The sequence below is a fragment of the Dasypus novemcinctus genome, chromosome 4 (assembly GCF_030445035.2).
Source record: "Dasypus novemcinctus isolate mDasNov1 chromosome 4, mDasNov1.1.hap2, whole genome shotgun sequence".
NCBI classification, from domain to species: domain Eukaryota; kingdom Metazoa; phylum Chordata; class Mammalia; order Cingulata; family Dasypodidae; genus Dasypus; species Dasypus novemcinctus.
The window spans coordinates 59,953,379-60,072,632 of NC_080676.1; the positions used below are offsets into that span (position 1 = coordinate 59,953,379).

Consider the following 119,254-nt stretch of genomic DNA (forward strand, 5'->3'; position numbering starts at 1 on the left):
GAACCCAAGCGAGGCGCTTCTCCTGCACTTCCAATGTGCGCTTCCTATTGGCCCCGGCAGACATCAGGCAAGCGAGCTTGCTGGAAGGACAAGGAAAACAGGAATCAAGGATGCCGCTCTCTTCTCAAATAAAAGCCAAGTGCACGGTGGCAAGCACTGGCTGCCCGGAGGCTATCTTCCCCCTTATCTTCTGGTTCTCCTTGTGATGTGACAAATGGGAACACCCCACAAACTCAAGTATGACTGTGTTTCCTTTCCCTCACCTTCCCACCTCCAAAGTATTGAAAGTAAAAAGTGGAAGGAAAACAAAACTAGCAAAACAGTGTCCTAACTACCCCGAGGGTTGCCGGGAAGCCCTGCCTAGCCTCGGTGCTCTGCTGGGTGGAGCAGCTCCACCGGGAGGCGGTGGGCGCGGCTGTGCTGGTCCCCAGTCAACTGTTTCCTTCTGGGAGCTCCTCCCCACTCCTCAGCCCCACAAACTCTTCTGGGACTGACTTATTTTCAATTTTTCATTTTCAGCCCTTGATAGCACTGCCCAGAGAAGGCTCACCCAGCCTCCTGGGTAAGCACAGCTGTGGGGACAGACCTGATTTGAAACTCAGCTTTCCCCTGACCAAGTGGCTTTAGGCAAGTTACTCACTCAATCTCACTGTCTCTCTGTAAATTCAGGAAATTTACCTGCACCTTATGGTGTTTTTGCAATGTTTAAATGGAATACTGGGTGTAAAGTGCTTATTTCCTAGGAAAAAGTAAGCATTCAATATAAATGTTTCACCTTTTGCAAATGCGGTCATTTTGTTTTTAGCTCACATTGTGTTGTTATTAAAATCAGACAGAATATCTCCAATGGGGAAAAAATATTCCATGCTCCAAAATATCAGATTTGTGCTGATACAAAAGAAAAAAAAGTCACATTTATTTTACAAGGTAATGTTTTCCTTAAGTATTATACACAAGGGTAAATTGAGCTGTAGGAAAACAATATGATTTTAGGAAATTACAGAAGAGTCAACATTGTGCTTAAAACTTTAAAATAGACAGGCTTAAAAAAAATAGCACAGTAAGTGAATATTGCAAGGTATGAGTAGCTTTAAAAAGTATACAAACACTATAATGATATAGCTTAATTTAAAAACCTCTAGAGATGCTTTACTTTCAGACAAATTCAGATTATTAAGAGAGTACTGCTTCAATTTTAACAGAAGAAAGAAAGAAATAGCACTAACTGAAACACGGCCCTTTTCCAATAAGCCAACTCACAATTACCCTTATAATGACAGGGAGCAATGCCATATAAAATTTTAAGATGGCAACTAATTCCAAAACTAATTTTGACAAGTGCTTTTGTACTTATGTTTGGATGTGAGGCATGCTAATATTCCTGGAATTCATAGCACTAATAAAAATGAGTGAAAACTCCTACAGGATTACTCTGCCCATCTCTCCTCTCAATGGAAAGAAACACTTTACCATCTCAATAACTGAAAAGCCAAAGATACAAATGACCTCCGTAATTCTGGTTTACACCTTCTCTGGAGGACGGGGTAGGAAAGAAAACAGTTAATTTTTTGTTTTCCTCAGGTAAAAAGCTAAAACATGCCAACAGAATTCTGCAAACAAGATGTGGGAATAATCAAAAGCTGACTGTATAAATATTATTTTGTTTAACTTGTGCTTTTCTCCTTGCCTAGTAGTAGTTATAATGCTACACTTATCTGGGAGCTCTGGTATCTTTCTAAACTTTCTAAACTATCTGTTGCATCCTATTACCCAAGTAGAGAATCATATTTGCATAAGAGAGTTTTTTATAATATGACCCCAAAGAATTTCAATGTACCAAATAGGCCAGGAAGTGGAGGTTAATAAATAAAACCACCACACCAAAGATAAAATCACATCCTGGATTAAATCCAAAAAGTATTTCAGGAAAACTACGTTTTAGTTTTAGTTTTGGTGGGATTTTTTTGTACTGAACTAAAAGTTGTGTCCATCCAGGAAAGCACATGTTTTTCTTCAGGGTTTTCCTCAAATTCTCATTTCAAATCTTGAAAAGTACAAGGTAAAAAAATAACCAGATTTGATCCTAAAGTCTTATTTTTTAACATACCAACCACAAAAGCATTTTAACAGCTTTGTCATTTCTTAGAAAAGTTATGAATATTTTAGAAACTGTTGAAAATTCTAAAATAAATCTTAGGTAAGAAAGCTAAATTCCACGCAACATTTATTTTCTATCTCCTACCTAAAAGCTTTTATACCAATTTGCAAAAAGTAGGAACCGTGTTGGGTTTTCACAAAAGCCCAAGAAAGCAGTTTTTCCATCCACACAGCCCAACCCCATTGTTCCCCATTGTTCCTTGTGAGCATTCTACCGAGTTCAAATTATAAAGCTTTCTTATCTCTCCATGTATAATATTAATCAAAAGGCTATTTAACATGACTGTGTGCAATGTCTATAGTACATGTTGCAGTCTAAACTTTTTCTAAAGTGCCTATAAATATGTTTTTACAAATTAGCCATATATCAGGATTACAGAGAGGTTTTCTTAAATAATGTAGAACAGAAAAGGCTAGAATTTAAGTTGTAACTACCCATTTTTATATCCTTATCAGTTGTTTTTGGAATGCAAGCATAAAGAATCAACTCTGATTCAATCACATATGATTTTCAAAGAATTATTAATATTAACAGTGCTAGGACAAAAAAAATCTTGCTTGTGCTTTTTTAGAAAAGGCTGTTTTGAGATCCAGGAGCATTTGATATTTAGAATCCAATGGAACATCTTCAATTCTATAAAATACATAGTAGTAAGTGAAGTTTAGTGAGTTTTTAATTACAAAGAGATTGTGCAAATATTTAAAGTGATTATCAACCATTATTAAATCCAAAAATTCCGTTAAAATTGTGGGTAATCTGCGTGGCAGTTTAGGAGTTTAAAAAACAGGAACCGAGGCAAACATTGTAGACATTACTGATAAAGGGTCCAATCCTAACCCTTAACCCAGATTCAGACACCAGGCCCCATGACCATGTGCTGCCCTGGCTTTAGAGACTCAGTGTTGACTCCAACTAGTTCAGTGGTAGGAATGTGGGCCCAGAGCAGAAAACCTTTAGGAAGAGTAGAGAGGAAGAACCCCAGGGGGACTCCATGAGCTCGCCCACAGAGGGCGGTGTGGACGGGGCCCTAGGCTGCTGAGACACCGAGCCCAGGGCGGCCCGGCCGTGGGGGGCATGGGGCTCGCAGGCATTGGCACTTCCAAGCCTGCCTTGGCCGCCCGCTCAGGGAGGTGCTGAACCTCGAGGCGGTGGCATCAGGTGTTCCCCAGACCCCCCGGCCACACCTTGCCTGGGAGGTGACGCCCCCTCACTCACACCCGGCCTCCGCCTCCCTCTCCTGTGCCGTGTCAGTCCCTGGAACTCCTCTAACCACCAGCTTGGTTTGACTTGAGTCTTTGAACTGCAGTAAGCGGGAACTTTACGCTGCATTCTCATCTAGCACAGAAAGTTTCAACTAACACAGTTTTCAAAGGAAAATGCACCCTCTGTCTTCTAAACCTATGGATTTTTTTTTGGGTACCTAAACCTAACAAAAATTTCTTGTGAATCACTTGAACTACACACAACTAAGAAAGCAGGTTCTCCCTTGAGTGGTTGTGAAGATTGCCAAATGGAGGCTTCAGGGAAGAGCACAACGGTTCTCTTCTTACTTCTCGAAAGACAAACTAATGTGACAAAAATAGAAAACATACTCCATGATGCTGACAAAGCAGGAGTCAGGAAATGTTACATGCTCGTGGACAGTTAGGGATGTAAGATATAAACTTTGATAGTTCTCGTTTCATTAGGTCATATTTTCAATTTCCTGGATTCTTAACGATGCCTCACAGAAGATTGGGAGAAATGGCAAACTCACACTAGAGTACCTAGTATAAATGGAGATTAGGAATAGAGTCCTGAAGGGAGCTGAATAAGAACTTAGAATTATTCACTATCTGGTGTATGTGAGAGAAGACAACAGACACAACAGACCATGAATATTAGTGTAGTGAAGAGAACGAATATTACACAAAATATTTTCTCCTGACTTAGCAGTGAACTACTTCAACTGCTTTGCATTTGCATAAAAAATCCATGCGTCACACTAAATTCTAATCCATTTCTCATCTAAGCCATTCTAATGCTTCATACAACCAAATGAAGCAGAATTAATCAAACCTATTAGATTCATTCCTAATCCCTAAAGGACTGCTTTCTTTAGCATTTCCATGCTAACTAGAACTATTATTAATTTTTTTTCTTTTTTTTTTTAAAGACTTCAGATGTGGCTGCCTCCTAAATATAATACCTATAAGACTTTCTAAAAGATTCCCGAGATTTAAAGAACAATTAAGAAAAGGTGGGGAAATGGTGGGGAACCCCTCTGAGAGACCAGCCGAAGCACTGCAACACCTTCTCCAGCTAGCTCGGGCTGAGTCCCTCTCCTTCCCCTGGGTTCCCCGAGCACTGCGGGTACCGTTACCTGCAATGAATTACCACCCCTAGTGGACTGTGGGCCCTTCCAAAGCAGAAGTCAGGTCTTATTTATTCTGTATCTTCACAGCACTCTGCAGAGCAAAGCGGCTCAGCTAAACCTGGATTGAGTGTGAAATTGAAGATGTCAGTTCTCCACGTGAAGGCCAAGCTCAACCCTAAGTGGTGGAAATTTGGTCACAGCCAGGGCACAGCTGGCCTCCAGTGGCCTCCCAGAAGCGAGCCAAGGAGCCCCGGACCTGCCCTGGCCCAGGCCCGGTGCAGGAAGTGGGGAGGAGGGTGGGGGCGAACGGCATGTCCCCGGGCATACGCTCGCTGTTCCCCTCAAGGGAGCTGATGCCCAAGTGGGACTAAGCCCGCCAAGAGTTTTCCAGAAAGGTCTGGTTCTTTAGAAAATACTGTCTCCTTCACTCTGGGAAGCTCCTCAATCTGATCCATGACACACTGTGATCACCACTTCATTGCTGGCAAAGGTCCCAGTGAAATTAAGGCTGGGTCACAACTCATGACGCCAGATGCTACATAAAAAGTAAGTCGAGATACAAAAGAAAACCGCTTATAATAAAAAGAAGGTCTTAGGTATAAGACTAATTTAAAGAGTGAAGCTAATCAGACCACCGAACTGCTCTGGTTGTTAGAGAAGGGTAGAAAATACCAACTGCATTGGGAGAAAACAAGGATCCATCAGATGAAAGTCCAAAAGCTCAGCGTGGCTCAGAGACGTGGCTTTGCCTGGACTCTCACACGGTGGTTTCTATGGTTTCAATCACCTCCAGATCAGACTGCGAGGGGGAGAGAAGGGTGCACTCGTCCGGCTCCCAGCTGCTCTCTGGGCTGTAATCTTCCTCTGAACTCAGTTCTGCTCCTTCTTCTGTGTCCTCATCACACGATTCCACGTAGTGAGCCCCGATCGCGTTGATCCCAGAGTCCTCAGAACTTGAGGGGGAAGAGCAGTGATCCATTTTTGGTGTATTGCTCTCTTTTGAAATTAAGGCATCGTGTGCAGAGACCTCCTCGGGGCTCATTTTGTGGGAGTGTGGCGCGGGCTGCTTCTGCACATAACACATCTTCCCGTTAATACATTTAACCTGATAGTTGTCAATAAAGAGGTCTGAAATCATACAGTACCTTGGTGAGTCAGGGGGAAGGGGAGGCTGGAAGACGGATGCAAATTTCAAAAAGTGTTCAGTGAGTGAGACTGAGATCTGAATGGTGTTTGTGGGTTCCCAGGGCTTAGCGGGAATCTCGGTGCTTGGCAGCTGTTCCACAGGGGTCATGGGCTGATACACATACTTGCCTGTAGGAAACAAAAAAAGACAGTTGATTTCTAGTCTTTTATTTTTACTTATATCTTTATTTATTTTGAGACAGTTGAATTCTGAGAGTATTACACAAACCACATTAATGTAGCTAAAATGGTTTCTTCCTGAGGAGTCAGGAGGTTTTTTAAAATCCTTTGTAACAACATCTCAAAAGAAACTAGTAACAGCATGGCTCCACACTGTTGTAATTAACTCAAAAGAGAGCATGATATACAACAATTTTCATCTAAGAAACAACGCACTTTACAAATCTTAATTTATAATTATGAGTCTCTTTAATATCTTTGAAGTAGGTGGGGCTCCAGTAATATTTACTTTAAGACAACTTTGTCTGTAAGGTAAGTTCATACTAGAATGAAGAATGTCCACAATAGAGTATGGTAAACACCTAAGTTGTAAAATAGTACCATATACTGTAAAGTTAGAATTGCATTTTTATCTTTAATACTAGCATGCCAATATATACATCTAAACGTTGGAGGAATAAAGACCAATTTGTTATCAGGATAGTGGAAGAGATTCACTTTCTAGAGTTCTATGTTTTTAACCAGAAAAGGTGTATGTGTGTGTTTTGAAAATAGGTAATGGCCTTTAGGATTATTATGGCCACCCTCAGGTTCAGGGTGTCAAAGGATCTCTCTGGGGACCCAGTGTTCATCAGTGGCCACAGCAGGAGGCAGTGTGCTCCCTGCCCCCACCCCTTGCCCCCGGGCAGTCTAAACTAAGAGAAACAAAGGCACTGGGAGCTGCACGGGATGTCCTACAGGATGTTTCTAGAAGTCCAGCTTTCCCGTCTACTCAGCCCTCAACTCTTTCTCTCCATAGTTAACACTGCAGTGAAACCTCAATGGATCTGTTCCTAATACGTCCCTTTCCTTATTTTTTTTTCCACCTTTTTTATTTTTTAAAAGATACTTTGATTGCATAACTGTTACAGAGAATATATAGGAGATTCCCATGTGCCCTGCTCCCCACACCTCCCACATTTGCCCACATTAGCAGTATCTTTCATTAGTGTGGTACATTCACTGCAACTGATAAACACACTTTGGAGCTTTGCCACTAAGCATGGATTATAGTTTACATTGTAGTTACGCTCTCTCCCATTTGACCCTGTAGGTTATGGCTGTATATGATGGCCTGTATCTGTCGTTGTAATGTATTCAGGATGATTCTCAAGTCCCCAAAACGCCCCCCCCATCGTACCTGTTTTTCCCTCTCCCTAACCCCAGAACATCCATGGGTCACTGCCTCCACAACAATGGTATTTCTTCCACTGCTAGAATCACAATAAGTCTATAGTAGAATACTATTAAGTATATTTTAGTCCATAGTTCGTTTCCCAATCCTGAGAACTCTGGGGTGGTGATGCCCACTCCACCATTAATCCTTTTCTCTTTTAACGTCATTCAACAAACTCTTAGCAAAGCCTCCCCAATGTACCAAGTGCTAAGGAAATAGAGATGAAAATTAGCAAGTCTGTAAGTCTAAACCGATTTCAAAATAAGGAGCTGAGAAAAAAAAAACAACCTGAAAAACCCAAAGATGGTAGCCACAATTGTGGACATCATCTTGGACTTTTCCAAATTGAATTCAAATTTATCAGTTAGTCCATGCCATACCTTCCACACATATTTATGACAAAGTTTCTTTTTAAAATATTTTTTCTTTCTTTCCCCTCCCCCTGCTGTTTTTGCTGTCTGTGTCCATTTGCTGCATGATCTTCTATAACTATTTCTCTTTCTGTGTTCTCTTCTCGTCTTTCTCCACTAGGATTCAGGGGGATTCGATCCTGGGGACCTCTGATGTGGAGAGAGGTTCCCTGTCAATTGTGCCACCTCAGTTCCTGTTCTGTGCTGTGCTTCACCTTCACACTCCCCTTTGTCTCTCTGTTGCACTGTTATCTTGCTGCGTGACTCACTTGCACAGGCACTTGGCTTGCCACATGGGTACTGGCTCACCATGAGGGCACTCACGTGCGCACTTAGCTCACTGTGTGGGCACCGGCTCACCCCATGGGCACTCACATGGGCGCTCAGCTCACTGCACGGGCACTCAAGTGGGCACTTAGCTCACTGTGTGGGTACCGGCTCACCCCGCGGGCACTCACATGGGCGCTCAGCTCACCGCACGGGCACTCACGTGGGCACTTGGCTCACTGTATGGGCACTGGCTCACCCCGCGGGCACTCACATGGATGCTCAGCTTGCTGCACGGGCATTCACGTGGGCACTTGGCTTGCCACACGGGCACTCGCATGGGCACTCGGCTTGCCATGCAAGCACTCAGCTCACCGCGTGGGCCCAGGGCTCACTACGTGGGCACTCGGCTCACCACACGGGCACTGGCTTACCATGAGGGTGCTCACGTAGGCACTCAGCTTGCCGCATGGACACTCACATGGACACTTGGCTCACCACATGGGCACTGAGCTCACCGTGTGCACTTAGCTTGCCACGTGGGCACTGGCTGCCTGCACAGGCATGCCTTCTCTTCTTCTTCACCAGGAGGCCCCAGGGATTGAACCCGGGTCCTCCCATATGGTAGGCGGAGGCCCTACCACTTGAACCACATCCACTTCCCTATGACAAGGTTTCTAAACCTCAGCACTACGGACATCTTGGACCACGTAATTCTTTGTGAGGGAGGCTGTCTTGTGCCTTGTAGGATGTTGAGCAGCCTCCCTGGCCTCTCGACCCACTAGAAACCAGAAGCAGTGGCAACTGCTAGCAGGGACAATCAAGAATGCCTCCAGACCATATCAATATCACCAGTGGGGGGGCCGGGCAAAATACTCCACCCCCTCCCCCGGTTGAGAACCACTGATGTATGGCATTCTGATAAGTAACCATTTGCAGGCAAATTACTCATGGTGTGTGTAATGTTTGTTTTAATTCTTTGTCATTGTACAAATTCTTCTGGGATAGGAATCGCATTTGTAATGACAACTATCTCAGGCTTTGTTTTTTAAAGACTTATTTACTTTTATTTTTCTTTATTTAACTCCCCCTCTCCCAGATGGTCCTCTCATCTGTCCATTCATTATTTGCTCACCTTCTCCAGGAGGCACTGGGAACCGAAGCCTGGACCTCCCACGAGGGGCAAGTGCCCAATGGCCTGAGCCACACCACTCCCCGTGCAGTGTCTGTGGCATCTGCTCATTGTGGTGGGGGTGGCATCTAGCTTGTTGAGTGGCAGGGGCGGCATCTGCTCGTCTTCTTTAGGGGGCACCAGGACCCTAATGCAGGACATCCCATGTGGCAGGCAGGTGACTAACTGGTTGAGCCACATCTACTTCCCTATCTTAGACTTTTATTTATTTATTTATTTTTAAAGATTTTTAAAAAATTTTTATATATATTTCTCTCCCCTTCCCCCCAACCAGTTGTCTGCTCTCTGTGTCCTTTTGTTGTTTGCTCTTCTGTGACCGCTTCTATCCTTATCAATGGCACCAGGAATCTGCATTTCTTTCTGCTGCTTCATCTTGTGTCAGCTCTCCGTGTGTGTGTCGCCATTCTTGGGCAGGTTGCACTTTCTTTTGCGCTGGGCGGCTTTCCTTACGGGGTGCACTCCTTGTGCTTGGGACTCCCCTATGTGGGGACACCCCTTCATGACTCCTTGCATGCATCAGCACTGTGTGTGGGCCAGCTCCACATGGGTCAAGGAGGCCCAGGGTTTGAAGCGCGGACTTCGCATGTGGTAGGTGGATGCCCTATCCATTGGGCCAAGTCTGCTTCCCTAGACTTTTAAATAAGTTAATTAAACCAGGGAAGAATGGCATCTTCAGATCAAAAACATGAGCAGCCAACTACACCATTAATAGTGCAATATCAATATCAGTTAAGATCCACCAAGCCCATTTCTCTTCTTTACTTCTGCTCCTTGACTCCTGTATAAAAGCAGACTTAAATGCTGTGGCAGTTTAACATTATTTATGAATTCCAAAAATAGATATTGGATTATGTTTGTAAACTGATCTCTTCCTCTGGGCATATTAGATTATACTGGATTCAGAGGTTTCACTTTTACCTGATTAAATAATGATTAAGCTTTGATTGGGCCATATCAGTAAGGGTGTTGAGTCCCTGCCCCCTTGGTGTGTGGGGACTCACAGAGAAACCACACTGCAGAGAAGGGAGGTTGGAGTTTCAAAGCTGAAGCTCTGGGAAGTAAGCACACAGGAAAAGAACAGAGAGGAACAGAGACGCCTGCATAGACATGGCACAGGCCCTGGAAAGAGAGAGAGCCTGGAAGTCTACAGTTGACCTTTTGGAAAGAACAGAGCAGCCAAGCCTGGAGAGGAAAGAGCCCCAGGAGAGAGACAAGACTTATCCCAGCTTACAGCTGGTATCAGAAGAAGCTTGGACCACAGAGCCTTGAGAGGAAGAGGAAGGCTGAATCCTTGCCGATGTCAGCAGCCATCTTGCTCCAACATATGGCAACAGACTTTGGTAATGGAGGTATCTTATGCTTGAGGGCTTGGTAACTGTAAGCTGCTACCCCAAATAAATACCCTTTATAAAAGCCAACAGATTGCTGGTATTTTGCATCAACACCCCTTTGGCTGACTATAGATCCACAATTTCTTTGTAAAATTATTCTAAAAATACCTTTGGCTTCATTATAGAGTACCAAATAGAAAGGGTATGTTTAAAATGGTGAAGTCTTTGTGTTTCTAGACCTGCTTTCCAGCCAGAATTCTATCATACAAAAATCTATGCTCTGTTAAAAATACAAGTTAGAAGAACCTTGTCATACCTTCCTGGGAACTATGTTTAAAATCTACTAGGTGTCTTCATTCCCTGTGATCTGTAAAAGAAGGTATCACTGTCTATCAGGCAAAGCTGACATTAGGTAAGAGCTGGCAGTTTGGTATGACGTGGACTTGGCCTCCAGACACTATGGGCATCATCCTCGAAGGAGCAAGGAAGCAGGCCTTCAAGGCTCCTCTCCAAGCCCCCCAGTCCCACGATTAGAGCAAGGCGTGCCTGGGCAAGGGGCAGAAAAGGGACTCCGAGAATCTGGGGAAGCATCCTCTTTGGTTCACAAAGCGGTGAACCACATGTCTGGAAGAGAGGTTTGGTCTTTTCTATTCTTGGCAGGTGGGTTCAAGAATCTGGGCAGAGTAGGCACTTGGGTGATTAAGGTGCCACGGTCCATGTACTGACCCGTCATACGAGGATCCCAGCAGCTGATTCATGCCTTCCAGGAACCTTCTCAGTCCCAGACCTCAGTGGTCCACAGAGTTCAGGGCTATATTTAGTCCAAAGACAGAGGGAACGGGTGACGTTCAGCTTCGAGGTTCTCTGATCACCTCCTTGTGCTCTTGCCACCCTGTCCCCATCCCCACCCCCCTGTTCCTTCTCCTTTATCCTGCTTCAAAACTTCTTTTGCTTTCTCTCTCTTCTCATTTCTTCTACCTCCTTCTTTCTCTAGTCCTCTCCCTTCCAATTTGCTTTTTCTTCCTTGAAATGTAGCAGAAGAAAAATGCAACTGCGAGACAAAGATATGTACCGTGTTCCAGAGTCCACTCCCTTCTACAAGGTACACCTATAAAATGCACTTACTTAGGGCAAGGGTGATACGGGGCTACAAGTGCAAAGAGAAAGGCAGAGAAGAAAAATGTACTATACACCAGAGGAGAAACAAAGCTTAGCTACATATTTCAAGTATCAATTAATTAATCATTATACAATAATACTATAGTTTAATTTGCTTATAAGTGCATAAATAATAAAAGAAAACAAATATATGACAGATTTAGTTTTGTAAGAAGAGACCAGGAAAGTGTGTATTTTGGTCAAGTCTCCTGTACTCTTACCCCACAGTATTCTGTGCTGTGAGTCCACGTTCTCAATGAAGGCCTTGAAGCACTGCAGGACCCTGAGTTATCAGAGATTCGATTATGTCCACGCCACTGTACTTACAAAGAGAGTAAAATGAACAAGTGCACTTCTGCAATAGTCAGGATTGAAACCAAGGGGTTTCTGGACATTTAACCAGGATATTTAATCACTACCACAGTCTAGTCTCTGAACAATCCTCTTAATCAGGGAATTACTGTGTCACTTAAAGAAATAAAGGAATAAGAATTTTAAAACTTAAATTTCTAAGAAAAGAAAATACTTAGAATCAGTGCTTGGAGAAGAGCAAAGAAGAGAGAGAGAGTAAAAGAAGGCTGTAAAAGGGAACGGCAATGGGGTGGACAGAAGATGGAGAGAGGGCAACAGCAGCACGCCTTACTGAGCGGCAGCTATGTGCGGGTGCTAGGCCCTACACCAAGCATCTTGGGGAGCACCCAACTCAGCCCCCACAAATACCATGTCCCTAGGCATTATAAACTTCACTTATAAGTATAAGCTTTACAGATGAGGAAACAAGTTGAGAGAGGTTAAGCAGTGGTTCTGAGAAAGTTAGACCAAGCTACAGTAAATACTTTCCTGATGCATGCCTTGAAGTGCTGGATGAAATATAATCCAATCATTCATATTCCTATTTCCTCCCTGACGCCATTTCTCTCCTCTCCTCTCTGGCGATTTTGCAAGAAAGAAAGGGGAATCACCCAGAGGTCCAGAATGATTAGCATGCAAGCTGATGCTGGGGCAGCTCGAGGATCCTGGCCTGCCAAGGGCTCAGGGCTGGCTCAGCTTTCAATGTCCACTCAAGCCTAGGAGATGCAGCCGGCACCAAAGTGGCAGGTTGCAAATGAGGCATCAATATAAAATTAGGACGATAGAAAAGTTCCACAGAGGATGACAAGGAACCTTGGCTCTGCTCAGGTTCTAGATGAAATAAAGTCTCTCCTGAAAAATAAAAACCTCAGGCCTGTGTCTCATGAGCGTTTGGTCTTTGAATTTATGCTACCCATTTCAAAACAGAAAAACTAACAAAAATTGGTTCTAGACCATTGATATCCATGAAGTATCTGGCAAAAAAAAGCCATAAAAATTCTCTGGAGGTCATTTCAACAACCCCTACCTCACAGAATTATCACAGAAAACATGAGCACCACTTGACAAGAGTTCACAAGAGTCAAAAATTGTAGAACATGGCAGAAAACAAAAAAACAGTAATAAAAGCTACCATATATAGAACACTCGCTAAATATTACACAATATTAATTCTAGTTAGCATGTCACAACAAATACTTTTAAGTAGTTATTGATATTATGTCAATTTTACAGATGAGGAAAATAAGGCAGGGAGGGATGTTAAGTAATTTGCCAAAGGCCATAGTGTGTGGTAAAAGACCCCAAGGTGGACCCCATTGATTCTTACTTTCTGGTTTCATGTCCTTGTGGCATCTAGATCCTTATTAAATCAGGGCTGACCAGCGTGACCAAAAGAATGCTGAAGATGTGACAATGTACGACTTCTGAATGCGAAACTGCAAAAGGCCTTACACGCTCCACCCTGGTCTCCTGGACAAGCTAGCATGGGAGTAATCCACTTAGAAGTGGCTCCTCCAGCATTAGTCAATGGTTCAGATGACTGGAGGCCCAGACAAACTCACGAGAGACACCAACCAGAAGAGCCCAGGCGAGCTATTCCCTGATTCCTGGCCTACAGAACCCACATGATAAAAAATTATTATTGTTGTTTCATGTCACTAAGTTTCAGGGCAATTTCTCACACGGCTATAGGTCATGAATATAGAAGTGGGGTGCTACTGTAACAAAAACCTAAAAATGTGTGAGTGCTTTGGGGACGGAACTGTGGAAAGAAACTGTAAGAACCTTGAGGATAGGGTTAAGGGAACTCAGAGAAGTTAACAGAAGCCTGATGGCCCTTGAAGAAGGCTTAAAGCAGGGACTGGAAAATTACAACCCACATGGTCTGCTCTTGGACATCCTGTGAACTAAGAATAGATTTTACATTTTTGAAGGGTTGTAAGACAAAGAGACAACAACAGCAAAAAAAAAGAAATGCCATTTTGACCAGAAAATCCTAAAATATTTACTTGCCTGGGCCATTAAAAAATAAAAAGTTCGCCAATTTCTGGCTTAAAGGAATGTGAGGAAAATGTTATTGAAAACTGGAGTGAAGGGGGCCCTTGTTATGTACTGACAGGAAGTTCAGCAACACTGCCACCTGTAGTAATGTAGAAAGTATGAATTATCCATAATGAACTAAGTCATCTAGTCAAGAATCTTCTTGTTGCTTAGAGTAAAATGTAAGAGGAGAGATAAGAGCTAAAGAAAGAACTGTTAAACATAAAAGACTTGAGACTTGCTTGGACTGAAAATTCCCAGCCTTTCCAGATGGTAATAATTAAGGATGGCTGTGGGTAGTTAAGGATCAGCTTTCAGGCAAAGATCATATCTGGGGCACTGTCAAGAAAACATGGTCTAAAGATGAAGCCAATGGTGTGACTGCAAAATTCTTTGCTAACATCTCAGAAAGATCTAGGGACTTCTAAGAAGCTTAAAGGCCATTGTATGTCTGTAGTCTCAACAGAAGCCCAAGAAACAAGGGCTTACTGTAAAGAGATTTTGCGTATGGCTTTTGTCTAATGGAGTGAACTCAGTAAAATACACCAGGCCCACAAAATTTTAACAGAAGTTGGAACAGCCTGAAAGGATCAAGAAACATGCATAAATGAAGAGGCTATCAAACCTGAAAACTTCCACAGGCAGGAAGCAGCTGAGAAGACTACTCTGCAGCAATCTTTTTTGGAAAAGAAAGGATAATTCAAAGGATACAATCAAGATCTTAGATTGCTAAGCCAAGAGTCATAGAGAATAATTCCAAGGAAGCCGTAAGACTTAATCCTACTCAAGGAATTGCCAAAATGTACCTTGCTGGATCTCAGAACTACTATAGCCCAGTGATCACTGCATGTCTCCAGTGCACCCCCCTCACTGTTTTGAACATTAGGGTCTACAGCAGCCATCCCATCCCTGTCTCACCACTATATATGCTCAGTAGGTGAGAAGCAGTTAACTTATCTGTTTAGCTCAAAGTAATCAGATAAAGAAGGTACTTGAGAACTATAATCAAGCAACTAAACCTGAGGGAGTCATATACACTTGAACCTGGTTTAAAAAGACAAGATCCTGCACATAGGGTGATGCTATGAGATGAGATTTTGGAAGCCTTGGTAGGGGATAGGTATATTATGCAAGTGGAAGGGACCTACTTTCAGTAACATAATTCCATTCTCCCTTCCTTTTTCTGGCTGTTCATATTTTGGTCTACCGCCAAAGTAAGAGTATTAAATGTGAGTTTCAGGAAATCCAATACCCATATTTTTACCTTTCTTCCCAATCCAGCCTCTATTTAAAGATTTCAAGTAATTTTGAGCAAAATTAAAGGAAGCTGAGAGTAGCATCCAATACTGCAAAACAAACAGCCCAGAACCCAGAATGAAAGAGAATAATCAAGCTTTCATTACTAAAATACATAGACCCAAAGAGAAGCTCATTTAGCTAAGTCACTAAGCTAATATCACATACAACAGATTTATAAGATCTCTGCCTCAGAAATGCTCAAAACAAGGCCTTATACATTCTCCTCCTCTTTTTCTCCCTTTGGTTTTAGTTTTGTTTTTCTGAGTGACAAAAAGAATTGAAATTTTTACTTAATTTGTGTATTTATAAACTTTTCTAACGTAATTTTAGATCAAAAATCTACAAAAATAGTATACAGAATTTCCATATACCCTTCATTCTTCTTCTCCAAATATTAACATCTAACATTAACCATAGTACAATTAACAATGATATAATACTATTAAAGAATCTGCAGACTTATTCAAATTTTCCCAATTATCCTACAAAAGTCCTATTTATGGTCCAGGATCCAACTCAAGATCCCACATTCCATTTAGCTAACACAGTCCCCTTTCTCTTCCAATCTAGGATATTTCCTCAGTCTTTGTCTTTCATGACCATGACATTATTGAAGAGTACTGGTCAGTTATTTTGTAGAATGTCCTTCAATTTGAGTTTGCGTGATGTTTTCTTATGATTCGATAAAGGTTATACATTTTTGGCAAAACACCACAGTAGGGATGTACTCTTTTCAGTGCATGACATCAGGAGGTGCATGCTGTGGGTATATCTCATTAGTGGTGATGTTAACTTTGAACACTTGGTTAAGGTAGTGAATGTCCAGGTTTCTCCATTGTAAAGTGACAATTTTTCTCTTTATAATTAGTAAGGAGCCTGTGAAGAGGTATTTTGAGACTATGCAAATATGTTGTTCTCATCATATTTTCACCCACTAATTTTAGCATGCATAGGTGGATCTTGTCTGCAACAATCATTACAACAGTGTTTGCCACGCAGTGACTTTCTATTTCCATTTTTGCTTCTATATTTATTCACTGGAATTCTACGTCAGCAAAAGCTGCCCCTTCTTCCTCATTACTTACTTATATAAACATGGACTCACAGATACTTATTTTATTCTATGGGTTGTAATCCATTACTATCACTATTTATTTTGTTCCTCAGATTGTCCCAGATTTAGCTCCTTTGTCTTTTCCAACAGCCCCATCCTTTTCTGAAGACTTCCTTATTTTTGGAACCATAAGATATTATCAGCTTATCTTGTTCTTTCCCTGCCCCAGTCCTAGAATCAATCATTTCTCCAAGGAACCAAAGTTCCTTTTATAAAGAACTTATGACATAGTGGACGAAGGGTATGGGGAAAGGCAGAAAGAGATGAGAGGTGGAGGCGTCTTTGGGACATGGAGCTGCCCTGGATGGTACTTCAGAGGCAATCACCGGACATTGTAAATCCTCACAGGGCCCACTGGATGGAATGGAGGAGAGTATGGGCTATGATGTGAACCAATGTATATGAGGTGCAGAGGTGCCCAAAGATGTACTTACCAAATCCAATGGATGTGTCATGATGATGGGAACGAGTGTTGTTGGGGGGGGAGAGGGGGGGGTGGGGGGATGGGGTTGAATGGGACCTCACATATATATTTTTAATGTAATATTATTACAAAGTCAATAAAAAATAAAAAAATTAAAAAAAAGAGAAACGTTAAACAAAAAAAAAAATAAAATAAAATAAAGAACTTATATGCATTCTTAGCCGTATTCTCAAAATACTCCTGTGAAATGGAAGTTTAGCTTGCTAAAGATTCATTCAAATCACTCACAAAGATCATACAGAATAGTGAAGACTATGATGCACTACAATACTTAACAACATTCAAAAAATAATTTAAAAAATAAAAACATCCTCGCAAGCCCATTAATTTATGTGGAATCTATTTCAAGGAAGCTGAAATTAGTTTCTGAATAATGAAGCTGATTATACAAAACTAACTAAGATCACAGAAACCAGCTGTGACCAGTAAGTGAAAAACTTCATATACCTCATTTCTTCTCAGGGAACATGGTTCAACATTTTCAGCAGTTTCTCACCTAATAGCCCATTAAAACCACTAAACAAGTAATTTTTACCGTTCTTTTAAGACTTGATTCATAATTTTTCTTATTGTTCTTTCCCTCTTGGTGTTTAGCAGTAATACATAGTACATACTCTTTTCACAACACATCAGTGGGACACTAAAAAAAGATCTATGTTCTCATTCTTGTTCTTTGATAAAAGAAATAGATGGATTAATTTCTTTCCCAGAAAGCATAACAAGATAGGAGTCAGTTCCAGGCCTCAGGCCTTTGCCATCCTGTCTTCTTTCTTACAAGAATGCCCATTACTTCATTAATAAGATTCAGGTAATGTTATTTCAATTTTTAGCATAGTGTAATTACAGAGTAGATACATTTCTTTGAAGATGTTTCTTTCAACAAGGGAAAGAGAAAACTAAACTAAAAAACATTAAAATAAATATAGAAAATAAACTAAATATGAATAAACTGTTACGCTCTGGTATGCTCATTATTAAACTATTTTCTTAAGATCAGTTGTACAATTTCGATTCTTCAAAAAGACCCTCTGAGTATGTGTGTGTGGGGCCAGGGGTGGGGTAGGGGTGGAGATGAGCCTTTTGCTTTTACAGTTAGTTTTATGGCTATTAAATGGGTATCCCCCTTGACATATGAAGTACCCTGCTCTAAGGAAATGCAAAGCAATTTTAATATCAGCCTAAGCATAATATAATTAGAAAGGTAAATCTACAAAAATAAAATCGAATGGCCTAAGGAAAACTGCATCCGCAGTTCAGATCTTTGGATTTTATGGAGTGAATCACATTTACGTTTATTTTTTTCCCAAGGGCGTTCATTATTTTGAAAGTAATGCTAATATCCTTATATTCAGCTATTTTTACAATATGCATTACACACTAAGTTGAGTAGTGTATCACAAATTAAATTAAAAAAACATTTATTATAACCAACATTTTTTGTGACCTCCACCACACTTCAGTATTTTTGTACTTTAACCTATGAGAACACTGAAATTCACATTTTGCCCAACATATAGGGTTGTAGCCAGAAATTCATGCAAGATTCTAGTTACTTTATCTTGAAATTGTTTAACTTCTTTAGTGCAGTAAAGCAATACCCTAGTGAGACAGACCCGTTTACTCAGTTATAAATATTTATTAAATATCTACTACGTTTATACCATTAAATCAGATGCTCAACAGCAATGAAAAGAAACACAATAACTAGTCATGCTTCAAGAAGTTTTCAGTCAAACTGGGGACAGATTAAAAATAAAGCAGGGAGAAGCAAATGTGGCTCAACAGGTTGGGCCCGCCTACCACACAGGAGGTCCCAGATTCAGGTCCCACTGCCTCCTAAAAAAAGATGAGCAGGTGCCACCCCCGCCCCAAGGAGCTAGATGCCACCTCCGCCACACTGAGCAGATGCCTCAAGCTCCTGCAGGGAACGGATGTGGCTCAGTCTGTTAGGTACTCGCCTCTCGTGTGGGAGGTCCCAGGTTTGGTGCCTCCTAGAGAAGGTGAGCAAACAATGAGCAGAAGGACGGGAGAACCATCTGGGGGAGGGGAGATAAATAAAGATAAAGTAAATAAACAAACATAAAAAAAAAAATGGGGAAGCGGACTTGGCCCAGTGGTTAGGGCGTCCGCCTACCACATGGGAGGTCCGCAGTTCAAACCCAGGCCTCCTTGACCCGTGTGGAGCTGGCCCATGCGCAGTGCTGATGTGCGCAAGGAGTGCCACGCCATGCAGGGATGTCCCCCGCGTAGGGGAGTCCCACACGCAAGGAATGCACCCGTAAGGAGAGCCGCCCAGCGCAAAAGAAAGTGCAGCCTGCCCAGGAATGGTGCTGCACACACGGAGAGCTGACACAACAAGATGACGCAACAAGAAGAAACACGGATTCCTGTGCTGCTGACAACAACAGAAGCAGACGAAGAAGACACAGCAAACAGACACAGACAATAGACAACTGGGGCAGGGTGGGTGCGGGGGAAGGGGAGAGAAATAAATAAATAAATAACAAATCTTTAAAAAAAAATGTAGAGGAGCAGATGTGGCTCAAGTGGTTGAGCACTGGCTTCTCACATACGAGGTCCTGGGTTCAATCTCTGGCACCTCAAAAAATAAATAAATAAAGTAAAACAGTTTCAGAGACAGAATGTGTCAATTTGGCAAAAGAAGATAAAGTTTGTAAAAAGGTGGGAGGCCAGCTGGGGCTGATGGGGTTTGGAATATAAAGCGAAGGATCAAGTTTTGGTGAGCAATGGTGAACCACTGAAGGGTGATAAGAAGAGAAGTAATGATAAAAGAAGGCTTTTAGAGAGTTTAGTCTGAGGAAGACATGCAGAGGGGCTTAAGAGGAGGCTGTTACGAATCACCAAGCGTGATATTCAGGGCTGGGTAGAGAAAGGACACAGGAAACCTCTCCTGTAAGGGTGGCAGATGCTAGGAGTTAAGGGCAAGGACTGTGGAGTCAAACACATCTGGATTTGAATCCCAACTCTGTTACCTAGTAGCTGTTTGGCTTTTTTCAAATAGCTAATATTCCCGTAATTTCCATTTCCTCAGTGTAAAAAGTAGTTATTGGTATCAACTACATAGGGTGGTTACAAGGATTAAACATGAAAATGCATGAACTTGATGTCTGACACATCCTAAACATACTATTATTGTTGTTGTTTATACTGAAGGTAGAGGCTGCTTGGAAGTCTGAAGCCACTCTAGAGGTTTCACGGTTCACCGTTTGGCCAGCCCTGTTGAGCCCGTGATCTCCTGTTCCTGAGTTTCTGGCATGTACCTAAAGAGCCCAGTTTCTTGATTCAGCCTACTACAGACCTTAGTTCTCTGGTCCTTTTCTTTGTCACCTATCCTGTCCCCCAAAACCCTACAATCTGCTTTCACATGTGCTTTCATTCAGTTTTTCAAACTAATATTTACTGAACTTCAATGATGTGCCTGGCCCTGAGCTGAGGACATGCAGTTAAAATTGCAAGCAAGAGTTCAGAGAAGATGGTGCCAGAGTAGGCAGGCAGGGAACTCTCTCAAAAAAACAACAGAGAAAGGGCCAAAAGCTGTCCAAAGGGCCTGCTTTGGGGATCAGCAGACCAGGACAGGGCTACACAACTCCTAGGAGGGTGATGGAGAGAGAGACTTAAAACCAGAAACAACAAGCTGAGTCACCTAATCCCCATGGCAGCCAGGAAGGGCTCCCTGACACCACTCACAAGGTAGTAAGCCAGGGTAAAATCCCTGGCTCACTGCAGCCGACCAAGAGGGGAACAGACTTCTTCCTCCCTGTCAGCTGTTAGGAGGAAAAAGGGAAGGGAATTCAGGGGGTTTCTCTTCAGTGAATTTGGCCAACAGAGCCCACTTTGAATCTCTGCTCTGGCCAGACCAAAACACAAGAAAGCAGATATTGAAAGAAACAACTTCATGGAAAGGTGTTCTGATGCATGCCATCTGCTGGTCAGTTCGGAAATTCCATGAAAAAAATTGGTTATAGATCTCTCTTTACCCAAACTCCTGGGAGAATATCTACATTCCATTAGTGTTTCCCTGGCCCAATTTTGATAAGTTAAGTCAGGCAATTTTATTTTTTCTTCCCCTCCCCCTCCCTCACCCTGCTGTTTTTTGCTGTGTCCTTGTGCTGGGTGATCTTCTGTATCTATTTCTCTTTTTGTCTTCTCTTCTCATCTTTCTCCTCTAGGATTCACCGGGATTCAATCCTGGGGACCTCTGATATAATTCCCTGTCAATTGTGCCACCTCAGTTCCTGGTCTGTGCTGTGCTTCACCTTGACTCTCCCCTTCATCTCTCTTTTGCTGTGTCATCATCTTGCTGTGTGACTCACTTGTGTGGACACTGGCTCACTGCACAGGCACTCAACTCGCCATGCAGGCACGGCTCACTGCGTGGACACTGGCTTACCACATGGGCACTTGGCTTACCATGTGGGCAGTCATGTGGGCACTAGCTCACCATGTGGGCACTTGGCTCACTGTGTGGGCCCTTGGCTCACCACATGGGCACTTGGCTTGCCACACAGGTTCTGGCTCGCCATGCAGGCACATTTTCTCTTCTTTTTTACCAGGAGGCCCCAGGGATAAAACCTGGGTCCTCCCATATGGTAAGCAGAGGCCTCATCACTTGAGCCACATTTGCTTCCCACTGGGTAATTTTAAAGACGTAGGATAACTTGAACTAAATATCAAAGAACTACTTTTGAAAAAAAAACAATAGGTAAGAGAGAGAAATTGGCCATTAGGATAAATTCACCAACATATTCAAATGCTTAGACATGAGCAAAAAATTACAAGCCATTCTAGGAAACAGAAAGAGATGGCCCAGCCAAATGAATAAACCAATAACCTGAAAAGATACACGATTTAAGACAATTAATCAATGATAATCACACAACTCTCCTAAATCAATTCAAAGGATTAAAGGAAAACATGACTAAAGAGATAAGGGATATTAAAAAGACACTGGGTGAACATAAAGTACAACTTGAAAACCTGCAAAAGAAGGAATAAAGCTTATGGGAATGAAAGACATGATGACTGAGATTAAAAATATATTAGAGGCACATAAGAGCAGATTGGAATTGCTTAAAGACAGAAAAAGTGATTTCAAAGACAGAACATCTGAACTAGAAAAGACAAGAGAACAGAAAGAGAAGAAAACGGAAAAAAAATGCAACAAGTTCTCAGGGAATTGAATAACAACATGAAAAATACAAACATATGCACTCTCAGTATCCCAGAAGAAGATGGAAAAGGGGCAGAAAGAATAATTGAGGAAATAATGACCAAAAATTTCCAATCCTTATGAAAGACATAAATATCAATATCCAAGAAGGACAACATATTCCAAACAGAATAAATCTAAACAGATCTACCCTAAGACACCTACTAGTCAGAATGACAAATATCAGATATAAAGAGAAAATTCTGAAAGCAGCAAAGGGAAGTATCACATACAAGAGAATGTTGATAAGATTAAGTGCCAACCTCTCATCAGAAATCATGGAGGTGAGAAGAAAGTGGTATTACGTTGGTTTAAGGTACTGAAAGAGAAAAACTGTGATCCAAGAATTCTGTTTCCAACAAAACTGTCCTTCAAAAATAAGAGTGAATACAAAGTCTTCACAGACAAACAAAACCTGACAGAATGTTACCAAAAGACCAGAATTACAAAAGGTACTAAAGGGAGTGCCACAGCCCGAAAGGAAAAAAACAAGGGAGAGAGACTTGGAGAAGAGTGTAGAAATGAAGATTAGGAAAGGTAAAATAAAGGGTAGTAAGAGAGACAACAGTCTGATAATGGAAAGCTAAAGGATAAAATGGATGAAATAATGCCTTTACAGGAATAATACTGAAAGTTAATGGCTTAAACTCCTCAACCAAAATATACAGACTGATAGAATGGATTTAAAAATCGAGCCACCTGCATGCTGTCTACAAGAGACCTACCTCAGACATAAGGATACAACAAGGTTAAAAGTGAAATGTTAGAAAAAGATACACCATGCAAATAGTAACAAAAATAGAGCTGAAGTAGTGATACTACTATCAGACAAAATAGATTTTAAAGCAAAAGTGTTATAAGGGATGAAGAAGATTATTATATATTAAAAAAAGGGGCAATTCAACAAGAAGAAATAACTATATTAAATATTTAAGCACCTAACCTGAGTACCCCAAGATATATGAGGCACACACTGGAAAAATTGAAGGGAGAAATAGATTTATCTACAATAATAGTTGGAGACTTCACTACATCATTCTCAGTGTTGGATACAACAATGGACAGAAGATAAAGAAACAGGTTGTTTGGACAATATTATCATATTACATTATATCATATTATCATGAAGTAGACCTAACCGACATCTATAGAACATTGCATCCCAAAAGAGAAGGATATACATTAGTTTAAACATTCATGGCTCCTTCTCCAGGATAGAGCATATGTTGGGTCACAAGACAAGACCCAGTAAATTTTAAAAGATTGAAATTACACATAAAAAATTTTCTGATAATGGAATCAAGCTGGAAATCAAAAAAAAAAGGAAAAATTCAAAACATATGGAGATGAAACAACACACTCTTAAAAAATCAGTCGGCCAAAGAAGAAATTACAAGAGAATTCAGCAAATATCTTGATCGAAGGAAAATCAGAACACAACATACCAAAACTTATGGGACACCACAAAGCCAGTACTGACAGGGAAATTTATAGCCCTCAATGCGTACATTAAAAAAGAAGAACGAGCTAAAATTGAGATCTGCCTGCACACCTGGAGGAATCAGAAAAAGAATAGCAAACTAATCCCAAACCAAGATGAAGGAAAGAAATAGTAAAGATCAGAGCAGAAATAAATGAAATTGAGAACAACAACAACAACAAAAACTTGAGAGAATCAATAAAACCAAAAGTTAATATTTTAAGATCAACAAAACTGACAAATCCTTAACTAGACCTGCAAAGAAAAAAAAGAAGATGCAAATAAATAAAATCAGAAATGAGAAGGGTGACATTACCACTGACCCTGCAGAAATAAGAGATCATAAGAGGACACTATGAACTGCTGCATGCCAAAAAAATAGATAATGTAGATGAGATGGACAAACCCCCCTAGAAACACATAAACCACCTACATTGAACTAGAAAAAATAAAAGACCTCAACAAACTAATCACAAGTGAAGAGATTAAAACAGTCATCAAAAAACCTCCCAAAGATGAAAAGCCCAGGACTAGATGGCTTCACAGACGAATTCTACCAATTATTCAAACAACTTAATACCAATCTTGCTCAAGCTCTTCCAAAATTTTAACAGGAAAGAACACTACCAAACTCATTTCTATGAAGCTAACATCACCCTAATACCCAAACCAGATAAAGATAATATGAAAAAAAGAAAATTACTGACGAATATCTCTAATGAATATAGATGCAAAAATCCTCAACAAAGTACTTGCAAATCAAACCCAAAAGCACATTAAAAGAATTATACACCATGATCAAGTGGGTTTTATCCCAGGTATGCAAGGATAGTTCAACACAAGAAAATCAATTAACTTAGGGGAGCTGTTTTGGCTCATGGCTGAGTACCAGCTTCCCACATTCAAGGTCCCTGGTTCAATCCCCAGCCCTGGTTCTTCAAAAAGAGAGATAGAGAGAGGGAAAATTAATGTAACAAACCTCATTGATAAACTGAAGAAGAAAAATCACATGATTCTCTCTCAATTAGATGCAGAGAAGGCATTTAACAATATCCAGGATCCTTTCTTGGTAAAAACACTCCGAAAGATAGGAATAGAAGGAATCTTTCTCTAAGTGCCTATATGAAAAACCTGCAGCTAGCATGGTACTCAACGGTGAAAGACTGAAATCTTTTCTTCTGAGATAGGGAATGAGACAAGGATGCCCACTGTCACCACTCTTTTTCAATATTGTGCTAGAAGTTCTAGCTAGAGCAATGAGGCTAGATTAAAAAATAAAAGCCATCCAAATAGGAAGAAGTAAAACTTGCACTACTCACTGATATGCTCCTTTACAGAAAATCCTGGAAAATCCACAACCAAGCTACTAGACTAAAAGAGGAGTTCAGCAAAGTGGCAGGAGACCTGAGTAATACACAAAAATCAATAGCGTTTCTATACACTACTGATGTACAATCTGAGAAGGAAATCAGAAAAAAAAATTCCATTTATAATAACAACTAAAAGAATCAAATATTTAGGAATAAAGTTAACTAAGGACATAAAGGACCAGTATTCAGAAAGGACAGTATTCTGAATACTGTTCTTATATGTTCTTTAAGGTTCTTATAGCAAAACATTGCTATAAGAAATCAAACACAATAAATGGAAGGACATTCTGTGATCATGGACTGGAAGACCAAATACATTTAAGATGTCAATTCTACCCAAACTGATTTACAGACTCAATGCAATCCCAATAAAAATACCAACAGCCTTTTTTGCAGAAATGGAAAAGACAATTATCAAATTTATTTAGAAGGGTAAGGGGCCCTGAATAGCAAAAAATGTCTTAAAAAAAGAAGAACCAAGTTGGAGGACCCCTCACTTTATGACTTTAAAGCTTATTACTTAGCCACTGTGGTAAAAACAAGCAAACAAACAAACAAAAAAAGCAACCCCAAAAAAACAGCACAGTACTGACATAAAGACAGATTGACTAATAATGGAATTAATCGAGAACTCAGAAATAGACCCTCACATCTACAGTCAAGTGATTTTTGAAAAGGCTCTTAAGCCTTCCCAGCTGTGCCAAACTCTACTCAACAAATGGTGCTGGGAGAACTGAATAGCCACATCCAAAATAAAGAGGACCCCTTCTCACACCTTATACAAAAATTAACTCAAAATGAATCAAGGACCTAAATATAAAAGCAACAAACATAAAACTTCTAGAAGTAAATGTAGGGTAACATATTCAAGATCTTGTGGTAGAAGGTAGTTTCTTAATAAACCTTACACCCAAAGCATGAGCAACAAACGAAAAAATAGATAAATGAGACCACCTCAAAATTAAACACTTTTATGTGTCACAGGACTTTGTCAAAAGGGTGAAATAGCAGCCAACTCAATGGGAGAAAATATTTGGAAATCTCATATCCATTAAGGGTTTAATATCCACGATATATAAAGAGATGCTACAAAACTCAATTCTAAAAAGACTAACAACCCAATTAAAATGGGCAAAAGATCTGAAATGACAATTGTCCAAAGAAGAAAAACAAATGGCAAAAAAAAAAAACACACAAAAAAACATGAAAAAATGTTCAACATCACTAGTGATTAGGGAAATGCAAATCAAAACTACCAGACATAGGGAAGTGGACTTGGCGCAGTGGTTAGGGCATCCGTCTACCACATGGGAGGTCCGCGGTTCAAACCCCAGGCCTCCTTGACCTGTGTGGAGCTGGCCCATGCGCAGTGCTGATGCGCACAAGGAGTGTCGTGCCACGCAGGGATGTCCCCCACATAGGGGAGCCCCACGTGCAAGGAGTGCGCCCCATAAGGAGAGTCACCCAGCACGAAAGAAAGTGCAGCCTGCCTAAGAATGGTGCCGCCCACACGGAGAGCTGACACAACAAGATGACGCAACAAAAAGAAACACATATTCCCGTGCTGCTGACAACGACAGTAGCGGACAAAGAAGACAACGCAGTAAACAGACACAGAGAACAGACAACTGGGGCAGAGGGGTGGGGGGGAAGAGGAGAGAAATAAATAAAAATAAATAAATCTTTAAAAAAAATAAAAGAAAAAAAAAAACTACCAGACATCATTTCACACCTATTAGAATGACTGCTCTTAAAAAGTAAAAAAACCACTAGTGTTGGAGAGGATATGGAGAAATAAGAACGCTTATTTACTGTTGGTGGGAATGTAGAATGGTACAGCCACCATGGAGGACTATTTGGCAGCTTCTAAGGAAGTTGAATATAGACTTGCCATGTGACCTAGCAATATCATTTCTAGGTATATACCCAGAACTGAAAGCAGTGACATGAACAGACACCTGCACACCGATATTCATAGCAGCATTATTCACAATTTTGAAAAGATGGAAACAACCCAGTTGTCCATCAGGATGACTGGATAAACAAACAGCGGTGTATTCACACGACGGAATATTATGCAGCTATAAGGAGAAATGAAGTTGTGAAGCATATGACAACATGGATGAACCTGTCAGACATTATGTTGAGTGAAGCAAGCCTGACACAAAAGGACAAATACTTTATGATTGTGCTATTACATACTAAATATATTGTGTAAACTCATGGAGTTAATAACTAGAACAAAGGTCACCAGAAAATAGAACGAGGTTAGAGAATGGAAAGCTGAGTGGTAATCACTGCAGAATGATAAAAACACTGTTTGTTAATTTTGAGAAATGAATAGAAAAGGTGAGAGCATATCACAGTGTCTGTAACTAGCAGAGCTATTATATGGGTATGACAATGGTTGAAAGGGTAAGTCTAAGGTCATGTATATTACTAAAAGGAAAGCTAAAATAGGTAACATGTAAAATACATAATATAGGGTATATTGCATATTTAAGACTGTTTTACAAATATAAATACACATATACTAGAGAAGGAAACAGAATAGCAACGATGTAAGACAGGGGAAGAAGCATAGACTGAGAGGTGATGAGGCTTTTTTTTTTTGGTTTGTTTTTTATTATTATTGGAGTAATGAAAATGCTCTAAAAATGACTGATATGGGAAGCGGATTTGGCCCAACAGATAGGGTATCCGCCTACCACATGGAGGTCTGTGGTTCAAACCCAGGGCCTGCTGACCCATGTGGTGAGCTGGCCCATGCTCAGTGCTGATGCGCACAAGGAGTGCCGTGCCACACCGGGGTGTCCCCTGCATAGGGGAGCCCCCCACACAAAGAATGTGTCCCGTGCAAAAAAGTACAGCCTGCCCAGGAGTGGCGCCATACACAGGGAGAGCTGACGCAGCAAGATGACGCAACAAAAAGAGACACAGGTACAGATTCCCAGTGCTGCTAATAAGAATACAAGCGGACAAGTAGAACACACAGCGAATGGACACAGAGAGCAGACAACTGGAGAGGTGGAAGGGGAGAAAAATAAATTAAAAAATAAAATGAAATAAAATAAAATAAAATAAAAATGACTGATGTAATGAATGCATATACATGTGATTATACTGAATACCACTGATTGTACACTTTAGATGGATTTATGCTTTATTAATATGTATCAATAAAACTGATTTGTTTAAAAAAAATTGCAAGCAAAACAGATCACATCCCTGCCCTCATGGAATTTGTACTCCAGGAGAGGACACATACATTAAACAAATAATAACCCTAAGAGAAATAAAATTACAAACCAGGAAAAGTGATAATAAGCAAAAAGGAATAGGAAGGGAAAGCAAAAACCAATAATCAGATATTATATTCAGGTTCTTGATTTTGAGTGGGGTTTCAGGGAAGGTATCTTTGAGAAAATGACAATATGCGGAACATATATCTGAGGACAGAGTGTGTCTGGGGTGTGGTGAGCAAGAGGAGAAGAGTGGGAGATGAGGATGCTGAAGGCTGACCGTAAGTGCCCTAGGGCCATGGTAAGGACTGGGGATCTTATCTTATAAAGTAAAAAGCCAAGTATAGCCTTAAGGAGAGAAGTGACATGACCAGATCCACTTTTCTACTTGCTTCCTTCTATCTGCTTCCCTTACTGTATGGTTAGAGAGGAATGTTAATCCAAAGCATTAAGTAGACTAAACAGTTAAATTCCTCCTTCCCCCTGTCCCCCTTCTATCCTACCATCCACTGGATCTAAGCCAAATTAGAATGAAGCAGGTGGAAAAAAGTACCACCAAGCAAGTACAGGAACCCTTTATCAATAGCACTTCTAAAACTCACACTGCTCCAAGCTATATTTCTGACATCCTGAAATACGGGTGGCCAACAGGACAGTGCCTTAAAATAATGTTTCTGTAAGCGCTGGAAGCCAACAATAGAGGAGTTGTTCAATACACTTATCCACTTATGAGCAGCCAATCTAAAGGAAGACAGCATGAACACTCTTAATTTCTTTTAACCATGCTTACTCCTAATTAAAGTCAAGTTAACAAGGAACTAGCAGTGAACATGCCTCCTACAATCTGATTTGGGTCACACAAACAGCCATAAAACCCCAAGAGGAAATATCGGTATTAAGCCATGGGATACAGATTATACCATGTAGGAGTTCAGAGAAAAGCAAGACTGGAAGGTTAAAAAAGGCTTGACAGAAAACATGGAATGTAAACTGAAGAACAGCTGGGAATTACAGAGAAAAAATAAAGTGGTAAGCCTTGTGTAAAAATTCAGAGGCAGAAGCAGCGTGGGGTGTTTGAGGGACCACAGGGTACCCAGCTTGACTGACTGAGATCAGTCTTTCAACCTTGATAATCTGGAGAGAGAGCCAACACCCTTCCCTTGGGTTTGTGAGGTCAGGTTCAATAAGAGTCGATCCACTGAATAAACTGGCACAACGGTGCCTCTTGAGCCTGTCAACTCAAGACAAGTCCAGCTAGAAAAGGGCTCCTTCTAGAGCCAGAGTGTTCAGAAACTCTACTCAGTACAGCAAGTTGGTGAAAACTGGCCACACGGAAAAAAGGGCAGAAACTGAGAATTCTCTTAGGTTTCCAGTTCCTATTGTGTAGCCAAATAAGGGTTTCATATAGAGAATATGTCTACCTTTTCCCACTTAATCTGGAAAGTGCTACTCAGCCACCCACAGTTATTTTACAGAGCTAGTTTAATACAGTAATTGGTTACAAAAGGTGAAGATGAAGCATGAAAACCCTATGTTCAGAAAAAAGGATGGCTGCTGGCAGAGCACATGGAGACTGAACCAGTACTGATGAAAATGTCTGCAATTTGCAGGGCAGGAAAACACTCTGAGAGAAGCTTGATGTAGGGGAAGAGGAACAAGTAGGGGAGTGCTGATGGCAGAAGCGACCATCATCCAAGGTGAGGAAAGCTGCGTGAGCACCACCACCCCCTTTTATCTAAAGAAGGATGCTAATCGTTATCTTTAGCTTTTTATAGCCAGACTTGATTTTATAAATATATCATGAGACTATCTCAACCTCCTGTCTTTTTCTACAAAAATCACAGGTTCCTGGGCTGAGTTACCAGATTGGACATCAGATTTCTGAAATTGCAGTTTGGAAAAAATCCATTTTGAGAACAAAGAAACTCCCCTTGGGAGACAGCAAGAATGGAGACCCTGGAGTATGACGACTCTGGTGTAGTTTTCTGCCATTCCACTAGCACATGGCTGTGCAGTCATACAGATACCAAACAAGTTATTAGCAACATTAATTTAACAGGCAGATACTGCTGATGGACAAAAGCTAAGGGAAACCCATAAGGTATCTGTCACATTTATTTATTGACCTGGGGATGAATAGGAAAGTTATAAGAAAAGGATGTCAACCAGTCAATCTGATCTTAAAAAAATGAGATTTTGAAGCATCTGAAGTATCTGTTTTTAGCACAGGGGATCTGCAGGGACTTAGTAAATGTTTACTGTGGTTTTAAAAAATGTGTCTTTGTTAAAGGTTATTTTTTTAAGGAGCATGATATCTGTACATTATTCAAGAACCACATGCTCAAAATTATACAAACCAAAATGGCATTCTGGAGCTTTATTTTTAAGTAATTAGTCACAGTAGTAATGAAACATACTCTAAATACCAGCGATAAAATCTGAAATCAAATTTGTTCATGTACAAATTATTTATGTACATGAACTTATGTTTCCCTATATAATGAAAGAAAATGTATTTTTCATGTTTTTTCTTTAATCTATTGTAATTATTATCTCTCACTTCTTTTAGATCTGTGATTAGACCAGCCAATTTCAAAGAAATCAGTGCCACTAAGGAAATCCAAAGGCTTAGGGTTAAGATATAAGAAATTTAGTATTTAGTAGCTAAATACCATCTCTCCTTCACTATACATTTAATTTTCCTGAATGGGGGCAAGGAAGTTTAGATGATGGCACCAAAACTTGGAGTTCTGTTTTTTGGACTATATCTTTGTCACATCAATTGATACATAAATTGATACTGTGGAGTTAATTCCACAATTAACACTAAATAGTAAAGAGAAAAAGGGGTCAATTATGATTTATTGCCTCTAAGTTCCAAGTTCTCCCTTCAATATATGCTCTGGCAGTAACAGAATTCCTTTACGCATCTTTCTTTAACTGTGAGCACAATTACAGCTTCCTCAGTAGAGAGTCCTGGACTGGCTCTGCAGGAGGAAGGGGCTGTCCTGATGGGTGACAACTGCAGGGAGTGGCAGGCGAGGGGGCAAGGATATCTGGTGGAGCTCAGCCCCAGCCACATGCCCTGGACATGCAGTTCCTTCGCCCCCTCGTAGTCTTGGCCCGGGTGATAACCTTCCCGTGGCCCTCTGCACACAAACACCAGAGCTCCAAAGACCTTCTGCCTGCATGGCTGCCCGTAAAGCCCCTGCCCACACCAGCCCGCTGCTTCCTCTTCATGCTCTCACCACTTGATGCTGGCTGCCTACCCCACTTGTGTTCCAGAGGCTTGCTTCTTGCTTGCTCAGGAACTGCTGAGCAGTCCAGCCTGGGCAAATCAGGCTGAACTACATCTACTCCAATGAAGTCTGAACCCCAACCTTGGGAAGGGGACCCCATGCCAAGTGTATCTATCCTTCCTTGGGTATTCTCCCCCAGCCCTAGGGTTCCATACAGAGTTTCTTTATATCTTATTGTCACTTATTTATCAGACTTTAATCATTCTTTATACAAAACTTCCTCTGTTTAACCCACTATGTGATTTCTATTTCCTGACTGGACCCAGACTGATTAAATGATCAAGGTCAGGGTGTGGGATTTCTAGTAAGTGGTATTTCTCTGATTTATCTACTGAAAAAAATGTAAGCATTATATTAAGAAAATAAAATAAGTAGTTTATATATATGGAAACTACATTAATACAGATCAAATATTACATATTAAAATGCTAATAATTCTTTATATGTTTAAAAGTGAACAAACCGATCAATTAATTTTAAGAGTTAAATTGAACACTAATGGAGCAGGATTTGCGGAGAATGCATTCTAAAACCTATTTTGTTTTAAAACACTGTTTTCGTTACTTTAACATTTCTCTATTAATAATTTCAAAAATAACTAAAAACAGGGAAGCGGACTTGGCCCAATGGATAGGGCATCCGTCTACCATATGGGAGGTCTGCGGTTCAAATTCCGGGCCTCCTTGACCCGTGTGGAGCTGGCCCACGCACAGTGCTGATACGCACAAGAAGTGCCGTGCCATGCAGGGCTGCCCCCACGTAGGGGAGCCCCACGCATAAGGGGTGCACCCCGTAAGGAGAGCCGCCCAATGCGGAAGAAAGTTCAGCCTGCCCAAGAATGGCGCTGCACACACGGAGAGCGGATGCAGCAAGATGACACAACAAAAAGAAACAGATTCCCGTGCCACTGACAACAACAGAAGCGGACAAAGAAGAACATGCAGCAAATGGACACAGAGAACAGAAAACCGGGGTGGGGGAGGGGGAAAGGAGAGGAAAAAAAAATAACTAAAAACAAAGGGAGTTTATTCAATACTCTTGATCATTCTTCCCCCAAAGAAACGACATCTACAGCTACTGAACTACAAGTGCTTTCCCTGTAGGAATAAGCTGGGGGGAAATCTGATCTGAGCCAAACCTTCATAATAAACCAATTTATGCTCATCTTAGTTCCAGAGAGGAAAAATTAAGAGTGAAGACTGGGAGTAGCATTCAATAGCTTTATGAATAAGAGGAGAGCATCGTGGCTGGTCAAGTATACTACAGTTCCAGAGAATCAAATAAAACTGTCTTTTGGGAGAACAATGAGAAGGGACAAGGAGAAAACATCCCTCTCTGTACAGCAGGAGGACCAAAAAAGGCAGAATCAACCATTTGAGAAAGGAAATCCTGATTCACATGTAAAGTGACAGACAAAATGGGAGCAGCTTATGAAACAATCCAAAGACAGCACTATGCTGGGTGCTGTGGGAGCTTTATACCTACTCATCCACACTGTGCATGTGCACACTAATTACTATAGCAGATGCCTGTATGGTTTGAACCTATTAATATACCAATGAGATTTGGTAATAAGATAATACAGATTTTCAAGTTCAAATAAGATTTACCTGTGTCTGGTGAGTTTTTTAAAATTCTTTGTAAGATAATAACAACCACTGCAGCAAGAACACAATCACGTGAAAGCATAAGGAAAAAGGCACCACCAACACAAGTATCATCCTTGTGGAGGAACAAAGTCACAGGCCTACCGGGGGAAAGGCTGTGGCTAAAAAGCACTCCCAGAGAGATCAGCCTCAGAGCAAGGATGAAGCATGTCCAGGTGCAGTTGTTCTGGATGTGCTTGGGCTAATCTAAGCAAAAGAAAGCATCCTGGGGATTGTCTAACTGTGCAGATGGCTGGTACAAAGAGGTCCCCGGCTCTTCTTCAAACAGGCCTCCCAAATGGGGAATTAAAAAAAAATGTTGCAAATAAAGAACAGGATTTCGGTGAATACTTTGCAGACCATGAGCCTAAAATAACAGGTGAAATCTTCTTGATGATTTTGAACAAAGAGATTAATGAGGTTTTTATTGCTTCTGTCACAGGCAGGCCACAACCTAATCATTTTAAGTTATCTCCTGGAGTTCATTAATTAATGCTAATAACTCAGAAAATCTATAGTTTTCCCATAAAAACACAAAGGATTACAAAATGGGGTGATGAAGGTAGAAACCATCTTTCTTTTTTATGAACCCAGAGAGAGAGGAAAAAAAGATGTATTCACATATTGAACTGCGTGAGGAAACGGATTTCAAAACTACTCTTTTACTGCTGGTAGGAATCCTTTTACCTACAATGAGGAGGAGACACCAACATGGCAATATAATATAATCGAGTATGTCCAACTTCAGTTTCCACTAACAGACAAAAACATGAACCCTTCCCATTAGTCAAGTGCCCTTTTCCTCTGATGAGACAACCTTGAAAGAGAAGGTTTCAACTTCAACTGCATCTCCAGCCCGCGGAAAGACAGAGCTCTGGGAAGCCCCCAATCTTCCTTCCTTTTAAGGGCAAATGTGCCTCTGAATTACATATTCTAAATAGATAAAATTACACAGCTATATCTAGTCCAATTCCCCAATGACAGATTGATGGCATTCACGTGTATCAATGGGTTATTCTCTTCAGACATTTCCATCACATTTTCTAATAAATACTGTCAGCATGATTTTTCCCACTTCCTTTGGTTACCATTATTTTAGAATTCTTAAATATCATTTTAAAATAGATTTTTTTTTCTGACATTATCTTTATGCAATTTCATTCTGGTTGTGACAGTGAAAAAGGCCAAACTGCATCCTGGCCAATTCAGTGTTATAAAATCAAATTAAAAGAGTACTAAGTATCTGTATTAGTCAAAGGGTGCTGATGTAAAATACCAGAAATTGGCTGGTTTTTATAAAGGGTATTTATTTGGGGTAGAAGCTTACAGATACCAGGTCATAAAGCATAAATTACTTCCCTCACCAAAGTCTATTTTCACATGTTGTAGCAAGATGGCTGCCAACGTCTGTGAGTATTCAGGCTTCCTGGGTTCCTATGTTCCTAGGACTTGCTTCTCTCTGGGTTCAAGGACCCTTCCTTTCTGGGACTGGCTTCTCTTTCTTCTGCATACTGACTTTCCAGGGCTCCAGCTTAAGTCTTCAGCATCAAACTCCAACATGAGAAACCCTGAACTCTGTTCTTTGCCATGCCTTTTATCCCTAATCAGTTACGCCCAGGTACAGATCAGATTACAAGCATAATCCAATATTTCTTTTTGGAATTCATCAATAATATTAAACTGCTACAGTACCTCAAATATTTTGTTATTTTTTTAGTTCCAATTATTTCCTTTAGGTATTTTGAATTTTAATAATGTGGTTGATGTGATCCTATTAGAAATTTTTCAACCCTTTTCTAGTTACATGGAAATGTTGTCATTTCTATCTTGGATAATAGTCAAGAAACAGCAATTACAATACAGTAAGGGGAAGTGATGCGGCTCGAGCAATTGGGTTCCCGTCTACCATATGGAAGGTCCAGTGTTTGATTCCTGGGGCCTCCTGGTGAAGGCAAGCTGGTCTGGGCAGTGAGCTGGCCTGAGTGGAGAGCTGGCCTGAGCAGTGAGCTGGTACAACAAGATGACGCAACAAAAGAGACGCAGAAGAGAGACAATAAGAGATGCAGCATACCAGGGAGCTGAGTGGTGCAAGGGATTGAGCACCTCACTCCCACTCCGGAAGGTTGAGGGCTGGTTCCTGATGCTGCTTAAAGAGAAGACAAGCGGACACAGAAGAATGAAGAGCGAATGGACACAGAGAGCAGACACAAGGGAGTGAGGGGTGGAGAATAATTTTTTTTTTTTAAACAGTACAGTGTGCAAAGTGTTGTAATAGGATCACACATAGATTACAGAGGAGGAAGAGATAAACAGAGGAGAGGAACCAACCTCAGGAGGGGGAAGAAGGCAGGAAATATTTGTAAGAGGTGATGCCTGGGTTGAGTGCAAACGCTGGAGGTACAGTGAGGTTGGAAAAGGTCAGACATTCCAAACTGTGTGGTGGGCAAAGGGACTGTGGTGCATAAGAGTAAAGATTTTCAGAGAATTAAAATACTTTGGTATGGTGGAATAAGGAGTGGGAATGAGAAAAAGAGGCCAGAAAGATAGGCAGGGGACAGATCACAAAAGACCATGCATGCCATGCTAGAGAGATTGGGATTGGCAATTGTATCCAGGGGACACTGAGAGTCACTGAAGGATTTTAAGTAAAGGAGAGAGGTGGCTGAGCATATTTGTGTTTTAGAAAGACCATTCTGTCAGCAGTGTGGAAGGATTAGAGGAGCAGGACGGCAGGAAGACAACTTAGGTTACAGGAAAGAAATTAATAAAGGGGCTGAATTCAGGCAAAGGGACAGGTTAGAAAGGAATACATTCCATAAAACTTGATAAAGAGATATGTACCATAAAACTTGATAAAGAGATTAAGTAAAGTAAGGGGGAAAGAAGTGTCAAAGGTGGTTTCCAGGTATGTGGTCTGAGCAACCAGCATACCATTCACCAAGATAAGAAATACAAAAAGAATTCCATTTCAGTGAAACAGATTTATCATTCTTCCTGAAACAATAAAAACAACAAATGCAAAATATTTGAAACAATGGTTTTCAGGACACTGTGTATAGCAGTTTGATATTGTTTATGAATTCCAAAAATAGATATTGGGTTATGTTTGTAAACTGGTCTGTCTGAGGTTTCGCTTTTACCTAATTAAATTATGATTAGGGCTTTGATTGAGCCATATCAGTAAGGCCTTGAGTCCCCACCTCCTGGTAGGTGGGGACTCACAGATAAAAGATATGTCAAAGGACAGAGTTGGGAGTTTTGAGCTGGAGCCCCAGGAAGTAAGCACACAGAGGAGCAGAGCAGCTGAGCCCAGAGAGAACTGATCTTCAGGGAGACAGCTGGTTGCCTGATAATCTACAGCTGGCCTTGTAGAGAGAGGCAAAGCCTAGAGAGCCTCATAGCCTACAGCTGATTTTGTGGAGAAACCAGAGGAGCTGAGCCCAGACAGAAATGAACCCCAGGAAGAGAGGAACCCAGGAAGCCTGAACCCTTGCAGACTTCACCAGCCATCTTGCTCCAACGCATGGCAATAGACTTCGGTGAGGGAAGTAACTGATGCTTTATGGCCTGGTATCTGTAAGCTTCTACCCCAATTAAATATCGTTTATAAAAACCAACCAATTTCTAGTATTTTGCATCAGCATCCCTTCGGCTGATGGGTAACAGAGAATAAAAAACAATGACCTCTGAGAGACAGAAAACAAAAGAGGTAAGTTCTACAATTTCTCAAACTTACTATCTTGAGACAGTTTCCAGCCATAGTGCAAGAAAGTGAAACCCAAGTGGACCCAGACTACTCCCTGAGTTGAGGAGATGAAGCTTAAAGTCTAGGGAGAACAAGAAGCTAGAGGACAATGGAGGAGAGCGCTGCAGAGAGAAAAACCAGAGATCTGCAGAGGACTCCCTGGAGTATTCAGCAGCACACTGATGAGCACATGCAAGGAAACTACCAAAGGCCAGGGAAAGAGCCACCATTTGAAAAGGATTAGAGGGAACGGTGCCCTCCACCCACACAGAGCTGGAAGCAGTGCCCATTCCCAACCGGCAGACTGCAAAAACTCAGAATTCACAGCCCACTGGGGACAATACTCAGGAATGCCTTGTCTGAGTAGAGTGAAGAATTAGCCCAGCTGTGAGCACTGCCCTTAATACATCTAACTAATCATAAAAGCACACCTGCAAGGATCAAACTATTTCCAATTAACTGTATCCCAGAACAAAGTTCAAAAATATTCATAAGCACACAAAAATGTTCAGCAAACAAGAGGGTGAAATTCACAATGCTGGCAATCAAAGATTACAAGACATATCAAATGAGAATGAGGAGGAAAATACAACCTATAATGTGGAGAATAACCAATCAAAATCTACCCACAACTGACACATTAAAATTAGCAGACATGGGAAGAGGATTTGGCTCAACTGATAGAGCATCCGCCTACCACATGGGCGGTCCAGGGTTCAAACTCAGGGCCCCTGACCTGTGTGGTGAGCTGGCCCATGCACAGTGCTAATGCGCTCAAGAAGTGCTGTGCCATGCAGGGGTGTCCCCTGCATAGGGGAGCCCCACGCGCAAGGAGTGCACCCCATAAGGAGAGCCGCCCTGCATGAAAAGAGTGCAGCCTGCCCACAAGTGGTGCCGCATACATGGAGAGCTGACGCAGCAAGATGAAACACAGATTCCCGATACCGGTAACAAGAATACAAGTGGACATAGAAGAACACAAAGCAAGTGGACACAGAAAGCAGACATGGGGGGCGGGGGAATAAATAAAAAATAAATCTGTAAAAAAAAATTAGCAGACAGGAACATTAAAAGAATTATTATAACCACATTCCATATGTTCAAAGTAGATTAGTAGTTGCCTAGGACTGGTAGGAGTGATTTCAAATGGGTAAGGGGCTTCTTTTGGGGGTGATGAAAATGTTCCATAATTAGACGATGGTGATGGTTAAACAATCTTATGAATATACTAAAAATATCACTCCTTGTACACTTTAAAGGGGTGAGTTTTCTGGTATGTAAATTACATCAAACTTTTTTAAAAGGCAGAATAGAAAAGTACCCAAAAAAAGCAGTCCCATCCTGAATCCAGCACTTCTCAAACTATTGTGATAAGGGAATCCTTTTGTTGTTGTTTTTTAATTTCTAATCTGTTGCAGATACTTCTGTAAAGTCTAAAAGAAACCAATTACTAGAATATAAAATTTAAAAGACACATTAAAAATACAATCATGAAATTATTCTGAGAAAGAAAGAGAGAGAAAGAAAGAAAACCTGAGTGATGAGAGAAAAATCTTTTTAAAGACAGCCAGGAAAAAGACACATTATGTAGAGAGGAACAAAGATAGGAATTACAGCAGATTTCTTGTCAGAAAAAAATACAAGCAACAAAACAGTGGAGCAATATTTATTTAAGTACTGTCAACTTAAAATTCTGTACCTATAGAAAGTATTTTTCTAAACTGAAGGTTCAATATTGATGTTTTCAGACATACAAAACCTGAAAGAATTCATTACCAGCAGGTGTGTTATTTATATGAACACAGTATAAAACATTACTGAGAAAAAATTAAAGGAGACCTAAATAAATGGAAAGATATGTCCTGTTGGGATTAAAGGGTCAATATTGCTTAGATATCAATTCTCTCCAAATTGATCTATAAATTCAGGATAATTCTAATAAAAATTATACCAGTTTTTTGGTTTGTTTTTTGTTTTACAGAAACTGACAAGTGATTCTAAAATTCACATGAATATGCAAAGAACCTAAAACGGCCAAAACAATAAAGTTGCAGGGCTAATACTACCTGATTTCCAGCCTAATTTTATAACTACACTAATAAAGATGTTGTGGGAAGTGGACGTGGCTCAAATGATAGAGCATCCATCTACCATACGGAGGGTCCAGGGTTCAATCCCCAGGGCCTCCTAACTCGTGTGGTAAGCTGGCCCACACACAGTGCTGCTGTGCAAGGAGTGCTGTGCCATGCAGGGGTATCCCTGCGTAGGGGTCCCCCATGCACAAGGGGTGTGCCCTGCAAAGGAGGGCCGCCCTACATGAAAAAAATGCAGCCCAACGAGTGGCACTGAACACATAGAGAGCTGATGCAGCAAGATGATACAACAAAAAAGGGACACAGTTTTCCAGTGCCTCAGGATAATGCCAGCAAATGTAGAAGAACACACAGCGAATGGACACAAAGAGCAGACAACTGGGGGAGAAGGGGAGAGGAATTAAAAAAAAAAAAAAAAAAGACTTGTGGTATTGGTATTGGAACAGAATTGAGAGTTCAGAAATAGACCCACATATAGATGGACAATTGATTTTTTATGAAGATGGAAAGGTAATTAAGTGGAGAAAGGATAGTCTTTTCAACAAACTGTACTGGGACAACTGGAGGGTCATATGCAAAAAAATGAATTCAATCCATATCTGACACTACAAACAAAAATCAACTCAAAATGGACCACAGACATAAATGTAAAACTTAAAACTATAAAAATTTTAGAAGAAAATTTAAGAGATAATCTTTATGACACTGGATTATGGAAAGCTTCCTTTGATATGGCATACTCAAAGCAAGTTCCGAAAGAACAAATTGATAAATTGGACCTCCTCAAAATTAAAAACTTCTGCTCATTGAAAAATACTATTAAGAGAATGAAAATATGAGCTATATACTGGGAGAAAATATTTGCAAATCATGTATCAGATAAAGGACTAGTATCCAGAATGTATTTTTTTAAAAAACTCTAAAGCTGCAATAATTATAAAAGAACAAACCCAATTAAAAATGGGCAAAAGATCTGAATATACATACACTTCATCAAAGAAGATATACAGAGAAGAAGATATGGCTGAAGCAATTGGGCTCCTCTACATGAGGTCCCAGGTTCAGTTCCCAGGGCCTCCTAAAGAAGACAAGCAAGACAGCGAGCTGATGTGATAGGCAGGTACAACGAGCTGACCCAACAAGATGATACAACAAAAGACACAAGGAGAAAACATAATGAGAGATACAACAAAGCAGGGAGTGGAGGTGGCACATCAGAGGTCCCAGTTCCCGGGGCCTCCTAGAAAAACACAGAAGACAGACATAGCAACTGAAAACAATGAGGGGGTGGGGGAAAATAAAGAAAATAAGTCTTAAAAAAAAAAAAAGAGGCTATATAGACAGCAAATAAGAACCTATTGACCATACAGTTGGCAAGGATGTAGAGGAATCAGAATCCTTATACTACTGGTAGTAATGTAAAATAGTACAACCATTTTGGAAACAGTTTGGCAGTTTCTTAAGTTAAACATAAAATTACCCTATGATCCAGACATTCTATTCCTAGATATTTACCCAAAAGAAACAAAAGCACTTATCTGTAGAAAAACTTGTACACAAATGCCCACTGAAGCTTTATTTGTAATAGCCATCCAATGGAAACAACACAAATGACCATCAACAGGTAAAGAGATAAACTCTGGCAGTATACCCATACAATGTAATACTATTCAATAAAAAGGAATCATCTACTGATGATTGCAACAACATGAACAACTCTCAAAATAATTATGCTAAGTGAAAAAAAGCCAGGCAAAAAAAAAGTATATAGTGTGATTCAACTTAACACACTGGCAAATTTTTTCTGTAAAAGGTTAGATAATATTTTAGGCTTTGTGGGCCATAAGATCTATAGCAAATACTCAACCCCACCATGGTAGCATGCAAGTAGCCAAAGACCATTCATAAACAATAGGGTGGTGGTGTGTTCGAATAAAACTTTATTTACAAAAACAGCAGCAGGCCAGGTTTGGCCACAAGTTGTGGTTTGCCAACTCCTGCTCTAGAAATTTCAAACCAACCTATAGTGACTAAAAGCAGATTAGTAGTTCCATCTGGGAGTAGGGGGGAAGGTGGGGTGGCAAAGTGAGGGACAGAAAGGAGGGATAACCAAGGGGCACCACAAAACTTTTGGGAGTGATGGATATCTTCACTATCTTGACTGTAGTGGAGTTTCAGGGATGCACACATGTCAAAATGTGTCAAACTGCACTCTTTAAATATGTGCGGTTTACTGTATGTCAATGATATTCAATTAAGGTGTTTACAAAAGGTAGTACAAGAGGAGTGGGTTTGGAAAGGTGGTAGCTGGTGTGTACAGTCTTAGGTTGAATTTGAAGCACCTGTGGAATATCCACAGGCAGACATTCAATAGGTAGTTGGAACACGTCCTAAGAATACAGGAGAGATTCAAAAGGCACACAGAGTCCTCAGACTCTGCAAGGTATTTGAAGCCATGTATATGAATGTTATCACCCCGAGAGTGTATAGAGAACAGCAATTCTCAGTTGGAGGGGGTCAGGAATAGGGCTTTATGTGCAGATGTCAGAGCCTCAAGGGGAAGTATACGTAGTTTTAAAAAAGCATTTTAAAATAAAACTTAAGTTTGTATTTAGTAACTTTTAAAATACCTACTCAAAGCTCAGGTCAGCATGGGACACAGACACATGCACACACACGTTCAATGCCATGTCCTTCAGTGTCCCCCAAGGATATTCCTTGCTGACACTTCTCAAGACCCATGTCTATGACTCCATCTTGCCTCAGGTGAACTTACATTCCAGGGAAGACACCAAAATGCAACCCACTGTTCCTTCTCACTGCTGAACTTAAGTTCCACCTCGCAGGATACCTACTGCTCAAAGGCCATCCACACACAGTCAGACACAGGCAGCTCCCAGTATCCCTGGAGTTCATCCAGACAGATACGCAAGCTAAAGTCTAATAAATATCTCATATGATGCCTAAGACTAGTTACTCTCATGTTAAAATTAACTCCTTTGTAGTAAGAGGTTATAAAAGGTAACAGTAATATCCTGTCTACATATAATAACAGGAGTTAAAAATGCTGTTTGACCTAAAGTAAGGGGGAAATGAAAAGGACAAATGAGTTCATATGGCTATGAGTCTCTAAAAAAGAGTATGGAGGTTGTCAGAAGGATTGCCCTTAAGCACACCTGAGCAGAGTCTGAGAGACAGATAAAGTAGATACAACCCCAGGTACTAGTCCTTTTGAGGGCTGAAGAGACCCAGAGGTTCTATGGTCATGACAGATGGGGTTCACTGCCATGTCAGTTGGCCCTTCTTTGGTGCTGGTGTTTCTGCGTGATGGAGCTGGACTCAGATGGGATCTCTTTTCACAAGACTTTCATGCTATTTTACTGGAATTGTAGTTGGTGCTGGGGCTTAAGATATATCTAGGGAATTTGAATCTCTGGACTGACAATATGATAGCCAGGCCCTGAGCCTCAAAAGACTTCAGCTCCTACACTCTGATTTATTGGACTTACTCCACTCAGCTAACATGGAGTTGAAGAATGTCAACCACCACACCATGGAGCCTAGAGTGCCTACAACTGAAAGCAGGAGGGTTGCATCCAATATCCATGAGGAATCTAAATCCCCTCTTGACGTAGATGTGGAATGGACTCAACCAAGCCAAGGTCCACAGGAAGGAGGAATACAGTAAGGATTAGAGTGGACTTAATGATATTCTATTCAAGAACTATTGTGGTTAATAATCGAGAAAATGTGGCATTGATGTGGAAAAAGTGGCCATGGTGGCTGCTGGGTGCGGGGAATGGGAGGAAGAGATGTGGAGGCATTCTCGGGACTTGGAGTTGTCCTGGGTGGTGCCCCAGGGACAATTGCCGGATGTTGTATGTCCTCCCATGGCCCACTGGATGGAATGTGGGAAAGTGTGGGCTATGGTGTGGAACACGGGACATGGGGTGCAGCGATTCCCGGAAACATACTCACCAGACGCAATGGATGTGACATGATGATGGGGGAGAGTGTTACTGTGGGGGGAGTGGTGGGGTGGGGGTGATGGGGGCGAATGGGGACCTCATATTTTTTTTTAATGTAATTTTTTTTAAATTATTTATTTTTTAAAATTACATTATGAAAAATATGAGGTCCCATTCAACCCCACCGCCCCCGCCCCCCACTCCCCCCACAGCAACACTCTCTCCCATCATCATGACACATCCATTGCACCTGATAAGTTCATCTCTGAGCATCACTGCACCCCATAGTGTAATATCTTTTTAAAAAATGAATGAATTGAGTAGAATTTGGAAAAAAAAAAAAAGGTAACAGGGAAATAACTACATAGTCTGTTAGGTTAGGGCCTATGTTATACTTTTTACCTTGTATCATTAAATAGCTCAGTACCATAACCTATTGATTCAACTAATACTAATACCAGTGCTTTCCCCACTGACAGCATCTCTAAATTACGGGTAATTTTAAGAGGAAGCATCTGTTCTTGATCTAACATCATTCTCATTTTAAAATAAAAGCACTTTAAGAAATTACTATGAAAAGTTTTAATTCTTTGTTTTTACAAGGGGAAAAATAAAGAAATAAAAAATTGAGTAAATTACTATAAATCAAGAATTGTACCAGGACAGAGATAATTAATGACTGTGACAGTGAATATTTTCATCGTTAATATTTTCATAATATTTTTATCTGGATCTTTATGCAGAATTAGAAATTATTAAGGTAGTGTGTGTGTGTATATATATATATATATATATATATATATATATATATATATATCTCAACTGGATTAAAACAGTGAATTTCAATGGAAAAACCAAATATAGCCATTGAGTAAGGAAATGGTTATACTTTTATGGGAGTGAATTAGTCAGCCAAAGCGGTGCTGATGCAAAATATTAGAAATCTGTTGGCTTTTATAAAAGGGTATTTATTTGGGGTAGAAGTTTACAGTTACCAGGCCATATAGCATAAATTACTTCCCTCACCAAAGTCTGTTGCCATGTGTTGGAATAAGATGGCTGCCCAACGTCTACAAGGGTTCAGCCTCCCTCTATTTCTTAAGGCTCTGTGGTCTCAGCTTCTTCCAGTATCAGCTGTAGGCTGAGATAAATCTTGTCTTCCTCCTGGGACTCACACCTCTCTGGGCTCAAACGCTCTGTTCTCTCCACAAGGTCAGCCATAGACTATCAGGCTCTCTCTTCCCGGGGTCTCTGCCTTGTCTATAGAGCAGTCTTTATGGAGCTGTCTTTATTCCTCTGTGTTCTTCTCCTATGTGTTTACTTCCTGGGGATCCAGCTCAAAACTCCAACACCTTTGCCTTGTCGTCTTCTCTGTGATTCCCCGCCCACCAAGGGGGCAGGGAGTCAACGCCCTACTGACATGGCCCAATCAAAGCCTTAATCATAATTTAATCAAGCAAGAGTGAAACCTCTGAATCCAATACAATCTAATGTACCCAGAGGAACAGATCAGTTTATAAACATAATCCAATATCTATTTTTGGAATTCATAAATAATACCAGACTGCTACATAGGACATCTTCTATAGACCGTGATTTTAGAAGAAAAGAAACAAGCTATAATTAGTAACATACAAACTGTACTAAGTATTTGATGAGTATAAATTAATGGAAGTGTGTCTGAACTGAAACACTTTGGAAAGATTTGTGTTATCTTAACTACAAAAATATTTTCTTTAATATGTCCAACCAACAGCTACTCAAAGGTCAACTAAAAAAATTCCTTGCTCTAAAGGAATTAATGAGCAGAAGTGAATTAATGGTAAAGCAAGCTAAAAGTTTCTGTTTGGGGAAAATTATGTTAAAGCAAACAGCTGGAAAAATACTGACTTAAATTTGCTTAAAAAACTGTTTGCTTTGGAAATTCACCTTAAAATCAGTAAGTTACTTAGTATACATTTATTTAGAGACCCCAAAGGAAAGTTCTTTGCCTACTGCAAGTTCACCATTTAAAACTTATTAGAAAGGGGTGCTCATTAATGATGCAAATATATGGAAGATTTTAAGGGAAGTGTACAACTATAAACCTAAGAGATTAAAGTGTTATAATGTCATGAAGATACCATGGTGCAATGAGATACCTATTGTTAAGTTCTTGTGAGATGCTTACCTAATTAAAATTTCAGTTGCAGGAATCATCCATTAAAGAATATATGAAGAATTTAAACACACTGGAGAAAATCAGAAATATTTTTAAACTTGAGTATTATGTCTTATTAAGGGAAGTTAACCAAAAAGGGGGATTATTTACCCAGACAAGAGAGGCTGGGAGTCATCATAATTTTCTAGTAAGGTTTTTTATTTGTTTCGGTTTAGCTTTGTTTTACTGAGGCTGGAGACGATCTTCACTTACGCTGTTGAATAAATAAACTTTTAATAATTTTTCTATATACTTTCTTCCTCAGAGAGCCAGTTTCCTCTTTTAATTAATACCAGGATCTTTCCCAGTTCCTTTCCCTAATTTAAATTTGCAGCTTTTAATTGGTTTGAGTTTATTTGTTTGTTTTTAAGGATCCCTCAGGTGGAAGAGGCCTTAGATGTCATCTAATACTAACTTCCTTATTTTACAGATAAGGAAGTCATGGTCCAGAGATGAAAAAGATCAATACCCACTGTGGTAGTCTGAGATTATTTTATGAATCCCAAAAAGAGAAAGATTATGTTTAAAGTAGTCTATTCCTCTAGGTGTGATATCCTTTGATTGCACTAAATTCCACTGAGGGGCCTTTGGTTAGATTACTTGATAGGATTGCATTAGGACTTCTTATTTTACTAGGTCAGTAAGGCATGACTCAAGTTGAGTCCCTGCCCCATCACTGGGTCTGATATAAATGGACACTCATTCAGACAGACACAGGAAAAGAAATTTCTGCCATTTTTTATGCTGCTGTGTGACAAAAAAGGAGCAGGTTCAAACAGCAAATGAGCCATTTGCCTGATAGCTTGCAGCTGAATCTGGGAAGAGAGTGGAACATCCAGAACTGATATAGGAGGCTGGGAAAGAAAGAATCCCTATGCCAGGAGAGAGAGGACTACAGGATCACTTAAGCACGAAGTCAAAAAATGCTGGATTCACTGAGCTCAAAAGGAAATGGTGTGCTGGAAGGACAGGAGAAACCTGGGCCGAGAGGGACAGCATCTTGTTTCACCATGTGGCTACATGCCAAGATCAGTAATAGCTGACTTTGGTGAGAAGCACCTCTGAAGGTGTTTCTGTTTGGACTTTCATGGCCTTGGAAGTATAAGCTTTTATCCCAAATAAACCCCCTTTATGAAAGCCAACAGATTTCTGGTACTTTGCATTGCCAGCCCTTTGGCTGACTAATACACCCACTTTTCTTTACACCAAAAGGAATCTTATGAAATTTGTATAAGTTTCCTATGGCTGCCATAATAAAGATCCACAAACTGGAGACTTCAAACAATGGGAATTTATTCTCTCACAGTTCTGGCGCCAACAGTCCAAAATCAAACAGGGTTGAGGTCCCTCTGAAAGCTCTGGGAGAAAATCCTTCCTTTTCCCTTGGCTATACAACTGCAAACTCGGTCTCCATCTTCACATGGATCTTCTCTTGTGTATCTTATAAGGACATCTGTTGTTAGATTTAGGGCTAACTCTGTCATTAGATTTAGAGCTAACCCTTTTTTCCAAATAAGGTCACAGTCACAGTTTCTAGGAGTTAGGACATAGACATATCTTTTGCAGGCCAACATTCAACCCACCTACAGACTCTAAAGAATAATCAATCAAAAAGCAATGAGTAACATAAGATTCTCTCTTCCCCTATGATGGAAAGGAAGGAATGAAGTGACAAATGTGGCACTGGACAACAAAAGTAGAAAAAGTGGTTAGTGTTGAAGGGGATAAGGGAACAATAAGAAAGGCTGCAGATTTAGAAGAAAGCTTTAAAAGGCTCCAAACCTTGTTAAAGATAAACTTTGCCTTTATCTGCGGTAAGATTAATAGAAACTGTATAAAAATATTTTATAATGCAAGTTGCATCCATCATCTGCTTTTCATGAATTGTTAATTTTTTTAAGTATTTTAATCCAAATCTCATAGAACAGAGTCCAGTTCCCAAAAGCTTTATTAATTGGGATATCCTTGGAATCCTGTAAACAGAATGTCTGGGTGACTTTTCAAGGGCCCCATACATTTATTTGTCAGCACAGATAGAGTTTAAGATTCACAGCTTGGGGCCTCTGATAAGATAGTTCAGAATAGGTTAAAAAAATCAAATTGCTTAAAAAGCAGAAGGGGAAGGGCAAAAGGCTGAGGCAGTTGCTTTGGGGATCTGTAGAATGAGGAGAGTGCTGCACAACTTAAGGAGGATGAGGGACAAAGAAGCCTAAATGAAAATTGTGAGTTACTAACCCTTGCAGTTAGTGTTGGAGGACTCTCACTTGCTGACTTTAAAGCATATTACTTAGCTACAATGGTAAAAACAGCAATAGTACTGGCATAAAGATAGACATACTGACCAATGGAACTGAAATGAGAACTTAAACAGAACCTCACATCCATGGTCAAGTGACTCTTGACAAGGCTGTCAACCCCACTCAGATGGGCCAGAACAGTCTATTCAACAAATGGTGCTGGAAGAACTGGATATCCATATCCAAAAGAAAGAAGATCCCTATCTCACACCTTATACAAAAATTAACTCAAAATGATCAAGGACCTAACTATAAAAGCGAAAATTATAAAACTCCTAGAAGAAGATGTAGGGAAACATCTTCAAGATCTTGTGGCAGATGGTACATTCTTAAACCTTACACTCTAAGCATGAGCGATGAAAGAAAACATAAATAGGACCTTCTCAAAATTAAACACTTTCGTTCTTCCAAAGATTTTGTCAAAAGTAGAAAGGCAGCCAAATCAATGGGAGAAAATATTTGGAAACCACATATCCGATAAGAGTTTGATATCCATGTTATACAAAGAGATGCTACAACTCAACTATAAAAAGACAAGAAACCCAATTTAAAAATGAGCAAAAGACTAGAATAGACATTTTTCCAAAGAGGAAATACAAATGGCAAAAAAGCACATGAAATGCAGATCAAAACTACAATGAGATACCATTTCACACCTAAAACAAACAAACAGAAAACTACAAGTGCTGGAGAGGATGTGAAGACATAGGAACACTCCTTCCCTGTTGGTGGGAATGTAGAATGGTGTGGCCTCTGCAGAAGACAGTTTGGCAGGACCTCAAGAAGCTGAATCTCATATGCAATAAAAGGCAATAATTGAACCCTTGATGTTTAGCAACATGCTCAGGTAGCAGATAAGTCAGCTTTTATTTAAAACAAACAAACAAAAAAACGACTTAAATGAACTCTATTTAAATCTTCCCTGAAAAAGGTTTGGGTTTCTTTTCTCTCAATTTCTCTCAGTACCAAGAATTTGGCAAGCATCACTGATGACTTTTGCACAAAGTATATATCAATCCTTTTTAAAAAAAAATACATTTTTTTAAGTTTTGTTCACTTATTTACCCCCTTCCCTTCCCTTCCCTCTCCCCTCACCCTGCTGTTTTTGCTGTCTGTATCCATTCACTGTGTGATCTTCTGTATCTATTTGTCTTTTGGTCTTCTCATTTTTTCTCCTCTAGGATTTACTGGGATTCAATCCTGGGGACCTCTGATGTGGAGAGAGTTTCCCTGTCACTTACACCACCTCAGTTCCTGGTCTCTGCTGCACTTCATCTTGACTCTCCCCTTTGTCTCCCTTTTGCTGTGTCACCATCTTGCTGTATGACTCACTTGCATGGGCACTGGCTCTCCACACAGGCACTCGGCTAGTCACATGGACACTGGCTCACCAGGCACATACACTTTCTCTTCTTTTTCATCTGGAGGCCCCAGGGATCGAACGCAGGTCCTGCCATATGGTAGGTGGAAGCCTTATCACTTGAGCCACATCTGCTTCCCTTTCAAATACATCTGACTTTATTTTTTAAATTTATCCCCCACCGATGGTTCTCTTGTCTGTCTGCTGAGTATCTGCTGGCCTTCTCCAGGAGACAAGAGGAACCAAACCTAGGACCTCCTACATGGGAAGCAAATGCCCAACAGCCTGAGCCACGTCTGCTCCCTACATGTTAGTCCCTTGTAGCCCATTTTGTGACAATAATTATCACAAAAGCTGGTCAAGTAAATGGTCATTTGCCACTTGGTTCTCATTTCTTCTTCCCCAGCAAGCATCCCTTTTCTCTATTCTTTTTTTTCCATCCTCTCTCATTTTCTTGATACACTTTTCCAAATAGTTCCCCTATTTTCAAATTTCATTTTGATTTACACAAGTTTTTCAATAAATAATTCATATTAGCATTCCTCAACAGGCTAAAAAATACTATGAAATATTTGTCTTACAAAAAAGGTATAAAGAATAACATAACGAGGGAAGAGGATCTGGCTCAACTGATAGAACGTCCGCCTACTACGTAGAAGGTGCAGGGCTCAGGAGTCGGACTTGGTCCAGTGGTTAGGGCATCCGTCTACCCCATGGAAGGTGCGCAGTTCAAACCCCGGGCCTCCTTGACCTGTGTGGAGCTGGCCCATGCGCAGCACTGATGCGCACAAGAAGTGCTGTGCCACACAGGTGTGTCCCCCACGTAGGGGAGCCCCACGCGCAAGGAGTGCACCCCATAAGGAGAGCCACCCATCGCGAAAGAAAGTGCAGCCTGCCCAGGAGTGGCGCCGCACACACGGAGAGCTGACACAGCAAGATGACGCAACAAAAGGAAACACAGATTTCCGGTCCCACTGACAACAACAGAAGCGGACAAAGAAGATGCAGCAAACAGACACAGAACACAGACAACCGGGATGGGGGGGACGGGGAGAAATAAATAAATAAACCTAAAAAAAAAAAAAAAAAAAAAAAGAAGGTCCAGGGTTCAAACCCAGGGCCTCCTGACCCGTGTGGTGAGCTGGCTCAAGCGCAGTGCTGATGTGTGCAAGGAATGCCATGCCACACAGGGGTGTCCTCCACATAGGGGTGTCCTCCACGTAGGGGTGTCCTCCACGTAGGGCAGCCCCACGCGCAAGTGTGAGCCCCTCAAGGAGAGCTGCCCCACGCAAAAAAAGCACAGCCTGCCCACACACGGAGAGCTGATGCAGTAAGATGACACAACAAAAAAGAGACACCTATTCTCAGTGCCGCTGACAAGAATGCAATGGGAGGGGGCAGGGGGAGAGAAATAAATAAAAAATTAAAAAATTAATCTTAAAAAAAAAATAACATAACGAACTCCCATATGTGCACCACCTAGTTTTAAAAATATCAACAGTTGAAGTTTTTATATTTTCATCTCCAACTGAATTCCATTCTTCCCTTTACCTTCATCACTATGACAGGTAACCTCTATCTTGAATTTTTACCTAATGTATTTTTCATTATATCCCTGGACTTTGCATGTATAGACTATTTAAAATATTCATCTTTTTGTATATTATATACCATCAAACCAATTCTCAATATACAATAAATAAGAACCAATAATGATCATGGACCTTTTTTAAAAACGTCTAGATTCTGCAAAATCAGTAAAAACTCAGGTGACTTTATTTCAAACCTTAGTCACTGAACATGAGTTAAATTTTTAACATTTTTATTCAAAAATTTGACATGCACAGAAATCCTATCGAGAATTGTGATAAAAATAAGGAGCATATCTGTTTGCCTTTCTATAGAAGCATTTATCTAGACTAGAACATAAATTTACAATATGTAAAAAGTCAATGGTATTGTAAAACGAAGACAAACATGACTTCTAAGGAACTAACTGTGCTGTGCTTTTTTTGATAGAATTGTAAGAACAGAAGTTGAAAGAAACATAAGATTGCTTAAAAAGAGTAATTTTTCTCTTCAAACATGGCTAAAAATAGCAATATCTTGGTTGCTATTTTATTCAGGAAGGAAAAATATGGAAAAACTTTTTCAGCCATAAAATTACAGAAAAGCATAAAAAGGGCCTATAAATAACACTAACAGAAACATTTATTTAAATAACCCTATTCATTAGTCATTGTGAGTTTCTATTGTAATCCATTACCAGACAGTATTAAAAGGAAAATTCTAGTTTTGATATATATGGGGAAAAAGCCACAGTGAGTTATTAATACCAGAGTACAAAACAGTGATTAAGTCAACCAACATTTATTAAGAGCTAGGGACGCTATGTAGAGCAATGAAGGGGGAGGTACATAAGTTAGTTTCTGGAATATACAGGCCGTAGACTTAGACAGAGTGGTATAATAATTTAAATTAAACTTAAAATAATGCTTTCTAAGTTGATTAGAAACAACTAAACGAACACTAAAGAACCTAACTGGAGGAAGTCATTTGGCCTCAAGTTATATTTATATATTGAGAAATATAAGGATTAAATTTAAGGGACTCAAGTAATTATTCAGAATTTGAACATATTCAGATTTGGAAATATCCAAGAATTATCAGCATTTTCCCTAATATTTCCTACTATGTGGACTCAGCATTTCTATTAATTTTATCTACATTAAATTAATAAATTATAGATGCTCAGTTAATCAAGGCATTATCATTTTTAAATTATGAACGTATTTGGATTTCAATTATTAAAGATTCTCTGTCAGAATCTTTCCTGAAATACTTCAATTAAAGGAATTAAATACATATGAAAGTCTAGCAAAGCACTTGGTAGGCAGTGGAATCTTAATAAAAGTTAAAAACAACAGCAATTAGCCCTATCTAAGGAGAAATAAAGCTAATGCTTTATATTTGACACTACAGAAGCATAGACTTCTATTGCCAGGAAAAAACTTTGGGAATGATCTTGTCCAGCCCCTTAATTTTTACAGATAAGGAAACTGGGGTCCAATGACTTAGTCAGCTAACACCAGTGCCAGGATTAAAACTCATCTCCTAACGTAAGACTAGTACTTTTTGCAAATACTTACATTGAATTAAACATGAAAAAAAAAAAATGAAACCACCAAAAACTCTGTTTTCAAGAAGCAACACTGGACTCTGAGGCTAAAGGCCAGGTTCTCATTCCAGCTCTCACTCACAAGGCAAGTCACCAAAATTCTCTGGGATTTAGTTGTATTTTTTTAATAAACAAGGTTAGACTAGACTAGTGTTTCTCAATCTTGGCTGTGCAGCAAAATCCTCTGAGGGGGCTTTTTTTAAAATAGCAAGGCCCAGGTCTTACCAACCAAGAGTCTATTTTAACTGTATTTTGAAAAAGCTTTCCAGGGAAGTGGATGTGGTTCAAGTGACTGGGCTCCCATCTACTAGATGGGAGGTCACCGGGCCTCCTGGTGAAGGCAAGCTGGTCCGTGTAGATAGGTGGCCCAAGTGGAGAGCTGGCCTGCACAGGAGTGCTGGCCCAAGTGGAGAGCTGGTGCAGCAAGATGATACAACAAAAAGAAACAAAGAGGAGAGACAATAAGAGATGCAGCAGACCAGGGAGCTGAGGGGGTGCAAGAGACTGAGCACCTCTTTCCCATTCCAGAAGGTCCCAGGATCAGTTCCCGGAACCACCTAAAGAGAAAACAAGCAGACACAGAAACACACACAATGAATGGACACAGAGAGCAGACAACAAGTGGGGAGGGGAGTAAATAAATAAATCTTTAAAAAAAATAAATAAAAAGCTTTCCAAGTGATTCCAATGTGCAACCAAGATTAAGATCCACTGGACTAAATAATATCTTTAAGGTCCCTTTCATCATCTAAAACTCTAATTCATTTTCCTTGCTTTAACTGTAGTCATTTGGCTATGGGCCTACTAGCTAAACTGATGGGTAATTTAGATACAATAAATGCACATAAATCCAGAAAAAAATAAACTGATATTCTCCTTTTAGACTTTGCAGACATGCCTGGTACAGAGAGATTCTAAACCATAGTCCACTAGCATGAATTGAAGCCTATTATGGAGAAGCTGTCTTCTTCCTTGATGCTTCCTTCCATATAGAGGAAACTCAATTAGCATAAAACTCCTGGCCCCTCTCCACGTTTTACTTCGTTATCCAAAGAGAGAAAGAATGGTTTATTGAATGGCAAATCTGGAAAGAATAAACTAGATATGCTTGGCTCAGCTCCCCCCTTTGCCTCTTGGAGGGGAGCCAGCCACAGAGAATACAAATTCTCACTTAGTCCTCCAGGGATGGGCTCTGCATCTGGACTTTTCCCAGTCCGGTTCTGCTGTGACTGGATGAGGGTGTCTTCTAATTCTGAGATTCAGAATTTGGAAGGCCAATTGACAGCAAATATAAGCTGCACCCTCTAACCTGGCTTTTATTAGGAAAAAAAGGTGAAGTTTAGCTTACTCTTTTTTTTTTTTTTTAATATTTATTTATTTATTTAATTTCCCCCCCTCCCCTGGTTGTCTGTTCTTGGTGTCTATTTGCTGCGTCTTGTTTCTTTGTCCGCTTCTGTTGTCGTCAGCGGCACGGGAAGTGTGGGCGGCGCCATTCCTGGGCAGGCTGCTCTTTCTTTTCGCGCTGGGCGGCTTTCCTCACGGGCGCACTCCTTGCGCGTGGGGCTCCCCCACGTGGGGGACACCCTTGCGTGGCACGGCACTCCTTGCGCGCATCAGCACTACGCATGGCCAGCTCCACACGGGTCAAGGAGGCCCGGGGTTTGAACCGCGGACCTCCCATATGGTAGACGGACGCCCTAACCACTGGGCCAAGGTCCGTTTCCCAGCTTATTCTTATTTCTTAATTGGTTTAGAAATCAGTGAAAGAAGAGGGATGCTATTTGTGGGGTCCCCTCAGAAATCCCAAGACCAGCACTGTGTTAGATAATGGTAAAGGGGATTCAAAGATGATGTTCTTTGTGTCATTTGGTGATGTTTATAGTGAGTGAAAGAATGAAGAAATAAAGATTACAACAGAGAAAGTACATCACATCTACTCAATGATTTTATTTTAACCAAAAGAAGTTTTTGTTACTCTTGCCTTAATTCTATTTCTTAACCTTTGCACTACTAATTTGGGGGCCAGGTAATTCTTTCCTGTGTTTTGCAGGATGTTTATTTAGCAGATATCCACTAGATACTATCCACTAGATAGACTGTGACAGCTAAAACGTCTCCAGACATTGCCACACCCCCTGGGTGGCAAAATCACATCCTGTTGAGAACCACTGCCTTATTTGGTATGTCAGTACAGGAAAGCAAGGTGTGACTGAGTACCTATTGAAAAAGCAAACCAGAATGACAGACTACAGCATCCATAAAGGTCTTCAGAGCTCAACTAGACCAACCCTCATTTTCAGATGAGAAACCACAGTCATGGTAATATCAATATTTACTACCAGACAACGCTTGACAAAACTGCAAATAGAAGCATAATCTAGGAATTTCCTAGTGTTTTTTTTTAAACAAATCATTTTTATTGATACATATTAATAAAGCACTCTTATCCAAAGTGTACAATCAATGGTATTTGATATAATCACATAGTTTGTGTTCACTTCAATCATTATTAAAACATTTTCATTATTTCAGTAATACTAGTAAACAAAAAAAGACAGACAAGAAACTCCTCACCACTCAAACTATGTTTCCCCCTGCTGTACTCTGACTATTCTTGAATATTTATTTATTTGTTAAGCAGCTTTATTGAGATATATTCACATACCATATGATCTATCCAAAGCATATATTCAATGGCTTTTTTCTTAGCTGTTAAAAAGTCCTTTATTGTAAAATAGTAAAATAAATAAAAGATAGATTGAAAGAAATTACAGATTTTAAAAGACAGTACACGGCCAGGTCAGATTTAATATAATCAATTATAAAAAAGTATAGCAACAAACACTTATAAATATAAAAAATAGTTCAAATATAATAGAAATTAACTATAACACAATTCTAATTTTTACACTACAGTTCTAACTATTGGACATAATATTCTCTGAGAATTAAATAAATTATTGGTTTAGCTATTTAATTTCCATTTAGGCCATAATTCTTTCTAAATAATAAAATTCTTATTTGGGAATTCTTCATATCTTATTGGAATCAATTATAGCAGATAGCAATTTGCCAACTCATAATTTTATGAGGCAGAAAAACTTAAAATCTTGTTCAACAGTAGTCATGCTAAATCATTATTGATCCAGATAGATTATTTTAATTAAAGAGTATGAATAAGAAAGGGTTAAGGAAAAATAAAGTATCCAAAAATTTATCTCTACTCCAGTCCTCCTCAATTAAAAGTAAATATGAAATGTATGAAAAAAAAATTACAGAGTACTGATCACAGGAACAATTTGCCAGTTGCACTAATTATTGTTCATATACTATAATATTGTTATTTTACATTTATCTGGTCTACTCCAGCTCTTTTTGGTTACTATTTGCATGGAAAACCTTTTTTCAACCTTTCACTTTTAACCTGGTTATATCCTTACATCTGAGGTGGGTCTCTTGTAGAAAACAGATGGTTCATATTTTTTTATCCATTCTATCAGTCTATGTCTTTTGAATGAGGATTTCAATCCATTAACATTCAGTGTTATTACTGTAAAGGCATTATTTACTTCATCCATTTTGTCCTTTGGCTCTCTGTTGTCATATCATTCTATAGTCTGTCTTCTTATCCTTTAGTTTACCCTTCCTAATAATCTTCATTTCTAAACTCTTCTCCAATTCTCTTGCCCTTGTTTTTTCCTTTCAGGATGCAGCACTCCCTTTAGAATCTCTTGCAAATGTAGTCTTTGGGTAACATATTCTAACAGTTTTATTTGTGTGAGACTTTCAACTCACACTCATTTTTGAAGGACAGCTTTGCCCAAAACAGAATTCTTGGCTAGCTCCCCTGTTCTGCTACATCTTATTTTCTCTCCTCTGTGTCTCTTGTTGCATCATCTTGCTGCGCCAGCTCTCTACAATGGCCAGCACTCCTGCACAGGCTTTCCTGAAGCCACATGAGGCAGCATTCCCATTCAGGGTGGCTCTCCTGCATGGGGCCACATTCCTGCATGGGCTGGCCTTTCGCGTGGGCCAGCTTGCCCTCATCAGGAGGTCCTGGGCATCGAACCCTGAACCTCGTATATGTAGACAGGAGCCCAATTGGTTGAGCCACATCTGTTTCCCACATCGTGTCATCTTAATGTCCCTTATTTCTTTAGTCAAATTTTTTAATTCTTTGATGTGATTTAGGAGAGTTGTATGAAACTTCCCAACACTTATCTATAATAAATTTCATAATATTTACATAATACATATACCAATACCATAACAGTTCTGTTTCCTTAGAGAAAAGCGGATATTAATAAAGTCTTGCCTTTTCCAATCTATCCTCCACAGTGACTTTTCTCAAGATCTTTCTAAAGCACAATCTGATTTTGTTGCTCCGGTGTGACTTGAAACCCTTACTTGGTTTACTGCATCCACCACCTACCAAGATAGAAAACAAATTCCTCAGAGTGGTATGCACAGTCTTCCATAATGTTGGTCCTGCCCATCTTTCCGTCCTCCTCCTGCTTCATTCTCCCATGTGTACCCTACATACCAGCCATACTGAACTCCTTGAAGAACTCTAAGGATACCCAAAAACCTGTTTTATAAAAACTGTACAAATGAGATCAGTACTGCTAGAGGAATGCTCTAGGTTCTGGGCTTCTAGGTTCTTGGATTATGCTGCATAAAATAATTCAATGACACGCCACAGGGTAGGAAGGGGAGTAAAGAGTTCACTAAAAAGCAAGAAAACTAGAAAACCACACAGTCCTAGACATAGACTGCAGGCATGCTGCAGGGTCAGTCACACTCATGGGGCCCCAGCTCAGGCCTTTTTTAAAGTCTTTCCTCCTCCCCCTTCATTACGTTGGGATGAGGCCCCAACTGTTTGCTATTCTGATTAGTTGCCCTGCCTGTTATCTCTCAGGGGGCCAATAGTGAGGCCTTTCATTTGAAGGTATCTGGGGCTTCCCCTTGACCCCAGAAAGAGTTTCAAATGGGTCTCGTGGCCAGAATCTCATGGGATCTTCCCAGCAGCCTTCCCTCAAGAGGTTTCCAGGCAGGGTCTCATGGCCATGTGGTCTGCTGGGCATGTTTTCTGCTGGGTCTTCATTTGTGACCCAAGTTTTCCCTATTTCAACCTGCCTTGGTACAACTGGGAAGAATCTTTGTTTATGGACCCAGGCTTCAGTTCTTGGGTCTAGAGTTACTTCCTGAGGGAACAATACCTCAACTCCAACTTAATTACATGTTCTCAGAGCACCTTGGACCTCTCCTACACTGCATTTATCATAACTATAGTTTTTACAATTATTTGTGATTATTTTATTAATCTCTTTCTCCATGTGGACTATAAGCTCCAAGACAGCAGGAAATATATACGCTTTTACCCTCCAATATACCCCCAATGCAGGGATTACATCTGTCTCACATATAACCGATGCTCAATAAATACATGTCAAGTAAGTATATGCATGAATGCTGTTTCATACTATATAAACCTCTGCACAGTACTATTTCCTGTGTAGAATGACCTTCCTTTCTTCTCTATCTGGCTAATTCCTACTTTCCTTTAGGATCCAGCTGGGCACCCTTTATCCTGCAAGTCTTCTGAAGCAAGCTAGTTAGGGAATCTATAGATGGATCTGGAACCTAGCAGAGAAATCGGCATCATTAAACACACGTCCTTTGGTATCTCCAAGATGGCTGCTGGAAAACCCTTCCAAGAGTCCCCCATTCAGAATGCGATTTCCTCTGGAAGCCAGGAAAAGCCCTGGATATTGTCCAGGGGTCTTAGAGTTGGGTCCTTCCAGGGGGTTGACGGGTGGGGTAATCAATCAAAACATCAAAGAGCTGGGACTCCTCCCCTGCCTTTAGCAAAGGGGAGGAATAATTAAAGGTTCAAAAAGCAGGCACAATGCCTGAATGCACTCGCTCTCTCGCCTTTGCAACCCTGCTCCTGCCTTCTGCACCCGGCTCTTGCTGTTTTTCCTCTACCATGATTGGCCACACACATAAAGCCTGGGCATTTATAATCTATAATGGGGAACTGTAGTCTATAAATCAGCTCTCTTTATCATTCTTCAGCCCCTTCCTCTTTGCCTGGGACCCATGATCTCTTATTTTCTCCCATTTCTCTTCCCTCCCTACCTGAATAAATTACTGGCCTAACTCACCCGACATGCTCTTGAAATTCATTTCTGCAGCATAGTCAAGAACCTAGACAAAATCCAGTAACAATAGGTTAATTCCTGTCTGCAGAAACTCCTGCTGAGTGTGTAACCAAACGTTAAGAATTAACAAATAATTATGATTACTGAGTCATTATATAGATGACTTTTTTTCCCCAATCTATTATAAAATAGGCAAAGGTTAATATCTGAAATTACTGAAACTGGCTAGAGTGACCTCACCCATTTTTTATGGTTATTTCCAACTGAAAACTTGCCATTGTGATTATTATTCCAATCAGATCTTACCTTTGTATATGGTCATTTCTAACTAAGACTTGTTATTATGATGATTATTCCAGATTGATCTTACCCATGCATAAGAACATTTCTAGTGAAATGGTAACCACTCCAACCTCCTGTTTGAAATCCATAAGAAAAACCTTGTAAATGGCCCTCTTTCTGTATCTTCCCTGCCCCACCCCGAGAGGCCTTGACCTCTGATAATGATTGCCTGTTATTATAATAACTTTGTGACTGGCTTTGGTTTTGTACCCAATCCCCATCCCCCACCTCATCCATTCCACCTCTTATCAATTTGTTTATTAATGAAGGAACCTGAGCCAACTCCACCCCAATTACCATTAGCATAAATTGCTAAACCTAGATATTATAAAATTATCAGGATGACGGCAGTTCCAGGAGGCAGATTTGGGGGCCTTAGGCTGCTGTGCTCCTTTGCTGTGTACAAGCAAATAAACTCTCTCTTTGAAACCCTAATGTCTCAGGAATTGGTCATTAATGAAGCGCTTGTGGCAAGAACCGACTTTTGCTAAGTATCAAGTGAAACGATTATAAGAGAAAAATAAAAACCTGACATAAAATCTCAGCATTTAAATTACATTAAAATTTTTCAGAAAAGAACATGACCTAACAAAACTGCTTTTAAAAATTCGGCACTACTATTCTTCTTGCTATGCTTTAACCATAAAAATTTAAAACCAGTATCAAAATGTTAAATGAATTTTTTAAAATCTCAAATCATGAATCAATTCTAGGAAAAAAGGAAAGTTGAATGTTGTGCTCTGTGCAAGCTGAGTCATTTTAACATAATGCTATTATGTCAAAAACCACTCTACCATGTTATTCATTTTATTGAAAGGATACTTAAACCTAAGAATTCCCCACCAAATGTTATAGAGGTAATGAATTCTGTAAATTTCTCCTAGGCCCTTATACTAAAAGAAAGGATTTAGTTGCTAAAGCAACTTCATTTACTTAACACATGATCTATCCCTCCAGACCTTTGAAACATTAAACATTCTTCCAATGATTCCTTTATGGGAATATTTAAAACAACATAAGGATGGAAGCCTATGTTACTTGGCTGTTTCTATCACAGCTCATAAGTGACTGCAAATTTGTCCTATATTTAAGTATTATGAGCTAGTGTCTCCTAAATCGAAACATATAAAGTTTTCAGGAAGCAAACAAAATTAATGGCCAAGAGACTACTGTAATTTCTACAACTTTATTTAAAATGCAATAAAATGAAAACTCAGTGGGGGGAGCGGCCTAAAAGAAGAGTAATCGCAACATTCAGCCTCACTCAAGTTTAAATAAATTGCCAGATCATTCTGTTTTACTTACCACCACAAAAACACTTGGATTACATTTATTTATAAATGGTTTCTTGGTGTCTTTCCTGTATCTGATCTGATTCATGAGGTAAAAATACTCTTTAATAAGCTGTCTTCTTTTAGTTACTACTTCTATATTCATTCAGCCTATGGTCTCAATGCTTATCTCGGGTCTGGGTTAAACCCCAGAGGCCAATATGCAGCCCAATTACAGTCTCACAGGCCTCTAGACTTTAACTTCCAATCTCTGAGTTCCCTCTGGCACCTGCATATTTGCCTATCTTGCCTTCAAACAGTTATATATGAAAAGATTTTTTGGTTTTTGCTATATTTAATCCAAAATTTATCTGGGTTTGCAGCAGGAAAAGTACATTCTTTTATCTTCTCATTCCATTATCTCACCTGGAAATTCCTTAGTGTTATAAATTACTCTTCAAAATGTCATCTTTAATATTGTAAGTCTACACCTATATCCCTTAAAAATCAAAGTATTAATTTTTTTCTAAGCACACCATGTACCTCTTCCCACCAGCAATGTTTGTTGATCTTAATGACTGATGTTTAATAGGCGCTCACATCTCATTACCATTACCAGTTTACTACAGCTTTAACAGAGCTCTACCTTAGTTATCAAATGTTAACTCTAAAAAGAGCATCCCAACTCACTACATATGCAAATGTGGAAATGAACTAAAAAGGCATTTCTGAGTGACTTTTGGGTTATGCTTTCAAATTACCTAATTCTGAATTTGTCAGAAAACGATATCACTAATCTCTTTAGTTTAATCTCTCTTGCAGGTGTTGGTATTTCTGTGAATTTCCTGTGCTTTTAGAAAAATTAAATTAAATTCTATAAAGTGTATTACAAAGATCCTGTACTTGGGTATACAGTAGTAACACCACTGCAGATTAGTTGGAATGTGTAAGTGACTGTTAATGGGCAAAGGGTAATTTAGCAAGTAAAAATAATAATTCAAAAAACACACTTTTCAGGAGTCACAAACTTTCACAATTTCATGTTTAAAAACACTAGCCAAAACAAAACACTAGTCAACTTTTTAAAAATGTATTTGTGCCTGGCAATAAAGTTGCCTAATCGATACAGCATCAGCAAAATAACTTCCCATGGGCATTTCTATTAATACCTGATAGGGGTATACACATTCGTATAAGGTAATCTAACTCCTGGAAAGAGCGAAATTTTAAACATTACTCATCTGTTCATTTAATAAACATACAATTATATGCCAGACAGTGTAGTCTTTCTTGAATGCTAAGTATTTGATGGAGAATGAAACAGACAAGATTCCTTTGCCTTCATAATGTTGGCATTTTCATGGGGTAAAGGGGGCAATATAATAAACAAATAGACAAGCAAGGCAAATAAACAGAGCTCCTGATTATGACTAGAAGGAAATAAGCATGATTCTGTTACGAAGACTAGAGAGGGCCTACTCTAGATGGGGTGGTCGAGAAAGTAAGGCTCTGTGAAGAGGTTGAGAACTGAAGGACAAGAAGGGTATTTACCACAGGAGGCTGGAGGGGGGCGATGAGAGGATGCTATGGGGAGTGAGACTATCCAAGGCAGAGGCAGCAGCAAGCACAATGGCCTACAGCAAGACAGAATTTCACAAGTTCTACCAAATGAATTGAGGCTAGTCTGGTGGAAGAGAAGTGAGGAGGGAGAGTATAGTAAGATGTAAAGTTGGAGAAGTAGCAAGGCCAGGTAATACGAGACAACCTAAGAATGACCACGCTGTCAGATTATAAAAAAAAACAAGGCCCAACAATATGCTGTCTACAAGACACCCACCAGCACATGAAATAAATTGGTTAAAAGTAAAAGGATAAAAAGTATAAATACCATAGAAACATTAACCGTAAGAAAGTTGGAGTGACTACATTAATATCATAAAAGTAGATTTTAGAACAAGAAATATCACCAAGGATAAAGAGGAACATTATATAAACATAAAAGGATCTATTGCCCAAGAAGACACAATAATCCTCAATGTGTATAAACCTAACAAGAGAGCTTCAACGTACATGGAGAAAAAACTAATAGAAGTCAACAGAGAAATAGTTAGAGTTGAAGACTTCAATACTCTTCTCTGAGTAATCAATAGATAATCAGTTTGGATATAAAAGACGAGAAAAATACTATCACCTAGCTTGACCTAACCAAAATTTATAGAACACTCTACCAACACCAGCATCTACAAATTATTTTCAGGTACACATGGAACATTCACCAAGACAGACAATATAATACAATTTAACAAATTTAAAAGAACTGAAATCTTACAAAATATGTGCTCTGATCACAATTCAATATTAGAAAGATACCTAAAAAATTCTTAAACATTCAGAAATTAATCAGCATATTTCTGAATAACCCAAGAGTCAAAAGGGAAGTTATTAGGGAAAGTAGATGGAATTAAATGAAAATAAAGGCATAATGTAGCAGCTGAATATGGTTATGAATTCCAAAAATAGATACTGGATTATGTTTGTAATCTGGTCTATACCTGGGCATGATTAAATTATGATTAGGGCTTTGATTGGGCCATATCATTAGGGTGTTGAGTCCCCAGCCCTTGTTGTGTGGGGACTCACAGGTAAAAGGCATGGCAAAGGACAAAGTTGAGGGGTGTTTGATGTTGGAGTTTTGATGTTGGAGTTTGACTCTAAAGTCTCAAACTGGAGCCCCAGGATGTAAGTTCACAGAAAGAGAGAAGCAAGCCCCAGGAAGAAAGGGACACTGAGCCCAGGAAGAAGCAAGCCCTGGGAAGAGAGGAACCCTGAACCTGGAGAGAAGCAAGACCCTGGAAGGGAGGAACCCAGGAAGCCTGAACCCTAGTAGATGTCAGCAATCATCTTGCTCTAAGATGTAAAAATAGATTTTGGTGAAGGAAGTAACTTATGCTTTACGGTCTGGTATCTGTAAGCTGCTACCCCAAATACCCTTTATAAAAACTAACCAATTTCTGGTATTTTGAATTAGCACCCCTTTGGCTGACTAATACACATTACGTATTAACATCTGTGGGTTACAGCTAAAACAATGCTAAAGGGAACTTTATATTAGAAAAGAAGAGAGATTTCAAATCAATGATCTAAACTTCTACCTTAAGAAACTAGAAAAATATATTAAACCCAAAGAAAGCAGAAAGAAGAAAATAGTGATGATAAGAACAAAAATCAGTGAAAATGAAAATAAAAACAGAGAAAACCAATGAAGCTACAAGCTGGTTCTTTGAGGAGAAAAAGTGGGGGAAGGGGGTAAGAGTGATATACCTCTAGCCAGACTGATTAAAGGAAAAAACAAACAATAACAAAAACCCTAATAGTCACTATCAGAAGGAAGACAGGGACATCAATACAGATCCTACAAACATTTAAAAAGATAAGGTAATCCTCTGAACAACTTTATGCCAATAAAGTTGATTATCTTGGATAAAATGTGCAAATTTCTTGAAAGACACAAACTACCAAATCTCATTCAAGAAGATAAACTAAATAGACATATATCAATCAAATAAATTGAATATGTAATTTGAAATCTTCCAACAAAGAAAACTCCAGGCCCAGCTAGATTCAGTGGTGAATTATACTAAACATTAAAGGAAGAAATAATAAAAATTCTACACAGGCTATTCCCAAAAAAGGATTCAGGAACACTTCACAACTCATTTCATGAAGGTGGTTTTGAAAATGAACAATAAAGTTGGAGAACTCTCACTACTGGATGTCAAGACTTAAAAAACAAAGTTACAGTAATCAAGACAGTGTGGTATTGGTGAAAGGACAGACAAAGAGATCAAAGGAAAAGAATAAAGGGCTTCAACCCACTTAGAGTCAATTGATTTTCAACAAAATTGTCAAGAAAATCCATTCAATGGAGAAAGGAAAGTCCTTTCAACAAATGGTATTAAAACAATTGCATATTGATATTCAAAAATAATGAATTGGGAAGCGGGTGTAGATCAGTGGTTTGAATGCCAGCTTCCCATCTACGAGGGGCAGGGTTCAATCCTTACTACCACCTAAAAAAAATAAAAATTTAAAAAAAGTAATGAATCTCAATTAATACCTAACACCAACACCATACACAAAAATTAACTTGAAATGGAAGCTTATAGAACTAAAAATGTAAAACCTGAACTATAAAACTTGTAGAGGGAAGTAGATGTGGCTCAAGTAATAGAGCTTCTGCCTACCACATGGGAGGACCTGGGTTCAATCCCTGGAGCCCCTTGGTGAAAAAGAAGAGAAAGCATGCCCGCACGGCAAGCGAGTGCCAGCGTGGTGAGCGCAAGTGCCCACATGGTGAGCCAGTGCACGCGCAAATGAATCATGCAGCAAGATGATGACACATCAAAAGAGAGGCAAGGGGAGAGGCAAGGTGAAGCTCAGCAGAAACCAGGAACTCAGGTGGCGCAATCGGCAGGGCACCTCTCTCCACATCAGGGGTCTCCAGGATTGAGTCCCGGTGAATCCTAGAGAAGAGAAAATGAGAAGAGAAGACAACACAGACAGCAAAAACAGCAGGGCAGAAGGAGGGGAAAATAAATAAATAAATCTTTTTTTAAAAAACGTGTAGAAAAACACATAGATGCCTACAACTGAAAGCAGGAGAATTGCATCCAGTATCCATGTGGAATCTAAACCCCCTCTTGATACAGATATGGAGTGGACACAACCATTCCAATGTCCACAGGATGGAGGACTAGAGTATGAATGAGGGTGGACTTACTGATATTCTATTCATGAACTATTGTGATTAGTAATTGAAGAAAATGTGGCATTGGTGTGGAGAAAGTGGCCATGGTGGCTGCTGGGGGTAGGGAGTGGGAGGAAGAGATGCCTGTGAGGGCGTTTTCGGGAGTTGGAGTTGTCCTGGGTGGTGCTGCGGAGACAGTTACCAGACATTGTATGTCCTCCCATGGCCCACTGGGTGGACTGTGGGAGAGTGTGGGCTATGGTGTGGACCATTGACCATGAGGTGCAGGGGTTCTCAGAGATGTATTCACCAAGTGCAATGAACGTCTCATGATGATGGAAGAGGTTGTTGTTATGGGGGGAGGAGTGGGGTAAGGGTGAGGGGGTCTATGGAGACCTCATTTTTTTAAATGTAACATTAAAAAAAAAAACACACATAGAAGGAAATCTTTGTGACCTTGAACTAGGCAAAAAAAAGCATGAATTATAAAAGAAAAAACTTGTTAGATTAGGCTTCATAAAAATTGAAAACTCTCCAAAAGACATTAAAAGAAAATGATAGGATAATCCACAGACTGGGAGAAAATATTTGTAAACACATATATGATACAGGAAAGATACTCAGAATATATAAAGACCTCTTACAACTTAACAGTAAGAAAACCAACCAACCAATTAATAAAATAAATGCCAATGATATGAACAGATACTTCACCAAAGATGCAGTATGGATGGCAAACAGACACAATAAGATATGCTTATTATAATCAGTCATTAGAGATATCAAAGTAAAACTACAATGAGATACTACTATACACATTTGAATGGATTTTAAAATTTCTTTAAAAAACTGACAATACCGTATGAACTCTGTGTTTTATCCAGGATTTTTCTGTAAACCTACATCTTCTCTGCTTAATGAAAAAACAAAACCAACCTGAGATCAAGTGCTGGCAAGGATGCAGAGCTTCCTCCTCATTCAATGCTGGTAGAAATGCAAAACACACAACCACTTTGGAAAAGTTTGGCAGTTTTTAAATAAAATTAAACATACTTATCACTGGACTCAGTAATCCCATTCACAGGTGTTTTCTCGGAAAAAAAAAAAAAAAATGAAGCCATACATCCACACAAAATATGCATGCAACTATTTATGGCAGTTTTATTCTTAACTGTCCGAAACTAGAAATAAACCAAAAGTACACCAACTGATGAACAAACAAATTGTGTAATGGGCTATTAAACTGAAATAAAAAGGAATGAACTACAGATACGTTCAACAGCGTGGATGAATCTCAGGAGCATTATGTTAAATGAAAGAAGCTACATACTACATGCTTCCACTTATATGACATTCTAGAATGTTATAAAATAGTTAAAAGGCTGCATACTGTACTATTTCTTTTATAAAACATTCTGAAAAAAATAACAACAACAACAAAAAACAAATATGGGAATCAAAAGTAGAGTGGCAGCTGCGCTGTGGTTGGAAAAAGAAAATTGACCATAAAGGGACTTTAGGCACTTTGTGGGGTGAGGGAAATATTCTACTCCTTAATGTGGTGGTGGTTACACAACTATTTGTTTGAAAGCTTAGATTTCACTGTAAGTTGTAGTTTTTAAAAGTAACTTCTTTAAGTACTAAAAATGATTTTTAAGGAAAGGAAAACAAAGAAAAAAAGAAAAGAAAGCAAAGATCATGATAAGGACTACAAAAAGTACAAGAGAAGAAAATGAAGGTGAAAATGACATATATCTTACAATTCCATCAACTTTTCAAAGCAGTTTCTCATATATTATCACATTTTAAGCCCACTCTTGAACTTGACTAATTTCTTGAATTTAAAAAGTATCTGAGTTCAGGCTGCCAGTGCATCTGCACAGCTAACAAACTTTGACAGCTGCAAGCTCTAGGTCCCTTTTCTAGGAAAGACAGCTTAGAGAACTTGTTGAAAGATGATAAAAATTATATATGAGTCACAGACTGAAGGAACTTTCTTCTCAGACAAGTGAAATTCAGGGAAATGTGGCAAAACAGCTGAAGAACAGGGTCATGTTTAAACAGCGAGTCCCAAACAGCTTCCCTGGTACCTCCAGCTATATGCAGCCAGGAAGAAAGATGTGAAATGATGTAGAAAACAGAATCCCCATTTCATTTTGGGAGGGCTCAGAATGGACATGAAATTAACATTTATTGAGCCATATTTTGATTGATCCTTCCACAGATTTTAGCTCATTTCATCTTCAAACAACCCTGGGAAATAAGTATTAATTTCTCCTATATCAAAGGCAGGTATGTTTCTTTTTCTTAAGCAAACACTCACGGGAAAAGGTAGGACCTATCTACATAATTTGTGGAGCCCAGTGCAAAATGAAAATGTGAGCCCCTTGTTTAAACTTAAGAATTTCAACATGGCGACAGCAGATCATTAAAAAAAGTGCAGGGCTCTTCTAAGGATGGGGCCTGTCCAACAGTACAGCCACATGGACACAAAACCAGCCTTAGGAAGAAGATAAAGTCCACTGATAAATTCATACACATGCAAGGGATTTTTCTCGTCTTGCCTCTTACTGTACCGACAATTATATTATAAAAATATTATTTAAAATATTCACATTCAAATCTCCTGAGGAGATTCTATAGCTTTTCAAAAATCCACTTTATTATCTCAGGAAAGTTCTCCTGGTACTTTTTGACCATCTTTTCTATTGAAACTGCCCTTCTCCTTTATCACATACCCACGAATAATAGAAAATATATTTTCATTACCTCCTGAAAGATACCTATTTTATATGCCTGAAGATCATTACAGGTTGTCTATCTAGACTCAAAGATGCAAACAAAGTAAAAAGCAAATTGATTTTGACATTTGAACTAAAATAACTCTTCTGGGAAGAAATTAACCATGTTAGAGGGGGCCTAAATAAGAAAGTACTATTGAAAAGCTAATTGTGTTGTAGAAATGCTTTTTTCTCTCAAATTTTAAATAAAAGTCTAATCTCTAATTCTTCAAGAGGAGATAGAATAGATTACCTTTCAAAAAGAAACTAAGGTGATCTAGAAATTATCCCTGAAAAATAGCAGCTGTTATTTCCTAATGTCCAAATAAACTAACTACCTCAAAATGGACAAGTCCATAAAAGTGACAAATGGAGAACATGCAGAGTAGATCAACACAAGCATTAAAAGATTACGAATCAACTTTTATGAGTCAAGGTTACAGGCTAATTTGGCCCTGAAGATTTTTCCTTCAAAGTAGGATTTAACTGTTTTATTAGCGTGGTATCGCTCAACACACTAAACACAAACCCATTAATGCTATAGCTCTTATACAACTACAAAGCAGAAACAAACTTTCAAATTAAATACACAAGAAACAAAGCCAGTAATAATCAAATTAGCAACATTAATTTAATGTGACAAATGATGTTGTTTTGTAGAGAATTAATTGTTGCCTGACTCTGAGCACAGTACTCATTACCACAGCAATGGCACAGATTCTTTTAAGTTTGCTGACCCAGAAGACTTTAAATGTGTGTGTTTATAACATAATAAAACAACCAAGTAAAAAATAGAAATTTTCATAAAACCAGATATTCTGCCCCTATGGTCCAAAAAACTATGAAATATAATTAAGAATATGAAACTCTGATTCTAATCAGGAGTTAATATCTAACTCTATTCTGTTGTATGTAATTACTCACAATACTTACACCCTACATTTCTGGGATAACTAAGCAACAAATGTAGTTGTAAAAACGATGCCTCTAAAAACAGTTTTAAAATAAGGTCATAAAGAAATAGAGTACATCTACATGGAAAGAAGTATCTTTAAGTTCAGAAATTATTTGATAATTTATCCCTACCTCCTGTAAAAAAAACAACTTAAACCAATAAACAATGTGCCAATAAATCCCTATGTTCATAACCTTAAAATTAGTAGGTAGAACCTACTAATGCAAATAACCACAGCTGCATGCATCTTTGAGAGAGGATATAAAAAGGAAGAATGGAATCAATTTCTATGTAATGACATCAAACCCCAGAAATGGGTAAATATATAAAATATGATATAGAAAAGCCAAAGAAAAAAATGATAGATGTAAATAATGCATTTACAGTAATATTCTTGAATGTGAATGGATTAAACTCCCCAATCAAAAGGTATATACTGACAGAATGGATTAAAAATATAGGGAAACGGACTTTGGCCCAGTGGTTAGGGCGTCCGTCTACCACATGGGAGGTCCGCGGTTCAAACCCCGGGCCACCTTGACCCGTGTGGAGCTGGCCCATGCGCAGTGCTGATGCGCGCAAGGAGTGCCGTGCCATACAGAGGTGTCCCCCACGTAGGGGAGCCCCATGCGCAAGGAGTGCACCCATAAGGAGAGCCGCCCAGCGCGAAGGAAAGAGCAGCCTGCCCAGGAATGGCGCCGCCCACACTTCCCGTGCTGCTGACGACAACAGAAGCGGACAAAGAAACAAGACACAGCAAAAAGACACAGAAAACAGACAACCGGGAGAGGGGAGGGGAATTAAATAAAATAAAAATAAATCTAAAAAATATATATATTTTTTATATATATATAACATTTCATCTAGGTTACAAACTAGGTAACCTAGATGAAATGGACAAATTCTTAAAATCACACAACCTACACTGGTGCTACAAGAACTTAGCGGCAGTCTTGGCCCAGTGGTTAGGGCGTCTGTCTACCACATGGGAGGTCTATGGATCAAACCCCGGGCCTTCTTGACCCGTGCGGAGCTGGCCCATGCACAGTGCTGATGCGCACAAGGAGTGCCCTGCCACACAGAGGTGTCCCCCACGTAGGGGAGCCCCATGCGCAAGGAGTGTGCCCCGTAAAGAGAGCCACCCAGCGCGAAAGAAAGCGCAGTCTGCCAGGGAATGGTGCCTCATACACGGAGAGCTGACACAACAAGATGACGCAACAAAAAGAAACACAGATTCCTGTGCCGCTGACAACAACAGAAGCGGACAAAGATGACGCAGCAGATAGATACAGAAAACAGACAGCCGGGGGGGGGGGGGGAATAAATAAATCTTTAAAAAAAAAAAAAAAAGAAATACAAGAACTTAACAAACCAATCACAGGTAAAGAGATTGAATCAGTTATCAAAATCTCCCAAAAAATAAAAGCCTAGGACAACATGGCTTCACAGGTGAATTTTACCAAGCATTTCAAGAAGAATTAGGACCGATCCTGTTTAAATATATTAGTAAATATATTAAATTCTTCCAAAAATTGAAAAGGAGGGAAATTACCCAACACATTTTATGAAGCCATTATCATCCTAACACCAAAGACAGGTAAAGATACTACAAGAAAAGAAAATTACAAACCAATCTCTATAATGAACATAAATGCAAAAATGTTCAACAAAATCCATTATGAATTTCACCCTTATACTGTTGTGTTTTGTGCTGTGCCATGTAATTCTGTTGTGATTAAGCTCTGAGGGTTATATGTTCAAGGTCTCTGGATCATGAAAAAAGGAGCAAGGTATATATTCAGACAAGCTGGATTAATCATCACAAAGCCAGGCAGCATGGCATCATGCCAAGAAAAGCTGTTCTTAGTGCAAGGACATGCCCAAGTGTCTACAAGGGCCTGTCAAGAGCTGAGATCAAATGCTGCAATAAAAAAAGATGTATCATACAGCCGCTGTATCATACACCGACTGGTCATTCCTCGGGAGGTTAAATATAGAGCTGTTGTACGATATGGCAACCCCACTCCTAGGTATATACTCAGAAGAACTGAAAGTAGGAACAAGAACAGACATATGTACTGTCCTCATAGAGACATTATTCACAATTGCCAAAAGACGGAAACAGCCCAGGTGTCCGTCAACAGATGAATGGATAAGCAAGATGTAGTATACGTATATGATGGAATATTATTCAGCTCTAAGATGAAATGAAGTCACAATGTACATGACAACATGGATGAACCTTGAGGGTATTATGTTGACGAAAACAAGCCAAACACAAAAGGACAAATGTATGCTCTCAAAATTATGAACAAAATATAATGAGCAAAGTGATTGAGTTAATAACTAGAAGACTGGTTTCCAGAAGACTGGTCACCAGAAGACAGAACAAGGTAGAGAATGGGGAATTGAGGCTTAATTTATGCAGAAATGGTAATAAGGTTGATTGGAAATGCTTGAAATTGGGTAGCACATTCGAGTGAATGTAATTAGCAGCACCAGTATGGGGGTATGATTATGGTTGAAAGGGAAAGTTTAGGAAGTGGCTGTGGCTCAATCAGTTGGGCTCCTGTCTACCATCTGGGAGACCCTGGGTTCGCATCCTGGGGCCTCCTTGTGAAGGCAGGCTTGCCACAAACCACGGAGCGCCATCTGGCCACAAGCACTGCAGAGAGCCAACTCAGCAAGTTGACGCAACCAAAAAAAAGGAGACAAGCAAAAAACACAAAAGAACACTCAGCAAATGGACACAGAGAGCAGAAAGCAAGCAAGCTGCAAAGGGGGAAGGGGGTAAAATAAATAAATACAGACACAGAAGAAAGCACATCAAATGGACACAGCAGACAGCATGCAAAAAGTCACAAGGGGGGATTTTAAAAAAAAAGGGAAAGTTTAGGGTTAGGTATAACACTAGAAGGAAAGCTAAAGGATGAAACATGGAACTATATGACATAGTGAACCCTGTTGCAGATGATGAGTATGTTTAACAGTACAAATATAAGAATGCTCTTCAAGGAATCACAACAAGTATACATTAATATTCAGGATGTTAATAATAGGGTGGTATCTGAGCTATAATATACCTAAAGTAAAATATAGCAGTGAATAGTCATATATAAATATTTTTCATCAATTGTTTAAAAAGAGAGAGAATTATAAGTGACAAAAACCAGACACAAAGTACTGCATATTGTTTGACTCCACTTATAGAAAATGTAAATATTAATATAAATAAATTTATAGAGACAATTAGATTAAAGGATATGTATGGTGGGTGATGGATAGAGAGATTAAAAGTTAAGTGCTCTCTTGCGCTCTCACGTTAATGGCAGGTGGAGGCTGCTGAGCGGGACGCAGATAATCGCTGTCCGCAAGGGGATTGCCACCTGCCTCCTCCTTTCCGCTCGCCGCCAGCGCTCGTGCTCGCCATCATGTCCGTGGTGCCGCCCGATCGTTCGCAGACTGGCCGGCCCCAGGGAGTTAACCAGTTTGGCAACAAGTACATCCAACAGACCAAGCCCCTCACCTTGGAATGCACCATCAACCTGTACCCTCTTACCAATTACACATTTGGTACAAAAGAGCCCCTCTATGAGAAGGACAGCTCTGTTGCGGTCAGATTTCAGCGCATGAGGGAGGAGTTTGATAAAATTGGATTGAGGCGGACTGTAGAAGTTTTGATTGTACATGAGCACAGGCTACCCCATGTGTTACTGCTACAACTGGGAACAACTTTTTTCAAATTACCTGGTGGTGAACTTAATCCAGGAGAAGATGCAGTTGAAGGACTAAAACTTTTAATGACAGAGATACTGGGTCGTCAGGATGGAGTCCTGCAAGACCCGGGCATTGATGACTGCATAGGTAACTGGTGGAGACCAAATTTTGAACCTCCTCAGTATCCACATATTCCTGCACATATTACAAAGCCTAAGGAACATAAGAAGTTGTTTCTGGTTCAACTTCAAGAGAAAACCTTGTTTGCAGTCCCGAAAAATTATAAGCTAGTAGCTGCACCATTGTTTGAATTGTATGACGATGCACCAGGATATGGACCCATTATTTCTACTCTCCCTCAGCTTTTGAGCAGGTTCAATTTTATATATAACTAAATTTCTGTGCAGTGGAGAAGAAAAGAAGCCATCTCTGTGAGCACAGCTATACAGTGTAGAAGAATAAACATGGTAGAAAAGGGTTTTTTTTTTTGTTTAATCTCTTTCTCAGTCCCTAAAATTGCCCCCTACTTTCTGCTGTTTGAATAGCAAAGTTAATATGAAGAACTCGATAGTGGTGTAAACAATTGTGATAATGTTTAATTCACTTTTAGTTCTAACTCATACTTTTTTGTACATTAAACAAAGTGGACGTCTTTCTGTTTGTATTTTTTTTACTCATTAAACTTTTCAAATTCTAAAAAAAAAAAAGGTAAGTGTAAGGGTAGGAGTTTTTCTTTTTGGAGTAATGAAAATTCTCTAATATTGATTGTAGTGATGAATGCACAACTCTGATTATACCAAAACCCACTGAATATAAACTTTTTAATTTATTTTTAAATTTTTCTGTTTGTTGTAAATGTTTACTTTGAATAGACTGTATTATATATGAATATAACTCAATAAAATTGCTTTTAAAAAAATATGCATCATAGACCCTTGGTCACAGTAGCCAACAGAAATCCATAGCTGTGGCTGCACTTAGGATAATCAAAGGGCTTCTGCTGCCTACTAAAATCAAACTCTTCAAGTTGATCTTCACCTTTCTGCACTTAACAGGCTTCTCTAGATTCCCAAAATGCTCCTTTCCTCTTAGCATCCAGCCCCTCTCACAATGAACGGGGTAACTCAGATGGATGTCTGGAAGCCTTGAACCTTGGGCCATGGCCCCTGCCTTCTTACTGTCACTTTCTCTGTTGACCAGAGGTCTGGATTACAGGTACTGTACTAGCAATTACAATAATGTAATTTACAATGCTACAGGTGTTACATTATCTCTAGTTCCTAAAAAATTCCACCAGTTGACAAACTTGTTGACAAACTAGCTGTAAACCACATAGTCAAGTGAATATATGTGGCAAAGCTAGAATTCAAATTCAGGTCTATCTGACCATAAAGACCATGTTCTTTCCATACGCATTGCCTTTTATAACAGCTGTGTGATCATAATGTTATCCAAATAACATTCTTTAAAAAAAAACAAACTATATACACACATAAAAATCTCTTCCAATTACCCAAGACAATACCAAAAGACCAGTTTTTCAGATAACTATGACCTCATAAAATCAACAAAACTTTATGTATCATCATTGCTAAATAACCACTATATTGTCAGGATCCATGAAGACAGGGATTTTTGTGTTTTGTTCACTGCTGAAGCCCCAGGTTCTATAATAGTATCTGGCCTCAAGAGGTATTCAATAACCATTTAAGAGAACAACAAAAATGAATGCTAACACCTTTTTAAAATAATTTTATTTTTATTTATTTATTTCTCTCCCCTTGCCCCCCAGTTGTCTGTTCTCTGTGTCTATTTGCTGCATGTTCTTCTTTGTCCACTTCTGTTGTTGTTCTGTTGTCAGCGGCATGGGAATCTGTGTCTCTTTTTGTTGCGTCATCTTGCTGTGTCACCTCTCCGTGTGTGCGGCACCATTCCTGGGCGGGCTGCACTTTCTTTCGTGCTGGGCGGCTCTCCTTACAGGGCGCACTCCTTGCGCGTGGGGTTCCCCTACATGGGGACACCCCTATGTGGCACTCCTTGCGGGCATCAGCACTGCGCATGGGCCAGCTCCACATGGGTCAAGGGGGCCTGTGGTTTGAACCGCGGACCTCCCATGTGGTAGACGGACACCCTAACCACTGGACCTAGTCCACTTCCCCTAACACTTTTTTAAATTAAGGGTCAAACTTTGCACAATAGGCATTCTCTAAGTCTCTTTCAAGTCAGAAAGTGAATAAAAGGAATACGTACAAAAAAGAACAAATCAAGAACTGGGCCTTACAGTAGAGAAAGAAAGAATCCATGGGGATAAGTATAAATAAACTTTATAAGATCCCAACTATTTTTTAATGACAAAATTGAAATAGGAAGAAAGATTTTAGGTTTGTATTAAAATGTATGACATATTATAAATACAGTGTTTCCTTTGTTGAGAGATTATGTGATTATAACATGAAGGCTTAGGGAAGATCATAAGGGATAAACAGAGGAAATGTGGCCTATTTGTACACTCGCAACTACTATTTGTAGATACTCTCCAAAAGAGCTCTTAAGGGAAGAGGAACATTAAAGATGTAAGTTAAAATGTGTTTTGGGGAGCTGATGTGGCTCAGTGGCTGAGCGCCGACTTCCCACATACTAGATCCTGGGTTCAATCTCCAGCCCCAGTACCTCAAAAACAAAAACAAAAACCAAGAAAAAACAAAAACAAAAACCAAGTCTTTGGAGAAAGTGTACTGTATTAATAATCAGAGGGTATGGGCAAAATATATCAAATGTTCACTATAAACCAGGGGTTCTTAACTTCTTGTTTCATGGACCCCTTTGCCAGTCAGATGAAAAACACAGACCCCTTACTAAGTCCACGATATACTGTGTATTATTTAATAATTATACCCACACCAACATGTCCCCTCAAGAATAACGATTTTTTGAATTTCAATTCAAGCTCACAAACCCCTTGTTAAGAACCCTGCTATAGACCACAGTTGGTGGTAACAGTTTGATGATATTATCTCATTATTTACAACAAATGTTCCACAACAATGTAGTGGGTTGGTGGAGGGGTGTTGTATGGGAATTCCACACACGTGCATGATTGTTTTGTAAGTTCACAACTTTAATAAAAATACATTTTAAAAAATTTTTTTAGTATCTTTGGAGAGTTAACTAACAAAGAAAGGAACTTTTCCAGAAAATATAATGGTTGGAGGTCTGAGAAACTGAAAAGAGTAAGAGACATTAAATCCATAAGGATGTCTTCTAGGTTCAAAAGAATCTAAAGTCAAGTATTTCGGCAATCTCTGTACCCAAAAAATGTACTTTTGGTAGGTGTACCTTTCAAAATAGCTCAGATACAATCAGCTGTTTATAAAATTGAATAGCACCTCTGGTCACACATTAAATAGAAAAGAAGACAGAGGGAAAGAGAAATAGAGGGAAAAGGCAGAAAAAATCATTAACACGAATTTGGAGAAATTTTGTCAATTTGTATTGCTATAACAAAACTTACTAGGATCCAAAATTAAAATACAGAAATGTTAGTGATGACAAAATTACCTCACTTTATTGTTTATTGCTTAGAACCTGATGTAAGAAAGCTACTTTCATATATTGAAGATAAGACATCTTCAAGTATTTTTTCAGGAATGTAGTCTCGGATATTGCCAAGTACATTTCCCCTTACAGCATAACACATATTCTGATTCCTCTGGCTTCAGGACTGTGTCAGATTTCTCCATTTTATATATTGTATGGAACGTAATTAATCAGTCAGTATAGAAGTACTCATGCTAAATCAAGGAATAAACTAACAAGTAAACAGATAAGCTTGTAGTAATTGAAGTAAAAGTACAGTTTTTGATACTATGAAACATTTGAAGAAGCTTGTGGCAGTTTGAGATTATTTATGAATCCCGAAAAGAGAAAGATTATGTTTGTAAACTAATTTATTCCTCTGAGCATGACAACCTTTGACTGCATTAAATTCAGGTGAGATGTCTTTGATTAGATTACCTGTTAAGATTAGGGCTTTTGATTTGACTACATTCAGTGCATGGGACTCAGACTGAGTCCCCATCCCCTCCCTGGGTCTGATATAAATGGACACTCACACACAGGAAGAAAGCTCTGTCCTTTTTGATTCTGCTTTGTGACAGAAAAGAGAAGGCTCAAACAGCTGAGGCCCTGGGTAGAGATGAACCATTTTGCCTAATAGCTTACAGCTGAAAATGAGGAAGAACCTAGCAGAGACTCACATAGACAGCCTGAAAAGAAACAAGCCTTATGCCAAGGCAGAGAGAGGACTGGAGGATCACGTAAGCTGGAAGCCTCAAGAGGAAAAGGAAGAGGAAGCTCAAAGCGGAAGGCAGAGAACAGCCAGAGATCTGCGACCCTCTTGCTTCAACACGTGGCAGCTGACTTTGGTGAGAAAACAGCCTTGAGTTGGGCTTTCTACGGCCTTGTAACCAAAAGCTTTTACCCCGAATAACCTTTATAAAAGCCAACAGATTTCTGGTACTTTGCATCAGCAGCCCTTTGGAGGACTAATACAAAGTTTACGTAAATACTAAGAATGGCTTAGAAACTGAAAGTAATTAAACCACATTCTGTTTAGGAAACACTATAATCAGTGAATTTGAGAGTTTTCTACCTCCTTTTCTGAAATTCAGTGAGTTTTTTAATCTGATTAGCCTTGCAAAGGGCATTAAGTCCAGAAAATACAACTTCCTTTGTTTTATGAAATGCTGATTGTTTCTTCAGTTTTTCCATTTTATGTAAAACAGATAAACAGATGCCTGGTTGAAGGGGGGTCGGGGCTTAGAACAGGTACCCTCACTATGAATTTCCCCAGCACTTCCATCAAATCTCATCTTCCAGCATAGTTTGAAAAGTTCTGAAACTGATGACCCCTAGGTACTTTCTTGCCCTAAAATCTATCAAACTAAGAATGTATGGTATTTAAGAAAGTAATTAAAAATGATGCTGTATCAATTTAATCATTTGACCAATATTCACTGTGTATGCTCCATTTTTACTACAATTTTTAAAATTCAATTATTTATCTTTACCAGAATGTTTCTAAGTATGTAAGTTTGGTCCTTAAATTATTAAATTTTTGAGAGATGCAGTGATAGAATGAGATAAGTGAATAAAATTTTTACACCTGTTTTCAAAATCAAGGACAAGTAAAATGATAAGAATACCTTTTGTGGAGGTCATGTACGCATCTGTGATTCTGCTTTAAAGTGGATCCAAAGTTAAATACAAAAATTAATTACATTGATTATAGCTTTAAAAAAAGTATGAAGATAACTATAATAGCTATAGCCATAATTTTACATGCTTAATTTGAAATGTACATCAATTCTAAAACACACCTTCTTAAGCTACTAAATGATTCTGTCTTACTTCAATGAGCTCTAATATTATTAAATGAAGTTTATACAATAATAATATACTTTACAGGTAGATTCACTGTCAGTTAACATCAAATTATAGACAATTATAACGAATACTTTGGCTCCTTAATTTAAATATTTAATATTATCTCAAAGCAAGCAACAAGACTAAAATAAAATTTCATTCTGATAATCTACAGGTATTAAACAATCTACAGGAATTAAACAATAGACTAGGGCAAACCAAGAAGCCATTATAAATAACTAAGACTAATATCATTCAGAAATTACAATAAAAATTACTGTAACTCTGCATGAGAAAAAGAATAGTCTAAAATCCGTGCGGTTCCCAGACTGAAAACTGAAAGATCATAATTCTCTAAGTTTGATTGCAATCTATAGAAAATGTTCACTTTTTTAAAAAGCTAGTTTATCAAATTGTATATTCCCTGAATTTAATCATGAGAAAGCATCAAACAAGCCCAAATTGAGAGACAGCCTACAAAAGAACTGGCCAATCTGCTTTAAAAGTATCAAGGATATAAAAGACAAAGAAATACTAATAAATTGTTTCAGATTAAAGGATACTAAGAACTAAATGCAACATGGGATCCTGGATCGGATACTGGTCCAGGAAAAAAAACATCAGTGGGACAATTAGAGGAATCTGAATAAAGCCTATGGATTTAGAGCTCACAGTTAAATACAAAAATATATATACAAATAAAGAAGCCAATTGGTGAAATCCAATAAAACCAAATCTGTAAAATTTCAAATATTGAAACTATCAGACACAAAATATAAAGTATGTTTGTTATGTTTACAAAAAAAAATAAGTTGAAAATATGAATAAAAACAGTTAAAAATAAGCGAGTCCTTTTCAAAATAACTATTTGAAAAAGAACCAAATAGAAAATCTATTAAGAAGTATAGTAAATAAAGTAAAAAACCTGAATTAATTTAATTACAGATAAGACCCAACTGAAAAGAGTTAGTAAACTGGAAGGCATATTTGAATAAATTATCCAGAATGCAGTATAGAGTGACAAAGATATACACAACATAGAACAGAGGCTAAAAGACATGGATTATAAAGTTGTCACATCCAAAATATATCTAATCAGAGTTCCAGGGGAAGAAGATAATGAGAATGGGGGAAAGATAATCTTAAGAGAGAGAGTAGGCAGAGTATTTTCTAAAACTGTTGAAAGACATCAATCCACTAATTGAAGAAACTAAATAAACCCCAAGCAGAATAACGTGAATTCCATATATAGACACATATTGAAATGCAGAACATCAAAGACAAAAACACTATCTTAAAGGCAGTTAAAGAAAAGAGATAACCTTCAAAGGGATGTCCATTGAATTGACAGCTGACTTCTACACATCAACAATAAAAGCAAGGAAATAATGGAATGATATCATCAATGTACTGGAAGGCTGTAACCAGTAAAAAATATATTTGGGGAATGGGGGTAAAAACAAGCAAAATATATTCTCAACCTCACTCATAGTAAGAGAAATGTAAAACAAAACTACACTGAGATGCATATCACATTGGCAAAAATTTGACAATATGCTCTGTTAAGGCTGTGAAGAAATAAGCACTCTTATGTTGCTGGTAGGAGGGCAAGATGGTACAACCCCTATAGGGCAGAATTTGGAAGTAGTTAACAAAATTATGTGTGCATTTATTCTTTGATCAGCAATCCCACTTCTTGATTTTACTCTAAAAATATACCTCTAAAGATAAACCTCCAAAAACACAAAACAATATATGCACAAGTCATACACTAAACCATTATCTGTTACAGTAAATATGAGACAACCCAAATGCTCATCAATAAAAAATTGATTAAAAACCTACTGCACATACATACAATAAAGTACTGTGCAGTCATAAAAGAAAATGGGAAAAATCTCCATGAATGGATATGGAATGATTTTTAAAATATATTGTCAAGTGAAAAAAGCACAATGCAAAAAGTAAGAGAGTATGACTAGATTTGAGAAAAAAAGAGGGCATAAGAATGTATATGTGTATATACACATAATGTACTTACTTTTGAAAAAGAAACACAGAAAGAATAAAATAGCAAACTGATGAAAATGAGTATTTAAAGGAGGTAGATGGGAATGGGACAGAAAGACCAGAAATACAATTGAGGCTTTTCTCAGTATTTTTTTAATAGAGTTCTGAACTTTGAAGCATGAAAACGTGTACATACAAAAAATTAAAATTAAATTAAAAAGATGGAAACTTACCCTTCCAAGAAGATGAATTAGATGTACTTTTCCTTCTATCTCCCACTAAGAAATGAAAAACCCTGGGGAATGGAGGTGGCTCAAGCCATTAGGCACCTCCCTCCCACATGGCAGGTCCCAAGTTAAGTTCCCAGTGCCTCCAAAAAAGAAGACGAGCACACAATGAACAGGCACAGAGCAGACAGTGAGCTCAAACAAATGGGGGGTAGGGGTGGGAGAGAAATAAAATAAATCTTTAAAAAAAAGAAAAGAAAAACCTTGGGCATTACATATAAAACAAACATAAGAAGATCTAAAAGTAAAAAGAAGAAGCTAGATCAACTAGGAACTTCCCAAGCAACAAAATGGTGATGAAGTCCCAGCATTTTTGTATTGTTTTAATTTTTGGCCTTATTAATTCCAGACTTGGAGCTGAAGAAGCCAGCAGTTGGATAAAGTTCAATGGGAGAAGACAAAAGAAGCCCAAACAAATGCCTGATCTCTCCAGCCAACGGCCAGAAAAGGAGCAACCTAGCATGACAAAAAACATTTAGACAATAATTTCTCTACTCCAGTCAAACACCATTGAAGAAACTGTGGCCTCCAACCCCATCCATTCCAGCAAAGGCCAAGGTGGAGCAATATTTCCATCCTCGAGAAGCTATAACAAGGCATCTAAACACCCAGGTCAGGTGGTATTAGAGACCTAGTGGAGAGTTAGGACTCCATTGGAAATAAGACTCCCCAACCCAGTGTCAGTGGAGAACACGCAATGAGTCAGAATTCATACCCCCACCCAACAATAATGAGGGAACTCGCCCCTTGGGAGTCAATGGGAGCTGAATGAGGAACCTCAACTTTTCTCTCCACCTGGCAGTAATGAGGCAGCAGCCCCCTTCCCCTGCTACAACAGTATCACACATTAAAAAAAAAAAAAAAAAAAGCCAGTTAAAATATAAGATTTAAATAAGATCCAGAGTCTCATAACATAATATGGAAAAAGTCCAGGTTTCAATGGAAAATCACTTGACATACTAAGAAGCCAGGGAGATCTCAAACTGAATGAAAAATGACAATCAATAGATGCCAACACCAAGATGACAGAGATGTTAGAACTGGCTGGCAAAGTATTCCAAACAGCCATGAAATAAATGCCTCAGAAAGCAGTTACAAACATGCCTGACACAAACGAAAATACAGAAAACCTCAGAAAACAGTCTCAGCAAAATAGAAAATAAAAATAAAGAGCCACATGGAAATATCAGAACTGAAAAAACATAAAAACCAAGTAAAAAGCTCAATGGATGGGCTGAATAGAAGAATGGAATGGATGAAAGAAAAAAATCGATGAACTGGAAAATAGAACCATAGAAATTATCCAATTTTAACAACAAAGAAAAAATAGGATAAAAATATGGACAGAGCTTAAGGACTGTAACAAAAGATCTTACATTTGGTTAACTGGAGTAGTAGGAGAGGAGGAAAGGACATGGCTGCAAAAGCACTCAAAGAAATAATGAATGAAAACTTCCCAAATTAGGCTGGACATAAATCTACAGATTCAAGAAGCTGAGAAAACCTCAAGGGGGATCAACCCAAAGAAACTCAAGTTAAGACATATCACATTCAGGGAAACGGACTTGGCCCAGTGGTTAGGGCATCCATCTACCACATGGGAGGTCCGCGGTTCAAACCCCGGGCCTCCTTGACCGGTGTGAAACTGACCCATGCGCAGTGGTGATGCATGCAAGGAGTGCCACGCCACGCAGGGGTGTCCCCTGCATAGGGGAGCCCCACGCGCAAGGAGTGCACCCTGTAAGGAGAGCCGCCCAGTGCAAAAGAAAGTGCAGCCTGCCTAAAAATGGCAACACCCACCCGGAGAGCTGACACAAGATGACACAACAAAAAAGAGATACAGATTCCCGTGCTGCTGACAATAGAAGTGGACAAAGAAACAAGACGCAGCAAATAGACACAGAGAACAGACAACCAGGGTGGGGGGAAGGGGAGATAAAGAAATAAATAAATCTTTAAAAAAAAAAAAAGACACATCACATTCAAACTTCTAAAAATTAAAGGAAAAGAAAAAACCTTGAAAGCATTCAGAGAAAAATGACATCTTACTTACTGGGGGAAAACAATTCAAATGACAGTGAATTATTCTTCAGAAATCACAGAGGCCAAAAGAAAATGGTACAATATTTTTCAAATGCTGAAAGAAAAGGACTGCTAACTCATAATTCTCTACCCAATGAAAATGTCCTTCAGGAATGAAGGAGAAATCAAGAAATTCAAAGAAGAAAGAATAAGAGAATTTACTGCAAGGAGGCATACTCTAAAAGAATGGTTAAAGAAAGTCCTGTAAACAAAAAGAAATCTTGGAAAATAGGGATAAAAGAAAGAAAACAACAGGCAAAATATGGAGAAACATAATAGCCTTTCCATCTCCTCCTGAGTTTTCTAAGATATTGATAGTTAAAGCAAAAATTATAACACTGTTGATATAGTTCTAAATGTATGTAGAGGAAATACATAAGACACATATTATAAAAGGGAAGGGTAAAGGGACATATACTTTGCTAAATCTGTTCAAAAGGTACCAGTAGATTGTGATTAGCTATATCTATTACATACCTAGAGCAACCACTAAAAAACTATACAAGGAGATACAGTCAAAACATTATGGATAAATCAAAATGGAATTCTATGTATTCAAACAAGTTGCAGGAAAGCAAGAAGAAGAAAAAGAAACAAATACAGAGAACAAACAGAAAGAAAAAAATTAAATGTCAAACTTAATTCCTGACACATCAATAGTTAAACTGAATGCAGATAGTGTAAATACATTAATTAAAAGACAAAAGTTGTCAGAATGGATTAAAAAACATGACCCAACTATACCTTGTGCACAAGAAACTCAATTCAAATATAATGATATAGGCAAGTAGAAATAAAAAGAATGGGGAAAAAATGCCATGCAAACATTACTCAAAAGAATGAAGGACTGGCTATGTTAATATCAGATAAAGTAGATATCAGAACAAAGAAAATTACCAGAGACAGGGAGGGACATTAGTTAACGATAAAAGGGCCAACCCACCAGGAAAACATAGCAATCTTAAAAACATATGCACCAATCAACAGAGGGGCAAAATATGTGAGGCAAAAAATAGGTAAGACTTAAAAGAAGAAATAGACAAATTGACAATTATAGTTGGAGTTTCAACACTCCTCTTTCAGCAACTGTTAGGAACAAAAAGACAGAAAATGAGTAAGGATATAGAAGAATATAACCAATCAATAGGATCTAATCAACATTTATAAAATACTTCACCCAACAAGAGCAATAGCATGGAAAATAGTCCATGGCACTTGAGGCATATTCTGAGCAATAAAACAAACCTCAACAAATGTAAAAGAATTGAAATCATACAGAATGTGTTCTATGACTATAAGAGAGTCAAATTAGAAATCAATAATAGAAAGATAACAGGAAAATCTCCAAAACTTGGAAACCAAGTCATACTTGTAAATAATACGTTGGTCAGGAAGAAAGTCTCAAGGGTAATTTTTTAAAAAAATATTCAACTTAATGAAAATTGAAATACAACACATCAATGTTTGGGAAATACAGCTAAAGCTATGCTGGGAATAAAATTTATTAGCACTAAAATGCATATATTAGAAAAGAGGAAAACACTAAAATCAACATTCTAAGTTCCCACTTCAAGAAACTAGAAAAACAAAAACAAAATAAGCCCAAAGCAAGTAGAAAGAAGGACACAATAAAAACAAGAGCATAAATCAATGAAATTGAAAACTGAAAAACAAGAGATAAATATCAGTGAAAGAGAGAGCTGGTTTCCCAAAAAGGTGAACAAAATTGACAAACCTCTAGCAAGACTAACAAAAAATAAAGAAAACATAAATTGCCAATACCTGGAATGAAACACGGGATATCACAACAGACCCTGCAAACATCATGGACCAATGTCTTAAAAAATACGAATTACCACAACTCTTCTAATAGGATATAATTTGAACATCCCTGTAACTATTAAGGAAATTGAAGTCATAATTTAAAAACTCCCAAAAAAAGGAACTGTCAGGCTCAGATTGTTTCACTAGAGAATTCTACCAAATGTTTAAACAAGAATTAATAAACAATCTTCCAGAAAACAGTGAAGAAAAAAATCTTAATTCATTTTATAAAGCTACTGTTACCCTGGTACCAAAACCAGACAATGACAATACAAAAAGAAAACCTGAGACCAATACCCCTCATGAAAAGCAGCATAAAAATCCTTAATAAAGTATTAGCTAAAAGAATTCAGCACTATATAAGAAGAATTATATACCATGACAAGTGAGGTTTATTCCAGGGATACAAGGTTGATTAAATATTTTTATACTGATCAATCTAATCTGACATATTAATACTATACTGAAGTCACATGATCACATCAATCAGAGAAATAGCATTTGGAAAAATTAATCACCCATTCATGAAAAAAATTCTCAGCTTGATAAAGAGTATCTATAAAAAAAACCCTGCTAACATACTTAATGGTGAAAGACTTAGTACTTTTCCTTCAAAGAGAGGGAACAAGGATATGTGCTGTCATCACTCTTATTCAACATAGTGCTAGAAGTTCTAGCCAGGGTAATAAGACAAGAAAAGGAAATAAAAGGCATTTGGACAGAAAAGGAATAAATATATCTGTTTCCATTTGTAGATGGCACAATCATCCATGTAGAAATCCTAAGGAATATATATTTTTAAACTCCTAGAACTAATAAATAAGTCCAGCAAAGTCACAGGATATAAATTAAGCATGTAAAAATCAATTTTATTTTTATATATTAGCAATAAACACAGGGACACTGAAATAAAAACTAAATCATTTATAATCACCCCAAAAATGAAATACTTAGGTATGATTCTAAAAAATATATGTATAGGACTTTTGTGCTAAAAACTAAGCCACACTAATGAAAGAGATCAAAGATCAAATAAATGGAGAGACATACCAGCTTCATGGATTGAAAGACCTAACAAAGATATCAATTCTCCTAAAATTGATACATACAGTTACTACAATTCCTATTAAGATCCCAGCAAGAGCTTTATAGATATAGACAAAATTAATCTATGACTCATTTGGAAAGGCAAAGGAACTAGAATAGCTAAAACATTTTTTTTTTAAGTGGGAAGAATCAGTCTACCCTCTTTAAAGACATATTATAAAGATACAGTAATCAAAACCAGAGGTACTGGCAGAGAGATAGACACATATATCAGTGGAACAGAATAGAGATCCCAGAAAGATCACACAATATGCCCAACTGATTTCTTTTTAATGTAAAAGCAATTAAATGGAAGAAAGAAATTTTTTAACAAATGGTGCTGGAATAATTAGACATCCATATATTTTTAAAATGAACTAACTGTCAAATTCTCACAGCTTATGCAAAAATTAACAGAAATTGGATCATGAACTTAAATGTGAAATGTAAAACCATAAAACTTTTAGAAGAAAACATAGGCCAAAATCTCTGATATTGAGTACTAGGTAAAATTTTTAAGATTTCACACCAAAATCATGCTCCAGGAAGACGGATGAGCCATTCTCCTGATAGTCTGCAACAGTGCCCAGAAAGAAACAAGCCCTATGCCAGTCTGCAGCTGAGGGAGAGGAAGGCTGAACCCTTGCAGAGATCACCTGCTATCTTGCTTCAACATTTGGCAACTGACTTGGCTAAGAAAGTACCTCTTATGGACTCTTTAGGGCCTTGTAACTGTAAGATTTTACCCAAAATAAATACTCTTTATAAAAGCCAACAGATTTCTGGTACTTTGTATCAGCACCCTTTGGCTGACCAATACAAAACCCAAAGGCTATGGAGGATGAGATGAAAAAAACTGGATTACTCAACACTGCTGATGGGAATATAAAATGGTACAGTCCCTCTGGAAAACAGTTTGGCAGTTTCTTACAAAACTAAACATGCAAATACCACAAGACCCAGCAATTACATTCCTGAGATTTATCCCAGAAAAATGAAGATTATGCTTACATATACACAAATGTTTACAGCAGCTTTATTTGTAATTGCTATTAATAAAAGCTAGAAATATACCAGATATTCTTCAATAAGTGAATAGTTAAGTGCACTGTGATACATTTACATCATATGTTGACAGTTTAATGCTGGATGGACCCCAGAAAATCATGTTCTTAATCCATTTCTGTGGGTAAACCTATTGTAAGTAGGATCTTTTGATTAGGATACTTCAATAAGGTGTGACCCACTGTGGGTCTTAATCCTCTTCCTGGAGTCCTTTATAAGAGAATCAAATTCAGATGACGCTAGAACCATGGAAGCAGGAATCTGAAGGCAAGGGAGCCCAGAGGAGGAGGAAGAGCCCAGCAGAAGCAGTATATGCCTTGCCATGTGACTGGAGTCCAGGATCACCAGCAGGTGATCTTCAGGGAGTAAGCATTGTCTGATGACACCCTGACTGGGACATTCTCACAGTCTCAGAACTGTAAACTTGCAAGCAAATAAATCCTCATTATAAAATCCAACCCATTTGTGGTATATTACATTTCAGCAGCCTAGCCAACTAAAACTACATGGAATACTACTCAAAAATAAGAATGAACAAATTATTGATATACCAACCACCTGGATGCATTTCAAGAAAACTATGCTGGCTGAAAAAAAAAAATCATAAAAGGGTGCATACTGTATGATTTCATTATATAACATTCTCAAAGTGACAAAATTATAGAAAAGGATTAGTAGTTGTCAAGGATTAAGGAGGGATGGGGGCAGAACAGAAAAGCATGTGAGTATAAAAGGGCAACACCAGGGCTCCTGGTGGTGATGGAAATTATCTTTATCTTGACTATATTAATGTCAATTTTATAGTCAGCCAAAGGGACACCGATGCAAAGTACCAGAAATCTGTTGGCTTTTATGAAGGGGATTTATTTGGGGGTAAAGCTTACAGTTTCAAGGCCATGAGATGTCCAAATCAAGGCATAAGCAGTGATGCTTTCACACCAAAGTAAGTTATTGTTGATGCTAATGTGTTGCCACGGGGTAAAGCAAGATAACCAATATCTGCAAGGTTTCAGCCTTCCCTTCTGGGCTTACCAACTCTTCCTTAGCTGCTTTATGGGCCCAGCCTCTTGGGGCTTCATGCTTAAGTGATCCTGTCTCTCCAGGCATAGGTCTTGTTCCTTAAGGCATCTGTCCTTGCAGCTCAGCTGTGGGCAAAACTGGAGTCTTTTCTCTCACGTGGCAGTAAGGCAGTTCCCTTTTTTTTCCCTGCGTCTGTGAGTCTTTCTGTATGTTTCCATTTATATGAGACCCAGCCAAGGCGCACAGACTCAACTTGAGTCACACCTCACTGACAGAGCCCAATCAAAAGCCCTTAAATGATTTTATCAAGTAATCTAATCCAAAGCCCTTAGCTCCATTTAATGCAATCAAAGGCTATCACACTCAGAGGAATAGATTAGTTTAGAAATATAATCTTTCTCTTTTTGGTATTCATAAAATAATTTCAAACTGCCACACTCCACCCTCTGAATCCCCAGAAGACAATATAATATTCCAAAAAATCTTAAATCATTCCAATAGCAATGCTAAGTACAAAATCACATCAAAATCAGTTATAGGAATACAGTTTGTCTTGGGGCAAATTTCCCCTCTGTGTGTAGACTTGTGAAACTTAGAAAACATGTTATCTGCTTCTAATGCAAAAAGGAGGAATACACATAGGATAAACATTTGCATTATCATCCAGAGAATGCAGGAGGGAAACATGTGCCACAGATCCCTGACAGTTCTGAAGACCTGAAAGGCATACTCTATTAAAATTCAAAGTCTGAGAGTCATCCTTAAAACAGTGGTTTCTTTTTCTCCTCAGGGCCTCATGGAAGTCTGCCCTTTCCTATAGCCTGCCCAAAAGTCAGACTTTCGGTTCCACTTTCTTCAAGCATCTGGGAGGCCAAACTCTCCCTGAACGATAGGCTGGAACAGCCATCCTTCAAACGCCAGGACAAACTCACCTTCTCTGCAGACATGGGTAGGGTCCCTCTCTAGGCCCAAGGAGATGCCTTAATTCCAGGCCCCAGCTTTCATGGTTTTCTTCTTAAGCCGTTTGTCCTTCAATCTCTCTCCTCTCTGTCCCTTTTAGTCCAGGCTGACAGTGGTTTCATTTATATAGAGCTCGCAAAAAGCTTGTTGGTTTAGCATGCAAGAAACAGAGGTCTGAGCCATCAGACAGAAAGACTTTCCACAAGGCCTTCCTGGATAACTGTATTTTCAATCCTGACTTACAAGTTCCAAATTTACTTAATTATTCATGGTCCAAGCCATCAGACAGAAAGCTTTCCACAAGTGCTTCCTGGATAACTGTATTTTCAATCCTCACAAGTTCCAAATTTAGTTTTTTTTTTTTTCATATGGGCCACTATCTTCTGGGGGCTTGTTTTCTGGAAGCTTGGAATTTCCAAAATCAATCTCTGGTTTCTTTGTGCCCAACATTTCAGTTCTCAGCTTATCTCTTTCCTCTTGCATTTTGCTCTAAGCTGAAAGGAGAAGCCAGACTACATTTTCCACATTTACTTTGGAAATCTCCTCAGCTAAATGTCCAAGCTCATCATTTTCCAATTCTGCCTTCTCTCAAACATCAGGAATCAATCTTGCCAAGTTCTGTACAACATCAAACAAGGATCTTTTCTCCAGTTTCCAATAATTCTTTCATCATTTCCTTCTAAGGCCTCACTGGAAATAACTTTAGGATCCATATTCCCACCAACAGTCTCTTTAAAGTCATCTAGGCCCTTTTGCATCAAGCATCTCACAATTCCTCCAGAAAATATCCCTTACCCATTTATAAAACCATCCCAGCATTTTTGGTAATTGCAGCAGCACAACCCCACTCTCCTGGTACCAATTTCTGTCTTGGTTTGTCAAAGGGTTGCCAATGCACAGTGCCAGAAAATGTGTTAGCTTTTATAAAGGGGAGGTATTTGGGGTGAAAAGTCTAAACTGAGGCACCATAAAAGGTGCTTCCTCACCAAGGTCAGCTGCCACATCTTGAAGCAAAATGGCAGGTGATTCCTGCCTGGTCTTTCCTTCACCTCTGGCCTTTCTCAGTCTCAGTTGCTCCATTTCTTCCAGATTTTAGCTGCAAGCTAGCATAGGGTTTGTCTCTTAGGGCTTCCTGTATCAGTCTTGGCTGTTCCACTTTCTTCCCAATTTCAGCTGTAAGCTATCAAGCAAATGGCTCATCTCTCCCTGAAGCATCAGCTGTTTGAGCCTTCTCCTTTCTGTCACACAGCAGGATAAAAAATGATACAGTTCTCTCTTCCTGTGCCTGTCATTCCATGTGAGTCCATTTATATAAGACCTAGCCAGGGGGCAGAGACTCAGCTTGAGCCATGCTCCACTGATGTAGCCCAATCAAAAGCCATAAAGTGATTTTTATCTAGTAATCTAATCAAAGGCCCCTCCACTGAGTTTAATACAATCAAAGGATATCACATCCAGAGGAACAGATTAGTTTATAAACATAATCTTTCTCTTTTGGAGAGTCCTAAAATAATCTCAGACTGCCACAGTCAAATCCTGGTTGTGATATTTTCTATAGTTTTATAGGCTATTACCACTGGGGAACTGAGTAAAGGGCACATAGGATCTTTCTGTATTATTTCTTGTAACTGCATGTGATTCTACAATTATCTCGAAATAAAAATTTTAATTAAAAAAGATGGTAAAAGTAAACCTGATAAAATGAAAAAAACAAAACAAAAATGAATAAACCCAAAAATGGATTTGATACAGAGGTAAACAAACCTAACTGAATTATCAATATTTATAAAATAACCACACACAGAAAATTAATTCAAGAAGCTTTCGAACACAGTCTCTGACACTTCATTCATCTCTTTGTTGCTGGTAGTAGAACTGATGTTATAATTCCTAAACTATCTTGGACATTGCAAAAAGAGAAAATAAGTAAATATTCTGAAGTTATTAGGAAGCAGGGTTTTTACTAACAGAGAAAATAGAGGTGCAACTACAGAATGTGGTAAGATGAAGAAGATTCTTTGTTACTGTATTAGTCAGCCAAAGGGGTGCTGATGCAAAATACCAGAAATTGGTTGTTTTTTGAAGAGGGTATTTATTTCAGTAGGAGCTTACAGATACCAGGCCATAAGGCATAAGTTACTTCCCTCACCAAAGTCTACTTTCACATGTTAAAGCAAGATGGCTGTGAGGGTTCACACTTCCTGGATTCCTCTGGGCTCAACTCCTCTGTTTCCTCCACAAGGTCAGCTGTAGACTATGAGGCTCTCTAGGCTTTGCCTCTCCACAAGCTGTAGACTATCAGGTAAATGGCTCAATCTATATCCCTGGGGTTTCTGCCTTGTCTAAGGAGCCATCTCTATTCCTCTGCGTTCTTCTCCTCGTTCAGGTTCTCTCCTCCCGGGGCTTGCTTCTCTTTTCTCTGCATACTGACTTCTGGGGCTCCAGCTTAAGACTCCAGCATCAAAACTCCAACATGAGAAACCCTCAACTCTGTCCTTTGCCATGCCTTTTATCTATGAGTCCTCACCCACCAAGGGGCGGGGACTCAATGCCCTAATGACATGGCCCAATCAAAACCATAATCATAACTCAGTCATGCCCAGGTACAGACCAGATTACAAACATAATCCAATATCTATTTTTGGAATTTATAACCATATCAAACTGCTACAGTTACTATATATAAATTGGAAGTATTTGTATGAAGTTTATTATTTTATGGTAATGCCTATATTTGCATGCATCTATTTCCTAGATCTGTCTACTGAAAGGGCATAAATCCAATAACATCCCAGTGTAAATAAGCATACCTAAAGCCCAGATAATGATTTCTATACCATTTCTCACAGAAAGGAACGTGGGCTACTTAGAAGAATAGCTGATTTCTGGTCCGGGGCAGAGAAATTACGAGGTAAGTCTGGAACATCCTGTTGTACACGAAAGCAGGGAAATACTCAAAAAATGATAGGGTTATGTCAAAAGGACACAGGAACCAGCTTGAAGGGGCTGGCATGGCAAGCTGACACAACATGATGCAACAAGAGACACAAGAAGAAAAACATGATGATAAGAGACACAACAAAGCAGGGAGTGGAGTTGGCTCAAGCAATTAGGTGCCTCCCTCCCACACCAGAGGTCCCAGGTTTGGCTCCCAGTGCCTCCTAAAGAAACAAGAAAGACAAACAGATACAGCAAGTGCAAAACATCAAGGGGGTGGTGAGAAATAAATAAGTCTTTTTTTTTTAATGAGATACAGAGGAAAAATATGTCTATATTACACCAAAACATCCCATCTTAAATCAACATATAAACACTAGGGAGATTAAAGAATTTGTTCTGAATAGACTGTTTTTGGGGCATTGTGCAGACACAGCTGGAGGGGTATATTCCATGTTGTTGGCACGCTACATTTTTGACATTATCCTTAGAGACTACTGTCAACATCAGAAAATTCAAGAACAGACCAACAATAAGAACAAGAGCAAAACAAACTGAAATGCTGTGAGTTAGAATAAAGTAACTTGCAAAGATTACAATTAAGTCACTTTGTCCAGCATTCTGTCAACCAGGTCTCCTCCATTAACTGGTACTTTTGCCATTTGTCTGTGCAAAATCTCTATTCCAAGTGATGATCAAGATAAACCACTGGATCCTGACATAACTTCTAAATCATCAGGGTAAAGTATGTTCAGCTTAACTTTAACATAGCCTAAGTTTTGTAATATTCTAATGCTTTGAAATTTGGTAACCCATGTTCCACATATACAACAGTTCTCTATTAATCAGCATATCTGATTAACCAGAACTATCCACTACTTCATTGATGGCAAACAGGCTGCAGTAAAAGAGTGATGATGGAGCACAAAGGAAGATTTCATGGTAAAGACAATTATCACATAGCAACTATTACAAAATAGAACTTTCAAAGCTGAAGGCAATAAAAAACTAAATTTCTTCTTCAAAATGTATAATTTAATTATCTTTGTTGTTTTCCTTATTATGTTCCAAACGCAGTTTTATAGATCACAACCACTCTGAAAACATTCATATTGCATATAATTTTCCTTCTAAAATCAGAAACCATTCTAATTTTACTTAATTTCTGCTTGCTAAAAAAAAAGAATTTTAAAATGGCTAAATCATCCTCACTTATACCTTGAACAGAACCAAGAAACCTACAGACCTGGTTGCCACCTGGTTTGTAAGATTCTGATGGACATAAACCATATGCAATCAGAACTATTAAGTGTGACCTTCCACAAGTTTCCTAATTTAAAAAAGGAAAATAATAACAGTGCCTATCTCACAAGGTAATCATAAGATTTAAAATTTGCAAAAACAGTAGACCTGTGCCTGCACATAAGCATTACATGTATTGTTGTTGTTGAAGTTGATATGTGTGCCCACGGTTAAAGCACCAGTTAGATGGAAAGAAGCTTATCACTGTTCTTTACCTTTGGAAAAGCTTTGAGGCAACCCACTCAGAACGTGATCTCACACTTGTCCTCCTAACATCTGTATCCTCTTCCTTTAACCACCAGACATGGTTAGGACTCTCATTCTTAGAAAAAAAGATTCAATTGAGTTTTCCATCCAATCCAACTAACACTATTTTTTTATTATTAGTTTTCACTGTCAAACTTATCGAATAAATTTTCTGTGACTACTGTCACTGATATGATTAAAATAGCCCTTAGGAAAACCAGCTGGCATTACCCTGAGGAAGTTAGAACTTGATTTTGTGGCTTTCTCTAGATTTATATTGAAGCACAGAAAGAAAAAAACAAATAGAGTAAAACAAAAACCTCAGTGTTAATTTACTAACTAATCTTGAGACATGTATTTGCCCTCAAGTCCTGATTTCTCTCCCTAGAGGAAATTTATAAATAGGAGCCAAATTATAGCCAAATATTTGCTGGGATAGTCTAGCCATAGAGATTAGATACTCAAGCCTCGAGGCAGCATACCACCTTCTCTGAACAGTCCTGAAAAAACACTTCCAAATTCTACCTCTCCAACTCCCACTTTTCTATTATTTCCAAGCTGTCCATCCATTTTCTGCTGTGACAGGCTTTCTTTAGATATGCTAATATCATCTATTAGACTACATCAAGTCCCACTCTTCCTGCTTTCAACCTGAAAGAGAAAGCCATCTTTTAAGATGTCTTCTGCAGAAAACTGAGCTCATTTATTATGTGATTTTATTAAGCCAATTCTGACTTCTGCCGGTGGCACCTACATTATACCATGTACATTCACACACCCCCACCCCCCACCCCCCCTCACCTTCTAATCACTTTCTCTTCCTTAACCCTTAACTCATATTTCATTTCCCACCACATTCAGTGACTTCCTTACAGTTGTTATTCTTCTGGATGATCACTATTGCAAATGATCCAATTTGCCACCCATTTCTTAAAAACTTTCCCCAAAAAATGGATTTAATGGAACTGAGCTCTGTTGGTTTTTTTTTTAAGATTTATTTTTTAATTTATTTCTCTCCCGTCCCCCCTCCCCCCCCCCGCCCCGCCCCACATTGTCTGTTCTCTGTGTCTATTTGCTGCGTCGTCTTCTTTGTCCGCTTCTGTTGTTGTCAGCAGCACGGGAATCTGTGTTTCTTTTCGTTGCGTCATCTTGATGTGTCAGCTCTCTGTGTGCGCAGCACCATTCTTGGGCAGACTGCACTTTCTTTCGCGCTGGGCAGCTCTCCTTATGGGGCGCACTCCTTGTGCATGGGGCTCCCCTATGAAGGGGACACCTCTGCGTGGCAGGGCACTCCTTGCACACATCAGCACTGCGCATGGGCCAGCTCCACACGGGTCAAGGAGGCCCAGGGTTTGAACCACGGACCTCCCATGTGGTAGACAAACGCCCTAACCACTGGGCCAAGTCCGCCGCCTGTAGGTTTTGCGCCTTACTTTTAAATCGCTCTATAGTAAGTACCTATAGTGGTTAAAGGCCCAGGTCCTGGAATCAGAAAGACCTGGATTCAAACCCTTGCTCTACTCCTCACTAACTGTTTGTCCATGAGTAAATTACTTAATTTCTCTAAAACTTTCCCCATCTGAAAAACGGACATGATGGCATAATTGTCTATTAAATACTTGGCATAATAAGCTTACACTGGCACAAAATAGTCACTCAATAAATATTACTTCATCTCTTTGTCCCAAGGCTCAGCTCTGGGGCTTTGCTCTTCTCTGTCTATATTCACTACCTTGAATAATTCACTTTGGCCAATATTACAATAATTTTATTTCCAAAGTTACTGTTGCAGGACAAACCTTTTACCTTCTTCTTCAGTAATGAAGAAAATTACTATTTATATATTTTACCAATATCTAAGAATTAATTACCTGCTGAAAACCTGTTTCATCTTCTTATTCTATCTGTGAAATACTCATTTCCCTTGGCTTCTGTAATATCATTCTTTCCACATTTTTCTCCTCTGGGCATCTCTTCTAATACCCCTCTGCCAGCTTATTCTCCTGTGCCCAGATTCTAAATGTTGGTGTTCTAAAGAAAAGCCTAAGGGTTTTCTCCTGTTCTCTTACGATAGTCCCTCTCTTGGCCGTCTCACCCTTCACATGGCTACAACAGCAATCTATAAAAAAGTCAACGACTTCCATATTACCTCTAACCCAGACCTTGCCTCCATTACAACCTATGTGATGACAAAAGTAGCTTACACTCAACAGATCCAAAAATGAATTCACGACCTTCCTCCAAAGCTACCCTATCCTAGCAGTTTGTTGACGCTGTTAGTGGCTAGCACCACCATCCATCCAAGTTGCATTAGCAGAATTCTAGAAGACTAGAAAGTATATGTGAAAACATTCCTCTTCCTCGCTCTCCAAGTATAATCAATCCTAAAGATTTCATCTCCAAGTATCTCTCAAATCCATCCACCTGTAACAGCCTGGTCCGCACTGCCAACATCTCTCTCCCAGACCACAGCGATAGCTTCTAACTCGGCTCCCCAAATCCATTCTTTCCCAACTACAACTGGACCATTTAACTGTCTGACTTTACACCTTTCCGAGGGCTTCAAATGGCTCTGGCCCCCTGCCTGCCTTAAGCACTGTCATACAGCCCCTCACTCTCTCCACTCAAGCCATGTCACTCATCTTGCATTCCTCAGTTTATCCCACTCCCAACTGTCTCAGGTACTCTTTCCATTGCCTTCCTTCTGCCAAGAATGTTCTTCCCTCCTTACTATCCTTTTCCGTCCTTTGCCTACTTAATCCATCTGCATCTCTAGGATCAAACATCATTTCCTTGGGGAAGCCTGACTGGATCATATCCCCCTGTGATATACTTCTATAGCAAACACCCTGAGCTTTTCTTTCATAGCATTTATCACAGTTTATAACTATATGCTGGCATGCTTAGACTGTGTGACCCCCTTCTAGACTGTCAATTCCATGACAACAAAGCCTGTCCCTGTTTTGCTCACCATTGTATTCCCAGTGCCTATATGGGGGACTGCCACTTATTTGGCACTTAATATGTGTCTAATGAACAAATCACCTTTTTTTGGCCTTCCCTCTCAATTGCTCCTTAATACGTTTTAGATACACATACTATCTTCCAATGTGGTGAACACTGCCTTAGGCTCAGCCCTCCTCAACACATGCCTGGACTACAGTATTAGCCCGATAATTGTTCTCCTACCCTGCTCTATTCCATTTCCATTAAATGGACCTTGCTGTATGAATTTCAATCTTTTTTTACACTAATATCAAAATAATCACCCTTGCTGATTTCACTTCCCAATTGCCCATCTTTTCAATATAATGCTAATGGCTCTATCAACTGAAACTCGAGACTTCACCTTTCCTGTTCATCCCTCCCTGCTATCTCAACAATCTATTTTATTATTCCTTCTACATAGTCTATCTACACCACTCATAAAAATCTACTTTACAATATCTGCATGATTTATTTTTTCCTAACCCACTTCCCTTCCCAAGTTATGTTTTTTTCCTTTCTTTCTCAAAATTCCTCTTTTAAACCTTCACTAATTAATCTAAGCCAATGTTATTATTGCTGCTTACTGGGGAAAAAAACGTACAGATTCCAGGGCTTAGTTTATTTAGCCAATAATCTTTTGACAGTGACATCAGAACACATTACAGTTTCCCTGACAGTCCTAAAAAATCTGCCATTATGCAAATATAATAATTTCCTTTAATAACTCATCAAGTTTTACATCTATGAAATGTACATGCTTTATTTGTCTTTTATATACTTTTCAGGTTTTTATATTTCATAAGGTCATGAATTCCATAAGCTTACCATCAACCATTTAAAGCTGAACTTCCTTAATTTGTTCTGAATTTACCTCTTTCAAGCATCAAGGTAGTCCTTCTATTTTAGCATTTTCAGATTTGGTGAACAAAATTGATAGTTTCCTCATCCATATCACTTACAATTTTAAAGGAATACAATATGGCATGGGCCATGCCCTTAGAAATTGCTTAAAGGGCAAGGTCCAGCTGCATTCAGATTTGTATTCCTAGTTTCCATAACTAGTTTCCATAATATCTCATGGAGAGAAAGTGCTCAACACGCACTCAACAGAAGTGAAGGGTTGCTCCTTAGTTCTGATATTGTAATCTTCATGAACACCAAAAGAAAGCAGAACTTCTCGAATATGTTAAGTCTGCTTTTTTCCACGAAAAATGGTTTCTGGCCTGAAAATGATAGAAAGAACTGATCTCCAATGTAGGTGCAGAGTATCTTGCTGCTATATATGAATTCAAGTTCCTCATGAATGAGATCGCTAAATTGCTGCCAGTGGAGGAAGGAAGACCCAGAGGATTGCCAAAGACTGGAAAAGAGCAAATAAATGTAGGTCTGATTCTTAAAAGACAGAAAGAACTGCCAACAACAGCACACTATATTTGACATCAATCTTTTCTAAATTCAAATTATTTTTAAATATAGCTTCTAATCACTTAGAAAATGGTAAGCCTTTGTGGAAGCTACCTGATTTTACTAAAAGTCAGTTATGCAAAACTAATCTAATTTTTTTTCTTTTTAAAAGAAAAAGTGTGTTTAGATCATAGAAGAAGCAGCAATAGAAAGAATGTGTCAAGGAGATTTCAAGAAGGTATTTGACCAGGTTCTCATTATACCCATATTGACAAGATAACTGTAAGATGGATAACAGCACACTTAGGCAACTAGATAATTGTTTGAACAACCATAACTAACAAGTGCTAATTAATAAATTGTTGTCAACCTGAAGGGCAGTTCTACTGGCAAGCTTCAGGGCTCAATCTATGGCTTTCTCCTGTTCAACAATCTTTTCAATAACTTGAATGAAGATGTGGATGGTAACTGTACAACTGTTGGCATCCAATATATGGGTGACATCAACATGGGGGGAATAGCTAATATATATTTTAAAAGAGTCAAGATACAAAAAGAGGGAAACGGACTTGGCCCAGTGGTTAGGGCGTCCGTCTACCACATGGGAGGTCCGCGGCTCAAACCTTGGGCCTCCTTGACCCGTGTGGAGCTGGCCATGCGCAGTGCTGATGCGCGCAAGGAGTGCCCTGCCACGCAGGGGTGTCCCCCGCGTAGGGGAGCCCCACGCGCAAGGAGTGCACCCATAAGGAGAGCCGCCCAGCGTGAAAGAAAGTGCAGCCTGCCCAGGAATTGCGCCACCCACGCTTCCCGTGCAGCTAATGACAACAGAAGCGGACAAGGGAAACGGACTTTGGCCCAGTGGTTAGGGCGTCCGTCTACCACATGGGAGGCCCGCAGTTCAAGCCCCGGGCCTCCTTGACCCGTGTGGAGCAGTGCTGATGCGCGCAAGGAGTGCCGTGCCACACAGGGGTGTCCCCCGCGTAGGGGAGCCCCACGCGCAAGGAGTGCACCCATAAGGAGAGCCGCCCAGCGCGAAGGAGGGAGCAGCCTGCCGAGGAATGGCGCCACCCACACCTCCCTGGCGCCACCCACACCTCCCGTGCTGCTGACAACAGAAAGCGGACAAAGAAACAAGACGCAGCAAATAGACACAGAGAACGGACAACCGGGGGAGGGGGGGGAATTGAATAAATAAATAAATCTTAAAAAAAAAAAAAAAAAGATACAAAAAGACAAAGTTAAGCCAGAAAAAATGCTAATGAAATTAAATTTAATAGGGAAAATAACTAAGAGTTCAGTAACCTGTACCCAAAAAGATAGGCAAGCTGTGGCTTAGCTGCCACATGTGTAAAAAAAAAAAAAAAAAAAACTTAATGATTTTAGTTGACAGCACACTAATCTGACAAGAAGTTCAGTATAATGATATGTGGATATCAGAAAAGCCAATGTGATGCCAGCTGCAACAGCAGTAGTATCTCAACCATGGGAAGTAGCAGTCCTGCTTAACTTTATACTGATCAAACACAACCAGGGTATTGTGTACCTCCTAGGGGTCACAGTCTTCAAAGGATTATAACCAAATTGGCACATGTTCACAACAGAACTACCAGGCTCCTTAGGAGCCTTGATAGTATTCCATAAAAGGAAAGGTAGAAGAGAACAGAGATATTTAAAGGGAACAAAATGATGCCTTGGGAGGAACATGATGGCTATCTTCAGTCAGCCATTTAACAAACACGAATTTCAAACCTATGGTGGACCAGACATTCCGAAAGTGACTGGCTGGGAATACAGAGAGAACAGTCCATGTCCACAAGAAATGTATATCTGAAGAGTTGAAACAGCCATGGTCTAAGAAGGAATTAGATCATCCTATGTAATGCCATAAGGGAGAAAGAGGACCGGTGTAAAAAAGTTAGAAGTAATTGATTTCAGCTTCCATATAAAGAAGATTATTTTAAAAGTCAAACCTGTCTCATAGTGGAAAAACCTACCAGAGAAGAGTGCAAGGTTCCCATCTGCAGTGGAATAATTAGAGAAACTGCTGAAATCAGGCAGGCACTGCCAGACCATCTTTAATGTCCTCCACATTCTATGCTCTGATTCTATTCATCCCCAGGAAATGGACTCACACCAGATACATCCTACCTATGCATGTCAGCATCTCAGACTCCCTACAACTGCTACTTTCAACTTTGTATCCTGCCCTCCACTTAAGCAATGCTTCCTAACTGGAATGGATTTGAGAGCAATAGGAAGAAACCAATCCATCAGCAGCTGGAACACAAAAACATCAATACTGTTCCATGTGCCTTGAATTTGTAAAGAAAATGTAAAAATCTCTATCATTTAATTCGTAGATTCAATTTAAAAACATTCAGTTATGTTCAATAAATATAAAAAAGGATTCTTTATGTACTGAATCTCTGGTTGGGAGCCATTTTTTTTCTAACCAACAAGGGGGAAAACCACTGGGAGAATTTGTGTCCTAAAGAAGCACTTCAAAAATCTATTATAAAACTATGTGGAAACTATGTTTAGAATATATTTATTTCTGAAAGAAATGACTCATAGGATATGACAGGCCAGATTCCACAATTTGAACTAATCAAATTGTGGAATTCGGATTAAATGGCTACTTAAGTTTAATCCATTTAAAAAACCACAGGCATGAATACATAGAAGAGACTTAGACAATTTAGTTCTGGCTTTTATAAATTGTTTGTAAGATTAAGTTTACCTTTCCTTTATTTTATTTTGTAATTTTAAAACATTCTCACATATTGGTTGTATATGCTGCAACTGGGTATTTAAGGAATTTGCCCTCCCAAACTGTTAACATTAACTTGTTGGAAGCAGCCCATCATACTTCAGCGCTTTCGCAATTTGGAGACAATTCATGGGCCACAATTTGATTTCCAAGGGTTCTTTTCTTTGAAATAGCAGCTCAGAAAGGCAAAACTGAGAAAGAAAAAGAATGTTTTAACCATCAATCCTGAAAGAAGGCTTCCCTTCCGGTTATCAACTCTGACGGCTTTCTACCATTTCTCAACACTGGCGTCTGGGATAAAAAAGAAAAGAAAAAGGAAAAAAAGGAAAAAATAGGTTCCCGTTTCCTTGGGAAGGAGATCCCCTTCTGTAGACGCGGCTAAAGCTAGGCTCCCCAAGGGATTTCATTTCGTTGCTAAGGCAGCGCTAACCCGAGTCGTGGGGCGCGGGGGCTGCTCCCGCCGGCCCCGAGCTCAGGGCCGCCCAAGCCAGCGGCAGAGCAGCCGCCGCCGAGCCCGGAGCCCCCAGCAGCGGTGTCCCAGCGGTGTCCCAGCGGCGACGCGGACCGCCCGCGGGCGAGCCCAAATTCGCGGCAGAAGGCGGGGAGACGCGGCTCTACTTACAGTGACACCATCCTAGGTGACAGCACCAGTGCAGCTTGAAGCACTTGCCATGGCTGTGCGTGGCACAGATGGACAGCCCATCGCACGGCTGGAAGTCGGGTCTGCGGGCAGCGCAACTCCGCGCCAGGGCCTGAGCCTCGTCCACTTTCTCGCTCTTCCAACCCCTCTCGGGCGCCGGAGCCGCCGCCGCACTCATTTCCTCTCCTTCCGCGCGGAGCCGAGACCAGGAGCCCGGGAGAAGCGGCGTCTGGGCAGGCAGGAAGCCGAGCCTGCTGCAGACGCGGGAGGGCGCGGCGCGGGCCGGGAGTCACGCCAGCGCGCGGCGGCTGGAGCGCGGCGGTCCCAGGCTCGCGGAGGAGCCGCCCCGGGCGCAGCGACCGGGGGCTGGGCCTGCCGCCGCCTCCCCGCGCGGCCTCCCTCCCTCCGTCGCGGCGCGCGCCGCGCCCCTCGCGCGCACACGCAGCGCGCGCCAGCCGGCCCGGACGCCGCGCGTCCCTCGGCCAACCCCGCGGCTCTGCAGACTTCCTGCCCGGGAGCGCCGTGGTCGGTGGCTCCCAGCGTCACAGCCAGCCTCTCCCAAACCCCTCACGCGATCCTCAGAGCGGAACCCGACGGAAGGCCATCACGCTCAGATACACGCCTCGGCGGCTCGGTGTTCACCCGGCACACCAGCTCGCAAGCACACTTCCCATGCACACTTCCCTCCGCGCTGGGTCGTCTGGAGAACTGAAACACGCGTCCACACTCTCCGCGGAGAGCTGTGCACGCGAGTACACGCCCACTCGAGCCTCCCCGTGGGCTGGTCCCTGCGTTTCTCTGAGCGAGGTTTCCTCTCCCAACACGCATCTCACACTTCCCTCGTACACGCATCTCACACTTCCCTCGTACACGCATCTCAGGAGTCTGGGCCCAAGACCCCTCACCCACGCGCACTCTCTCCCAGGCCTGCCTACTTCTCCCGACGCGGCCACTCGGGCCAATTTCAGCGCAAGCACTGCGGGGCGGGACACGCCTCTCCCCAAAACCCAGTCCGGCGCCTGCCTGCAACTGTCATCCCCTATTTCCAATCCCCCACCCCCCAGTATTACCTGGCCCATGAGTGGGGAGAGCAACCAAGCTGGGCTCCGGGGTGTGTGTGTGTGAGAGAGATGCACAGCACTGGTGTGTGGAGTGTGTGGGTGTATATGATTATGTGTAGTGTATGGTATGTATGCGTAGTTTGGTATATGTGAGGTGTGTATGTTAAAAATGTGTGTGTGGTGTTCTCGGTGCATGGTTGTTGAATGTGTATGTGGTGTGGGCATGTATGACTAATGTGGAGTGTGGGTAGTGTGTATGTGCGTGTAGTTGAGCATATGTAGTGTATACGCTGTTCATATGGGTATGTGTGTGTACATAGTGTGTGGCTGGGTATGATTGTTTTGTGCAGTGTGTACATAGTGTGTAGCCATGCAGTGTGTGTGACCAGTACGTGTGTGTGGTGTGTGTGGGTGTAATTGGGTGGGTGTGGGACACGAGTGGGACTCTGTGTGTGCTTTTGTGTGTTAATGCCTGCCTTGGCCAGCGGGTGTGACTGGCATGGCTGGTGGCTATGGCTCCCCCACACAGGCAGCTTGCCCTCCCTCCTGGGACAAGTTGCTTCAAATAGATTTTCCATGCCAGGCTTGCTGCTACCTACCCCAGGCTGGATTCAGTGAGGAGAAAACAAACCATTTGCTCCCAGGGAGCACAGTTGGGAATTAGTGTTTCCCTGCAACAAGGCCAGAACCCAGCCTTGAACACAGAAAAGGGGGGAACCCCCCTCTCGTTATTTGCCAAACGTTTTTTAGAATAGAGGAAAATGCCTGTAATTACCAAGGTTCAGGGAACAACAAAGCCCTCTCAGCACAAACGCTGTACAACATATTTCTCCATTACTTTATTCCTTTCCTGCTTTACCCTGACAGGAGACTCATCATGGTTTTGAAATAACCAAATTCATCTTCACTGAAAATCCTTGCTGTCGTAAACAATCTTTCATAATTTCCCCTTTTATTTAACCTTGGCTTGAGAAGAGAAATGTAATTTGCATATATCTGACTCTAGTGAAATCTTTATTTATTAAGGGTTGAGGAGAGACTCAATTTGGTGATCAAGGTTTTCAAGAAAAGCCTGAATCAGAATCACTAAATATGGTTTCCCCAAATAACCTAACATTTTACAGTGTAAACGTGAAGCATCTTCTCTTCAGCTTCAGCCCCAACACTCCCCCCCCCCAAAAAAAATCCTAAGAAAGTACATCCCTGACTCATAAAATCTATCCATCCCTGCTGTTAATTTCACACTCTGTCCTACCTCAGCATAACATGGATAAAGGGAATAGAAAACTTAATTTAAAAAATCCGTAATCCATTATTGCTGCAGTAAGCCAACCAAGAATTTTTCTAACAAAGGGGGATTCCCAACTGTCCCATTCTCTTTTTCTCCTTCTCCAACCCATAAAATCACTCTAATATTGTCCATATCATAGAAGGCCTTATAACAGAATCCTTCCTGTATTTCAGGAACTCTTTCTTGAACAGGATCCTTCTACAGGCTTTTACTCTAGATAAACCATGTTATAAGATTCTATTCTATAGGAAACATACCATCTCAGCTAGTTAAAAAAAAAAACGAGCATGAGAAATAATGCAATACAGCACCTTAGCCAGGAGGCAAGGTAAATTCCCTAAACGCACTACCTTATGTTAGCTACATGATTTGGAGCTCAGAAACCTTTACATTATCTAGAATATAAAAGTCATTCCATCCCCTTGCCCAAAAATGTTAATAACCTCTGTGGTCTGGAATGGAACAGGAGGAGATAAATGTGTGTGACCTCTCAAACATATATACACACAGCCTTCAGAATTTGTTGCCAGGATACAATTTTTAAAGTAGTTTATTATGAAAAATTTCAAACACATATAAAAATTGATTAGGGTAATGAATCCCCATATCCCCATCACCTGGTTTCAATCATCAATCCATTTAGAAAATCTTGTTTCATCTGTACCCCACCACTCCTGTTTTCCATCTCTCTCTGCCACCCCCTACCCCTACCTGGCCACTGGATTATTTTGAAGCAAATCATTTAATTTCATCCCTTAAATATCTCTAAAGGAAATGTTTTAAAAATTATAGCCCACAATACCATTATCACATAATAGGGTATAATTTGATAATAAACATGAATGTGTCCTATACCTGTTAACCACCTCTCTAAATCCCCTTTAAAAACAGCAATACCTCTGCCCTGGAACTTTGACCTTTACCCCAACCGTCTCCCATGCCACGCAAGTGCCACTTCCTCAAAGCCTTCTCTGACCAACCCAGACTATGTCATATCCTCTCTTTTATATACATTCTCCCTTTGTGTTACTTATACCAACTTTAAACAAATGATTAAAGAATTATTAAATTAATATCTTTCCCAACACGCCCATTCTTTTCCCCAAAATGCTAAGCTTCTTTAGGGAGGAACATGGTCTCTATCTTGTTCACCATCTCATTCCCAGTTCTTAGAACAGAGAATAAATATTTGCTGGGGTGAAAATTTTCCCTTTTCAGATTCCAAGAGGCTGGAAAAAGTCCATCTGTGGTCAATTGTTTGCTAATATGAATGAATAAGTCCTATAATTCCTTTTCCCATTACCACATCCTTAGATAGATGGTTCCAGCACTGACTCTGGGCTTAGCTCTACGTATTAGTTTTCTATAACTGTAACAAATTACTCCTTTACTCAGCAGCTTAAAACAAGACAGTTTGTGTGGGTCAGGAATTTGGCATGGCTTAGCTGGGTCATTTGCTTCAAGGTCTCTCACAAGTTTGCAATGTAGGTGTAGGCCAGGGCAGCAGTCTCATCTGAAAACTCAGCTGGGGAAGGATCTACTTACAAACTCATTCTCTGGTTGTTGGCAGGACTCAGTTCTTCAAGGAAATATGGGACTGACGGCCTCAGTTCCTCACTGGTTGTTGACTAGGGGCTGCCCTCAGTTCCTTGCCATGATCTTTGCAACAGTAAGCATCTGAGAAGAGTCAGAAAGAGAACCACCATCTTTTATAAACTAATCTTAGAAGTGATATCCCATCACTTTTACCACATTCATTAGAAGCAAATAGCTAGGTCCAACCCTTATACAAGGGGAGGAGATTATACAACAGCCCGAATACCAGGAGGCAAGAGTGATTGGGAGCCATTTCAGAAGCTGCCCATCACACCACATGTCTTAGTTTTGCTAGGCTGTGATCACAAACACCACAAACTGGTTTGGGCTTAAACAATAGGAGTTTATTGGTTCATGGCTTCAGAAGCTAGAAGGCTTGCTTCCTTCCAGGGTTGGTAGTGTTCTGGCTGGCTGGCAGTCCTTGACTTCTTTGACCTTCCTGTGACGTGGCAATTTCTTCTTCTTTCTCTTCCAGGTTTCATTGACTTCCAGCTTCTGGCTCATCCTTTGGCTTTCTCCTAATATGTCCAAATTTTTTCTGCTTATAAAGGACTCCAGTAATCCGGATTAAGACCCTAATTCATTCAGTTAGGCCACACCTTAACTAAAAATAACATCTTTGAAAAATCCTATTTATAATGGGTTCTCACCCAAAGGAATACAGATTAAGTTTAAGAACATGTGTTTATTGTTGGGGAACATAATTCAACCTATTACACCATGTGATTTGCTTTAGCCAATGGGAGAATAGTAAACATGGCATAGCAAAGATTTACAAAAAGCATGCTCATTGGGGTTTGCTGTGCTTGGAACCCTGAGACCACCAGGTGTACAAAACTGAGCTACCTTCCCTGGAGGATGAAATACCTTGTAGGGAAGAAGGGAGGTGCCCCAGTTGACCAGCAGCCCATCTTCAGTCAACAGCTTACCAACCACTAAATTACAAGTGAGGCCATCCTAGATAATTCTAGACCCACAAGCTGATCACAGAAGCACGAGAGAGCCCAGCAGAGATCAGCCAAACCAGTACAAATCAGAACAACTACCTGGACAAACCCAGAATCATGAACTACAGAAAATGGTTGTTGTTTTAAACCACTAAGTTTGGGTGGTTTCTTACACAGCAAACTCTAACTGATACGCCCACCAATACTCTCATGTTGTAGAAAAAATAACTGAGAACTCAGAGGCTAACTGACTTGCTCAACATTACAGTGCAGTAGACATAGTGGAAAAAGTCCTCTAGGACCTGGCTTCAGAGGAAGCAGATGGTTCAAGTCTAAGCTCTGTCAATTATTAACTGGGAGACCTCGACAAATCCCTTATGCTTTCAAGGGCTCAGTTTCCTTATCAGCAAACAAAATAGTAGGTTCCCTAGAATATCTATTAGCACTCAAATATATGAATTGTCCACCTGGTGATAGAGCTAAAATTAGAATCCTTTAGGTTCAGAGGTGATTTGAAAATAGTCAAAATTTGGGATATTGTGTCACCATTCTCTTTTTACTCTATTGCACATATTTGTCTAATGCTAATAATGTAAGTTATGTCTATGCACACCAACCACTCTGGACACTTTGATAAATCGAGTCATTACAAATCAGTTACTTTTTGGTTGCTTGATTGAACCAAGCAACTAATTCCACCATAGTTATAAATAACCTGCTAGTAATTGGTCAATTTGTCATATTAAAGCAATTAGAATGATGAAGTGCATAGAGAAGCTTCCAAATGAGGTACAACTAAATTAGGACTCATCTGGGTGGAGAGAAGATGCCAGCTTTGCAGCTGAAATAATTCAGCCCCTCACCATACTCTCTGGTGTAAATTAGGAAAGAACAGCAGCAACCTCAGAATCAGACAGAAATGGAATCAAATCTTAGGTTCATTACTGCCTATTAGATGGTCTTCTGCAGATTAAGTTACTTAACCTCCCTGATCTTCATCTCTTAAATGGGGATTATAATTCCTACCTCTTAACATTTGCAGCAAACATATTAAATATGACAATATATGTGAAGAACCTGGCAGAACATTACAGATGCTCAATGAATATTAGTCCCCTTCTTACCAGCATCTCCAAATTCCCTCCATGTCCACAGATTCTCTTTGCTCCAATCCTTCCTTCCTTCCTTCAGCAATCTCTCTAAAACATAAATCTAATCACATCACTCCTGGGGTTAAAAACTTTTGGTATCTCTAATTTTCTACTGGACAAAATCCAAAATCATTTGTGGATTATGCAAAACCATCTCAATCTCTTCTCCAGTTACCCTCCCCAGATTAGTTTCCTAATCTGTACCCTCCCAGGATTGTTGCTTTTTTGTTTCTGGATATTCAGTATCTTCTCCTGCCTGTCTCTGTGCCTCCCCTCATCCTGTTGACTTTGCCTTGAATTGCACAATTCCCTGATGCCATCTCCAGCCCAAAGGTTACTGGAAGCTTTTCTTAGTCTACTCTCTCCTCCCTCACTAAGGGCTTGCTGTGCTCACAACTCAGTACTTCAAGTGATAAAGCAGGACTGCTTATCCCCAGAGTCTGACATTGTTTTCAGTACACAGGAGACACTCAACAAATACTTTTGAGTGGACACACTAAAAGATTTATGACTAAAAATTCATAAATAGAATGGAAAACCAAAAAGTCTGTTTTTCAAATCTTGGGCCCCCGTAACTCTTCAAAGGAGAGTCCTTTGAAGCCTTTGAAATAAAAAAGAAGCCTTACTTAATAAACTGGCTTAAAATCTTATTGAATGTTTTACCTCTACAGTGACCCTTCGCTTCAAAGGAGTATTTTAAACACTGCAAGAATCACAGACTCGTAATAGAGAAATAAGCATGGTTCCTCCCTAACCTTTGAGTATCTCCCTTGAAGGCAGCTTTCCCACAAAATACCCCAGTGAACCACTATCAAAGGCAAAACAGAAAGCCAGACAGACCACTTGCCAGTGTAAAATAACATCTCATGTATTTTTAAGTGGTAGAACTAGCTATATTTGTGGATCACCTTAGTCTGATTTTCAAAATTCACTATTCTATGTCTCAGCTGCTCTTTGAGAGGGACGAACCAGATTCACGCCAATTAGTTTTATAGACTAAAGACATATTCTTACCTGTGAAAAAAAAGTTAGTGGAAAAATAAACCTCCAGAGTAGGTTTTGAACATAAAAGGAAGGCCAACAAGGCCAGTCATTAACTTGTCAAACAATTTGGCTCCTTGTGGGCATCAGTAAACACCCTCAGTGATCATGCTCTTGTGGCCCAATAACCGCTGAACTTGTCATGAGTGATGTGATGTGACACTAAAAGAAGTAGGATGGGGTCGATTTTGTGCTTCACACAACACAACCCATTTACACTCTGATGGTCCACGCTTACTTCTGGAAGCAATGGACCAATCATAATTTTGAAACAAGAATGCTTTGGCTTCTTTTAATGGTAGAATAGCATGCATTCTGCTATGTCTATTAAAAAATCTTGATGATTAGCAATTAAAATAATTTGACTTTAATTAGCTCATATCCCTAAGCAGCTAAAAGCTAAAATGACAGTGAAGAAACACCTGGATGACAATGACTGGCTCATGGGCTATGAATGAGGCAGTGGAGGTATCACAGGCAGCACAGGGAGATGCTGGGCGCTGAACACACGAGCACAGTGGAATGAGGGAAGAAACACATGTGTCTACCTGGAGCCATCAGAGAACGTCTCATGGAAAGGCTGGGTTAGCACTGGCCAGGCAGACAAGCTGGAAGGGATGTCATGGGAGAGGTAACAGCACGCAGGGAGCAAGACAAGCCAAGACTGCTTGAAAGTAATGGGTGCCTGGAGGAGGAGTCGGACAAGATGCAGAATCAGTAGGCAGGGGCCAGGTCATGAAAAACTACACAAGGTTTGGATCTGATCTTTAACCAGGAATTTTTCAGTACCTTTTTTCTGGGATTACCTTGAAATTAGAAATGCTTAACGGAAAGCGTAAATGAACCCCTTCCGAGACCCTGCCTCAAGGGGACACGGATGAGGCTTGTTTTCTTTCTCTGGCACCTGTTTCTCTTCAGCCTGGAGGTACACCTGTGTGGGATTTGGAGGCCCCGCTGTTACTCCAGCCCAGAGCAGGGCTATGTCACCCGGAGTGAAAGCTGCTTCTCTCTCGCTCTCAGCTGGCTTTCCCCAGGTGGTTGGTGTCTCCTGAGATTTTCATCTTCTGCCTCCCAGAGAGAGAGCCGAGCACCAGAGACAGCTGTTGTGGTTTCCAGGGGTGCAGAGCTGGGGACGCCCCACCCTCCTCACATCTCCCCTGGGCATCCAAATACACATTGGAGGTTGAAGGTATAAATAGCTTTGAAAGTGACTGAGAGGAGAGACTTGTGGATTCATAGATCGACAGCGTTGGTTATGTAAACCCCCCTTTTATTATTCAGGAACGTGGAGTCACCGAAAGGTGATGAGGTGGCTCTGCCCAAAATCATAAAACTAGTTATTGCACAGTCTTTTCCTGATGGAGAAGGAAATAGAATCAAAGTTTCTTGATCCCAGGCCACTACTCTTCCTTCTACCCTAGCGGCATGAAGAGGAATTGGGCTATACTTCGTTGCATTTACATTTTGATTACTCATTTTCACTCCCTACCCACTGTTGGCTATCAGGGTGATGTTCTGAGACTATGTTTATGGTATTACAGGCAAGGATCCAGCAATAACCAATCCCTGCCCTTCTACTCGGCTCCAAGGAAGCTAAGCACAGTAAATAATCATAGTTATGCAACCAGACACTTCTTTATTAATAGGGCTCAGGCATCACACCCCAATATAGAGGCCATGTGGTTGGCAAGTAGGACCCCCTACCTCTTGGATTCTCCCTGCACTCTGACCATATGCAGAGAGATGGAGGTCCAAGAAGTAAGGGAACTACGTGACCAGGTTTGCACATCAGGCTTTGGCTTCTTTGCTCACCCAAATGCATGTTAGGAAGAAAGGAGAAGAGAGGTGAGACCGTCTAGACCTGACTCACCTAGAGGAAGCACAAGAGGGAGCACGTAAGTTTATACCTTTTAAACATAGTAATCACACCATTTGTGAAAACGGAGCCTTTATTAGTTATCTACTGCTGTGTAACAAATTATCCAAAACCTTAGTGGCTTAAAACATCAATAATCATGTATTATCTTTTGCAGTTTTCGTCTATTAGTCATTCAGACAGGCTAACAGCAGGGTTGACTTCCTCTGCTTCGCAAAGTCAGTCTCAGCTAGAATACCCAAAGCCTGGAGTCTGAGCCCATCTGAGGTGCACTCGCCCATTTGTCTAGTAGTTGGCTGTCAGCCGGAACACTCACATGTGACCTCTCCATGCGGGCTTCTCCCCAGCACAATATTTTGAGAGAGAATCAATGGGAGGCATAATAACTTTTATGACCCAGCCTCAAAAGTCATTCAGCACCACTTCTGGTACATTCTGTAAGTTGAGGTAGTTACAAAGGTCTGCCTAGGTCCAGAGGGAGAGAACACCACCCCACCTCTTGATGGAGCATGTTAACATCACATTGGAGGGCGAGCACGAGGGATCAGATGTTTTTGGAAAATGCAATCTGCCACATAGCTCAACCAATGTTGTGAGCTCTGGCAAATTCAGATTAGAAACTTATTCCTTGTTGATAGGTGAGATAGGAAGAAAGGTGATCTGAGATAAGCATCATTGAGAAGAGGACTTAAAATGCCTTTTTCTCACAGAACCACCACTCTTTTCCTATACAGATTCATTTAGACTCCTTTCCACTCTCTTTGTAACTTTCTTACCTTGACCCATTACAAAAATTCAAATAAACTGTCTGATTTTGACCTCCAGAAGAGACTAGGTTGATGAGTAAGAAGGCTCAGATATGGATGTTCAAGAAGAGCCCTGCCCAATCAACCTTCTTCCAAACCAAATCAAAATACCAAACCCTTCATTTACTGTGCCTGAAAAGTCCATGTTAAAGTTAAATTTGGGGAGTGGGTGTGGCTCAAGCAGTTGGGCACCCACCTCTCACATGGGAGGTCCCAGGTAGAGTTCCCAGCGCCTCCTAACGAAGACGAGCAAGACAGTGAGCTGACCTGAAGGACTGGAGCAGTGAGCTGATACAATGAGCTGACACAAAGAGAGACACAACTAGCAGGGAGTGGATGTGGCTCAAGCAGTTGGGCACCTCCCTCCCACGGGATGTCCTGGGTTCGGTTCCTCCTAAAAAAGAAGATGAGCAGACGCAGAGAGCACACAACGAACAGACAGTGAATGCAAACAATGAGGGGGAGGAGAAATAAATAAATAAAAACAAACTTTTAAAAAAAGTTAAATTCACGTGTAACACTATATCAAATGTTAAATTCAAATATGAGTAGAAATTATAACTTATTATCGTGTCTACCTTTTATGTAAATTCATTTGGGTTTGAACTCAAGGAAAAAGGAGAAGAAAGAGGAGGATAGAGATGGGTCTGAGAGGCTGGCAAGGATAAGGTGGAGGTGAAGGAAAAAGAATAAAGAGCAGAAGCTATAATTACTTGAAACTGTGCCTGTATCATAGTTTTCCAAAGGCTGGTTCTTGAAAGAAGCTACCATGGTTTTCCAGCTGTAAACCCAAAGGATCAGCTTGGGGATCACAGACTCTCTGGCACCCCTCCCCCAGAGACTACCCTGAAGGCCAACGCTTCTCTTTCATCCTACCTTTCACCAGAAAACCTCTCACCAGAGATGCCTCTTCCCTCTGAGTGCTCCTATAGAAGGAACTAGTTAGTTCATACTTTCTAATTAAAACTAATGACAGTGACAACTAACATGCTAGCATTTGTTCACTGCTTACTGTGTGTCAAGTACTATGCTACGTGTTCACATTATCTCATATAATCTTCACAAAAGTAATCTCTGAGTTAGGTACCATTCCCACTCCACAGATGAGGAAGGCAAGGCACAGTGAGGTTGAGTAACCTGTCTTAGGCAGCACAACTGGTACCTCCTGAAGCTGGGATTTGAACCCAGGTAACCTGGCTCTGGAACCCCTACTCTTAACCACTGAATCTTATTGTATAGGGAAACTACATACAAACCAGTTACTGGGGGAAAAGATCATTCTAAACACCTTTATTAATAATAAAAAACAAACATAATAAACTAGAACTCTACCTAAAATATTCAGTGAAGACAAAAAGTAGCAAGTCAAGAACAGAAAAAAAAAATGAAGCAAGGATATATAATACAATGGAGAACAAAACCAGGTTGGAATATTATAAAAGCCAAAAGTGATTTTCTTGCAAATACGTGTCTCAATCAAAACAAGAGGAAAATAATACAAATTAGTAAGACTAGACATAAGAACATACTTTTCATAACTAATTGTATTAGCCGAAAGAGTGCTGATGCAAAGGGCCAAAGATCTGGTGGCTTTTATAAAAGGTATTCATTTGAGATAAAAAGTTATAGTTGCAGGGGAAACGGACTTTGGCCCAGTGGTTACGGCGTCCGTCTACCACATGGGAGGCCCACGGTTCAAGCCCCGGGTCTCCTTGACCCGTGTGGAGCTGGCCCACGCGCAGTGCTGATGCGCGCAAGGAGTGCCGTGCCACACAGAGGTGTCCCCCGCGTAGGGGAGCCCCACGCGCAAGGAGTGCACCCATAAGGAGAGCCGCCCAGCGCGAAGGAGGGAGCAGCCTGCCCAGGAATGGCGCCGCCCACACTTCCCGTGCCGCTGACGACAACAGAAGCGGACAAAGAAACAAGACGCAGCAAAAAGACACAGAAAACAGACAACTGGGCGAGAGGAGGGGAATTAAATAAATAAAAATAAAAATCTTTAAAAAAAACAAAAGTTATAGTTGCAAGGCCCTAAAGAGTCCAACTCAAGGTACCGTAAGAGGTACTTCCTTACCAAATGTCTGTTGCCATGTGCTGAAGCAAGAGGGCAGCGACATCTGCGTGGGTTCAGTCTTCCTCTTAAGGCTCCTTGGGCCCAGCTTCCTCTGATCTCAGCTGTAGGCTGGAGGGCTTTTTAGGCTGGAAGGTTTCTTTCTGGGCTCAGCTGCCCTGGTCTCTTCACAAGGTCAGCTGTAGACTATCATGAGAATGGCCCACGTCTCTTTTGCCCGGCTGCAGGATCAAAGTTCATTCCTCTTCCATGTCTGCGGAACTCTCTCTATTCCTCTGTGTATTTCTTCTGCATTCTCCTTGATAGAGTATCTGTTTATATAGCCCACCAAGCGGGGCAGGGACTCAACCCTGACCATGGCTTAATGATGTAGGTGAATCAAAGCCCTAATCTTAACATAATTAAGTAAAAGTAAAACCTTTGAATTTAATACAATCAAAGGGTATTGAGCCCAGAGGAACAGGCCAGTTTGCAAACATAATCTATATCTCTTTTTGGATTCATAAATAATATCAAACTGCCACACTAATACAAAGTAGATTTAGCATTTGAAAGAATATTGTTCCCACAAGTAAATTTTGATAACCAAATGGGTGCTTGCTTCTAAATATATAAAGCACTTTAACAGATCAAATACCTGGAAAAGAAATAGAAGCAGTTACCCACAAAAGATGCCTGGTCATGACAGATTACTGAAATTTTCTAAACTTTCAAAGAACAAAAAATCCCTATGTTATATAAAGTTTAGATACATGTGAACGTTTGTGTGTGTTTTGCATGTTACCAATTCATTTTGTGAAGTGAAAATGATTGATCCCAAAATCTGAATAGGAAACTGAAATCAAATTATAAGCCAATCTTCTTTATGAACATAAATCTTAAGATTTTTTTCTTAGCAAAAAAGAGAGGAAAACACTTTATAGGTACTATTCACTATGCTTAATTCTAGAAACACAAATTACTATGCAGAAGAAAAAATAACATAGCACATCCATATTCAGGGAAAGTAGAAAAAATTATGTAACTATCCAAAGAGATTTTAATCAGGTGTTTGCTGTAATTCGCATCCCTTCCAGATCAAAACTGTTAAAATACATGTTGGTAATAGAAATTGCTTTTTGTTATATGAGAATTAGTTCAATAATTCTTCAGAAAGGCAGGTGGCCTGGTCTGCATTGTTTAAACCCGCCTATCTTATATGAGAATATATCCTATATTTCTGGAAAAAGAAGGTGGAGGAAGGGGGACTGGTAACAAGAAAAATATCAGCATCTTGGGGCAGAGAACCTCATATTTACAGATTGTGGCAGTGGCAAAGTATCTAAGACTCAAAGAAAGACAAACTGAAGAAACTCAGTTGTATGAAACACCTTAGCAATGCTCAGAAAAATGGGCTAGGAACAATTGGTTCCAGATGTCCTAATGATATACTTTTTTCTGGTTGTTGTTTCTTCTGATTTGACCTGCCTCCACACTATTTTTATCTTTGACCTTCCAAAGAAGAAATGAAGGTAACATTAGTTATGTTGTATTTCCAGTTTAAACATGAACTAGTATATATTGAAAACAAAGAATATATATATAGGTATTGGTTTCCTCAAGTCAGGACTGACTGTTTCAGAAATGTGGTCAATGTCTATTCAAGAAGAAAAGAAAATATGTATAAATATTGGAAAGGAAGAAACAAAAGTATCTGTTTTGCAGATGGCATGACAGCAGACCTGGAAATCAACTAAAAATTCCTGGCAGTTCAGCTGTAGGACTGTCGCTGAAACCTCAAAACAATTATGTGTATATATATATATCAGTGTTCATACTGACATATAAGAAGGAAATACAATAAAAATAGATTCATTTTTGCTGTTACCACAAAAATAGATTGAATGCATGGTATTGATTTAATTCATGGCAAAGTTTATTAGGAGAAATTAAAGAGTGAATGAAAAACTAGAGAATTAAGAAATTGAGTGCTCTACTTGCTCCTGATTAGAAAAGTAAAATATAATAGTATTTCCTAGGTAATATGTAAATTTCTTAGTTAAAGCCGCAGAAGGTTAATTTGAAGTATCTAACAAATGAAGAGTGTGATTAATCTGGTGTCATAACAAGAATGCCAAAGAATATTTATTTTTAAAAGACATGATTACTGACTCACCATATCAAATACTTTTTGCTCTACTAAATTTTAATACATATTACAAAGTGATAATTAGAAAAGCAATGGAGCATTAAGTTAAAACAATAAAATTGAATAAGGGAAAAACCACACAGATTTAACAGATTAATTTGAACTTAATATATGATGAATTAGACAAAGTATACAGTGAGAAAAGGAATCACTAATAACTGCCATGGAGACTATTAGATACTGGTAAAAAGAAGTATTCCTTTATATACATAGTAATTAAGAACAAGATTTTGCTTGTTTGCTTGTTTTAGGTGGTACTTGGGTCTGGACCAAGCAGGTGCTCAACCACTGAGCTACACCTGCTCCACAAGAGCAGATTTTGCAATTAGCATAGTCTTTGGCAAGCCTCTTAAATTTTCTAAGTCTCCTTTTCTTTATTGGTAAAATGGGACTAATAAAAACTATCTTTAGAGTAGTTTTGAGGAGTAACTTAAATAATGTATGTAAAGCACTTAGCATAGGGCCAGACACATAGTAAACACTTATTAGCATGAGTCAGAATGTTAAATATAAACTAGAACAGGCAAATTGGTTAAATGATCTAGAAATACAAATAGAAAAACATGTCTATCCTAGTGGTAGACAGGAAACACATTTCTGATAATTGAAGCATGATGGATATCAGCAGAGACAAGATGGATATTCCAAAACAAAAAACAAAACAAACATTTCAAACAAAATACATTATTCAGACTAAACACATAATGTGGAGCCCCCAGGTCAGGTAACTTTGAATAGGGTGATGCCAGGCCAGTGGAGTGATGGGCTGAATTTCAAAAGACCTGGAAATTTCACTTCATGTCTATCAAAAAGCTCACCAGAGGCATGACGGGAAGGCGAGTTCATGGGGTCTCCCTCCCACATGAACCAAAAGAAATTCAATCACCCCAAAAGTGGTTTCCCCTCTGGACTACCCTCCCCTTGAACTGGATTTCTCCAAGCTTTGTGGTCCCTCCTGCTCAAACTTGGGCTCCACAAGAACTTCACGTGGACCAGGAGGGATTTGTCTTTCTCCCTGGTAACGCAGCCAGCTGAGCCATCTCTTGTGCTCACAGGAGCTGCTCATCTGGTACAGCTCCAGCCATTCCAGCTGCATCTGCCAGTTACCTTCAGCCTGCCCAATGATCCAAAGTCCTCTTTTACCTCTCCACTCACCTGATTAATCTCCATTGCCTCCCCTTCCCTCCCTCCAATAATTCCAAATTTCATGTCATTCCCACACGGCAACCAATATGCCCTGGCAATATAGTCCACTCCTCCGAGCTTTTTGTACAGTTCACTTTGTCTTGTAGTGCTCTCCCCCTTTTACCTCTTCATCAGGACAATTGCTTTATCCTTTTAACTCGGGCAACTCCTTCGGAAAGCCTTCCTTTACCCATCCCCAGCTGAACGAAAGCCCCATTCCAGGCGTCATAGCAGCCTATGTGTTTCTCCCCCACTTCTTTGTATTTTCCTTGAGGGTCAGAGACAGTCACAACTTTTAGGCATCTTTATTCCTGGCACAGGCTGGGCACACGGTAGTCCTGAGAAACAGTTGTGCCTCTATCCCACTGCTGGTTGCTAGACTTGACATCACTGCCTATTGCATGGAGCTGCTCGTATGAAGTTAGGTGGTGGTTCTCAGCCCTGGGTGCACATTACAATCTCCAGGGGCCCACCCAAAACCACATGTCAGAATCTCTGGGGAGCAGTCCTGAGTACCAGTATTTTTTCAACGCTCCCAAGATTGATTCGTCTGTGCAATGAGGGGTGAGAACCAACGATGTAAGACGTTATTCAGAGCCTCCCTGAGAAATGATCTTGCATCGGGCTCTGGCTAGGCAGATGGGGACGCTCACCCCTGCTGATATGGTTGCTAGGCAGAGCCTTGGGGAGTTAGGAGGCATCTCGGCTCCCTCTCGCTGTTTTTCCCAAACTCTACGCTCTCCTCTTCCCACTCCCTCTCCACACCCACAGGCCCAAAGGGCTGAACACACAGTGTTGTCACTTTCACTTGTCCTTGGAGGGTAGCTTTTTAAACCTTCTCCCTGGAAACTGGCTTTAATTGCTGTCATCACCCGCTTGTCTTTACTCCTAAATCAGCGGGGTAAGGCACTTCAGTTTGCATTATAGCACCTCATCCCTTAAGCACTCCTTTTAAAATCTAAGTGTAACATACCAGCAATAGGAGGATCCAATGTGAGCTAAACTTTATAAAATTTTAGGAGGCCTCTTTAAGGAAAAGGATGCAAAATTGGAAATCACAAAATTGCTAGGGCCTTCCTAAGAATTTTGGGAAAGGGCCCGTGCAAGTGCGTTTTAAATGAATTTCAAGCTTCACTAGCTTCAGAGAAATCCTGCCTCTGAAAATACCCAGCATTTATTGCATTGATATGTCCCAGACACTGTTCACATATAGATATACTTAAAACAAACAAGCCAGGATGTGTTATCTAAATTTCACAAACAAGGAAAGTCAGGCTTAGCAAGTTTCCTTATTTTTCCCAAATCACACATGGGGAACCAGAATCCAAACCCAGTTCTGGCTGATTCCTGAACCCAAGCAGAAGTCAACATCTGCAGAGGCTGCCCACCCCCACAGGCCTTGGGTTGTTACAGAAGGCAGACAAATCCACGCGTTTACTGTTGTCTGTAGACTGAGCACTTAAGGTGGCGTGCATGTGTGTGGACCATTGTTTACATTATGTGGATGATGACATAATGAATCACATAAAGTCATTTAAAAGCACAAATGTGTTATTATTTAACAGCTTTCATCATTGTGTCCTTTCTCATTCAACAGATACCAAAGATTCAACTTTCACATGAGCACTTACAAAAAATTTCTGATATGTTAAAAGAGGCCCGTGGTGGAAGTGCTGGAAAGGGTTGGAAGTGCTCTGCATTAAATAGTGGAATGACATGTCTCTTCTCCCCTGAGCCTCGTCCCTCAGGGATCCAAATGCACAAAGAGTGGTCTCTATAAAGGTGGTTTACAAGAAAATCCACTGGGGTGAGGGAATACCAGAATTTCTATTTATGTTACTTTTACCTTAACTTTAAAAAATGTCTATGTATGTGTGTTTCATAAGGCACATATTACAGTAGTGTATGTATGTGATTTATAAATAAGTCCATATAGCATGGCACAGTAGTTAGGCTCTGAGGTCCGACTGTCTGGGTTAAAATCTTAGCTTTTGGGCAAGTATACTTTCTTTGCTTTAGTTTCCTCATCTGTAAAATGAAGATAATAACAATACTTATCGCACAGGGTTGTCGTGAGAATGAAATGAGTTAATACACATAGACTAAAGCAGTGGCTCACAATAGTAAGCACCCTATAAATTTTTCTACCATAAAGACAATGTTATTATGCCTATATTAAGGGTGCATTCTTCTTTTTTTCTTTTTTTAAACAAAAAGAGGTGTGATTTTAAAAGTTTGGCATTCACTGCTCTAACTATTCTACTCATTATTCAGGGAACCAAATGACTCTGGGGCATCAGGTCAAGACCCCTGCCAAGCTGCTCTTTCCCACTTAAGCGGGCCTTGGACCTGGACTAGCTCTCACTGCCCAGTTGCCTAACGCCACAGGAGTGAAAGAGGCCCTAACATGCCTGTGTTCTTTCTCTCTGTTGTCCTCTGGCCCACCCCTGCTCAGGAATGAGAGACAGACGGCTACACATAGCCTTTCCCCTGAGAGCTGGGGGATGGAGAGACGAGAAACAAGGCTCTACTGATAGCAGCTCCCTGGTCCCTTTAAGGAAGAAGAGAGGCGTCTGTGTGGGGGGTTGCTGCCCTGCCAGCAGCCCAGCTGAGGAGCCCCTGATCCGCAGCTCGAGGTCCCGCTGCGGCCATCTCCGGGCTAAGGCGTGGGAAGCGGGGACACCCGCCAGCAGAAAGACAAAGACGTGCATTGAGGTTCACTCGTTCTGCGCTTCTCTTTCGGTGACCACCTCGTCTGTATCCTTCCCGCCGGCCCAGGCCTGCTCTCTGGCTTCCTCAGTCTCTGCACGCTGTCATTCCAGATTCCCCGTCTCCCTGAGGGTAGGTCCCTGGAGGGCCTTTGCCAAGTCAGAACCGCCCCCTAGGTTCCCAGGTCTTGTCTTCTCTCTTGCTGGGTCTGCCTCTCTTTCCCTCAGATAGATTTATAACTTTTAAGCAAATAAATGTAAATGATTAGGCAAATGATTATGTAAACCATGCCTTCCCTTTTCTCATCCCATTTCTGGAAGCAGGAGGAGAGAATAACAATAATGATTAAAGATGGAAAATAATCCGTATGTAAAAGGTAAAGAAGCTGGAATTTAGTCCAGAAGAAAAAAACCCTAATGGCAATTTCACAGCAAGATTTTATTTCCATAAAGAATAAAACAAAAGAGATCTTTGACACTCAAGTTTCTATGAAGGGCTTAAATTCATAGCATGGAATCTGGCTGCATATTGCCACTGCATTTTCCTATTGAAGTTAGTAGCTCTTAGGGAAATGGCCATGTGGACTGTGACAGTTTGAAGGTGGGTGGACCCCAGAAGATCATGTCCTTACACCTAATCCATTCCTGTGTGTGTGAACCTATTGTAGCTGGATATTTTGATTAAATTACCCAGTAAGGCATGACCCAGGGTAGGTCTCATTCCTCTTACAGAGTCCTTTATAAATGGGAGGAATATGGAGAGACAGAAAGACAACCACAGAAACAGAGAGAAACCCATCCAAGTTGAGAGAAGGAGCCACATGAACCAGGAAGATGAAAGCAATGAGACCTGGAGGAGAAGGGAGATGCCACCATTTGACTTCCCATTTGACAGAGGAGTTTAGGATCACTGGCAGCCAGTCTTTGGGGATGCCTTGATTTGGATATTTTCATGGCCTCAGAACTGTAAGCTTTTAAGCTAATAAATCCCATTTAAAAAGCCAACCCACTTTTGGTATATCACTTTAGGCAGCTTTTACCAAACTAACACATGGATTAATGGCCACAATGAATTAATATATTTTATTAATGGCTTATCCTTTTATATTGATATACAGTATATATTATATACTGAAAAATTCTTGGAATTTACTAATAGACAAAATATCTGCATAAGAAAAAACATAAATCCAACTATTCAATTATTATTTTTAAAATTCTTACCCATACTTTAAAGAAATAACAAAACTGGCTTTTGTCGAACCAAATAAGAACAGGCAATTGGGTTTTTAAATTGAAACACAGTTTAATGCTCACTCTTGTAGATTGAACAAGACCTACAAGAAAAATATGTACATCTTACATAATTTTTAAGTCTGGGAAAGGTTTTGGAAGCTAAGTACATGATGATCACTGGAAATCTAATAATTTCAAACCTATTGTAGACAAAATTCTATCTCCAG

General features: G+C 39.8%; 1 protein-coding gene and 1 pseudogene across 1 annotated transcript; one reads left to right on the plus strand and one right to left on the minus strand.

The window, feature by feature from the left end:
* Positions 1-892: 892 nt before the first annotated feature.
* Positions 893-100,217, minus strand: C4H3orf70 (chromosome 4 C3orf70 homolog). The gene is made up of 2 exons (XM_004473738.3): positions 99,853-100,217; positions 893-5,828 (listed from the first exon to the last, which is right to left on the minus strand). Exons 1-2 carry the CDS (start codon positions 100,046-100,048, stop codon positions 5,272-5,274), a joined length of 753 nt encoding a protein of 250 aa, XP_004473795.2. The 5' UTR covers positions 100,049-100,217; the 3' UTR covers positions 893-5,271.
* On the plus strand, positions 71,540-72,626 carry LOC101423993 (cleavage and polyadenylation specificity factor subunit 5 pseudogene; annotated as a pseudogene).
* Positions 100,218-119,254: the final 19,037 nt, after the last annotated feature.

Coding starts and splice junctions, on each gene's coding strand:
- C4H3orf70 (XM_004473738.3), bottom strand. CDS start 100,048: ATGAGTGCGGCGGCGGCTCCGGCGCCCGAGAGGGGTTGGAAGAGCGAG. Junction 5,829..99,852: donor TCACCTAGGATGGTGTCACT/GTAAGTAGAGCC, acceptor TGTTTCCTACAG/GCAAGTATGTGTATCAGCCC.